Here is a 144179-nt window from a genome sequence, read left to right on the forward strand (position 1 = left end):
AATAAATCACAAAAAATATAGGAGGGAGGGAAAAAATTTGGTTCAAAACGAACCAAATTTGCCGACGTGTCAAAAATTGACACGTCAAGAATTACTGACGTGCTTGACGTGTCAATTTTTTACACGTCGGCAAATTTGGTTCGTTTTGAACCAAATTGCTGACGTGTCAATTCTTGACACGTCAAGAATTCTTGACGTGTCAAAAATTGACACGTCAGGAAATTACTGACGTGTCAACTACTAACACGTCAAGAATTACTGACGTGTCAATTTTTGACACGTCAAGAATTACTGACGTGTCAATTTTTGACACGTCAGTAATTCTTGACGTGTTAGTAGTTGACACGTCAGTAATTTCCTGACGTGTCAAAAATTGACACGTCAGTAATTATTGACGTGTCAGTTTTTGACACGTGAGGAATTTCCTGACGTGTCAATTTTTACACGTCAGAATATTTACTCACGTGTGAATTTTTGACACGTCAGGAAATTACTGACGTGTCAATTTTTGACACGTCAGGAATTATTTTTGACGTGTTAAATTGAACACGTCAGGAAATTCTTGACGTGTTGGATTTAGCACGTCAGTAATTCCTGACGTGCCAAAAATGACACGTCAGGAATTCCCATTTCCTGACACCAACATTATTCACGACCGAAACACATCAGGAAAGCCCCGTCAGCAGGATTTACTGACGTGTCAGACGACCTGACACGTCAGTAATCATGAGTCAGCAAAAAATGTGTTTTTTGTAGTGATAGGCAGAAACCGATGGATTACGATCAGGATAAAAGTTACGATTGCTACCGAAACAATACAAATCGGGGACTATGGCTGCAAAGCTAGAGCAATTTGGTAGTTCACCTTCCCAAAATGGAAAGATCTCCTCACTATCTTCACTATCGACCTTCAGAGGACAGTCGGCCTCAACTTTAATTGTATACCATCTCGAAATCAACTTCTTATGAGAATCCACGTCCTTAAATATAGGCATGCAACAAAGGATGTCGTAAGGAGAAGAAGTAATTGTAGGAGGGCGATGTGATGATTCATCTAATGGTGACCGCTGGCCTGGCATCGTGGATGCGTCCATGGAGTATTCGTGGGCGGTGGAGAACGGTGTTGGTGTTACAATTTCAAGGGTGGAATAGAAGTTCAGAATGAAAAATCTAGAGAACAAATCAAGAGTGTCCCAAAATTAAACTTATAATCAATCGCATTATGTAAATTCAGAATACCATAAAAACCTCCAACCACAATACCAAAAAGCAGCAAAACCAATCAGAGATATAGTCCGTAAAAATAAACAAAAAACTAAAAGAACGCAAAAAATGAGAGAGACTCTGAGAGGAGAGGAGTAATAGTGTAATACCAGGAAAATCTTAGAGGAGTCCCGGCGGAAGATCTGAGAGCCGAAAGTCACGGACCACGGCGTTTGGGTCTTTGATGGCAAGAGAGAATCTGATCTGAGTTAGGCTAGGGTTTTTCAAAAGCGATGAATATATATGGGACAAAACGGCGCCGTTTTATAACAAAGAGAGTGTTTGGGGTTGCGTATGAAAAATAGAGCTTTTAAGTATAAAAGTGTTTATGAACAAAAGCTTCATTTTTATATTTTTGCTAAAAGTGTGTTTTAACCATTTTTAGGCTTTTTGAACTTTTAAAAGCGCTTTTAATTTTTTTACCAAATGACTACTTTTTTTTTTTTTTTTTTTTTTTTTTTTTTTTTTTTCAAACGGACTTTTTGAGTGTTAAAAATACTTTTAGTCCCTTCAAACGCAATCTCAAACAAGCTGTAAGAATGTAATCCTACAGATCGAGTAGCAAACTATCTGTGTTCCATCCGCAATTTGTTGGTTTAAACTATCCGCCTTAAAAAAAAAAAAAAAAAATGATGATGAAAGTATGCGACTACCACTACAAGAAAGTTGTTCATTAGGGGCGACTTATTAGGGGCGACTAAAAAGTCGCCCCTAATACTCAACTATTAGGGGCGACTTTCAAAGTCGCCCCTAATAGTTCAGTATTAGCGTCCACCAAATAGCGGACGCTAATAATGGGTCGAAAATTGGACTATTAGCGTCCACTTTATAGTGGACGCTAATAAGTCGACCCTAATACACGCACGGGAATTATCCAAGGGGCGGGAAAAATTTAAGCGGCGAAAAAAAAACTTTTAGAGTCCATAATAGTCGACCCTAATAATTAACAAATAGCGTCCACTTAAGTGGACGCTATAAGCTGGGGAAAAAAAAAAAAAAAAATCACATAAAAGCTCAATAGGGTCGACTTTCATCGTCGACCCTAATAGTTAGTTATTAGGGTCGACAAAAGTCGACCCTAAAGAGTAAGTAGTAAATCAAAAAAAAAAAAAAAAAAAAAATTAAAATAGATAACTAATAGCGTCCACTCTAAGTGGACGCTGAAGATACATCATTAGGGTCGACTTTAATAGTCGACCCTAATGCTTATGTATTAGGGTCGACAAAAGTCGACCCTAAAGAGTCCTTAGTAAAATAAAAAAAAAATAAAAAATTAAAATAGATCACTAATAGCGTCCACTCTAAGTGGACGCTGAAGATATCTCATTAGGGTCGACTTTAAAAGTCGACCCTAATGCTTATGTATTAGGGTCGACTTTTGTCGACCCTAAAGAGTCCTTAGTAAAATAAAAAAAAAATAAAAAATTAAAATAGATCACTAATAGCGTCCACTCTAAGTGGACGCTGAAGATATCTCATTAGGGTCGACTTTAAAAGTCGACCCTAATGCTTATGTATTAGGGTCGACAAAAGTCGACCCTAAAGAGTCGGTAGTAAATAAAAAATAAAAAATAAAATTAAAATAGATCACTAATAGCGTCCACTCCAAGTGGACGCTGAAGATAGCTCATTAGGGTCGACTATAAGAGTCGACCCTAATGCTTATGTATTAGGGTCGACTTTTTTCGACCCTAAAGAGTCCGTAGTAAAATAAAAAAAAAATAAAAAATTAAAATAGATCACTAATAGCGTCCACTCTAAGTGGACGCTGAAGATATCTCATTAGGGTCGACTTTAAAAGTCGACCCTAATGCTTATGTATTAGGGTCGACAAAAGTCGACCCTAAAGAGTCGGTAGTAAATAAAAAATAAAAAATAAAATTAAAATAGATCACTAATAGCGTCCACTCCAAGTGGACGCTGAAGATACCTCATTAGGGTCGACTATAAGAGTCGACCCTAATGCTTATGTATTAGGGTTGACTTTTTTCGACCCTAAAGAGTCCGTAGTAAAATAAAAAAAAAATAAAAAATTAAAATAGATCACTAATAGCGTCCACTCTAAGTGGACGCTGAAGATATCTCATTAGGGTCGACTTTAAGAGTCGACCCTAATGCTTATGTATTAGGGTCGACTTTTGTCGACCCTAAAGAGTCCGTAGTAAAATAAAAAAAAAATAAAAAATTAAAATAGATCACTAATAGCGTCCACTCTAAGTGGACGCTGAAGATATCTCATTAGGGTCGACTTTTAAAGTCGACCCTAATGCTTATGTATTAGGGTCGACAAAAGTCGACCCTAAAGAGTTGGTAGTAAATCAAAAAAAAAATAATCCATCTGTTATTGCGATCGATCGCACACAAGGTGCGATCGATCGCAGTAACAGAATGTTGAAATCCAATATTCGAGTACTGCGATCGATCGTAACCATGGTGCGACCGATCGCAATAACAGAAAGTTGGATTTCAACATTCTGTTACTGCGATCGATCGCACATTGTGTGCGATCGATTGCAGTAACAGAATGTTGGCATCAAACTTTCTGTTATTGCGATCGGTCGCACCCAAGGTGCGATCGATCGCAGAAACAGAAAGTTTGATTCCAACTTTCTGTTATTGCAATCGGTCGCACCCATGCAGAAAAGCTCAAATATATATATATATATATCACTGCATTATTTAAAAATTTTAAATAAAGTGACACAATATGCACCGTCGATTCCATCCTCCTAAAGAAATATTTTAAATTGTATATATTTGCCATTTGGTTAGTTGTTACATATGGACTAATTTGAAGAGTTAATTCTCATTTCATAATTCATATTAAATTTTACAGATCTAATAGTGTATATATATTATATGATGAATATATTGATACCTTATGAAAAGATTTTACACTGTTAACTATAACAAAATAAAATCTAAACCGTAAAATAATTCATCTCAGTTTTAAGTGAAAATATATTGATACCTTGCAATTCAAAAACCAACCACATGTGCAAATACGGGGTCATTCCCATAAGAAAACACAAAAGCAAGTCAAAAGAAACAAAACTAAAGACAAATAAAAAGATTAACTTAAAACATACTAAACAAAATAAAAGGGTAAACTATGGGGTGCCTCCCATGAGCGCTAAGTTTAATGTCTTCAGCCAGACGATAGTCCCTGCTTACTGTTGTCTAGAAGATGATGCTCCTGCAGATGGTGGTGGCAACCGGTTGACAATGGACTGCATCAATTCTTCTAAGGCGCCTAGGCGTTTGTCCATTGATTCGTTATTTTTCCGAGCCTCCTTTCTTTGGGCAGCCAACTCTCTCCGAAGGCCCGCTATTTCTTCACTAACTGAGCGGTTTCGTGCTTCACGAAAAATTCTCGGGGCCTCCTCCTCAGCTGCCTCTGAATCAACTATTGGTTCATCTTCGGCCATTGGCTCGGCCTCATACTCTTCCGCAGCAGCTGCTGGTGCTGGAGCAACCTGGGGCATGTGGGAGAGGCTCTTATTCCATTGGCGAATGCCAAATATGGGAGTAGTAGTGACTGGTTCATCAGCTGCGGTACCCTTGACGCCTTTCTTCCGGAGGATGTAGGAGATTAAGTATGGGAAAGGCAACCCCCATGAATGTGTGGACCCCGCTCCTCCAACGTGCACCCCATTCCAAAATTTGTAAATTTGCCTCCAAATTATGTCGGGAATGGAGTACCAAGTACCTTTATGGAAGGCGTAGAGTGCTTGAAGAAATTGATCCCGCCTCTGACTTTTGTGCCCCAAGGGAAACGCATTACGGTGTAATACGGAGTCCACAAACCAAAGCCGTTGAGGTAGCTTTGATCGGCTGGCGGCATTATGGTGGGCATCGGCATACATCCCTTCGCACATGTCGTCAATAATTTCCGCCACGTAGAAGCTGTCCGGTTGGTCAGCAAGTTGTGCGGCTTCTGGAGGTTGCTCATCATTGCAATGAAGGGCAGCAGCAATGTCGGCCCGTGTTATGTCAATAGCTTTGCCTTGCACTTTCGAAGAGAGGGCAGCTATGTTCCTGCAGTCATGATATAGGTGGACATAAAACTCGATCACCAATTTTCTGTAAGCAGTGGGGGTGACCGGCTTGAAAAGCTTCTTTAGCCCCCGTCGCTTGAACTCGGCGACCGCCCATTGAGTCCCCTCAAGATTTTCAAAGTCTTCGCGAATGGTGAAAGTGGTCTCAAATAGCAGCTCCCGTTCCTCAAAAGTGGGCGGGGGAGAAATGGCTCGGGTATCAGACCCTCGGGAGGACGAAGCTCGAGTTCTTGGCATGATGAGCTTGATTGGGGACTTTTGTCGAACACCTGGCGTGCACTAGAGATAGGCAAAATTGCAAAACAACACAACTTCGCTCAAAACCCCCTGCAAAAACATCCAAACCCAACCACAACAAAGCAATGTGGGTGGATGAACACCCACAATTGCAGAAATATGAGAAAAAAAAAAATCTCGTGAAGGTGCTCGTGGTTGGGGTGTTGATGGGAATGGGGAATGGGGTGTAAAGTACTAGAGGTGGTGAAAAGTACCTGGTATGGTTGCCGGAGAAGACAACCGTGTGGTGGTTGTGTGGTAGAAATGATTGGCAATGGTGGACGAGTCAGTTGTGCCGGAGGTGCGTGGACCAAGCCTTGGAGAGGTGTACGGCGCAGTGGGGAGAAGAAAATTTTTGTGGGGGTGGGGGGAAAGTGACCTAAAATAGGTCACGTGGTGTGCTGTCCGAGTGCGATCGATCGCACTCGGCCAAGGATCCGCGTGTTGATTCTGTGATTGCGATCGATCGCACCCAATGTGCGATCGATCGCAATCACAGAATCACCATACATATATATATATATATATATATATATATATATATATATATATATATATTTTATGCAATTATTATTTTTTTTAATTTTTATTGCATAATGTACAACAACTTCGATTATGATATGATCAAATGTGAGATCAAACTTGAAACAATTGAAATTGAATGTTTGATTAGACATCCAATTGGTCCAACCTAGTTCATTCGTAAGATCGATCGTGATAACATCAAATAATCGAACAAAATTCAAACAAATTAAATGTTCGATCGAACATTTAATTGAACTCTAAGCATTTTCTATTATATTAGTGCATTACTTAAATTGATCGGGATACAATCAATAAAACTTGACATGATTGAAGGTTCAATCAAACATCTGCTAAAATCAATTCCGATCGATACTATTACATATTAGTTCGATTGATCGCGATAGGATCAATCGTTCGATCAAACATCCGATCGATCATAATGAATTAGTTCGATTGATCGCGATATGATTAAATGATCGATCAAACATCCGGTCGATCCTAATGAATTAGTTCGATTGATCGCGATATGATTAAATGATCGATCAAACATCCGGTCGATCATAATGAATTAGTTCGATTGATCGCGATATGATTAAATGATCGATCAAACATCCGGTCGATCCTAATGAATTAGTTCGATTGATCGCGATATGATTAAATGATCGATCAAACATCCGGTCGATCCTAATGAATTAGTTCGATTGATCGCGATATGATTAAATGATCGATCAAACATCCGGTCGATCATAATGAATTAGTTCGATTGATCGCGATATGATTAAATGATCGATCAAACATCCGGTCGATCCTAATGAATTAGTTCGATTGATCGCGATATGATTAAATGATCGATCAAACATCCGGTCGATCCTAATGAATTAGTTCGATTGATCGCACGGATATCCTATTAGTGTTATAATTTATTTACTTCATTTTTGATCTATCAAACATCCGATCCGATCGATCCTAATAAACATACAAATTAGTGTCATATTTATTTACTTTATTTTTTATTCTTTTTCACTTCTCTCATTCTATAATTCTAGTGCAATTTTTTCTTTTCTTTTTGAATTTCCCTTTATTGACAAATCAGTGCATCTGTCTCCAACACTAATCTAATCTTCAACTGTCCACGTATCAGGCCATTTTTTTTTTTTTTAACAAAAATTTAAAAACAATAACAAAATATCTCAATATATAAAATACTAAAAACTACTTTTAATTTTATATTATATTACAACCAAAGCAAAAAAATAAAACACACTCACACACATTTTAAAAAATATTAAAATTTAGAGCATCTCCAGTAGTATTTTTAAACTAGCTTTTTAGTTAAATTTAGCTATTTTGTTAACTTTTCTTGCTCCAATAGACACTGTAAAATAGAAGATTTTCCTATTACTGCTACAATGAACTTTCAAGAGCATCTTCAGCAGTAAGATGTATTCTACCTAGTCAAAGCACAATTCTATATTTTAGCTACTAATTTTTTAATACCAACTCCATATTCTTTATTTTATTAAATATTATTTTTTAATCTTTTTTTTTTTTTTTTTTTTTTTTTTTTTATTCGGGATTGCTTTTGCATCATCTTGTAAATTGCAATAGAATTGATTCACGTAGGATATCCGTGTGTTATTTTTATTAAATGTTTTTTGGAAGAAATAATAAATAATTAATCATTGGTGTTTACCTAAATTACAAATTTCTTCATATCGTATTAAAGTAAAATTAAAGGTACAAAATTTGACTTCAGGGAATAAACTGTTTATTTTTTTAAAATATCTAAAGAACCGTACATTTGATTTTACTTTGTTAAAAGAATAGGGGTATTATAAAAATATAACAAAATAAGTAGACTTTTTGATACAATTTGATAGTTTGACAGGCTACTGTAGTTATTTATATTTTTCTCTTTTTTTTTTTTTTTGTAAATAAAATACCCCAAATATTTAGCTGCACAAAAAAGTTTACCAATAGCTTTTTTGTGAACTAAATTTTGCAGAACTAAAAGTGGTATCTGTCTAAATGTTCACTAAAAGTGGTATCAGCTGTCTAAAAGTGGCGGGGGTTCTAAAATTTTGGAACTGTTTATTTTCACCAATCTGAAGACCTCCCGCCATTCCTCTCCCCACTCTCACGCTGTCTCTCACTCTCACTCTCACTCTCACGCTGTCTCTCAATCTGACTCTCTCACTCTCTCGAGCTCACTCTCACTCTCTCCCTCCCTCTCTCTCGAGCTCTCTCTCTCTCTCACTCACTCCACGCAAGTTTCTCTCTCTCCAGCAGCTGTTTCCGGCGCAGCTCTCTCACTGCCAGCTCTCACTCCAGTGAACTTAACTCTCTTGTAGCTCTCTCAGGTATGAGTTTCTCCTAAACCCTTGCAAACCTTAAATGCCTCTCAATCACTCAATAATATCCATGAATTGTGATTTGAAGAAATGGGTAAAGAAAAGGGGGCAAGAATGGGTAAAGAAAGTTATCACAATTCTTATAAATTCAAACTCTAATAGCTCAAGAATGGGTTAATAATGAATTAGTTTCACAATATTTCTTTACCCATTCTCAAATGAATTAGTTTCACAATATTGCTTCATTTATCATGAAATTGCTTGTAAATGCAAACTCTAATAGCTCAAGAATGGGTAAATAATGAATGAGTTTCACAATATTGCTTCATTTCTCATGAAATTGCTTGTAAATTCAAACTCTAATAGAGGTTCTAGATGGTACGTTTGATTGCCTACTTGTTGCTTTTTACACCATCTTATATTTTTTTACACCATCTTATATTGCTTCATTTCTCATGAACCTCTATATACATTTAATTGGAAGATAGATAGTGGACTATTGGACTTATAGTGGTTGGTTGGTTGATTGTGATAATTTGCACAAATGTTGTGAGATCTTGGATGTTATTTCGTGCTTAAAATTTGAAATTATTGATATTCATTTATGTAAAAAATTATTGATTTTTTAATTGAAATTATACAATTTTCATTTCATTTAGGCTAACTTGGTAGTGTTCATCAACCAATAAATCCTTGGTAACAAAGAAACGAAAATTAAGGATCGATGGAAATGTCATATCAACTTGGTGGGATGAGAGTGTAGTTTTAGTATTTCTTAAGTAAATAATATTAATAAACTTTTACAACTCACAAAGATGAAGCAGAAACTTTAAAGCGGCCAACTTATATCAATGTTAGATGACCTTTCCGAGGTTGAGTGCTAACGTATTCCAATATTGGTTGTCTTTTCGAGGTTAGATTGGGTGATTGGAAGATTTTCAAAAGAGTACAATGTGAAAAATGAAAGCTAGACATAATGCATAATATGCATTACAACTTCTTCTTCTTCTTGTTTTCTTCCCTAATCAATACGATTAAAATTCAAAAATAATTTGTTTGGTTCATGAGAAATAAGATTGTCCCCACTATCTATCTTCCAATTAAATGTATATAGAGGTTCTAGATGAAGTCTTCCAATTAAATGTCCTACATGTCATGTTAGAATTGGCTCCCTTAAATGAAGCTAGCAACTTTAAGGTCCTCTAAATGTCTGGTGTATAAGAGCATATGAACTGAAAAAAAAAAAAGCAGGAAGGTCCTCTAAATGTCTGGTGTATAAGGTCCTCTGTTTGTGTCCACAGAAGCAGGAAGATGTTCTGCAAACGCCTATCTGCGATCGATTGCATCAGGCCTGCGATCGATCGCAGAGTACTCTGATTCTCAGTTTGAGCTTCTGATCCTGCGATCGATCCTGCGATCGATCGCAGAGTACTCTGATTCTCAGTTTGAGCTTCTGATCCTGCGATCGATCCTGCGATCGATCGCAGAGTACTCTGATTCTCAGTTTGAGCTTCTGATCCTGCGATCGATCCTGCGATCGATCGCAGAGTACTCTGATTCTCAGTTTGAGCTTCTGATCCTGCGATCGATCCTGCGATCGATCGCAGAGTACTCTGATTCTCAGTTTGAGCTTCTGATCCTGCGATCGATCCTGCGATCGATCGCAGTTTGCTCTGATTCCGATTAGTTAAGTTTAATGGATTAAAGTAAAGTTTAATGGATTAATGGATTAAAGTAAAGTAAAGTTTATTGGAACTTTGCTCATGTAATTGCTAATATTAGGCTTTAAAATTAGGGTTAAATACGAAAGTGGCCCATGTGTTTTTGAGTTTTTAAAAATGGTAAAATTAGTCCTTGTATTTTTTGACACTTTAAAATCAATCTTTCTATGTATTTTCGTTAGTGGGCCATTTGTCACGTGTCAAAAAAATCAATTGGTCAAATCACGTTGTGTTATGTGTACTATCTCCGCATAATCATTTCCCGACAATAATCAAATACTTCCAAATCAATTTTTCATCTTGTCCCTAGCTCCACATGGATGGGTTTCTTTCACACCTAACCCATCCTCGTTGCCCTAGCATTGCCATTCTTCCCATATTTAGTCAATTTAATCTTACAAATCAAATATTAGATTTGTGGACTTATGTTGACTCCACATAAATCAATGGTGGACTACATAAGTCTAATAGTTGATCTCTTGAGTGTGTAAGAGAATATAAGCCAAATATCAAAAACTTATTGACCGCTAACATTTCTCTAAAAAATGTAAAACTGTCATTGAGCTAAACTAGTAAATAAATTACAAATAGAAATTTGTTCTAAACTAGTAACCCACTTCTAGAATATTTTGTTAGGTAACATCGCATTGAGCTAGCATCATTTCGTATATATTTGTTCTAAACTAGTAACCCACTTCTGGAATTCTCTCATTACCCATGCTCCTTTTAAACTTTCTTCCCCTTAATATTTGAGAACAGACCTCCCATTTAATTCTATTAATTCAATTCTTAAGAATCTGATCTTCTAATTCCCTTGTGTACGTACATGTACGTAACGAATAACCTTTAATAGGGACATCAATATGGATAGGAGTTGGATGCGGGAAAGTACGCGATGTTCAGAGCGATTTCAAAAAGGTGTGGAAGAATTCATGGGAATGGCAGTTAAATCAGTTGATTCGCGTGATATGACAAAGTGTCCATGCCGTGATTGTGCAAATCGATATTATTCTCATATTAGCGAGGTGAAGGGTCACTTGTATATGAATGGATTTACTCCGACATACACTAGATGGATATTTCACGGGGAAGAAGATCATTTTAGGGAAAACACATTTACAAACATGCACACACATACAAGTGAAATGATGGAGGAGGTTGATGCAGTTGAAGAATTGTTAGACGATGTATGTATGGGGACATTTGTTGATGCTAACATCGGAGAATCCTCTACTTCACAGGGCCCCACAACTGATAATCACGAACAAACAAGCTCCTTCTACCAATTTTGGGAAGATGGTTTACGAGAACTTTATCCAGGCTGCAAGAAATTTACACAAATTGCTTTTATACTGAAGATGCTTCATATAAAGGCGTTCTGCAACATGAGTAACAAGGCGTTTGATATGATGATTGACTTGATAAAGACGGCCCTCCCAGATGGAGAGACATTGCCACGCTCGTATAGAGAAGCAATACAGTTTAGGCGACACTTGGGATTCGGTTACGATAAGATACACGCATGCAAGAATGGTTGTGTGCTTTTTTGGAAAGAACATGCAGACAAAGTGGTATGCCCAAAGTGCAACAATTCAAGATGGATTGATGGCAAAGGCAGAAAAAGTAATATTCCTCAAAAGGTCTTACGGTATTTCCCAATAAAATCGAGGTTACAACGGTTGTTTATGACAAAAGAAATGGCCAAGGAAATGCGGTGGCACAAAGAAGGTCGAGAAGATGATGGCAATACTCTCAGACACTCCGCCGATTCTATTGTATGGAAAGAGTTTGATAAAAGACATGAGTGGTTTGCAAGTGATTCCCGCAACGTGCGGCTTGGCTTAGCAAGTGATGGTTTCAACCCATATGGTAATATGAGTACAACATATAGCATATGGGCAGTAATGTTAACGGTGTACAATCTCCCTCCGTGGATGTGTACGAAGAGTCCAAATTTGATGTTGCCCCTTATTATCCCAGGGCCTTCAGATCCTGGAAAGAATATTGATGTATATTTGCGGCCATTGGTTGATGACTTGAAAGATTTATGGAATGAAGGCATACGCGTGTACGATGCATCAAAGAAAGAGACATTTCAATTGCATGCGACATTACTATGGACTATAAATGATTTTCCTGCATATGGAAAATTATCTGGGTGGTCTACAATTGGAAAGCTTGCATGTCCAGTATGTAATAAGGATACATCGTTCATGTATTTGAAGTATGGGCGTAAGGTGTGCTTCATGTGTCATCGTCGGTGGCTTCCTCAAGAGCATCCATGGCGCAAAAGAGGAGATTTGTTCGATGGTACAGAGGAGCATAGATTGCAACCTGAAGAATTGTCTGAAAGTCAATTGTTGAAACAGCTAAGAGATGCTGAGGGTTTGCAATTTGGAAAAACAAGCGGGAGAAAGAGAAAGAACACAGATGTTGTGTTGAATTGGAAGAAGAGAAGTATTTTCTTTGAGTTGCCTTACTGGTCAAGCTTGAAACTACGTCATAATTTAGATGTAATGCATATTGAGAAGAACATATGTGAAAGTATCTTAGGTACGTTGATGAATATCGATGGGAAGACCAAGGACACAGTCAAGGCACGAAGAGATTTACAGTTGATGGGTATACGTAAAGAATTGCATGTGCAGCCAAATGGTGAAACTTATAGGATGCCACTTGCGAAGTACACCTTGACAAGAGATGAGAAGAAGAGTTTATGTGAGTGGTTGAAAGGTGTTAAATTTCCTGACGGGTATGCATCTAACATTGGTCGATGTGTGAACAAGCTTCCTGGTAAAATTTCGGGTATGAAAAGCCACGATTGTCATGTCTTCTTACAGCGCTTGCTTCCTGTTGCAATTCGAAATTTCTCTACGTCGGAAATACGAACAACATTGACCGAGTTCAGTACATTTTTTACGCAGTTATGTGCACGGACGTTGAAAGTTGATATCCTAAAACAAATGAAAGTCGACATTGTAATAATTTTATGCAAAATGGAAAAAATATTTCCGCCAGCTTTTTTTGATGTTATGATCCATCTAGCACTTCATTTACCTCGGGAGGCCGAGCTTGCTGGTCCCGTACAAAACCGTTGGATGTATCCATTCGAAAGAGAACTTGGAAGATATAAAAAGTGGACGCGTAACAAAGCGCGTCCAGAGGGGTCTATTGTCGAGTGTTACTTAGCTGAGGAGAGCTTGACCTTCTGTTCCAGGTACCTTCGGGGGATTGAGACAAGATGGAACCGTGAACGGAGAAATGTTGACGTTGATGTTGTAGAAATGAGCCAGCGCTTGGATGTGTTCTCCCAACGAGTTCGGCCGTTAGGAGCAGCTAAATTAGTAACACTGGATGCTAATTATTTTGCTAGGGCACGATGGTATGTGCTTACCAATTGTAACGAAACGGCCTCATATTTGGAGTAAGTTTAGTAATGGCCTTTGTGTTTTACTTGTTACGACATGTTATAATTGTAGGGTTGATGATCATTTACCAATACGTTTATTTTTCATGCAGTGAACATTATAATATGATCAAAAGAGAAGGCGGCCGTGACATTGATAAAAAGCATGAAGCTAACTTTGAACGTTGGTTCCATAAACGTTTATACAATAGTGGGCGTACTGCAGCCAATGACTCAAAACACTTATATGATCTTGCATGTGGGCCTGATCGTCATGTTAGATCTTATAGAGGTTGCATCGTGAATGGGGTTAGGTATCACACAAAAGAATGTGCAGAAACTCGTACTACTCAGAACAGTGGTGTTTCTGTTTCAGGTGAGGACGAAACCTCAATAACGGAGTATTATGGTGAGTTAAAAAATATTCTAGAGTTACGTTACCCTGGCCAAAATCTCGTGTACTTGTTTGAGTGCGATTGGTGGGACACTGGGAGTGCAACAGGAGTACGAATGGACCAAGGCTTCACGATTGTGAATACTTCTCGTAAATGGTGTGAATCCGACCCGTTCATCTTAGCATGTCAAGCTTCGCAAGTGTTTTACTTGGATGATCCCAAATTGGGTGGTAATTGGAAAGTGGTGCAGAAGTGGATCAATAGAGACATCTATGATATTCCAACAGTACAAAAGGGAGATAATACAGAAGATGACCAAAGACTCAGTGATGACGTATACCAGGAAGGTGAATGTGTTGGGGGTAATATGGTCTTTGTTGATGAAGCGAATGTTGAAGCCTCCACTCAATTACGTAGAGATGATGCGACAATAGCAATTGACGAATTATATATTCAACTTGATGCAAGCATGTTTGCCAACGATAACTTGCCGGACGAGGACCATTATACAAACTTTGATGACGAAGAGGAGTTATGTAGCGACAACGATATAGACTCTGAACACGAAGAGGACTCTGAACACGAACAATCATCTTCAAGTAACAGTGCTACAGATTCTGAATATGAATCTGATGATGAAATGTGTTGAACACATAAGCTCAAATTTGGTGTAAGTACAAAGTGTATTAGCATATTTAATGAAATTGATGCTCTCTCTCTCTCTCTCTCTATATATATATATATATATTGTGGTGTTCTTTATTTTTATTTTTTACTAGCATGATTATTGTATGTTTGTCAAAAATATTGAACATGCTATATGGTTATAAATTGACTAATATAATTTTGTGGTTTTTGACTTGTTAGCAGATTTATCATAACAATGACAACAACAGGACGCAAACGTGTTCCAGCAGCACGAGGCCGAGGCCGAGGCCAAGGTCAAGGTCGGGGCCTTATTGACGAGCATGAGAGTCCGACTCTCAATTCTGGGTTTGGTGATACAGATATGCAAGTGTCGCCCTCGCCCCCCCTCCTCCTCGAGTCAGTAGATGGGCATCCTTCGCATGAGTCTAATAATCCTATTCACTCAGTGGCAGGATTGGATTCACAGGGAGCCGCCCCTACTGCATCTTGTAAGTTCATGAATTTTATATTTATGAACTGTTATTTTTGTATTATTTTGGTTTGTTATAGACATTTGACAATATACTTTTTCAAATATAACTTACTACGTTACCATGTTTTGCGTAACAGCTACCACGTCTGTCAGAAGTGTAAGGGGTAAGGCCAAGTGTAAGAAGTTGAGTGACCACGTACTTAAGCATGGTCCCTTAGTGCTAAACATCCCAAATAGACACCGGGCACCTGTAGGCGAGAATGCATCATGGTTTGCAAGCAAGATTGGGGAGATTATTCGTAACATGTGCGAACTCCATCACGGTGAATGGAAAAAGGTCCCAGCTGAAGAAAAGAACAAGTTGTTGTTTCATGTTCAGGTATGAATATCAATGTAATGTTTAATAATATGTTTCGTATGGAAAATTAATGTGACACATTTTTTACCATTGTTTTCTTATCTATTATGTATCAGTCAAACTTCGCACTGAATATGGAACGATACGAGCACATCAAAGCTGTTGAACATAAATTGGGTCGTGCATATGCTAGGCTTCGTTCGAACTTGTATAGGGATCATTACAAGAAATATTTTGACGGCATTGATAAAGACGATGATGAGGGGATTGCCAGGGCTAAGGCTATTGGGAGGGAAAACGTGCCAGCAGGGTATGGTCCTCAACAGTGGAACCTAATATGTGACTCATTTGATGACGGTAAATGGAAGGTAAATATATATTATTATACTGATTAGAATATTCAAATTGATATAATTTGCATGCACTTGAAGACATTTTATGAATAATTGTGTTTTTTTTTTCTTTCCAAATTTCATAGAAAAAGTCTGAACGAAATACCCTAAACAGAAGCAAATTGGAAACAAATCACACAGCTGGGACTTGTTCATTTGTCAACGTCATTTACAAAAAGGTAAGTATCTCGTACCATAATTTAATGAAAGTAACGTTATTTAGTGTAAACTTTGATTATATGTATTATGTGTAGGAACAAGAAACAAAAGTGAAGCCTAATCCTGTTGAACTATATGAGGTTACCCATACAAGAAAAAAGGATAAACAGTTTGTGAACGACAAATGCAAAAGTCTATATGTAAGTAACTGTTTACGATCCGATTATTAAGTTGATTAGTGAAGAACATGAATAGTAAACTTGCATGAAGTATATGTTAAACTAAGGCCAACTATGACTTGTGCAGCTTCAAATGCAAGAATTAACAACCAATGAGGCCTTAGAGGAAGGCAATGTGGAGGGAACAAGTGCGGATGACCGAATGCAAGAAATAGTCACACAAGTACTAGGGGGCCGACGAGCTGGGCACGTTAGAGGAATGGGATGCGGTCTTATTCCTACCCCTTTAAGACCTTCATCTCAAGCGTTCACCCACTTCGACAACCACGATGAGTGTAGGAAAAGACAAGAAGATACTCAAAGCGAGCTTCAACAGACTAGAATTGAACTTCATCAGTACAGAGAGAATTTGCAAGCCAACGTTGAGGAAACGAACAAATTAAAAGCCACTGTTGAGTTCTTAATGTCACGTATTGGAGGGTTAGTGAAACTCTACCTATGCATTAATTTTACAAAAACACACATACTAAGTAATCTTTAAAAAGCTTATTGATCATTATATGAAATTTTATTCTCTTAGGTCTGGAGGGAGCTTGCTTGGAGGTGCATCAAGTGAAGCCAACAATTGAGGGAGCTTTGGAATAACTTTATTTAGGATGTACTCTTTGATAGCATCTATTTGTGATATATTTTTTGATACTATGTATTTGGATAGTTGTTGGTACTTTCTATTTGCTAATGTGTATTTGACTATTTGTTGATCGTGATCTGTTTGGTAATGTATATTTGTTGGTACTTTTTATTTGGTTTATATTATATTAAGATATTCGCAAAATTTTTGGTTCAACAACTTTTGAGTTAGTAAATCTCCCTTGACATGGTTATCAAGGTTAAAGAACTTTGAGTAAACAATGCAAGGGAGTAATAATATCTTTCTAAATTTTATTTTTAAGTGTATGCAGGATGACAAGAGTACAAGAAAGTTAAACCGCCCAAGCAGGTTCTCGCTTTAATATATTTCATGAAGAAACACATTTTTAGTATCTCTTTCTCTATCATTTAGGGTTTCATTTTCATTGTCTTTGATATTATATATTGGTTCATTGTGGTAGATTACTCAAATTGCTTATGAGGATGAATTGGCAAGGAAGAGAATGCAGATAAGTACTTTATTTTGGGTTTTGGAATTTTGCTGCCCATGAATTGTAAAACATATATTTAATAGTTTTCTCCCTTGGCAGGTTTGGTTAATGGGGCAGTTCTCACATATTTTTTATGATTTTGATGAGGTTAGTCATTTTGAGTTATGTTTCTTGTGGGCATTTAGATTAGTTTGATTATTTCATATATTAATTGATTCATCAAACAATGTTGTTGTGTACTTAAACATAAATGCAATGTTTCTTATAGAGGTATTACGTGCATTTTATTTGCCCATGCATGGAGTTATGTTTCTCCGGATAAGTTTTCCTGCTGAATTCTTTTAGTGTTGGTTTCTTCATAGTGAACTTTTTTTTTTGGCCTCAATCTTGTTATTAGGCGCACAATGCTTATCATGGTGTTAGCATTGTGAAATTGATGGGCCGTAGCAGTAGATATATAGCTATGCATGCATCCCTAGCTAGTGGACAAATTGACATATGTTTGATTCATGAGGTACTTATTACTAGCAATTAATTGGATAGTTATCTTTGTGAGCTGTTACTGATTCTACTGATATGCACATCTAAGGTATCTTTTAATTTGCACGGGCCTCATGGTGTTTTGAGTCATCTGAAATACCTGATTGAGACAAAGGGTTCGGCTGTTATTTGTGTCGCAGAGGGAGCACGGCAGGTGAGTTACGTAAGGAATTCATATTTTCGCTTTTGGGTTGAATACTATTAATTGATCAGGTGATTTAAATTGTGCAGTTCTTTTTTGGCTTCATGAAATACTGTGAAAAATTGCCTGTGTTCATTTCATTGCATTGCATAGATCTTATAACTTCTTCATTATATTTTTCCCCAAGATGAAGAGTAAAATTCAGTATGTTATTGTTTTTTGATGCAGAATTTTATTCAGAAAACTAATGCTAAAGATGCGTCTGGGAACATTGTATTTGGAGATTTCGGTGTCTACATTCAACAAGAGGTTGGTGGTTGTATTTTGACTAATTTCTTGTGGTCTTCATCTCTCCATGACTCTTGAGACAAGTTAAGTGGGTTGATAAATAATGAGCTGACTAAAAGTCTAATTTTTAACATCATTGATATGTGTTGCATGGATAAGAATGGACTGCAGTTTGGCGTTTTAGTTGTCATTTGTCACTCTACAAATATGATATATTTTAAGCCATCAAGATCTTACTCTATTAGTGACTCTTTTTGCTGACTGATGATTTGTGTGAATTGTTGCACTTGAACTGGAAATCATTAGAAAAACCTACTGCTGTTGCGATCGATCGCACTTGGGAGTGCGATCGATCCCAAAATTTCGAAAACCTACTGATGCTACGATCGATCGCACTTGGAGTGCGATCGATCGCAATTTTCCGAAAACCTACTGATGCTGCGATCGATCGCACTCCAAGTGCGATCGATCCCAAAATTTCGAAAACCTACTGATGCTACGATCGATCGCACTTGGAGTGCGATCGATCGTAGCATCAGTAGGTTTTCGAAATTTTGAAAACCTACTGATGCTGCGATCGATCGCACACAAGTTTGCGATCGATCGCAGTTTTTTTTTTTTTTTTTTTTTTTAAGGACTATTAGGGTCGACAAATATGGACCCTAATGGTCTCCAAATTTTGAAAACCTACTGATGCTGCGATCGATCGCACACAAGTTTGCGATCGATCGCAGTTTTTTTTTTTTGTTTTAGGACCATTAGGGTCGACAAATGTGGACCCTAATGCAATCGATAGTCAATTTTTTTTTTAATATTTTGGACCATTAGCGTCCACATTTGTGGACGCTAATGGTCAACTATTAGCGTCGACTAATTCTTTTGTGTACATCATCTTTAGAGTCAAACACATGCATCTTTTAGGGTCGATAAAGTGGACGCTAAAAGTCATCATTAGGGTCGACTCTAAGTAGACGCTGATAGTTAGTTTTTTTTTTTTTTAATTTTTAGGACCATTAGCGTCCATAAAAAGTGGACGCTAATGGTTTAACTATCAGCGTCCACTTTGATTTGGACGCTAATAGTTATTATTATTATTTTTTAAAAGGGCCATTAGGGTCCATAAAGTCGACCCTAATGGTTAACTAAAAGTGGACGCTATTGCTTGACTATTAGGGTCGACTTTCGCTTCCGTTTACATGATCTTTAGGGTCCAAATATTGTGACTTTTAGGGGCGATAAAGTGGACGCTAAAAGTGATCATTAGGGTTGACTTTTAAGTGGACCCTGATAATCAGACATTTGAGCATTAGGGTCGGACTATTAGGGTCGACACTTTTAGGGTCGAAAAGTGGACGCTGTTGGCAACAGCGTCCACTTTAGGGTCTTTAGGGGCGACTTAAAGTCGCCCCTAAAGACCTAATTTCTTGTAGTGTACGCGTGATTTCAAAATTTTAGGTTTTTTTTTTTTTTTTTTTTTTCAAATAAGGGAAAGCAAGTTACATGAGATCGAACAACAAAGGGGTGGGTACCCCTACAACAAACCCAAACGATAAAATACAGTATGTTGATGCAGTTTTTGGTACGACTTGTCCGGCAATCGATTGCCTGCAAACTAGCAACTAGCAAGAGTGTCAAAGGGTCTTGGCCTTAGCTGGAGACACTCCGATACTTAAGTTAGCATATTTTGTCTTGAGGGAAAAATATAGCATGTGTTACATAATAAAAAGAATATATTGAGAATGAGCTTTCAGATAATTAAATACCCTTTTATTGGTTCTTGGAATAAGCAGGAACATGAGATAGAATATGTTGAGGGTTATGATGAACTTGAAGAGGAAGATGATATAGAAGATTTTGGTGATATTGCAATTGCTCAGTCTCATGTGGATTACGACATTGGTAAAGCTGTCACTAGATACTTATTGTTGAGCATTTTTTTAATGTTGATTTAAATTTTTATTAGCTTATGCTTACCTTTGCTTGCACATATAATTAATATACTCATGTTCCAATTTCAGTGTCTTATTCTCCTTTTTGGGACGATGTAAAATATATGTCCACTCTCTAAAAGTGAAATTTCTTACATCTTCAATTTCCTATTATTCTTACCTTTTTTCTTAAAGATTCTTATTAATGGTTATTTCATCTCTAATTTAAAGTGAAGGACATTTTAGGAAGAGGGTGATATTGTTATCTTTTTATTAATAGTCGTACCATTTCAAATCAAGTCATGAAATGAAACCAATAAAAAGAGTCATTTAGATTTGGACAAAGGGAGTATTAACTTATACCATGTAAAAGCTGTCAATTTTTAGTTTACACGGGATTTTTTTTTTTTTATTATTATTTTTTTTAATTTTAGTTAGGGTATAAGTTGTGGCCTTTGTTTTAATAGCGTATATAATAATGGGATGAGGTGATAAGATCAATTCTCAAATGTGTGTGTGTGTGTCCCCATCCGAACTGTAATAAGAAAAAAAGAGTTTAATGATGCAGTTGGAATGGATGGAGATGAGGAAGAGGTTGAGCCAGTTGCTGGCAAGAGAGTGAGGAAGGAAACTGCCTTGGCTTCAGGAAAGCTTGATAAAGGTGAACCTGGTGCAAAATTGAAGAAGAGAGCAAGGATGCTTGTTGAGGTAATGGTGACGCAGGGAAGCTGTAGAAATTGTTAGCAAACAAAATAATGGACAAATAAAAGGATTGGCTTCTCACCAAAAAGGATGGAATCTCACCATCAAACAGAGTAATCACAACTCACAGGAATAAGCAAAAGATATCTCATAAACTGCTCTTGAAAGTAGGGAATACATAGCTTTTATAGACTTGTCTACTTATTCTACTTTAATACGAAAAACTAAAAGAAAGTAAAACACTACTACTTGGACAAGTAGTGATCCACGTGTAAAGAAAGGACTCCGGCCTTCAATATGGACTACCACTTGTCTTGTATTAGAACATAATTAATAAAGATAATAAATTGGCTGTAGACACATGTACTCCGTCATGTTCCCCCCCGCTTAAAAAGAACTCGCCGAACGGGATTGATAGAGCTCATAGAGGTCTGGATTCAGGCATTGTACTTCCTCGGTTTGTAACCAACAATCCAAAAGGGGGCGGTTCTTCCATTTCACCAAGAATTTATGATAACCTCCACATCTCGTAGAGACAATTTGATCCTCCAGAATATCTTCTATTTCTTCCTGAGGTTTGATAGAGGTAGGAACATTTACGGGGACTGGATCCGTGGTTGGGTCATCCAACTACCCAGAGTAGGCAGTAAGATCTTCAACATTAAATATAGGACTTAAAAATGAAGATTTGGAGGAAGATCAATATGATACGCATTAGGCCCCAATTGTCGCAAAATTGTGAATGGACCAGCTCATCGATGATGCAATTTTTGAAAAGTTCCTCGAGGGAATCGCTTCGGATGTAACCTAATCAATACTTTATCACCTGGCTTAAATTCCACATGACGACGAAGCAAGTTTGCTCGTTGTTTATACTTCTCAGAGCTAAGAGTTATTTGTTTGCGAACCTCTGTATGTGTCTCCTGCATATGCTTGAGGAAATCTTCTGCACCCTCACAAACTCGAATATATATGGGTAATGGAGATAAATCAATAGGGACTTTAGGTTTGGCTCCTGTGACAACTTCAAATGGGGATAACCCAATGCTACGATTAACTGAACAATTGTAGGCAAATTCTACGTGTGGCAGGAGCAGATCCCATGTGGCATGGTGGTCAATCACCAAACAATGGAGTAGATTTCCAAGACTCCGATTGATAGATTCTGTTTGCCCATCAGTTTGCGGATGAAAAGCACTAGAGAATTTAAGCTTTGTACCCACTTTGGCCCATAGAGCTTTCCAAAAATAACTGGTGAATTTAACGTCTCCATCCGAAACAATAGTCTTGGGAAGACCATGGAGACGTACTACTTCGGCAAAGAACAAGGATGCTACCCGGGAAGCATCAAAAGTTTTAGAACAAGCTAAGAAATGTGCCATTTTTGAAAATCTATCAACAATCACGAAAATAGAGTCATGTCCCCGAACTGTCTTTGGAAGACCTAAAACAAAATCCATACTAAGATCTATGCACGGAGCAATAGGTATTGAGAGAGGACTATATAGGCCTGCATTGGAACGATTACCTTTTGATAATTGACAGGTTCGGCATTGGGCAACTACACTTGCAACTTGCTTTCGCAATCCTGGCAAAAAAAAAAAAAAAAAACGATCTTCCACCAGTGATATTGTCTTATCTCAACCAAAGTGTCCGCCTAGTCCTCCGGAATGGAGTTCGCGGATCACAAAGTTTAGTTCCCTTAAACAAATAGCCATCCGTAAGATAAAAGTGATCATGCGGTTTGTGTGGTTGCGTGCACAGTACATTATATATAATCCCGAAGTCAGGATCCAACTTATATTGGGTCTTCAGTTCTTGGAAAGCCATGACTTCAATAGCAAGGGTAGTTATAAAAGTGGCTTGCGGCTAAGAGCGTCAGTGACCTGATTTTCGGTACCAGCCTTGTGTTTGAGCACAAACGTGTATTGTTGTAAAAATTCTACCCATCATGCGTGTTTGGCATTTAGATGCTTTTGGGATTGAAGGTGCCTCAAAGAATCATGATTAGAAAATAATGCAAACTTTCGGTGAATAAGGTAATGCCGTCAATGCTTGAGTGATTGGACTACCGCATATAGTTCCAAATCATAGGTAGAATATCTCTTTTGAGGATCATTAAGCTTCTCACTGAAAAAAGCTATAGGATGCCCATTTTGATTGAGCACACCACCAATACCTGAGTGGGAGGCATCACAGGATACTTCGAAAGGAAGCTCAAAGTTGGGCAATTGAAGTATGGGGGCATTGGTAAGGAGCTCTTTGACAACTTCAAAAGCCTTTTGGGCAGCTGCTGTCCATAAAATTGCTCCATTCTTGGTGCACTCGGTGATGGGTGCCATGATGGAGCTAAATCCTTTCATAGAACACTGATAGAAAGAAGCTAACCCGTGGAAGCTCCTTACGTCATGAATATTATTGGGTGATGGCCAATCAAGTATGGCATGTACCTTTTCTAGATCAGCGGCTATCCTTTAGCTGAAACAATGAATCCTAGAAATATAATTTGGCTCTAGGCAAAAGAACACTTTTTGAGGTTAACAAAAAAAAAACTCTCAAAGCGTAAAGTTTCAAATACTTGCCTTAGGTGGTTTAGATGCTCTTTTAGACTACGGCTGAAAACTAGTATATCATCAAAATAAACCACTACAAATTTGTCAATGAATGGTTTAAGAATTTGATTCATAACCCGCATGAATGTGCTTGGAGCATTTGACAAACCGAAGGGCATGACTAGCCACTCAAACAACCCATCTTGTGTCTTAAAGGCAGTTTTCCATTCATTTCCCAGGCGAACACGTATCTGATGGTACCCACTTCGTAGGTCAATCTTGGAAAAAATAACAGACCCATGTAGTACGTCCAACATATCGTCTAGGCGAGGGATCGGGAATCGATACTTGATAGTGATTTTATTAATAGCTCGACTATTAACACACATGTGCCAACTACCATTTTTCTTTGAAGTAAGCAGGGCGGGTACAACACAAGGACTGAGGCATTCCCGAATAACTCCACGATCCAAGAGGTCTTGGACTTGTTGCTGCACTTCTTTATGTTCTTCTAGACTCATTCTATAAGCGGGTAAATTTGGAAGTATAGATCCTGGCACTAGGTCTATATCATGCTGAATGGTGCGCATGGGAGGTAGGACTTTTGGCAAGTCTGCAGGTGAAATATCTATGAACTCTTTCAAGAGTTGTCAAACTTCTAAGGGAGCACCTGAGTCGACCCTTGTTTCGTCTGGTATAGCTTTTACAACCAACATGAGAACTACTCCACGATCTTGGCATGCATCATCAAACTTTTGCATGGTCAATACACGACTAGATTCTAGTCTAGTCTGCTCAAACTCCTCTATTTTCATAGGCTGCAAAACAATCTTACACTCCTCAAACGGAAACGAGTAAGTGTTAGAGTAACCATCGTAATGAACCCGCCTATCATATAACCACGGTCTTCCAAGAAGGATATGACATGCCTTCATTGGAATTACATCACACCATACAGAATCTTTATAGTTCTGTCCCAAAGAAAACGACACCAAACATCTCTTTTTTACTGGTATAGACGTGTCGTCAACCCAACTAACCTTGTATGGTTTTGGGTGTCTTTCTAAGGAGACTTTTAATTTATCTGCAGCCTCTTGAGATATGACATTCATTCCACTCCCATTGTCTATAATTAGGTTTAATGCCTTACCATTGTATTTGACACGAGTGTGAAAAATGTTGGTTCGAAGCCATTCATCTCCGTTGGGCTCCTCCACTTTCTATCCTATCAACATGCGTCTGATCACACATAAAGGAAGATCTAAGCCTTCTAGTCGATCCTCAATTAGTTTTGCTTCCTCTTCACCTTGTTGTTCATGTGGAAATTCTTGAGATTCAGCATCTCTTTCATCCTTGCATAATAGCACAGGTCTAGGCTCCCGTGTGGGGCATACCACAGCATAATGTCATTTTCCTCCACATCGATAACAATCATCTTTCCCTCTTTCTGGTCTCGCACCCGCTACAGCTTTTCCTTTTCGGTCTTCACATTCTTGCAGGAATTTGTCACTGAAACTTACGTTCCGAGTTGCAAATCTGTCCCCGTTGACAGCAGCCCTAGCAATAGGATATTGTGGGCCTCAAGGAGTGGTATTGCTCCACCTTGTATTTGTACGTCTCCCTGTTGTACCTCTATTCTGTTATTCAATGTGGATGGCAATTTGATAAGCCTCATCAACACTTACTAACTGTACAGTGAGTAATTCTCTTAGAATATCCTCCCGAAGTCCAGTCCAGTACAGTCATATAACGGGCTATTGACTGCCTCTCTGTCTCAGAAACTTGGCTTCGTATACTGAGCTCATGGAATCGGTTAGTGTATTCATCCACTATCATGTTGCCTTGTCGGTGGGTTAGGAGCTCTTCAAATAATGATTCCTCATAATCAATTGGTAGGTACTTCTCTTGGAGTTTTAACCTCATCTCTTCCCAATCTAGGATGGGAGCTCAACGTAGTTGATGAAGTTGCTCTTCCACACTATGCCACCATGCACGTGCTTGTCCGTTTAGTTTCATCTTAACAAAACGTACCTTGTGCTTAGATGTGAAATTAAACCATTCAAATTAATCATCCAATGAAGTCAACCAATCTTGGAAGGCATAAGGATCCACTTTACCATGGAAGTTTGACACCTCCACTCTTACCCTCTTTGTGGCGTCATCCATTCGACTCTCTAAATTGTCCATCTATGCGTTCCGAAAATAGATGAAGGGGAAATTGAGTATGTGGAGTATATTCATACCTGGGGTAAAGTGGTTGATTGCGTGAGTTGTTGCCAGGCATGGTGTATTGGGGATGGTCTTCACCGCCATCGAGCTTCTCTCGATTGTCGTCAGTCTCCTTGAGCTTACCTTCTTCAGCCTCTTCCCTCTTGGGTTTTTCTCTAGAGCTCTTAGGCTTATCGAATACATGGTCCCACATAATTTCCATTCGCTTGGATAGAGTCCACTTGGTTAACCAATCTAATCAATAAATCATGTTGTTGTTGGGACAAACAACTCCCTCTGAATGGTTGCCCACTGCAGGTAGTCATGGTTGTATTGATACCAAATTGACGCTAGTATGGGTATGGAGAAACATAAATATGTGAGGATATAAATATTTGGCAGTGTTACGTTGCAGCAACTAATTGGGGAAAAAACACAACTAGCTTGTGTGCCTTGAGATTAGTTGTTGTGAGTTTGTGGTTAGGAAAGGAAAGTTGGGTTTTGTAGGTTTTTGATGTGGTGTGGAAGGTGGTGTTGGTGGATTGTTCCCTTTTTTTTTTTTTTTTTTTTAATGAAAAGGAGAAAAAAAAAAAAAAAACACGGATTGTTTTTTTTTTTTTTTTTTTTGGGGTTTTCTCTGGTGTTGTAGGATGGCTTCTATGGGATGTGCGGGTTGGCTAGAGGGATCGTCGACAACTATGGAAAGCAATCAAATTTAGGGCTCTGATACCAAAATTGACACAGGGAAGCTGTAGAAATTGTTAGCAAACAAAATAATGGACAAATAAAAGGATTCGCTTCTCACCAAAAAGGATGGAATCTCACCATCAAACAGAGTAATCACAACTCACATGAATAAGCAAAAAATTTCTCATAAACTGCTCTTGAAAGTAGGGAATACATAGCTTTTATTGACTTGACTACTTATTCTACTTTGATACGGAAAACGAAAAGAAAGTAAAACACTACTACTTGGACAAGTAGTGATCCACGTGTAAAGAAAGGACTCCTTCATTATGGACTACCACTTGTCTTGGACTAGAACATAATTAATAAAGATAATAAATTGGCTGTAGACACATGTACTCCGTCAAATGGCCAATGATATTATGGCATTTCTTGATTTCCTCTAGTTTTATTAATTATTATTGGTTTCCTCTCTTTGGGAGAAGGGTCTGTACAAGAGTGCAAGAGTGGACACATGAAGTCTTTCTGGTCCCAGTTTTTTGTTTATGTCACTGCCTCTCAGAAATGCAATATGCTTGCTTAGGTTTTCCAGATTAGAGCAAGTACCATTTCATCACTGTCATCATTTGTGTGATTCTTCTTATAAAACATTAAGTTGTGAGTTCCAGTCAAATTTTATTATTCTAGTCCTCTCCTTTCTACATTTTTACAGGTTTTGAGGTTTCTCTGTAATGGTTTTGAGACTCTAATCCTTTAGATCTGTCCTTTCCTAAAAAATTTGATCTGGGGTATGGTTTCATGATAATATACAAATATATGTGCGTGTACACATACATTATGTTATAGATGTATGTATATATGTAGCACTGAGCTACAATATACACTCTGTGATTCTTTATGCTCACACCTTAAACGACAAGCAGAAAAAACATACATAGAGAGATGTGCAATAGGGATTTGAAGCGGAAAACCCTCCATAATTGAGATGAAAAGCTGTTTAATATGATAGGGTAATCCAGGATTGAGATGAAGTGTACACTTAAACTAATTTTATTGTTTCTATTCAGAAATTGCAACTTCCAAAAAAAATTTCAGAACTGCCAGGTGCTTGTTTGCTTCTTCTTATGCTTGCTGTTGTTATTTTTTTTAATCTTATTTCCTTTATGTTAGGGGTAAATATTATGGGTGCATCTTACTTTGTATCAACTCCATTTTAATTCATATTCAATCAGCTTGGTCCACCTCAATATTTCTGTGGGTGTTTTTCATCTGGGCAATCATATTAGGCAAGAGATTTTACTTGTCATCATCTCCCTCATCCATTGTGAGATTGAAGTTATACCTGATAGATTCACTGCAAATAGAAACCCTTGTTGTCTAATGTGGCAAAAGTACTTGGTCCATCTGTTGAGGATCTTAGATAAAGGCATGGAATTTATGGATTCTACTCTGGATGACACACTTTCATTGTGAAAATTAATTACATGCATACAAATAGCTCTTTTATGCGTTCAGGAAAACGCTAATGACCGGCCATCAATGTTAGAAGTTTCATCAATGCTAAAAAATGAAACTGCTGCTCTAACAATTCCAAAAAAGTCAGCTTGCTCAAGGAAAACAGATGAAGAGGATGAAACTAAATCCACATTGCAGCATGAAATTTGTTCTAATAATGATGCAACAATCTCAGAACTTGTAGCATGATGAGCGTGGAGGACTTGGGAAATATACATGTAACGCCCAGATTCCAGATTTCACAACCTTTTTATTAAAACTTTCATGAGTATCTGTCTTTAAAAATTCTCACAGATTAACTAGGACATCTATATTCTTTATTATGTTTGATAAATCATTAAATCACCATCTAACAATTCTTGATCCACATAATTAAATTGTAAAGACATTTAAACCTAGTACTCCAAAGTCCTTAATAAACTATAAATACATTTAATACATCATAACCAAACCACATAGGATCTTTTAAAAAAGGTGTACATATGACTTTAGTTTAGCAAATACATTTATCATGTTTTATATTTCTTTTCTTTTTTTTTCTTTTTTTGGCAAGATCGACCTGATAAATGAGTAATGTTACAAATTTCTTTTGTGTGCTTCCAAAATTGATATGACTTTTAAAATTACCTTAAAATCAAAATCTAATAATAATCTATAACATATTCAAAGATGATTTTGGGAGAACACGAAAGAGACATAAGTGAAACATTTAGCATTACTCCTGATAAATGACTATTATAATTGGTGGTTGTGTAAATATTAAATTTTTGTTAAGAGATATAATATACTTCCGCCGCATTAAGATGAGGCCCTTTCAATACATGTATGGTCATGATGTTTTAGACTTGCTGAATAGTGGACTCACATATTCACCTATAAAATTGTAAACTTTTTAACAGTTAATTAGCACCCGAATGCTAGAAAGGGGGGAATGAATATTACCAAATTGGTGATTAGGCGGGTGAAATCTGCCTAACAAAATATGTAAAGAATGTAATAAATAAATGTTTATGATATGTACACTACAAGAAATTAGGTCTTTAGGGTCGACTCAAAGTCGCCCCTAAAGGTCCTAAAGTGGACGCTGTTGCCAACAGCGTCGACTTTTCGACCCTAAAGGTGTCGACGCTAATAGTCCGACCCTAATGATCAAATGTTTGATTATCAGGGTCCACTTAAAAGTCGACCCTAATGATCACTTTTAGCGTCCACTTTATCGACCCTAAAAGCCACAATGTTTTGACCCTAAAGATGATGTACACGAAAGCGAAAGTCGACCCTAATAGGCAAGCATTAGAGTCCACTTTTAGTTAACCATTAGGGTCCACTTTGTCGACCCTAATGGTCCTTAAAAAAAAATAATAATAATAACTATCAGCGTCCAAACTAAAGTGGACGCTGATAGTTAACCATTAGCGCCCACAAAGTGGACCCTAATGGTCCTCAAAATTTTTTTTTAAAAAAAAAAAAAAAAAAAAATTAACTATCAGCGTCCAAACCAAAGTGGACGCTGATAGTTAACCATTAGCGTCCACAAAGTGGACCCTAATGGTCCTCAAAAATTAAAAAAATAAAATAAAAATAAAATAAAAAATAAAAAATTAACTATTAGCGTCCAAACCAAAGTGGACGCTAATAGTTAACCATTAGCGTCCACAAAGTGGACCCTAATGGTCCTAAAAAATTTTAAAAAAAATAATCTGCGATCGATCGCACTTGGAGTGCGATCGATCGCAGTACCAGTAGGTTTCCGACATTTTGCGATCGATCGCAGTTGGAGTGCGATCGATCGCAAAATATAAAAAACCTACTTGAAAACTCTCTGGTACTGCGATCGATCGCACTCCAAGTGCGATCGATCGCAGAACCAGGGAACACTGGTATGAGTAACATACATCGGCTAACTCCTAACCACAATACTTCTAACATATATCAATAACAGTCCCACTAATACATGTTAACTCCAATATAATCAAGTAACAAAGTGAGACATCTACAGTCCCAAGACAATCATTGAAAAAATGCCCGCCAGCCCCCATTAAACATGACTCTTACAAAGGCTATCAAGTCAAATCCCAGTCACAGCCAAAATAGTGAATAAAAAAAGCCAAAATAGTCAAATCCCAGTCACAACCAAACTAAATTGGCAAGCAATAAAAAAAGGTGGTCCTCTCATCCAACCTAGCGTTGGGCAGGTTTCAAATCATCTCTTTTATATAATTTTTGGTGAGTAGGGGGAAGGGTGCCTTCCCTGTAGATTTTGACAATTACAGGCAGCAAAGAGACATTAAAACAGCTACAATATAAACTTTCTTAACCCACATTTGCCTATATTATAACAAAAACCTACTATCATTGTTTGTTGAAACTGACACCACAATCCCTATGGACCGCCAAGATTAAACGACCACACACACATGTACCTACTGGAAAATTTGGGATGCTTGAGAATTCAACCACAAGAATTCAACCACAAGAACAGCTTTACATTGAATAGCTATAGATGCTTGAGAATTTGGGATGAGTGCTTGTTAAGCAACCACAAGGTCTAAGGATTGGAAGCAGCTGTTTATTTCAACTAGTCTATTTCAATTGCCCATTTTAATCAACAAATCTACTAATCTTGTTTAAGAAATTATTAATTTTGTCAAAAGCATTCACTTTGTTCTCATCATCTGTTAAAAAGATTGTTGACTAAACAAATGAAGTAAAAGAGCAAAGTAGTTAGGGAGGATTAATTCGATTTATCCTCATATTATAAATCCAAAGAGAGAGAGAGAGAGAGAGAGAGAGAGATGAAGAAAGAGTGGGAAAGAGGGAAGGAAGAGCTACTTAATGAAGCTATTAAGTTTAAAATCAATAATAATTAAATTATTACATATCAGACCTAACAAAAGTATTTACCTGAGATAAAATTTTAGCACATTCAGCCATTGAAGACAATTCTCTCCGCTGTGATGCTGCATCAAAACGAGCAAGCAATCTGTTCTCCAGTTCTACACAAGGACAAACACCACTGAAAAGGATAAGAAAGCCTATGACTCCAAGCGATTTTAGGTCTCCTGGGCTGCTGTTGAACTCCATCAAATACTGCAGGGATTAAATTAATAATGCAGTTAGCACGTTCTAACAAAGGATATCATAAACTAAATGATCAATTGACAATACCTTTATAAGCTCTATTGTTTGACTAGCAGTTTCTCGCTGAGCATCTGCACTCTGACAAGAAAACGCCATATAAATGAAAACATAAAATAACAAAGTTTCAATAGAGATGGTGATAAAATTGTATTAACTACAAGGATCATAACCATATGGCAATGAAGCATGGGAAAACTCTACCTGCAAATGATCTCCGATCTTTGCAGCAGTCTGTCCAACACTTGAAATACGTGAGTCCAACCTTGCAAAGCTATCAAACAATCCATCTACACCTTTTTCCAGCTGAAAAAGAAAAGATACAGACAACCATCATTTTTTTTTTATAAGCAAAGCAAATTCATTAAAAGCACAAGGGACATATAACCATCATATGTAACTCAATTTTCAGATTCATGGGAAAACTCATTACGTGTATCACAATTCAAAGCAACACTTCAGTTAACTAACCTCAGCGAGTGTCTTGCGGTGCTTAGAATCTTGGACAGAGACCTCCTTCTTGAGATTAATTACTCAAGCGGCTATCGAGCGCAATCCACCCTCTTTGGTTCATTCTGAATCAATCAAACACTAAGTTTCATCAATCCAAACCTGTCCTGCAGCACTTACTTTCTAGTACCACTCTCACACACCTCATTGAAGAAGAATAGAATTAAAGCATAAACCAGGGAAATGCATGTGGTTTTCTCAATTGTGTGTGTGCACCCAATAAAACCCATCGGCAGTGGCACTAAATATTAATCAATTCTCTCGGCTCAGATTTCATCCCGCTAATTATGCGGATCTAGGCATGCAAACTCCCCCACGTCAAATAAACACATCACGTGTCCGGCCGATGCTTTCAATTGCCTCAACTGTGGTGTGCACGATGGAGTTGGATTTCATTGACCTTCACCAACTGTTGACTTCTACAATTAGACTTAGTCCCCCTACTACTTCACTGCTTTGCAAGGGCGGGCCATCAACTCAACTAATCCGCCGGTGGCATTTATTTGATTTTGTTTAAATATTCAGTTTTATAAAAGTGGCATCATTAATTTACCATACATTGTCTTTTAACTAACTAAAAAGATTCCAAGTTTCCAAAATTAATTACCCTTCCTAGGCAAAAAGTCAAGCACATGAAATGCATTAATTTTTCAAATAAAATAAAGAATAAGTTAAGTTTTTCTGAAATTGCATACATTAACTTCACAAAATAGACAATATTTTAGTCATCTCAAAACAACGCGTCAAATGAAAAATCACCCTACAAGTTCCAAACCTAAATCTCTAAGCACATCTCTCACAGTAAATCATCGAATTAATTACCAAAACAGAAATGTGTAAGACTAACAAGACCTAGCTGAAATTGAAGACCTGGAAGACAATAGGCAAATCTGCATAACATAAATTGATGCGTTTTGAAGCCTACCTTAAAGTCATCCACATCAAGAATGAGTGGGAGAGAGCTAACAGCTGAGGATTTTGAGGCTTTATCGTTCTTGACAGCATCTCTGCTATCTTTCATCTGTAACAAGTCAAATAACTCATAAGAAGCATAAGAATGGGATCGCACAATTTGAAGCTCGTGGGTAATGCAATTGAAAATAATCTAAACTGGCAATTCCTTCAACAAAGATAACAAATTCATGACAAAATTAAATATAATGGGATAATTATATAATAAAATAAACGTTTTCTTTAATTAGTCCGATCTCGTAGAGAGCAAAAACGGAAATAGCACCTCTATGCGGCCTGAATGAGCGAAAGAGACACTGACAGAAACGGTCGCCGAGGGTTTGATTGCCCCTTCACTGCTTGGATGGGTTTAGATCGACGGAGATAGCTACCGGAGAGAGTTGAGTGCGCCGGAGAGTGATAGGAGGGTCGGAGAGAGAGCTGCCGGAGAGAGAAACGTGCGCCGAGTGAGAGAGATCGAGAGAGAGAGAGAGAGAGAGAGTGATGAAGGGGGTGGGACTTTGGGGTTAGGGATTTGGATCAAACAAATATGGTCTGAACTTTTCAGAAAACATAAAATGGTCTGAAAATTTCAGAATATTAGCGCCAATTTCAGATATCCCGCCACTTTTTCTAAATTTTTCGCACTCAATAGGGGCGACCTTAGTCGCCCCTAATGAGCCTCAAAAAAATTTTTAACAATAGGGGCGACCTTAGTCGCCCCTAATGAGCCTCAAAATTTTTTTTTAAAAAAAAAATTATACTTATAATTTTTAATTTTTATTTATTTTTGTTTTTCTTTATTTTCTCCTGTAATATGTTTTTATTATTATAATATTAACTAATAATTTCCGTTTAATAAAGATCATTAAGTTGATATTTATCTTATAATTAATTCTAAGATCAATACAAAATTCAAAGATAATATAAGATCAATATAACTAATGCACTAAGATAATATAAAAAGCTTATAGTTCAATTAAATGTTCGATTGAACCTTCAATTGTATTCAGTTTGATCGATCAATTGATCTTATCATGATCAATCTAACTAATTCATTAGGATCAATCAGATGTTTGATCGATCAATTGATTCTATTACGATCAATCGAACTAATTCACTAGGATCGATTGGATTTTCGATCAGATGTTTGATTTTATCACGATCAATCAAACTAATTCACTAAGATCGATTGGATGTTTGATCGATCGGATTTTCGATCGAACATTTAATTGATCATTTGATTCTATCACGATCAATCGAACTAATTCACTAGGATCGATCGGATGTTTGATCGAACATTTGATCCCATTACGATCGATCAGACTAATATGTAATAGTATCGATCAGAATTGATTTTATCAAATGTTTGATTGAACCTTCAATCATGTCAAGTTGTATTGATTGTATCCCGATCAATTTAAGTACTGCACTAATATAATATAAAATGCTTAGACTTCAATTCAATGTTCGATCGAACATTTAATTTGTTTGATCATTTGATCTTATCACGATCGATCGATCGAATGCACTAGGTAGGACCAATCGGATATTTGATCAAACCTTCAATTTCAATTGTTTCAATCATTTGATCTTATCACAATCAATCGACCTAATTCATTATGATTGATCGGATATTCGATCAAACCTTCAATTTCAATTGTTTCAATCATTTGATCTTATCACGATCAATCGAACTAATTCATTATGATTGATCGGATATTCGATCAAACCTTCAATTTAGTTGTTTCAAGTTTCATCGATCATTTGATCCTATCATGATCGATTGAATAAATGTACTATGATCAAACGGATGTTTGAATAAACCTTTAATTTCAATTGTTTCAATTTTTATTGTCACTTGATCCTATCATTTCATTGTATCACTATCAAAGTTGTTGTACATTATGCAATAAAAATTAAAATTAAAAAAAATTATATATATATATATACATTCTGCCTTTCTTTTTTTGTTTCTGTGACTGAGATCGATCGCATATTGTGTGCGATCGATCGCAGTCACAGAATGTACAAGTTTGTACATTCTGTGACTGCATCAAATTTTTTTTTATTTTTTTTTTATTTTCCTACCTACTCTTTAGGGTCGACTTTGTCGACCCTAATACTTAGGCATTAGGGTCGACTTTAGTGATCACTCTTCAGCGTCCACTTTGAGTGGACGCTATTGGTGAATAAAATTATTTTTTTTTCTTTTTTTTTAATTCCTACACATACTCTTTAGGGTCGACTTTGTCGACCCTAATACTTAGGCATTAGGGTCGACTCTAAAGTCGACCCTAATGATCACTCTTCAGCGTCCACTCAAAAGTGGACGCTATTGGTGAATAAAATTATTTTTTTTTTCTTTTTTTTTTTATTCCTACACATACTCTTTAGGGTCGACTTTGTCGACCCTAATACTTAGGCATTAGGGTCGACTCTAAAGTCGACCCTAATGATCTATCTTCAGCGTCCACTTTGAGTGGACGCTATTGGTGAATAAAATTATTTTTTTTTTCCTTTTTTTAATTCCTACACATACTCTTTAGGGTCGACTTTGTCGACCCTAATACTTAGGCATTAGGGTCGACTCTAAAGTCGACCCTAATGATCTCTCTTCAGCGTCCACTTTGAGTGGACGCTATTGGTGAATAAAATTATTTTTTTTTCCTTTTTTTAATTCCTACACATACTCTTTAGGGTCGACTTTGTCGACCCTAATACTTAGGCATTAGGGTCGACTCTAAAGTCGACCCTAATGATCTCTCTTCAGCGTCCACTTTGAGTGGACGCTATTGGTGAATAAAATTATTTTTTTTTTTCCTTTTTTTAATTCCTACACATACTCTTTAGGGTCGACTTTGTTGACCCTAATACTTAGGCATTAGGGTCGACTCTAAAGTCGACCCTAATGATCTCTCTTCAGCGTCCACTTTGAGTGGACGCTATTGGTGAATAAAATTATTTTTTTTTTCTTTTTTTTAATTCCTACACATACTCTTTAGGGTCGACTTTGTCGACCCTAATACTTAGGCATTAGGGTCGACTCTAAAGTCGACCCTAATGATCTCTCTTCAGCGTCCACTTTGAGTGGACGCTATTGGTGAATAAAATTATTTTTTTTTTCCTTTTTTTAATTCCTACACATACTCTTTAGGGTCGACTTTGTCGACCCTAATACTTAGGCATTAGGGTCGACTCTAAAGTCGACCCTAATGATCTCTCTTCAGCGTCCACTTTGAGTGGACGCTATTGGTGAATAAAATTATTTTTTTTTTCCTTTTTTTAATTCCTACACATACTCTTTAGGGTCGACTTTGTCGACCCTAATACTTAGGCATTAGGGTCGACTCTAAAGTCAACCCTAATGATCTCTCTTCAGCGTCCACTTTGAGTGGACGCTATTGGTGAATAAAATTATTTTTTTTTTCTTTTTTTTAATTCCTACACATACTCTTTAGGGTCGACTTTGTCGACCCTAATACTTAGGCATTAGGGTCGACTCTAAAGTCGACCCTAATGATCACTCTTCAGCGTCCACTTTGAGTGGACGCTATTGGTGAATAAAATTTTTTTTTTTTCCTTTTTTTAATTCCTACACATACTCTTTAGGGTCGACTTTGTCGACCCTAATACTTAGGCATTAGGGTCGACTCTAAAGTCGACCCTAATGATCTCTCTTCAGCGTCCACTTTGAGTGGACGCTATTGGTGAATAAAATTATTTTTTTTTTCTTTTTTTTTTTAATTCCTACACATACTCTTTAGGGTCGACTTTGTCGACCCAAATACTTAGGCATTAGGGTCGACTTTATAGTCGACCCTAATGATCACTCTTCAGCGTCCACTTTGAGTGGACGCTATTGGTGAATAAATTTTTTTTTTTTTTTTTTTTTTTTTTTTTAATTCCTCACACTCTTTAGGGTCGACTTTGTCGACCCTAATAATTAACCATTAGCGTCGACTCCTAAAGTCGACGCTAATGATCTTTTCCCCGCCTTTTGAATATTTCCCGCGAGAATATTAGGGTCGAGTTATTAGCGTCCACTGTAGAGTGGACGCTATTATTCATCTTTTGGGTCGGCTATTAGCGTCCACTTGGATGTGGACGCTAATACATAACTATTAGGGGCGACTTTCAAAAGTCCCCCCTAATAGTTGAGTATTAGGGGCGACTATAAAGTCGCCCCTAATAAGTCGCCCCTGATGAGTCAGTTTCTTGTAGTGGTATGTGTTGTTATTAAATTGTTTTACTCGCTTTATATTATAGAGTATGAAGTTATATATGTAGAGAAGAAAAAGCAAAGGAAAATAAAGTTTGATTTTACTATTATGTATAAACCACCTCTCTAAAACAAAACGGCTATAATATTTTATAAACAAACCTTTTTTTGAAAATCATGCGCTGTGATTGCTGCTTTACTAGCATATAAAAATGAATTTTTAAATGTAAATGGAGCTCACTTCACACACGACTAAGGTCAAGATATTTATATTTCTTGAGCTGTGAACTCACACGTCCACCTGTAAACATCTTTGAAGAGGCGGTTGAGGAAGACCCGTACACGTGTTTGGACTAGTGTTCATGAGGTTAGCAGGAGCCCTCCACCTTTTAAAGAGCTGGCTTGTGTTAAGTCGATCAGTTTGAGGTATATATATATATATATATATATATATATATATATATATATGCCAATTAATGTGGCGTGGTTTGGAATATTGTAAAAACAAGTATTTATACTACAAATAACACATCACATCCGACTAAGATAATTGCCTTAATTAAAACACAGCATATTTGATAGTTGGCCTTATTAATGTAGATATATAATACAAGCTTCTTAATTAACACGACAGATCTGATACAGGCCTTATTGTAGATATATCATACAAGCATGTATGTTACAAAGTACAAATTCACGCTTGTCGGATTATTGGCCTGCCAATACATCTGATAATAGAAGCTTCTAAACAAGTACGACATATCTGATTACTGGCCTTAATATTGTTGATAATACAAGCTAAGCGCTTCCAAGCAAGAACTCATGATCATCCGCGTCCCATGCATGGAAAGCTTCGACAACAATAAAAATTACACGTTACAAGTTAGAATAATGAAGACTAGAAATCCAAAGAGAAATATATAGTCATAACCAAATTAATTCATACTAATTAATTAATTACCTGCAGTTGAAAGAGCCCAGTCAGCAGTGTCGTCGTCCACATGCCATGCAAAGTAACCATGCAATCCCATGAGCTTTGCATGTCCAATCTTAATGGAGATGGTATGCGTATCATCGTAACCAATCCAGGTAGATCCATTATAGAGATAGTTCGTGACATATGCGGGATCGTACTTTGCCACGGCAGGAGGTATCTTAATGGTCACGATTTTGCTATAAGATATGGGGTCTAATCCAGGCACCGGTCCCCGGGCGGGTGAGAGTATTTCATGGTTATTTTCATTTACCAGAATCCAACTGCGACCATAAAATGGAAGGCCGAGGACTATGAAGTTTCTTGGCACACCTGTACGTTGATATGGAATAGAGATTAAATAATTAAATTTGTTATTTTTAAAAATTTAAATTTTTGAGATAAATGGTTATTTAACTGCACCTAGCTGATCCAAGCACCGACGCCGTACTCGATGCTAAATCGAGAGATTAATGGATTGTTGAATGGAGCAGGCGGTTCAGTCAAGTTGGGTGAGGAAATGGGGGTATGAATGTCGTAGGCCATTACGTTGATCCAGTCCAAGCTATCTACGATTTCCTGAATGGGATATTCCAAGGACGGCCAAAAATATGAGGAGTAAAAGACATCGGCTGTTAGAAGCAGACGGTCATAGCCAGTGCGGTTGGCCTCTTCCTCCAGGGCAGCTCGCCATTCAGTGAGGAGTAAGCCGAGGTTGGTCATTTCATCGCTGGTGTAGGGATATTGCCAGTTGAGGCTAAGGCCAAAGTAGAAGTTGGTCCTGGCTACATCAATGGAGGAGTTTATGAATGCTTCACGGGAACTGCTACTGCTAGTCATGGAAGCAAAGATGGAAGGATTAGAGGCTTCTCCACCGATGGATAAAAAGGTTTTAATATAAGGGTTCTGTGAGCAGTGCACGGCTTTGGTGAAGTTTTGAAAGATGCCCTCATAACCGGGAGGAAAGGTGACTTCGTAGGTGGTGTCGTTGACATAAGCAAAGGCAGCAAAAAGATGGTTGAAAAGGGTAGGGCTTATGCTGGCCACCGGGAAGCCGCTCTGGTAATACCAGTATCCGGCTTTGACGGCATGATCATTGGCCAAATTCAGAGAAGGCCCGGGCTTGGAAGGCTGTTGATGGTGGTCAGCTAGTGAGGCAGTAGTGCTGAGAAGCACCACCCCAGTGATCGAGAGCAACAGTAGTAGTACTAGAGAGTATTTGCTCCTCATCATTTTTTGGTCTCTTGAAATATTATGGTTGGAAACAACAACAATTCTTGGCCTTTTATAATTGCATGCGTGCATGCATTTTACATTTTTGTTTTGTAAAAAGCTACTGCATGCATGCATGTAGACACGTACGTACATACACTTGAAAGTCAAATTAATTATGTGTGTTGTAACTTCTTTTTGTATTTTCTATGTGGGGGGTCCATTTGAGTTCAAAATTTTGACATTAATATTGTAGCAAGGCTGTTCCTGCTGCATGTACAAGGTGTCTTTTTAAATATTTGGGCATTTTTTTTCTTCATCTTTTTTCTTTATTGGCCACATGATAATTGAATGACCGACTTATTAATTTTCATTATCTAATAATTTGACATAGACCCAATGAGAAGTTTTCTATTAGATTGGAGAAAACTGATTGACATCATTGAAGGGGTTACTCAGGGCCTCGATATCTCAAAGAATACTCAAGCTAGAATGACAATTATTCACCGAGACTTGAAAGCAAGGAACAAATATTATTAGATGACGAGATGAAACCTATGATCCCAGACTTTGGTATAGCTAGAATTCATATCAATCTATATATGCAATTCATATTTATAAATTTTCACATATAAATCTCATGATGACACTAGTATATTAAAATTTGGCGGCGAGTTGCCCCTCGCCACCTCGGGGTTGGCTCGCAGGCTAGGTCATCAAATGCGAGATGCCCAACCAGCAAACAACCCTTTCCTTTTTTCTTTTTTTTCTTCTAAATAATTTTTTAGTTTTTTATTTTATTAATTTTTTATTTTAATTTTTAAGAGAATAAGGGTATTATAAGAATATAATAAAAAAGTTACTTTTTTGACACACTTTAATAATTTAATATACCATTTCCGCACACCTTAAACTTTATAAAATTATTTTATAAACGCCTGTTAATTAAAGGAACTTTGTTATATTTTTTTCGTTCTTTATTTTGCCTATGCGTGAACATCATGTATAACATAATTAAAATTGAATGTTAAATCAATCCATGTCTCATTCAAATGATCCCATTTGCAGTTGAGAGTGACAAATTGTAATTTCTTTTCACTCATCTTGTCGTTGGTTTGTCAGCATTGGTGTAACTTGTCGGTTGCTTTTAGTTATTGTGATTGCTTTAATCATTAAACTCTCATAGGCAAAACCAAAGAAAGTCATCCATTTCTATTCCAGCGACAAGTCAGAGAGCCCAAAGTCATCATTTTATCGCAATTTCATTAGGGGATTCTTATCACGGATCTCATTTCAAATCTATGTTTTTTCTTTAGGGGTCTTTATAATTATGATGATAGGGATTTAGATGCACCTGTTGCACAAAAGTCATCTTTTATACCACCAATCAGAAGCTGATACATCAGCCATTTTTATTAAACTTATACTTTTTTTTTTGAAGTGTATTAAACTTATACTTAAAATAAACATACAATTACACCATATTACACTTTATATGAAATAAAAAATTAATTAATTTTTTTTAAAAAAAATTGAAGGGATGGCTGCTGACTGGCCATCCCTCCCCCACTTGGGGTGGCTGCGCGGCCACCTCCAAGCCATGGCAGTGGTGGCCAGCCACCCCAGATCCAGTAGGGGTGGCCGCACGGCCATGGGAGTGGCCTCGCGGCCATCCCATGGCCTATGGGGTGGCCCGCAATCCGCCCCATGGGCTGGGGGTGGTGGCCAGCCACCACTAGGTGGCTTATCTCTTACATTTTTAATTTTTTTTTTTTAAAAAAAAAAAAAAAAAAAAATTGATTAAACCTAATATAATCAGGTGGTTTGGTTTTATTTTGTTATTATGCTCTATGCTAAGGTAACAACCGCTCATTGGTGGGCACAAAAGGAAGATTTTGTGCAACCTCCTTATATAAGTTATTCTCAATTATGATTCTTCATAATCTTGTTAATTTGCTGCATTAAAATCTATGTTTATTGAAAGAAAAGATAATAAAATAAACATAAATCGGAATAAAGGAAATTGAGATAAGAATTTTATGTGATCTATTCCCATGTTCCGATCTTTCCATTTTTTTTAGCCACATTAATTTACTCTTATTGAATAAATAGTTTTATAATACAAATAATCCGAATATATAAGAAAATTGAGATAATATTATAAAATAATATGGAAGATTAAATCAAATCAGATTTAAGTATATTTATAAATTTGATTTGATTTGATTTGATTACGTACAATATATGTTAAAATTACTTTTCTCATAAAATCATATGATATCTAAGAATAGATTCTAACTTTTAGCTGTAATAATGCTGTATGTCTTGCTAATGGAAGCCACAGATGCAGTTTGAGATGGCCATCGTTCTATAAATTACAGTGTACGTTGGGGGACATATATAACAGTAAAGTTTGCCTGCCAATTTTGCAGACCTTTCATGTGAAATTGTTATCTAAATTATTGACATTCTTATAAATTTTTGGGGTCACATTACTTGCCTCCCTTCCACCCTATTAGGAGTGTACAAGCGGTTATGGGTTGTGGTTAGCAGTTATTGGTAAAATCGCTTACCGTAATCGCCCAATGTGATTTTTAAATTTTAGTAACCACAACCGTTCCGCTTAGGCAAATAACGATTATTTTATAACTAAACCGGCTGTTAGCAGGTTATTCAAACCAATTATGGCGGTTTTATAACCCTTTTTTTATATATGAACTTTTTGGCTTTTTAAGGTATTTTGAGCATTTTTTGGGCTTATTTTAAATAGTTTTGAGTCAAAGTGTTCAAAAAATGAAAAAAAAAAAATGAATATGATGACACTCTATCCCTGACTCTAATTTAAAACGACACCGTTTTGATGTTTAACACTAAAATAAAGTCGTTTTAATGTTATATTTTTAATATATATTTACACAATTTCCGGGTCACAGGGAGATTTAAGTTAAAACACACGCACCAGCTAAATAACAAAGATTAATAGGGTAAGAGTTCAAGGTAAGGAATAGAGAGAAAGGAAGCAGATAATAGTTGTAATCTGAATATTCCTCCTCGTCTCCTCAACTGAATTTTCCTTATATGCATTCGCCAATTACATGGTCAAGGATTTACATAGTCATACAATCGGACAACCCGTGGCGGTCCTCCTCTATCCACCGTTAGATTTCCTTGGGATCTGCATCGCCAGTGCATTGCCAATATCGTGACAAGTGGATTGCCGGGGACAAGTCCGGTATGGCTTCTGCAAAAGGTGGGCCACCACCTACGTGTGTGATGACAAATCCCATACCCTTTGTAGGGTGGATCGTGCTGATTGGATGCCATGTTCCTGTGCAAGGACATGCGCCCTTTACGATGTGATCGCCACTGCTGTTTAGATCATAGGTTAGGTAGGAGAGGCATGGCGCCGCTTAAGGCCCCCTCGTACGGCTTGCTGTTTTTAGAGAGGCGGATCGTTAAGGCGAGCCCTCTTCCTCTTGTGGATGGTTCGCCGGGGCAAGGTTAGACTCGACGGATTCGACATAGCGGCCCCCCATGTTGGATTGGTTCGCTCAGCGATCCAAGGATCTTGACAGCCATCCCGGGCCTCTAGCGGGGCTTGGGGAGATCGCAGGTGTAAGAGCATTTTTAGCGGACTTTTTATAAAAGAGTCTATTTCTTAAATTTAGAAAATATGTTCAAAAAATCATAAAAAAATTTTACAGCAGACTCTCTAAATGAACCATAAACATTAGGATTGCTACAGTAGAACCCAATGTTTTGGATTCCACTATTGTAATCCTAATCCTTATGATTATTAAAATATAAAAAAATAATTCTCTCTCTTCTCTCATCTCTCCTTTCACAATTCTCTCTCATCTCTCCTCTCATATATATAATATAATTAAAAAAATAAATATTTTAATGATATAGGGAATGCTAAAGGAAGCTATTGAAGTATATTTTGATATAGAAAAGCAAAAAGTAGTTTACATCCTTAAATGTAAGAAAAATGACGAGTAAGCTGCTGGGAATGCTTTAACCCAGAGTGACAAGCCTTTCATGGAAAGGCATCACAGTTGTTGAAACTTGATTACTGGTTTTCTCCCTAACAATATATATTTATATTATTATATATAAGACTAGGCGGTTAGTGGTTATAAATCACTTTTTTTTACTCTAAAATCACTAATCATTCTGTCCTAGGCGGTTATCTGTTTTTTATAACAGCCTATAAAAACAGTTTTAAGCGGTTAACAGTTGTGTGAAGGTTATGACCGCTTTGTTTATACACCTTTACACCCTGCAACTTACATTCACCGCATCAGTAACCAATTTGTCGAGCAATCTGGACATAGGACACAAATTTGTCATTAAAACCATATGTCACGGGTATCAGTGGCGGAGTCAGCCTTTTCATATTGAAGGGGCCACTAAACTAAAAATTGTTTTCTTAATTTTTTTTTTTCACCATGTGATGAACTAATACTTTTTTCTATTTTTTATTCTTTTTCTAATCACTGGTACTTAAATATAATGATGAATTGAGCTTAGAATTGTGTCAAATTCTCCAGTTAAATGTTTAAATTCTAACAACCAATATTCTCAATAGTTAATAGCAAAAATATTCAAATTACAAGACCACTTAGATTAGGAATTGAACTTAGAGTACTAACCTCAAAAAGTGTGACATGCGATGAGTTATTTTGCACCTCGTTGATTAACATCATATTCTCATATATGATGACCCAATCCAAGATCAAACTCCAATGAACTAATATTAAATTTACATATCGAAAGCCCTAATTTAATAAAGTCGAAACCTGAGAGAGTATTTGATTTGAGAAATTGAGAGGGACTAAACCACGAAGGGAGAGTGAGGCCAGGAGAAGAGAAAGGGAGAGAAGAAGCTGGAAGCTTGAGAAAGGGAGGAAAACAAAAAACAAAAGAAAGAGAGTGGATAGTGGGAGACAAAGAAATAAAGTAAATAATATAAAACAAAGTGAGTGGTGGGGAAGGAGAAAATAAAAACAAAAAAAAAATTTTAAAAAAAAAAACAAAAAAGAAAAAAAAGAAAGAGGAAGTTGATGGAGAAGGTGGGAAAAGAAGAAAAATGAGAAAAGAAAGGAAAAAGAATGCCGAAGCGCAAGATTTGAGAAGCCAACGAGTAATGGAGGAGTTTAAAAAATTTCACGTAGGGGCCGCTTATATATTTTTTTCTTAATAGTTTGAAGGGGCCGGTGTAGAATTTTTTTTTAAAAAAAATCCCACATAGGGGCCGTGGCCACCTCTTGCCTCCATGTGGCTCCGCCACTGACGTATAAAACAATTTGATATGTATCTATCAAGATCTACCCATAAAAACTGCAGCCTTCGTCAATATTCTTCGACGACAATGGTGAAAATTTTTATCCAAAAAATCTTTAAAAGCAGATACACATGTCTCATCTGATAATTTTAAATGAGGTATTACAGTGTACGTATACGCTAATCAAAATCCTACTAATTTGATCGGTTTTTTCTTCCCATCTTTTGCACGTTGGAGTCTCTTCTGATCCAGTGGAATGCGACTGCGTCCTCTTCAACCAGATCATATCACGTGTCTTATAAATATATATTATTTTGAGACATGACCAATACCCAATTGTACGTTACAATTAATTAAATGCCCTAGCTAGCACCCAGCTACAGCTTTGTCCTATGGCCAATCTTTTAATTTCTATTGTAGTGTGAGCCAGCCCATGTTGGAAATGATTAGGGCTTGACAGAAGAGTAAAAAGATAAAACAAGCATAGAAGGTTAATCAGTATGAGGAAAACGTGCTGTTATAGGTAGAGAAAGGATTATGATAGCTTTGGTTGTTGGTGCGTGGTTGATTGGGTTTGTATATCACAATATTATGTTGGTAGGGACAGGGTTAGGACCATTAAACAGAATACTGCTCTAACAAAACAAAATCTTAGAAAATGACTAAACAGAATCAAAACTTAAAAAAAAAAAAAAAAAAAAAATCCTTCTTCCCCTAAATTGCTACTAAAAGCAAATCTAAAGATAAGACAAACAGGAAATACTGCACTTTGCTGCTCATTGTTTTTCTGTTGATATTTTTTGCTCAATCCTTTTTTTCCCCTACAAATGCTGGATATATATAGGATGGTAAATTTAATTAACAGTGTTTGTTCATATTGCAACTCAACATTGTTTCTATCCTTGGTTTCAGTTTTCCCTCATTTGTATACTTGCAAGAGTTGGACATACGGGAGAGGACCAATGGGAAGGACTACTACTACAATGTCTCTACTGGAAATGAGATGGAGCGGATCAATTATATATATTGTAATACGTGAGCCAAGGATGGTCATTTTTCATCGATCATGTTCATGTAGGAATACTGCATGCCATGAGGCTAAGGCCAACGTAGTTGCAATCTCTGGCTATCTGTGTATTTTATTTACTAATCCTTATTAAATAAAATTCTACTTTAACACAAATTCTAATCCCCTCTTAACTCAAACTATTTCACCAATCAAATATTTTTTTTTGTTGCATATCTAACCGTGTACGTATTTTGTGTCGAAAATAACTTCTATGCGGTCAATGCATAAAATTGGGGTTTTGTGCAAACCATTCATTGGTTGCTACGTAAGTTAGAACACTCTAAAAAAAAATAAACACCTACACCTGATTATATCAGGTTTAATTACTTTTTTTTTTTTTTTTTTTAAATAAATAAATATAGAGGGTGGCAGAGGGAGGTGGGGGCGGTTCACCGCAAGCCCCCCCTGTGGCCTGGCCCCCCCCCCAACTGGATTTGGCGCCACCTCGCGGCCACCCATGCCGACTAAGTGAGAGAGGGAGAGAGATCCGATTGGGCGGTGGGCAGAGGAGTCTAGGCGTGGGTGGTGGTTCGATTTGATCGGTGGAGGCTAGCAGCGGTTGGTGGAGGCTGACGGTGGCTAAATAGCTGTGTGGGGATTAATCCTATACTTTGCAAACATGCATTTTTCTTGCAATTTTCTAAAATAGATGATGTCTCAGATGCTGAGTGGTTTGCACAAAAGTTGGCTTTTGTGCAACGACCACACAACAGCTGCTCTCTTTGGTGTCACCCCATTTGAAATCTTGATTTATGTGACATCATGACGTTTAAATGAAATTGACATAGTCTATTTCATTTTTCATATTTTTATTTTACAAATTTAAAATCATTGAAATTCAGCAGTAGCGTTGGCTAAGGAGGGATACTCCTCTTGTTAGTACCGTTGACGACTTTCCATATTGGGCCTAGACAAGATCATATTCTATATGGTATATTGTGTAATTGCGCCATTACAGGTGTGGATGTGTGAAGATATTTCTATATATGCTAAAGTTACTGTTGAAGGCATTAATGCTACTATGGAGTGCGGACATGTTGCACGAAAAGATATTTCCCTTTGTATTATGAACTTTCCTATATTATGCAGTGTTACCGTTGTATTGTCAAAGAGTTTCCTTTATGGAACACATTGTACCGTTGTAGTTAATGTTTTTCCTTTAATATTTTTCCTAAACCAATCTCTTCTACATAATTTTTGGTGAAGCTCAATGTGTACTTGATTCTATTAATTCTTTTGCTTTATCACTTACATATATGAATCTTTCTAAAAACTAGTAACTTTTCAGAAAGATAAATGCTTATGATCATGTAAATGCTCTGCAATTTCCACAATTTGCTTAAGTTTTTTGCCTGTCCAGCCCAAAAATGTTGTTATTTCCTGCCTTATTCCAAGGATCCCAGGAAGATCTAATAAGCTTTCCCCAAAGTAATCCAAATTAAATGTCATTACAATGATACGAAAAACATGTAAATACCCTGTCTGAAACTATATTGCAGAAAGACCTCCATGCTTAATTATCGGGGTACAAATTGGGAGATTGTGGTATCATTAATAGAAAAATTTTCTAGCTGTAACTCAGATTTATTTTCCTCTTCTTCATTTCTTTTTGTAGAAAAATTTGGCACTTTTGGAATTGTCAGAGCTGCAATTTCACTTTTTAGCATTGAAGGAACCTCCAATATGGATGGCCTATCAGCTGCATTTTCCTGAACGCACAAAAGAGCTCTTTGCATGCATCTGATTAGTTTACATGATTAAAGTGTATCATCCAGAGATGGATCCATAAACTCCATGCCTTTGCCTGATTTCCACAGCTCATATGCCTGAGATAAATGAAACCATCATATATCAATCTTGCTGATCATCAGCAAACTTCAATTTGCAATTACACAAAACACAAAAAAGACAAAAGACAAAAGCATGATTAAACCAACTTACGTAATCTAGGAGGTTTAAATTTTCATTCGCACCATAACAACATGCGTTCCTCTTCCCACTTATGATGTGTAGATGTAGAACTCCAAAGCTATAAACGTCATATTTGGTAGAGTACAAACCTCGTTTAACAAATTCAAGAGGAACGTAACCACTGCATATATGCAATATTAATTATTTGACTGGAATGTTTAAATTACTAAACTTCAATCTTTAAATTACTTAATATGTTCCAACAATTCGGCCTGTATTTGCTTCATGTTCATCTTTCATGAAAATTTTAGCCATACCAAAATCTGAAATCTTAGGTTTCATTTCGATGTCAAGTAAAATGTTACAAGCTTTGAGGTCTCGATGAATGATTGTAAATCGTGAGTATTCTTGGAGATATAGAAGACCTTGAGTAATCCCTTCGATGATATCAACTCGTTTTCTCCAATCCAAAAGAGATTGTCTAGCAAGATCTGCATCAATAAGATCAAGAAAAAAATTGTTACATGTGTTCCTAAATATGATTCTTCAATTAATTAAGTATAAGCAAATTAAAAAGATTCTAACCAAAGAGGTAGAAGTCCAAGCTTTTGTTAGGCATGTACTCATAGATCAGCATTTGTTCATTCCTTTCAATGCAAAATCCCAAAACTCTCACAAGATTAACATGTTGTAGTTTTGCTGCGAGTGTAACTTCATTCTTGAACTCCTCAAATCCCTGTGTGGAAGCTTTTGAAAGTTTTTTAATTGCTATTTCCTCTCCGTTTGCTAGTATACCCTGCAACATACACACTCGTAGTCAATAGTCGTGGTAAGAAAATGTGCAGAAGAATTTTGTGGGGATCACGTGGCTGGAGGATGAAGAAGCCAGTTAGAATATTTCTTCCTTCTTTTGTAACTAGCTGAATACAAGTTGGATGATTGGCTAAGTGGTTTATCTTGTCACCTGATTTAGGATTAGTTTTGTTATTACAGTTATCTTAGGGTTAGAATTCTTCCCATTTTTTAGTATATTTTTGTAGTGATAGTAATTATGGACTAATTATACAAAGCCTAATTGTAATTAACCTATGACTAATTAAAAAAAGTTAATTTACCTTGTAAACGGGACCATAACCACCCTCTCCTAGCTTATTTTCAAATGCAAATTTGTTTGTAGGCTCATCAATATCAGCATAACTAAAGACTTGAAGATCAGGAACATTGCTATTGAACTTTCCAACAGCTGCTATGCTGTCTTTTTTCCCTTCTGCTTCTTTATCTGCTTCCACCGTCATATTTTAAAGCATCAAATTTTCTCTCTCTTTTTTTTTTTCTTTGTTAATTAAGCAGTAAATAATAAAAATCCTACCTATAATACAAAAGGTACAAGAGAAATTTTACCTTGTGCTTTTAGCTTCTCTTCCTTAATAATAACACATCACCGACACTAGGAGGAAGAAAATTGCAGCAGTACAATTGTAACCAAAACGATCACTAACAATCTCCATTTTTGGTGCTTATTGTTGTCAATCCCGTTATGAATCTCTTGAACTGAAGCTAAAATCATCATGCAAGAGATAGAAACATGTCATAAAAATAATGCTACATTACAATATTGTCAAGTAGTTTTAATTGTTAGTATTCGTAAAAATTGGATGATATGGTAATCTATTTAGGAGACTCATGTATATCTGCGATATATAAAAATATTGGATGGCGTGGTAATAAAAATTAACCCTTGTCATAAAAATAAAAAAAAAATAAAAAAAAATAAAAAAGAAAAGAAAAGGAAACAAAGGTCTAATTTTTTATTACCACATCATCTAAATTTTATAGAAGTCGTACATGAGTCTATTAAATAAAATTACTCAAATAATATATGTTCTGAGATTAATGCAAAATAATAGCTAGCATGTTCTAATTACATGTTAATCTCATGTGTTTCTAGGATTAGCTTATACATCATACTACATATATATGGACATAAATTAGTGTATCGTATTTATTAAATCACTAGTTATCTCAAAAGCTTACGTTAATAGAAAGAAATGAATTTAATCATTCAATCAACATTTTTATTAACACTCCCCCTCAAGTATTAGTTGATGCCTAACTCGTAAAATATTTAATTGAAATGGAGGGTGAATTGATGGAATAAGGGTTTGAACTCATGAACTTTCGCCACTTATTCTAAAAATTTAAACTAATTATAAGAAAAGATAAATTTAATCATTTAATCAATACTTTAATGGTATGAGTGGACTTGGATCTTGAGCTATTGCATATAAGTTGCTGTTTTTTTTTTCTTTTTTTTTTTCTTGCGGGAAATATTGATCTTATCATATATACTAAAAATAAAAGTCTTCTGAAGAAATAAATCAGGTTAAACATGTTTCATATATTCCTACCTGCAGCAAGAGAAAGCACCCAATTATTGTCATCGTTGGCGACATGCCAGACATAGTAACCGAGCAGGCTCATCTCCTTGTCGCATTCATGTTAAATCAATCCATGTCTCATTCATGTTAAATCAATCCATGTCTCATTCAAATGATACCATTTGCGTTTGAGAGTTACAAATTGTAATTTCTTTTCACTCTTGTCATTGGTTTGCCAGCATTGGTGTAACTTGTCGGTTGCTTTTAGTTATTGTATATGATGGCTCTAATCATTCAACTCTCGTAGGCAAAACCAAAGAAAGTCATCCATTTCTGTTCCAGCGATAAGTCAGACAGCCCAAAGTCATCATTTCATCGCAATTTCATTATGTTAGTTCTTGTGTTGGCTTAATTCAGTTCCAAAATGCAGAGGCTACTGTTCACGAGCTCAAACACTGATATAGAATGCTCAGAATCCAATCTCCACCGTTCATAATGTAGATTCATATGTTATGAACGTCCCTGCAAAATTTCAGCTCAATCGGACCACAAACGCCCATCGATCGGGGCTGTTGATCAAGACTGGACAGCATTTCCAGAATGCTGTTTCACCCATGTCCGGACATGCCTTCCTCGGGTCCGGACCTCATTTCCAGAAACTCAAATTTTGCTCCGCAAAGCCGTGTCCGGACAGCCCATTAACATGTCCGGACACCCCGTAAGTTTGAGGCCCAAAAACGTGATTTTAAGTGGTTTAAGTCTAGGGTTTTGTCGGGGGAATATATACATCATTATAGAAGATAGAAGTACGAATTTTCACCCCCAGAGAGTTCGTCGGAGGCTGTGCTAAGAGAGATCATATGTGGTGAGCGTTAAATTGAATCTCTTAGAGTTTTAGTTATTCCTTTGATAAATCTACGGTTGAGAAGTCTATCGGAAGGGTCCGGTAAAGGAGAATCACGTTGAAGAAGATTGTGAGCAAGGAGACGAGTTGTAGGCTTGTCGATCTTACAGAGCCAAGGTCTTGCAAAGGGTTGTAAGTGTTCCTAGTGTCTGTAATCTCTGGATAATCTTTTGATAGTGATTTCCTGGGTTTGGCTGCCCCGGAGAGGTTTTACTTTTAGATCGGTTTCTAAAAGGTTTCCTCTTCGTCACCAAAATATCTGTGTCTGTCTCTTTATTGCTTTATATATTTTGGGTGATTGAATTGTTTATTGCTTCATTATATTAATTCCGCATAAATTGTGATAAACAAGTTTTTGGAGTCGGCATAGCGTTTTTCACATTAGGGTATTCTTATCACGGATCTCATTTCAAATCTATGTTTTTCTTTAGGGGTCTTTATAATTATGATTCTTCATTCTTTTGTTAGTTTGCTGCATTCAAATCTATGTTTAGCGAAAGAAAAGATAATATATATAATAAACTTAAATCGGAATAAAGGAAATTGAGACGAATTTTATATGATTCAGTTTTTAATTTATATCCACATAATAAAACTTTAAGGACTACAGTTACTCTTATTAAATAGATAATTTTACAATACAAATAATTTAAATATATAGAAAAATATTTAAATTTGATTTGATTTGACTACAATATATGCTGAAATTACATCTCTCATAAAATCATATGATATCTAAGAATAGATTCTAACTTTTAGCTGTAATAATGCTTTATGTCTTGCTAATGGAAACCACGTACAAATGCAGTTTGAGATGCCCATCGTTCTATAAATTACAGTCCAATATTGCAGACTGTTCATGTGAAAATGCTATCTAAATTATTGAGATTCTTATAAATTTTTGGGAGCATATATAGTACTTGCCCCCTCCCACCCTATTAGGAGTGTACAAGCAATTGTGGTTATTGATAAAACTGCTAACCGCAATCGTCTAAGACGGTGGTTATTGGATTTTAATAATCACAACTGCTCCACTTAAGCGATTAGTGATTATTTTATAACTAAACTGGCGGTTAGCGGTTATTCAAACTAATAACTGATAGTTTTATAATTTTTTTATTTTATATATATATGAGTTTTTTTAAGTGTTTTAGGCCTTTTTTACCTATTTGTTGGGCTTATTTTAAATAGTTTTGGGTCAAAGTGTTCCAAAAAAATAATAGATATGATGAAATCATATTTCTAACTCGTATTTAAAACAACACTGTAATACTAAAACGACGTCGTTTTAATGTTATATTTTTAATATAAATATATAATATATATTTATATTATGATATTATAACAGCCTATTAAAGCGGTTATAAGCAATTAACGGTTGCGGGAGGGTTATAACCGCTGGTTTATACACCCATACACCCAGCAACGTACATTCGCCCCAGCAGTAAACCAACTTGTCCAACAGTCTGGACACAGGACACAAATTTGCCGTTAAAACCATATATATGTCATGGCCGGGTATAAAACCATATGATATATCTATCAAGATCTACCCATAAAAACTGCAGCCTTCGTCAATATTCTTCGACGACAAAGGTGAAAATTTTCATCCAAAAAGTACTTAAAAGCAGATACACACGAACATTCATAAAAAAATTTAGAATGAGGTATTACAGTGTACGTATATGCTTATCAAAACCCTACTAATTTAATCGGCTTTTTCTTCCCATCTTTTGCACGTCGGAGAGAGTCTCTTTCTGATCCGGTGGAATGCAACTGCCATTAAGCTAAATTTTTCTTCAGTAAACTTCTAGGGCATGGCTTGCATGCGTCCTCTTCAACCAGATCATACAACGTGTCTAATAAATATGTATTATTATTATTTTTTGTCTTTAAATATATATTATTTTGAGACATGACCAATACCCAATTGTACCTTACAATTAATTAAATGCCCTGGCTAGCACCCAGCTACAGCTTTGTCCTATGGCCAATCTTTTCTATTTTCGTAGCTCTAGTTTTCAGAAATCATGACCAGATTCTCAGAATCCGTAGGGAAGGTTATATAATAGACCTCGCGTAATGACATGTCGTGTCGAAATAATTAGCATAATTTAGTAATATACCTCCTGTGATACTGCATGCTTCTGCTTATTTTTCTTAATAATAATGACATTTACTAAGCATTAAAAAAATAAATAGAAGATTTTACATTTAGAGATCTTAATCCTAGCCTGTAGTGTGAGCCGGCCAGCCCATGTTGGAAATGGTTAGGGTTTGACAGAAGAGTAAAAAGATAAAACAAGAATAGAAGGTTAATTAGTATTAGGAAAACGTGCTGTTATAGGTAGAGATAGGATTGTGATAGCTTTGGTTGTTGGTGGAATCGATGAGTGGTGAAGAAATGAGTAATTTTGGGTGATTTGAGGGGTTTCAACACATCTTTCTGTTGTGTTCCAAGAGTTGTTGAGGGGTTTCAACACGTTTATGCTACAAATTTTTTTTATGTCCCCTTAAAACTGCTGTGTCAGCTAGTGAGTCAATAGTGCCGAGAATCACCACCACAATGAGCGAGAGCGACAGTACTAGTAGAAAGTATTTGCTACTCATTTTTGGTCTCTTGATTATGGTTGAAAACAACAACATTAATTCTTGGCCTTTTTATACAGAGCCTATTACGCATAATCAACTCGTGAAGTATGCTTTAAACATGCATGAACCTTTTTTCAAAAGGGATTACGTGAGGTATTAAAAAAAGTCATTAAAAAAGATGATGTTAGAATATTTAAACAATACTTTTTAATATGATTAAGGAAAATGTTGACATATTTAAAAAAGTCATTAAAAAAGATGATGTTAGAATATTTAAACAATACTTTTTTATATGATTAAGGAAAATGTTGACGTCATGTAGAACGGGGTGATAAGCGAAGTTAATTTTTCTTGTCATTTAAACATTTTATTACGCATTTTGCATCTTTGTTTTTCTATCTATCTTTTTTTTTTTTTTTTTTTGAGAGGAACTTTGTATTTCTATCTATATCTGTACCATGTAACCCTTTATATTATGGGAAAGTTGATACTAAGATTAATGATATGAGAAGATTATTTTTATTATTCAGCTCTTTTATTTGTTTTGGGACATGTTAGCTAGATTCTTCAAATTATCCTAAATTTAATAGTTACAAGAGCTCATGAATAATAATAATCTTCTCGATCAAATCAATATTTTTATTTATTTATTTATTTTTAATTTTTTTTAGTTCTCGTGTTAATTGAGATCTGAGCGGTTTAAGGGAATTGAATATTAAGGAATGATAGGGACCCAACTTTTTTGCCCAACAAAAGTCCAACTTTTGCCTTATTTATTTTTTAAAAATAAAATAAAATAAAAAATGGAAAAAATGTTTGAAGCAACTCTATCTATTTTTTGTCTTTCTTTTATTTGGTATTTTTTTAAAAATGAAAATTGGTATTTTTTATTTTTAAAAAAATATTAAATAAAAGAAAGGCAAAAAATAGATAGGGTTGCTTCAGACATTTTTTTCATTTTTCATTTTGTTTTTTTTAGAAAAAAAATAAAGGGTAAAAGTTGGACTTTTGTTGGGCAAAAAAGTTGGGCCTTTAGCATTTCTCTTGAATATTTGTATGCATCCCTAGCTTTGTCTGTACATGCGTACATATCAATACTCATTGTGTACTCTGCATTCTCCAGTACGATATGCTTAAGTTGCATGATGCTGTCGTGACCAAAACTGTAGTTCCTTTCCTGCCTTTCCAAAGGACCCAAATAATTTTCGAGTGCGTTGAAATTGAATTTGATAAAAAAAAAAAAAAAAACTGTTATTATTTCCTGGATTTGAAAGTGCATTCTCCGCGATATTCTCTCTTAAAGTGCATTTGAAAAAAAATAAATAAAAATGCCAAAGGCAAATGTGTATTTTTTTTAAAAATGCAACACAATTTCGAAGGTCGAAGTACAATTTAACCAAACGTTTAACAATGTTTCCGTATTTTTATTAACAATGTTTTGAAATCACTATTGTCCAAATTGCAATAAAACCCCTAAACCAAACAAACAAAAATAAGGTAATTCAACACCTCAAAGTGATTTCTATCCATATTTTGATTGAAAAATGATATTTAATTTGCAATTGCCATACAATTAGCTAGCTAGGATGATGTAGTAGCGAAAACCAACAATTTTTTTTTTTTTTTTTTTTAAAAAAAAATTATATATAAGTCATTGCTATCCAAATGTTGATTTTTACAACAACGTGATCCCAAATATATACTCTTGTTTGAACTTTTCAAAAGCAACCAATATTAACCTTGATCCAATTATGTTGACTATTGACATATATTTAACCCGAGAGATATAGAAGCTGTCAAAATTTAATTCCCACTTTGAGAAAATCAAAGCGGGACATCCTGTCATTAGTGACGCTATTCAACCCCTCAATTAAGCCATACCACTAGAAAAACAAAAAACAAATAATAATAATAATAATAAAATTAGGTTCTTTTTTGTTGTTCTACTAGTCTTAAGTGAATATTATTTATTAAAAAAGTAATAAAAAAAAAAGTTGACCCTTATTTTTTTCACCTAATTTTTAGAAAATAATACCACCATAAGACCATGATAATTAAGAAAACACGAGGAAACACATATCATTCCCCAAAAAAAAATAAACGAAAATTCATGGGACCTTAGTAATTACCCGGTCCAACATGCCAAATCAGAAGGACCGGAGTAAGTTTGACCAATACATGGTGTCCAATAAGGCGCAAGAAATGGAGGTTTTTTTTTTTTTTTTTTTTTTTTTTTGTCCATTGGGTTTCAGCAATTTGCAATTAGTTATTTAAAGTTATAAATTGGCTGACAACACGTTATAGTAAGGGGAAAAAAGAAACATCATTGTAACTACCTTCCATCTAAATTTTGGATGGAAACAAGATTTTGGTATATAGCAATTTTTAATATTAAAATGGTCATGAAAAGGAAAAAAAAGAAGAAGTTTAAAGTGAGCAAAAAAACCTTTAAAGTGAGTCCAAAACCAGCCCCAAAAAAGTCCAAAAAAAGGCCCCAAAAAAGCAATTAGCCTAGGCGGTTAACTGCTAACCGGGGATTAAGTGCATAGCCAGTTAACCGCTAACCAGTTAGTGGAAGCGGTTGCGGTTAGCGGTTTTAGCGACTAACCACTAACCGCAACCGCCTTTTTACGCCTATAACTCACGTAACCAATATTAATCATTCATTCCCTTCCTGGCCCCACTTTGAATAGAAAATATATATATATTAGTCATTCATAAATCACAAGTAAAGTACCAATTTATAGTTCTTGAAAATTGGGTGTCATCTTTTATCATAAAATTATCAAAGTATAGCTCTACTTACTTTCATGATTTATTTAAAATCTCACATTTCTTTTAAGAATCAATGATAATATAATATACGCACAAAACTGGGCGTCATCTTTCATCATAAAATTATCAAAGTATAGCTCTACTTATTTTCATGATTTACTTAAAATGTCACATTTCTTTTAAAAATCAATGATAATATAATATATATGCACATGTATAGACACCAAAATACATTTAATTTGAAGTTTACAATTTATTTTAAATCTTGCATTTACGTGTATTGTTTTCGTGAAGAACGTATTAAATATTAGTTCTACTTACCTAAAGCTACCACCGCCACAACGATTTACCGCGCCTCAGTCGAGTCACTCACTCCTAAAAACAAAGTAATTAAATCTCAATGCTTAAAAAATAAATACATATTCCTTAAACTATAAAATTCTTAAAGGTTAATTTCCCACTTTTGTCTTATTGTCTCTACTTTATTCCTTCCCATTCATTCCCCTTTTCACCCACATCCGTGAGTACTCCTCCATGGTTTGTTTTGTTTTTCTTTGCCTTTTAGTCCCTTCTTCTCTTATCACTCTCTCACGTGGCTTTCTTTCTCTTTCCTCGAGTTTTCTTTTTCTTTTCTTTCATGGAATGCGACTGGCAATGCCATGGAGCTAAACTTTGCAATTTTCCTAGCTAGGTCTAGTTTATTCTCAGAACCTCTAGTGGGGTAGGTTTAGAGCTCGCGTTCTGACATGTCGTGTCCACGTGGAAATAATTAGCATAAGATGATCTATATCTAACAATATCTAATTTATTATTAGTTTTTTTTTTTTTTTTGGAAATAATTAATGACATTTACGTAGCATTAAAAAAAAAATAGAGAATATTTTATATGCACAGATCTTAATCCAACACCAGCTAGCTGTAGTGTGAGCCAGCCAGCCCATGTTGGAAATGATAAAAGCAAGAAGAATAAAAAGAAAAAAAAACATGAATAGATGGTTAGTAGATAAAGAAAGGACTGTGATAACGTTGGGTTGTTCGTGGTTGATAATGTTTAAAGAACACGTCTTGATATGCGACTGAAACTATTCTGACCATCAAATTTTTCTACTTCAAATTTTGTAAAAGTCATCCCGCAAAATAAAGAATTCATGCTCTGATACCACTTGTTGTGCACGGAATTATAAATACAGGATCCTAAAGAAGCAGAAAAGTACAGAATAGAAAAATAGATCAATCACACATGACAACAAGATTTAAGTGGTTTGGCTTAATAAGCCTACATCTACTGGCAGAGATGATCTAGAGGAAATTTACTAACAAAAGATAGAGTACAAAGGTAACGGGGAGAGAATCACTCAAAACCCAAAGCCCCAATGCACCAAAATCCCACTCTCACACAAAAGAGAAAAATATAAAAGAGAGAAAAATTGACAAAGAAAACTCTCTTCTTCTCGAAGTGCCACAAGGCACAACAAAGTGAGAAAATCCTAATGAAATATGTGGCTTCTAATTTTTCTCCCAAGTCACTATGTTGCAAAGCCTCTCATTTATAGTTAGCAAAGTTGGTTTACTTCTCCTAAAAGGAGAAGTATTGCAAATCCAAAACCAACTCAAAGAAGGAAAAAAGAAAGAGTCGGCTACAACTTCAAAAGGCCAAAACAAACAAGACAAAACTTGATGGGCCCCACGTGAAGGACTTGAGATATTCAAGGCACCAAATAACACTAATATATTTTCTGGTCTTTATTACGGGATAAGTAGTGTGAGCCGTGTGGATACTATTTATTTTGTGGTAGGCTTTGATACCATGAAAAAATTTGTGGGCCTATCTTGTCCAACCATATTTGGCTGATTAAATTTACATGTCGAGACAATTGATAATTTAACAATTATGCCTATTGTGTGAACAGGACATTTATGGCATAATCAAAATTGAATGTTAAATCAATCCATGTCTCATTCAAATGATACCATTTGCAGTTGAGAGTTACAATTTGTAATTTCTTTTCACTCTTCTCATTGGTTTGTCAGCATTGGTGTAACTTGTCGGTTGCTTTTAGTTATTGTATATGGTGGCTCTAATCATTCAACTCTCGTAGGCAAAACCAAAGAAAGTCATCCATTTAATTCTGTTCCAGCACAAGTCAGACAGCCCAAAGTCATCATTTCATCGCAATTTCATTAGGGTATTCTTATCACGGATCTCATTTCAAATCTATGTTTTTCTTTAGGGGTCTTTATAATTATGATTCTTCATTCTTTTGTTAATTTGCTGCATTCAAATCTATGTTTAGCGAAAGAAAAGATAATATAATAAACTTAAATCGGAATAAAGGAAATTGAGACGAATTTTATATGATTCAGTTTGTAATTTATATCCACATAATAAAACTCTAAGGACTACATTTACTCTTATTAAATAGATAATTTTATAATACAAATAATTAATTTGAATATATAAAAAAATATTTAAATCTGATTTGATTTGACTACAATATATGCTAAAATTACATCTCTCATAAAATCATATGATATCTAAGAATAGATTCTAACTTTTAGCTGTAATAATGCTTTATGTCTTGCTAATGGAAACCACGTACAAGTGCAGTTGGAGATGCCCATCGTTCTATAAATTACAGTCCAATATTGCAGACCGTTGATGTGAAAATGCTATATAAATTATTGAGATTCTTATAAATTTTTGGGAGCATAGTACTTGCCCCCTCCCACCCTGTTAGGGTCGTAAAAGCGGTTGTGATTATTGGTAAAACTGTTAACCGCACTCGCCTAAGACGGTGGTTATTGGATTTTAATAATCACAACTGCTCCACTTAAGCGATTAGTGATTATTTTATAATTAAACTGGCGGTTAGCGGTTATTCAAACTAATAACTGACGGTTTTATATATTTTTTTTTTAAGCGTTTTGGGCCTTTTTTGCCTATGTTTTGGGCTTATTTTATATAATTTTGGGTCAAAGTGTTCCAAAAAATAATAAATATGATGAAACCCTATCTTTAACTCATATTTAAAACAACGCCATAATACCAAAACGAGGTCATTTTAATGTTATATATATATATAAGGGTAGGAGGTTATTAACCGCTTTTTATAACTGCCTACTAAAACGGTTATAAGCAGATAGTGGTTGCGGCATGCTTATAACCGTTCGATTTATACACCCATACACCCGTACATCCGCCCCAGCCGTAAACCAGTTTGTCGAACAGTACTCTGGACACAGGACACAAATTTGTCTTTAAAACCATATATATGTCACGGGTATAAAAAACCATATGATATATCTATGAAGATCTACCCATAAAAACTGCAGCCTTCGTCAATATTCTTTGACGACAAAGGTGAAAATTTTCATCCAAAAAATATTAAAAAGCAGATACACAAGTTTCATCAGATAATTTAAAATGAGGTATTACAGTTTACGTATATGCATGATTATCAAAACCCTACTAATTTGATCTGCTTTTTCTTCCCATCTTTTGCACGTTGGAGAGAGTCTCTTTCTAAAAAACATATATTATTATTTTTATTATATATTATTATATATTAAAAAAATATATATATTATCGTTTGATCGGCTTGCATGCGTCCTCTTCAACCAGATCATACAACGTGTCTAATAAATATATATTATTATTTTTATTGTCTTTAAATATATATTATTTTGAGACATGACCAATACCCAATTGTACCTTACAATTAATCCTATTCCTATTGAGACATGACCAATACCCAAGGCCATGCAGGGGTGGAACCACCCCTGTATATCACAATGTTGGAAGGGAAAGGTTTATGGTAGCACCTGCGCGCTGTGTTCTAATTTTAAGCTTCATTTGCAAATCTTAATGAATAAACTATATATTAATTTTAAAATACTACACTTTCAAAACTTTATCTCCAAATATTAGTTCTTAAATTACGTATCATCATCTTATAAAATTTATTATTATGAAAAATGTGTCATCATTCTTCAAGATGGTGATACAGGAAACCAACTTTTTTAAAAAAAAATGGTAAGTATAACATTTCTCATATATATATATATAAAGATTCGAAGGTGGTTTAGAAAAGAGATAAGGTGGAGACTGAAGACTAATGTTTTGGTCTTGTGAGTTTAAAGACAGCCTAATGTACATTAAGGATGTTGTGAGTGCACTTGTGAGTGTTATGTCCCACATTGAGAATGTAATCGCTTTATCTCCCAATAAATGGTATCAGAGCCATGGTTACCTTTCTCGGACGGGTGTTTGGACGCGTCGGTTAGAGTTCTGTCTCTATCTGCAACTCTTTATGTGAGACATTCTTGAAAATGTAAAAAGACTCACAAGTGAGACGAAGTTTGGTCAATGTGAAGAGACTCATAAGTGAGAGAGAGATTGTTGTGAGTGTTGTGTCCCACATTGAGAATGTAAAAACTTCATAACCGCTTTATCTCTCAACAATAGAAAATCATGTTTTTAGTTTTTTATCATTTTTCCGTCTTTAATGTCAACAACAATCACATCTTTTTATTTTATTATTATTTTTATTTATTTCGTTTGTTATTTTTTTTAATAATTTTAATTAAATTTTGTTCAACTATTTTTTGCCTCCTATATGAACCAAAACCCTAACAACCCAGCAGGTAAGTCAGATAATACACTTAACACCCTGATGGTAGAAAGGTGAGAAAATAACGTGTCATGTGCGTACGTGTGGCGCCGGGGGGGGGAGGGGGTGGTGTTTGTATACGCTTAACAAATTGACGATAAAGTGAGAGTGATATACTTAACACCTCAATAAACCATCTCAATAACATTTTATAAACAAACGTTTTTGAAAATCATGCAGTGTGAATATTGCTGCTTTACAAGCATAGAAAAAAGAATTTTTGAATGGGAATGGGGCTCTCACCTTTTGAAAAACTAATTAAGCCCATGATATTATACTTGTTGAACCATGAATTCACATGTCCACATATAAAATTGTGAAAATTTTACAGATGTTACCAAAAAAGGCAGTCGAATACGCGTGTCTTAGCTAGAGCTCGCGTGATGACATGTCGTGTCGAAATAATTAGCATAATTTAGTAATATACCTCCTGTGGTACTGCATGCTTCTGCTTATTTTTCGTAATAATAATGATATTTACTAAGCATTAAAAAAATAATTAGAAGATTTTATATTCAGATATCTTAATCCTAGCCTGTAGTGTGAGGCGCTAGCCCATGTTGGAAATGGTTAGGGTTTGACAGAAGAGTAAAAAGATAAAATAAGAATATAAGGTTAATTAGTATTAGGAAAACGTGCTGTTAAAGGTAGAGATAGGATTATGATAGCTTTGGTTGTTGGTGCGTGGTTGATAGGGTTTGTATATCACAATATTATGTTGGTGGGGACAGGATTAGGACCATTAAACAGAATACTGCTCTAATAAACAAAATCTTAGAGAACGACTAAACAGAATCAAAACTCCAAAAAAAAAAAAAAAAACTTTCTTTCCCTAAATCAATATTTCACGGATCATACTTTTTTTTTGTTTTTTTTGCATATCTAACTGTGTACGTATTTGGTGTCACCCCATTTGAAATCTTGATTTATGTGACACCATGTACGTTTAAATGAAATTGACATAGTCTATTTCATTTTCCATATTTTTATTTTACAAATTTAAAATCATTGAAATTCAGCAGTAGCGTTGGCTAAGGAGGGATACTCGTCCTCTTAGTACCATTGAAAACTTTCCATATTGGGCCTAGATAAGATCATATGGTATATGGTATATGGTGTAGCTGCGCCATTACAGGTGTGGATGTGTGAAAATATTTCTATATATGCTAAAGTTACCGTTGAAGGCATTAATGCTACTATGGACGTGCAGACCTGCTACAAGAAAAGATATTTCCCTTTGTATTATGAACTTTCCTATACGATCCAGTGTTACCGTTGCATTGTCGAAGAGTTTCCTTTATGGAACACATTGTACCGTTGTAGTTAATGTTTTTCCTTTTATATTTTTCCTGAACCAATCTCTTCTACATAATTTTTGGTGAAACTCAATGTGTACTAGATTCTATTAATTCTTTTGCTTTATCACTTACATATATGAATCTTTCTGAAAACTAGTAACTGTTCAGAAAGATAAATGCTTATGATCATGTAAATGCTCTGCAATTTCCACAATTTGCTTAAGTTTATTGCCTGTCGAGCCCAAAAATGTTGTTATTTCCTGCCTTCCAAGGATCCCAGGAAGATCTATTATAATAAGCTTTCCGCAAAGTAATCCAAATTAAATGTCATTACAATGATTCGAAAGACATGTAAATACCCTGTCTGAAACTATATTGCAGAAAGACCTCCATGCTTAATTATCGAGATTGTGGTATCATTAATAGAAAAAATTTCTAGCGGTAACTCAGATTTATTTTCCTCTTCTTCATTTCTTTTTGTAGAAAAAGCTGGCACTTTCGGAATTGTCAGAGCTGCAATTTCACTTTTTAGCATTCAAGAAACCTCCAATTAATATGGATGGCCTATCGGCTGCATTTTCCCGAACGCATAAAAGAGCTATTTGCATGCATCTGATTAGTTTACATGATGATGAAAGTGTATCATCCAGAGATGGATCCATAAACTCCATGCCTTTGCCTGATTTCCACAGCTCATATGCCTTAGATAAATGAAACCATCATATATCAATCTTGTTGATCATCAGCAAACTTCAATTCGCAATTACACAAAACACAAAAAAGGACAAAAGACAAAAAGCATGATTAAACCAACTGACGTAATCTAGGAGGTTTAAATTTTCATTCGCACCATAACAACATGCATTCCTCTTCCCACTTATGATGTGTAGATGTAGAACTCCAAAGCTATAAACGTCATATTTGGTAGAGTACGAACCTCGTTTAACAAATTCAGGAGGAACCACTGCATCTATGCAATATTAATTATTTGACTGGAATGTTTAAATTACTACTTCAAGCTTTAAATTACTTAACATGTTCCAACAATTCGGCCTGTATTTGCTTCATGTTAATTTTAGCCATACCAAAATCTGAAATCTTAGGTTTCATTTCGATGTCAACTAAAATGTTGCAAGCTTTGAGGTCTCGGTGAATGATTGTAAATCGTGAGTATTCTTGGAGATATAGATGACCTTGAGTAATCCCTTCGATGATATCAACTCGTTTTCTCCAATCCAAACGAGATTGTCTAGCAAGATCTGCATCAATAAGATCATCAAGAAAAAATTGTTACATGCATGTGTTCCTAAATATGATTCTTCAATTAACTAAGTATAAGCAAATTAAAAAGATTCTAACCAAAGAGGTAGAAGTCCAAGCTTTTGTTAGGCATGTGCTCATAGGTCAGCATTTGTTCATTCCTTTCAATGCAAAATCCCAAAACTCTCACAAGATTAACATGTTGCAGTTTTGCTGCGAGTGTAACTTCATTCTTGAACTCCTCAAATCCCCGTGTGGAAGCTTTTGAATGTTTTTTAACTGCTATTTCCTCTCCGTTTGCTAGTATACCCTGCAACATACACACTCGTAGTCAATACTCGTGGTAAGAAAATGTGCCGAAGAATTTTGTGGGGATCACATGGCTGGAGGATGAAGAAGCCAGTCAGAATATTTCTTCCTTCTTTTGTAACTAGCTGAATACGAGTTGGATGATTGGCTAAGTGGTTTATCTTGTCACCTGATTTAGGATTAGTTTTGTTATTACAGTTATCTTAGGGTTAGAATTCTTCCCATTTTTTAGTATATTTTTGTAGTGATAGTAATTATGAACTAATTATACAAAGCCTAATTGTAATTAACCTATGACTAATTAAAAAAAGTTAATTTACCTTGTAAACGGGACCATAACCACCCTCTCCTAGCTTATTTTCAAATGCAAATTTGTTTGTAGGCTCATCAATATCAGCATAACTAAAGACTTGAAGATCAGGAACATTGCTATTGAACTTTCCAACAGCTGCTATGTTGTCTTTTTTCCTTCTGCTTCTTTACCTGCTTCCACCGTCATATTTTAAAGCATCAAATTTTCTCTCTTGTTTTTATTCTTTGTTAAATAAGCAGTAAATAATAAAAATCCTACCTATAATACAAAAGGTACAAGAGAAATTTCTCTTCCTTAAATAACACATCACCGACACTAGGAGGAAGAAAATTGCAGCAGTACTTGTAACCAAAACGATCATTAACAATCTCCATTTTTGGTGCTTATTGTTGTCAATCCCGTTATGATCAAACCCCTTGAACTGAAGCTAAAATCATTATGCAAGAGATAGAAACATGTCAAAAAAATAATGCTACATTACAATATTGTCAAGTAGTTTTAATTGTCGAGCCCTCAAAGCTAGCAACATTTTACTTGACAACAAAATGAAGCCTAAGATATTAGATTTTGGTATTGCAGATAAGTTGCTGTTTTTTTTTTCTTTTTTTCCTTGCGGGAAATATTGATCTTATCATATATACTAAAAATAAAAGTCTTCTGGTCGAAGAGATAAATCAGGATAAACAGATATAGGATCGGCCATAAACAGAGCTGGCCCAATGTATTTTGGGACCTTAGGCGAAACTTTGAAATAGGGCCTTATTTTGTTTTAAGTAAAAAAAAAATTTTAAAAAATTTTATTTTAATATTATTATTATATTTTATTTAAAAATCATTCTTCTCGCTTTTTGGGATGCAAAATTACTGATTAAGTTTTTATAAACAAGATTTTCTAACATCAGTTTTTCAATTCATAATATGGCTAATCCATTTTATTTCTCTTGTAACATTGTTGATTTGAGGTAGGATTTTGTCAATTTTAATTTTGAAAAACTTCTTTCTACAGAAACAATTGTGATAGGTATTGTCAATAAAATTCTATAAGCGATACATGCATTTGGAAAAGAATAAAGTCTTTTTATATAATTTAATATATCAATTGGAGCAATTTCTTGCATCAATATTTTTCCATTGGCTTGGGTCATAAATATTTGTAACAATAGAGTTAGATATATCTTCTAATTCTTTTGACGAATTTCTTGTTCATTTATAAGTTTTCCACCTAAATTATCTGTTAAGCTAACTGATGATCCTACTGTTATCACAGCAGATGAAGTTCCAACAACACATTGCGATCGATCGCAGCCTTCAGAGTATCGAGCATAAGATCGATCGCAGTATCCGAGAGATTTATCATCTGAGAGCACCCGAGTGCGATCGAGCGCAGGTACTAGTGCGATCGAGCGCAGTCTCAGTAGCGATCCAGCATCATAAGACTTCTATTCCTTCTCAACCTTTCTTCTATCTTTAAATACAAACATAATATCATCTGTTTGTATTATATCTCTTCTCTGGTAATTATTTCTAATTAGATTTCTTTAGTATATTAAGTCTTTTATTGTAAATAGTTTTCTTAGATAGTTATCTTATCACTCTTATCTTGATAAGATTAAAGTTTGATTGTAATTGTAACTCTTTCATTATTTAAGCTCAATGAGAAGGCTGATGAGATTATTCCGCCAAATTCTATTTCTCTGAGAAATCTTTTTTGGTATCAAAGCTATTGTAGGCACACGTCCCAAATTTCTTTCTCTTCTTCTTCTTACCTTTACTATACACCAATCTGTCTTTTAATGGCATCTTCTTCTGCATCAAGCTTCTCTCCACCTACACTTTCCCAATTCAATGGAAAGCTTGAAGGTCCAAACTACCTGGATTGTACCACACAATTTCTTCCCATCCTGCGCACCCATGATTTGTTAGGCATAGTTGATGGATTTGAACCATACCCTCCCAAACTGATCACAGATGACAAAGGTGTGGAAACTCTTAATCCAGAATTTACCACCTGGAACAAAAAGGATCAATGTTTCCTCAGTTGGATCAATTTGACACTCTTTGAGAAAGTTCTGTCCACAGTTTATGGACTTAATACTTCCAAACAAGTCTGGTCCACTTTAGCAACAAAGTTTGCTAATGATTCTAGGTCTCGAATTGCCAATCTCAAAAGACAATTGCTGAGTCTCCATCAAGGCTCCTTGACCTGTTCAGAATATATTCAATCAGCCAAGGTATGGTCTGACCAATTAGCTGCAGTAGGGAAACATGTTCCCGATGAGGACCTGATCTCTTTTCTCCTCAATGGCCTCAATCCTTCCTTCAACACTTTTGTCACTATTGTCTCTCTTCTAACTAGAGAGAAACAACTCTCACTGGATGATTTTCAAGAGGAGCTTGTCAATCATGAAACACTACTGAATCAGCAGCTAGCATCATCAGTAGACACCTCAACCTTTGCCTTGTTTACTAAAAAACGAGGACAAAAATCCTTCAGAGGCTGTGGACAATACCCTGCCAAGTTTCCAGCAAGAAACTTCAGCCCCAGATCACCTTCTCCTGTTGCTGGAAATTTCAGCCCTAGACCATCTCCTCCTGCGGCCAGGTTCTTCAACAACAACAATTCCAATGCAGCATCAAGGTACAACACTTATCTTGCTCCAAGGTACAATACCTTTACTGGGCTACTACCACTACCAAACTCAGGCCAGACATCTCTCAATTCTGCTCCTCGAGTTCCATGCCAAATATGTGGGAAGGTAAACCACTAAGCCTTGGATTGCTACCATAGGATGGACTATTCCTTCCAAGGGAGACATCCACCTCATCAACTCGCTGCAATGGTGGCCTAATCCAACACTACCTATGAAGATCCACAGTGGTATGCAGACAGTGCAGCCAATGTACACATCACTCAAGACTTAGAGAACCTTCACATCCAGCAACCCTTCCAAGACAACGAAACTGTTGCTGTGGGGAATGGAGCAGCTCTTGCTATAGCCAATTCTGGTTCTACAACTTTTCAATCTTCTACCTCTACTTTTAAACTTAATAATGTCTTGCATTATCCACAATCTGCTGCAAACCTTGTTTCCATTCAAAGATTTTGTCATGATAATGATTGTTTCTTTGATTTAACATCCTCTAATTTCTATATCATTGATTTTCAGACCAAAACAATCCTACTGGAAGGGAAGAGTGAGAATGGCATGTATCCTAGCCTCTACGATTCTGCAAGAAGTCTCACATGGGCAGCAAGTCTTTTATAGCTTTGTTAGGAATAAAAACCTCTTCTTTAATATGGCACTTTAGGTTAGGCCATCCTGTTAATGATGTAGTTACTCGAATTGTTAGAGATAACAATCTCCCTGTTTTATTTTCAAATTCTGTTGGAGTTTCAAATATCAATAAAAGTATCTTTGTGAGTCATGTCAATTGGGCAAAAGTAAGAAACAACCTTTCTCTACTTCTAACAGTGTATCTTTGTCCCCTCTACAACTCATTCACACTGATATATGGACTTTTCCAGTAATGTCAATCACTGGTTATAAATACTACATTGTCTTTATAGATGATTACTCAAGGTTTACATGGATTTATCCCTTACACACCAAGTCTGAAACCTATGACACATTTCTGAAATTCAAAATGCTTGTGGAAAACCAATTCTCCACAACAATTAAAGAACTCCAATTTGATGGAGGAGGTGAATATACCTCTCTTCAATTCCAATCTTTTCTCAAAACCAATGGCATTGTCCATAGAAAAAGCTATCCATACACTTCTCCTCAAAATGGCCTTGCAGAAAGAAAACTAAGACATATCCTTGAAACTGGATTAACATTGTTAGCTCACTCTCATCTCTCCAATAGTTATTGGGTAGATTCTTTCCTCACTGCTGTATACATCATAAACAGATTGCCTACACCTGTTCTCCAAAACATGTCTCCATACTCTAAACCTTACACCAAAACCCCTGACTACCAAAAACTTAGAGTTTTTGGATGCTTGTGCTATCCTCTCTTGCGGCCTTACAATTCTCACAAACTAGATTATAGGTCTAAACCTTGCATCTTTTTAGCTTATAACTTTGCAGGTTACAAATGTCTTGATCCGGTCACCAATAAGGCCTATCTTTCAAGACATGTTGTGTTTGATGAGACTTCTTTTCCAGCCAAGGATCTTGCTATATCACACTTTTCCATCTAGGTTACACTCCACAGGTGATTCTCCTTTCCCTTTGCCTACTATTTCTTCTTTTACTAATGAATCATCAAATTGTTCACATACTGCAGTTCAGCCAACCCTACCTCGTACAATTTAGCAGTCATCCAATGCAAATTGTTCCCATACTGCAGATCCAACTCCTACTTTGCCTACTGCACCAATGCCATCCCATCCCATGACTACAAGATCTAAAACTCAACTGTTAAGCACTAACACTACTGCATCTACTGCAGCACCCTCCTCAAATACATAAAATCTTCTCCAACCTATCATTGAACCTATTACTCAACCAAACACTACTGTATCTACTGTAGCATCCTCCTTAACTACAGATCATCTTTCCCAACCTATTATTGAACCAATTGCTCAACCCATAACTGAGACACCCTCTTCTCTCCCATCTCACCCCATGACCATTAGGTCCAAAACAGGAAGTCAAAAACCCAAAAACTTCTCAGAATTCAAAATGTTTCACTCTAGGTATCCCCTTCTCGGCTATCATACTTTTCTACCTAAAACTAAACCTTCATGCTATAGTAAAGCTGCTCCTGACCCACGGTGGCAGGCTGCTATGTCTCTGGAATTTGAGGCCCTTTTCTCCAACAAAACATGGACACTTTGTCCTAGGCCTTCACATCAACATGTGATTCATAACAAGTGGGTGTACAAGATTAAGAGAAAGTCAGATGGTGCGGTAGACAGATTTAAGGCCAGACTAGTTGCTAAGGGATTTGAACAAACTTCTAGGGTGGATTATACTGACACATTCAGTCCAGTAATTAAGCCATCCACTATTTGGGTTATCCTAGCACTAGCAGTATACTTCAACTGGATGATTAAGCAGTTAGACATCTCTAATGCTTTTCTTAATGGTTCCTTATCAGAGGAAGTTTACATGGAACGGCCAAAGGGTTTTGTTGACAAAAACCATCCTCACTCAGTATGCAGACTGCAGAAAGCTATTTATGGTCTTAAACAAGCCCTACGAGCTTGGTTCAAAAGACTTTGTACTTATTTATTGGATATTGGTTTCACTGCATCTCTTATAGATAACTCTCTATTCATTTTTATATCTGGCAGTGTTCAAATATTTATGCTAATCTATGTAGATGACATAATCATTACAGGGACACACCTTGATTTGATTACATCTTTAGTACAACTCATGCAGCAGGAATTTCTTGTAAACGACTTAGGACCACTAAGCTTCTTTCTTGGCATTTAGGTCACTCGGGGCCCTGCAGGTATTCCTCTCTGCCAATCAAAATACATTTTTGAGCTTCTCAACAGAACTCACATGACAGGAGCAAAGCCTGCAAAGTCTCCTTGTTCCTCTGGTTCCCAACTTTCTAGATTAGATGGTGAAGAATTACTTGATCCCTCTGAATACAGAAGTGTAGTAGGAGCTCTGCAATATTGTACTTTGACAAGACCTGATGTAGCTTTCCTAGTGAACCAACTTTGCCAGCACATGCACCATCTCACAGCCACTCACTGGTCAGCAATCAAAAGAGTCTTATGGTTTCTGAAGAGCTCATCTAATCATGGCCTGTTTTACTCCAAGACTAATCTCCAACTGAATGCTTTCTGTGACTCCGATTGGGCAGGATGCCCTGATGATAGAAGATCCACCTCTGGTTTTGCTGTGTTTCTTGGTGATTGCTTGGTATCTTGGAGTGCCAAGAAGCAACCAGTGGTCTCTAGATCAAGCACTGAGGTTGAGTATCGATCTCTAGCTATTGCTACAACTGAACTATATTAGTTAAGAATGCTCTTTCGTGCAATTCACATCTCTCTACCAATTGCTCCAGTTGTTTGGTGTGACAATGTGAGTGCCCTATCTTTGGCAACCAATCGAATTTACCATGCTAGAACAAAGCACATTGAAGTTGACTATCACTATGTCAGGGAAAAGTCCTCAACAAAGATATCAAAATCTCCTTTATCTCTACAGCAGATCAAATTGCAGATGTTTTTACCAAAGGATTATCTTCAGCACGTTTTTTCTTTTTTCTTTCTCAAATCCAAGCTCAAAGTGATTCCATCCCTTTTTTGCTTGAGGGGGCATGTTAAGCTAACTGATGATCCTACTGTTATCACAGCGAATGAAGTTCCAACAACACATTGCGATCGATCGCAGCCTTCAGAGTATCGAGCACAAGATCGATCGTAGTATCCGAGAGATTTATGATCCGAGAGCACCCGAGTGCGATCGAGCGCAGTCTCAGTAGTGATCCAGCATCATAAGACTTCTATTCCTTCTCAACCTCTCTTCTATCTTTAAATACAAACAGAATATCATCTGTTTGTATTATATCTCTTCTCTTGTAATTATTTCTAATTAGATTTCTTTAGTTTATTAAGTCTTCTATTGTAAATAGTTTTCTTAGATTGTTATCTTATCACTCTTATCTTGATAAGATTAAAGTTTGATTGTAATTGTAACTCTTTCATTATTTAAGCTCAATGAGAAGGCTGATGACATTATTCTGCCAAATTCTATTTCTCTAAGAAATCTTTTATTATCCTTTATATTTTGTTTATTACTAATAACAAATTTATTTAGAGCTCCTCTTTGACATTCAATCAGTTTCTCTACAATTTTTTTTTTTTTTTTTTTTTTTTAAGTTTTTCATATCCAAATACATATTTTCTACTAGTAGGTTTTAGAGAATTAGTATAAAGGTTCTTGATCTTCGAGAGAATCAGAAAAATTGCAGGCTAGATAATAGATATGAGTGAAGGTTTTCGTTCTTATGTGGAATTCCAACAACAAATAGAAAAAGAGACGGCCTACATTCCACTTTAAATTTGAGAATAAAAAAAACTATTTGATTTCTGTGAAATTCCATCACTCAGAGACAATAGATGTTGGTGCACTACAAGAAAGTTGCTCATTAGGGGCGACTTATTAGGGGCGACTAAAAAGTCGCCCCTAATACTCAACTATTAGGGGCGACTTTCAAAGTCGCCCCTAATAGTTACGTATTAGCGTCCATCTACTAGTGGACGCTAATAATGGGTTGAAAATTGGACTATTAGCGTCCACTTTACAGTGGACGCTAATAAGTCGACCCTAATATACGCGCGGGAATTATCCGAGGGGCGGGAAAAATTTAAGCGGCAAAAAAAAAAACTTTTAGGGTCGATAATAGTTGACCCTAATAATTAACAAATAGCGTCCACTTAAGTGGACGCTATAAGCTGAAAAAAAAAAAAAAAAAAATCACATAAAAGCTCAATAGGGTCGACTTTCATCGTCGACCCTAATAGTTAGTTATTAGGGTCGACAAAAGTCGACCCTAAAGAGTCAGTAGTAAATCAAAAAAAAAAAAATAAAAAAAAAAAATAGATAACTAATAGCGTCCACTCTAAGTGGACGCTAAAGATACCTCATTAGGGTCGACTTTTAAAGTCGACCCTAATACTTACGTATTAGGGTCGACAAAAGTCGACCCTAAAGAATCGGTAGTAAATCAAAAAAAAAAAAATAAATAAAAATAGATAACTAATAGCGTCCACTCTAAGTAGACGCTGAAGATACCTCATTAGGGTCGACTTTTAAAGTCGACCCTAATGCTTATGTATTAGGGTCGACTTTTTGTCGACCCTAAAGAGTCCATAGTAAAATAAAAAAAAAAAAAAAAAAAAAAATAGATAACTAATAGCGTCCACTATAAGTGGACGCTGAAGATACCTCATTAGGGTCGACTTTTTGTCGACCCTAAAGAGTCCATAGTAAAATAAAAAAAAAATAAAAAATAAAAATAGATAACTAATAGCGTCCACTATAAGTGGACGCTGAAGATACCTCATTAGGGTCGACTTTTAAAGTCGACCCTAATGCTTATGTATTAGGGTCGACAAAAGTCGACCCTAAAGAGTCCGTAGTAAAATAAAAAAAAAAAAAAAAAAAAAAATAGATAACTAATAGCGTCCACTATAAGTGGACGCTGAAGATACCTCATTAGGGTCGACTTTTAAAGTCGACCCTAATGCTTATGTATTAGGGTCGACAAAAGTCGACCCTAAAGAGTCCGTAGTAAAATAAAAAAAAAATAAAAAATAAAAATAGATAACTAATAGCGTCCACTCTAAGTGGACGCTGAAGATGCCTCATTAGGATCGACTTTTAAAGTCGACCCTAATGCTTATGTATTAGGGTCGACAAAAGTCGACCCTAAAGAGTCCGTAGTAAAATAAAAAAAAATAAAAAATAAAAATAGATAACTAATAGCGTCCACTCTAAGTGGACGTTGAAGATACCTCATTAGGGTCGACTTTTAAAGTCGACCCTAATGCTTATGTATTAGGGTCGACAAAAGTCGACCCTAAAGAGTCCGTAGAAAATCAAAAAAAAAATAAAAAATCTGTTATTGCGATCGATCGCACCCAAGGTACGATCGATCGTAATAACAGAATGTTGAAATCCAATATTCGATTACTGCGATCGATCGCACCTTGTGTGCGACCGATCGCAATAACAGAAAGTTGGATTCCAACATTCTGTTACTGCGATCGATCGCACCACAATTTTTATTTTTTTTTAACAAAAATTTAAAAACAATAACAAAATATCTCAATATATAAAATACTAAAAACTACTTTTAATTTTATATTATATTACAACCAAAGCAAAAAAATAAAACACACACACACACATTTTAAAAAATATTAAAATTTAGAGCATCTCCAGTAGTATTTTTAAACTAGCTTTTTAGTTAAATTTAGCTATTTTGTTAACTTTTCTTGCTCCAATAGACACTGTAAAATAGAAGATTTTCCTATTACTGCTACAATGAACTTTCAAGAGCATCTTCAGCAGTAAGATGTATTCTACCTAGTCAAAGCACAATTCTATATTTTAGCTACTAATTTTTTAATACCAACTCCATATTCTTTATTTTATTAAATATTATTTTTTAATCTTTTTTTTTTTTTTTATTCGGGATTGCTTTTGCATCATCTTGTAAATTGCAATAGAATTGATTCACGTAGGATATCCGTGTGTTATTTTTATTAAATGTTTTTTGGAAGAAATAATAAATAATTAATCATTGTAGTTTACCTAAATTACAAATTTCTTCATATCGTATTAAAGTAAAATTAAAGGTACAAAATTTGACTTCAGGGAATAAACTGTTTATTTTTTTAAAATATCTAAAGTACCGTACATTTGATTTTACTTTGTTAAAAGAATAGGGGTATTATAAAAATATAACAAAATAAGTAGACTTTTTGATACAATTTGATAGTTTGACAGGCTACTGTAGTTATTTATATTTTTCTATTTTTTTTTTTTTTTTTGTAAATAAAATACCCCAAATATTTAGCTGCACAAAAAAGTTTACCAATAGCTTTTTTTGTGAACTAAATTTTCAGAACTAAAAGTAGTATCTGTCTAAATGTTCACAAAAAAATTTCAGAACTAAAAGTGGCGGGGGTTCTAAAATTTTGGGAACTAAATTTTCACCAACTGAAGACCTCCCGCCATTCGTCTCCCCACTCTCACGCTGTCTCTCACTCTCACTCTCACTCTCATGCTGTCTCTCAATCTCACTCTCTCACTCTCTCGAGCTCACTCTCACTCTCTCCCTCCCTCTCTCTCGAGCTCTCTCTCTCTCTCACTCACTCCACGCAAGTTTCTCTCTCTCCGGCAGCTGTTTCCGGCGCACCTCTCTCACTGCCAGCTCTCACTCCAGTGAACTTAACGCTCTCTTGTAGCTCTCTCAGGTATGAGTTTCTCCTAAATCCTTGCAAACCTTAAATGCCTCTCAATCACTCAATAATATCCATGAATTGTGATTTGAAGAAATGGGTAAAGAAAAGGGGCAAGAATGAGTAAAGAAAGTTATCACAATTCTTATAAATTCAAACTCTAATAGCTCAAGAATGGGTTAATAATGAATTAGTTTCACAATATTTCTTTACCCATTCTCAAATGAATTAGTTTCACAATATTGCTTCATTTCTCATGAAATTGCTTGTAAATGCAAACTCTAATAGCTCAAGAATGGGTAAATAATGAATTAGTTTCACAATATTGATTCATTTCTCATGAAATTGCTTGTAAATTCAAACTCTAATAGAGGTTCTAGATGGTACGTTTGATTGTCTACTTGTTGCTTTTTACACCATCTTATATTTTTTTACACCATCTTATATTGCTTCATTTCTCATGAACCTCTATATACATTGAATTGGAAGATAGATAGTGGACTATTGGACTTATAGTGGTTGGTTGGTTGATTGTGATAATTTGCACAAATGTTGTGAGATCTTGGATGTTATTTCGTGCTTAAAATTTGAAATTATTGATATTCATTTATGTAAAAAATTATTGATTTTTTAATTTAAATTATACAATTTTCATTCCATTTAGGCTAACTTGGTAGTGTTCATCAACCAATAAATCCTTGGTAACAAAGAAAAGAAAATTAAGGATCGATGGAAATGTCATATCAACTTGGTGGGATGAGAGTGTAGTTTTAGTATTTCTTAAGTAAATAATATTAATAAACTTTTACAACTCACAAAGATGAAGCAGAAACTTTAAAGCGGCCAACTTATATCAATGTTAGATGACCTTTCCGAGGTTGAGTGCTAACGTATTCCAATATTGGATGTCTTTTCGAGGTTAGATTGGGTGATTGGAAGATTTTCAAAAGAGTACAATGTGAAAAATGAAAGCTAGACATAATGCATAATATGCATTACAACTTCTTCTTCTTCTTGTTTTCTTCCCTAATCAATACGATTAAAATTCAAAAATAATTTGTTTGGTTCATGAGAAATAAGATTGTCCCCACTGTCTATCTTCCAATTAAATGTATATAGAGGTTCTAGATGAAGTCTTCCAATTAAATGTCCTACATGTCATGTTAGAATTGGCTCCCTTAAATGAAGCTAGCAACTTTAAGGTCCTCTAAATGTCTGGTGTATAAGAGCATATGAACTGAAAAAAAAAAAAAATATGCATGAGTTTGTCTTAGATCCTATCAATCCATAACCCCTTCAAAAGTCATAAAGAAAAAAAAAAAAATACTGATATGTATTTGTGCTTGTGTATTTGAGATGCTAAGGGCTGTAATATACTACACCTGAATGCCACCATCTTCACCAAATTTACCATGTATAACTGGTAAATTTGTGTCTACAGAAGCAGGAAGATGTTCTGCAAACGCCTATCTGCGATCGATCGCATCAGGCCTGCGATCGATCGCAGAGTACTCTGATTCTCAGTTTGAGCTTCTGATCCTGCGATCGATCGCAGTTTGCTTTGTTCCTCACATTGAGTTTCTGGTACTGCGATCAATCCTGCGATCGATCGCAGTTTGCTCTGATTCCGATTAGTTAAGTTTAATGGATTAAAGTAAAGTTTAATGAATTAATGGATTAAAGTAAAGTAAAGTTTATTGGAACTTTGCTCATGTAATTGCTAATATTAGGCTTTAAAATTAGGGTTAAATACGAAAGTGGCCCATGTGTTTTTGAGTTTTTAAAAATGGTAAAATTAGTCCTTGTATTTTTTGACACTTTAAAATCAATCTTTCTATGTATTTTCGTTAGTGGGCCATTTGTCACGTGTCAAAAAAATCAATTGGTCAAATCACGTTGTGTTATGTGTACTATCTCCGCATAATCATTTCCCGACAATAATCAAATACTTCCAAATCAATTTTTCATCTTGTCCCTAGCTCCACATGGATGGGTTTCTTTCACACCTAACCCATTCTCGTTGCCCTAGCATTGCCATTCTTCCCATATTTAGTCAATTTAATCTTACAAATCAAATATTAGATTTGTGGACTTATGTTGACTCCACATAAATCAATGGTGGACTACATAAGTCTAATAGTTGATCTTTTGAGTGTGTAAGAGAATATAAGCCAAATATCAAAAACTTATTGACCACTAACATTTCTCTAAAAAATGTAAAACTGTCATTGAGCTAAACTAGTAAATAAATTACAAATAGAAATTTGTTCTAAACCAGTAACCCACTTCTAGAATATTTTGTTAGGTAACATCGCATTGAGCTAGCATCATTTCGTATATATTTGTTCTAAACTAGTAACCCACTTCTAGAATATTTTGTTAGGTAACATCGCATTGAGCTAGCATCATTTCGTATATATTTGTTCTAAACTAGTAACCCACTTCTAGAATTCTCTCATTACCCATGCTCCTTTTAAACTTTCCCTCCCTTAATATTTGAGAACAGACCTCCCATTTAATTCTATTAATTCAATTCTTAAGAATCTGATCTTCTAATTCCCTTGTGTGCGTACATGTACGTAACGAATAACCTTTAATAGGAACATCAATATGGATAGGAGTTGGATGCGGGAAAGAACTCGATGTTCAGAGCGATTTCAAAAAGGTGTGGAAGAATTCATGGGAATGGCAGTTAAATCAGTTGATTCACGTGATATGACAAAGTGTCCATGCCGTGATTGTGCAAATCGATATTATTCTCATATTAGCGAGGTGAAGGGTCACTTGTATATGAATGGATTTACTCCGACATACACTAGATGGATATTTCACGGGGAAGAAGATCATTTTAGGGAAAACACTTCTACAAACATGCACACACATACAAGTGAAATGATGGAGGAGGTTGATGCAGTTGAAGAATTGTTAGACGATGTATGTATGAGGACATTTGTTGATGCTAACATCGGAGAATCCTCTACTTCACAGGGCCCCACAACTGATAATCACGAACAAACAAGCTCCTTCTACCAATTTTGGGAAGATGGTTTACGAGAACTTTATCCAAGCTGCAAGAAATTTACACAAATTGCTTTTATACTGAAGATGCTTCATATAAAGGCGTTCTGCAACATGAGTAACAAGGCGTTTGATATGATGATTGACTTGATAAAGACGGCCCTCCCAGATGGAGAGACATTGCCACGCTCGTATAGAGAAGCAATACAGTTTAGGCGACACTTGGGATTCGGTTACAATAAGATACACGCATGCAAGAATGGTTGTGTGCTTTTTTGGAAAGAACATGCAGACAAAGCGGTATGCCCAAAGTGCAACAATTCAAGATGGATTGATGGCAAAGGCAGAAAGAGTAATATTCCTCAAAAAGTCTTACGGTATTTCCCAATAAAATCGAGGTTACAACGGTTGTTTATGACAAAAGAAATGGCCAAGGAAATGCGGTGGCACAAAGAAGGTCGAGAAGATGATGGCAATACTCTCAGACACCCCGCCGATTCTATTGTATGGAAAGAGTTTGATAAAAGACATGAGTGGTTTGCAAGTGATTCCCGCAACGTGCGGCTTGGCTTAGCAAGTGATGGTTTCAACCCATATGGTAATATGAGTACAACATATAGCATATGGGCAGTAATGTTAACGGTGTACAATCTCCCTCCGTGGATGTGTATGAAGAGTCCAAATTTGATGTTGCCCCTTATTATCCCAGGGCCTTCAGATCCTGGAAAGAATATTGATGTATATTTGCGGCCATTGGTTGATGACTTGAAAGATTTATGGAATGAAGGCATACGCATGTACGATGCATCAAAGAAAGAGACATTTCAATTGCATGCGACATTACTATGGACTATAAATGATTTTCCTGCATATGGAAAATTATCTGGGTGGTCTACAATTGGAAAGCTTGCATGTCCAGTATGTAATAAGGATACATCGTTCAGGTATTTGAAGTATGGGCATAAGGTGTGCTTCATGTGTCATCGTCGGTGGCTTCCTCAAGAGCATCCATGGCGCAAAAGAGGAGATTTGTTCGATTGTACAGAGGAGCATAGATTGCAACCTGAAGAATTGTCTGAAAGTCAATTGTTGAAACAGCTAAGAGATGCTGAGGGTTTGCAATTTGGAAAAACAAGCGGGAGAAAGAGAAAAAACACAGATGTTATGTTGAATTGGAAGAAGAGAAGTATTTTCTTTGAGTTGCCTTACTGGTCAAGCTTGAAACTACGTCATAATTTAGATGTAATGCATATTGAGAAGAACATATGTGAAAGTATCTTAGGTACGTTGATGAATATCGATGGGAAGACCAAGGACACAGTCAAGGCACGAAGAGATTTACAGTTGATGGGTATACGTAAAGAATTGCATGTGCAGCCAAATGGTGAAACTTATAGGATGCCACTTGCGAAGTACACCTTGACAAGAGATGAGAAGAAGAGTTTATGTGAGTGGTTGAAAGGTGTTAAATTTCCTGACGGGTATGCATCTAACATTGGTCGATGTGTGAACAAGCTTCCTGGTAAAATTTCGGGTATGAAAAGCCACGATTGTCATGTCTTCTTACAGCGCTTGCTTCCTGTTGCAATTCGAAATTTCTCTACGTCAGAAATACGAACAACATTGACCGAGTTCAGTACATTTTTTACGCAGTTATGTGCACGGACGTTGAAAGTTGATATCCTAAAACAAATGAAAGTCGACATTGTAATAATTTTAAGCAAAATGGAAAAAATATTTCCGCCAGCTTTTTTTGATGTTATGATCCATCTAGCACTTCATTTACCTCGGGAGGCCGAGCTTGCTGGTCCCGTACAAAACCGTTGGATGTATCCGTTCGAAAGAGAACTTGGAAGATATAAGAAGTGGACGCGTAACAAAGCGCGTCCAGAGGGGTCTATTGTCGAGTGTTACTTAGCTGAGGAGAGCTTGACCTTCTGTTCCAGGTACCTTCGGGGGATTGAGACAAGATGGAACCGTGAACGGAGAAATGTTGACGTTGATGTTGTAGAAATGAGCCAGCGCTTGGATGTGTTCTCCTAACGAGTTCGGCCGTTAGGAGCAGCTAAATTAGTAACACTGGATGCTAATTATTTTGCTAGGGCACGATGGTATGTGCTTACCAATTGTAACGAAACGGCCTCATATTTGGAGTAAGTTTAGTAATGGCCTTTGTGTTTTACTTGTTACGACATGTTATAATTGTAGGGTTGATGATCATTTACCAATACGTTTATTTTTCATGCAGTGAACATTATAATATGATCAAAAGAGAAGGCGGCCGTGACATTGATAAAAAGCATGAAGCTAACTTTGAACGTTGGTTCCATAAACGTTTATACAATAGTGGGCGTACTGTAGCCAATGACTCAAAACACTTATATGATCTTGCATGTGGGCCTGATCGTCATGTTAGATCGTATAGAGGTTGCATCGTGAATGTGGTTAGGTATCACAGAAAAGAATGTGCAGAAACTCGTACTACTCAGAACAGTGGTGTTTCTGTTTCAGGTGAGGACGAAACCTTAATAACGGAGTATTATGGTGAGTTAAAAAATATTCTACAGTTACGTTACCCTGGCCAAAATCTCGTGTACTTGTTTGAGTGCGATTGGTGGGACACTGGGAGTGCAACAGGAGTACGAATGGACCAAGGCTTCACGATTGTGAATACTTCTCGTAAATGGTGTGAATCCGACCCGTTCATCTTAGCATGTCAAGCTTCGCAAGTGTTTTACTTGGATGATCCCAAATTGGGTGGTAATTGGAAAGTGGTGCAGAAGTGGATCAATAGAGACATCTATGATATTCCAACAGTACAAAAGGGAGATAATACAGAAGATGACCAAAGACTCAGTGATGATGTATACCAGGAAGGTGAATGTGTTGGGGGTAATATGGTCTTTGTTGGTGAAGCGAATGTTGAAGCCTCCACTCAATTACGTAGAGATGATGCGACAATAGCAATTGACGAATTATATATTCAACTTGATGCAAGCATGTTTGCCAACGATAACTTGCCGGACGAGGACCATTATACAAACTTTGATGAGGAAGAGGAGTTATGTAGCGACAACGATATAGACTCTGAACACGAAGAGGACTCTGAACACGAACAATCATCTTCAAGTAACAGTGCTACAGATTCTGAATATGAATCTGATGATGAAATGTGTTGAACACATAAGCTCAAATTTGGTGTAAGTACAAAGTGTATTAGCATATTTAATGAAATTGATGCTCTCTCTCTCTCTCTCTCTCTCTCTCTCTATCTATATATATATATATATATATATATATATATATATATATATATATATATATATATATATTGTGGTGTTTTTATTTTTTATTTTTTACTAGCATGATTATTGTATGTTTGTCAAAAATATTGAACATGCTATATGGTTATAAATTGACTAATATAATTTTGTGGTTTTTGACTTGTTAGCAGATTGATCATAACAATGACAACAACAGGACGCAAACGTGTTCCAGCAGCACGAGGCCGAGGCCGAGGGCAAGGTCAAGGTCGGGGCCTTATTGACGAGCATGAGAGTCCGACTCTCAATTCTGGGTTTGGTGATACAGGTATGCAAGTGTCGCCCTCACCCCCCCTCCTCCTCGAGTCAGTGGATGGGCATCCTTTGTATGAGTCGAATAATCCTATTCACTCAGTGGCAGGATTGGATTCACAGGGAGCCGCCCCTACTGCATCTTGTAAGTTCATGAATTTTATATTTATGAACTGTTATTTTTGTATTATTTTGGTTTGTTATAGACATTTGACAATATACTTTTCCAAATATAACTTACTACGTTACCATGTTTTGCGTAACAGCTACCACGTCTGTCAGAAGTGTAAGGGGTAAGGCCAAGTGTAAGAAGTTGAGTGACCACGTACTTAAGCATGGTCCCTTAGTGCTAAACATCCCAAATAGACACCGGGCACCTGTAGGCGAGAATGCATCATGGTTTGCAAGCAAGATTGGGGAGATTATTCGTAACATGTGCGAACTCCATCACGGTGAATGGAAAAAGGTCCCAGCTGAAGAAAAGAACAAGTTGTTGTTTCATGTTCAGGTATGAATATCAATGTAATGTTTAATAATTTGTTTCGTATGGAAAATTAATGTGACACATTTTTTACCATTGTTTTCTTATCTATTATGTATCAGTCAAACTTCGCACTGAATATGGAACGATACGAGCACATCAAAGCTGTTGAACATAAATTGGGTCGTGCATATGCTAGGCTTCGTTCGAACTTGTATAGGGATCATTACAAGAAATATTTTGACGGCATTGATAAAGACGATGATGAGGGGATTGCCAGGGCTAAGGCTATTGGGAGGGAAAACGTGCCAGCAGGGTATGGTCCTCAACAGTGAAACCTAATATGTGACTCATTTGATGACGGTAAATGGAAGGTAAATATATATTATTATACTGATTAGAATATTCAAATTGATATAATTTGCATGCACTTGAAGACATTTTATGAATAATTGTGTTTTTTTTTTCTTTCCAAATTTCATAGAAAAAGTCTGAACGAAATACCCTAAACAGAAGCAAATTGGAAACAAATCACACAGCTGGGACTTGTTCATTTGTCAACATCATTTACAAAAAGGTAAGTATCTCGTACCATAATTTAATGAAAGTAACGTTATTTAGTGTAAACTTTGATTATATGTATTATGTGTAGGAACAAGAAACAAAAGTGAAGCCTAATCCTGTTGAACTATATGAGGTTACCCATACAAGAAAAAAGGATAAACAGTTTGTGAACGACAAATGCAAAAGTCTATATGTAAGTAACTGTTTACGCTCCGATCATTAAGTTGATTAGTGAAGAACATGAATAGTAAAATTGCATGAAGTATATGTTAAACTAAGGCCAACTATGACTTGTGCAGCTTCAAATGCAAGAATTAACAACCAGTGAGGCCTTAGAGGAAGGCAATGTGGAGGGAACAAGTGCGGATGACCGAATGCAAGAAATAGTCACACAAGTACTAGGGGGCCGACGAGCTGGGCACGTTAGAGGAATGGGATGCGGTCTTATTCCTACCCCTTTAAGAACTTCATCTCAAGCGTTCACCCACTTCGACAACCACGATGAGTGTAGGAAAAGACAAGAAGATACTCAAAGCGAGCTTCAACAGACTAGAATTGAACTTCATCAGTACAGAGAGAATTTGCAAGCCAACGTTGAGGAAACGAACAAATTAAAAGCCACTGTTGAGTTCTTAATGTCACGTATTGGAGGGTTAGTGAAACTCTACCTATGCATTAATTTTACAAAAACACACATACTAAGTAATCGTTAAAAAGCTTATTGATCATTATATGAAATTTTATTCTCTTAGGTCTGGAGGGAGCTTGCTTGGAGGTGCATCAAGTGAAGCCAACAATTGAGGGAGCTTTGGAATAACTTTATTTAGGATGTACTCTTTGATAGCATCTATTTGTGATATATTTTTTGATACTATGTATTTGGATAGTTGTTGGTACTTTCTATTTGCTAATGTGTATTTGACTATTTGTTGATCGTGATCTGTTTGGTAATGTATATTTGTTGGTACTTTTTATTTGGTTTATATTATATTAAGATATTCGCAAAATTTTTGGTTCAACAACTTTTGAGTTAGTAAATCTCCCTTGACATGGTTATCAAGGTTAAAGAACTTTGAGTAAACAATGGAAGGAAGTAATAATATCTTTCTAAATTTTATTTTTAAGTGTATGCAGGATGACAAGAGTACAAGAAAGTTAAACCGCCCAAGCAGGTTCTCGCTTTAATATATTTCATGAAGAAACACATTTTTAGTATCTCTTTCTCTATCATTTTGGGTTTCATTTTCATTGTCTTTGATATTATATATTGGTTCATTGTGGTAGATTACTCAAATTGCTTATGAGGATGAATTGGCAAGGAAGAGAATGCAGATAAGTACTTTATTTTGGGTTTTGGAATTTTGTTGCCCATGAATTGTAAAACATATATTTAATAGTTTTCTCCCTTGGCAGGTTTGGTTAATGGGGCAGTTCTCACATATTTTTTATGATTTTGATGAGGTTAGTCATTTTGAGTTATGTTTCTTGTGGGCATTTAGATTAGTTTGATTATTTCATATATTAATTGATTCATCAAACAATGTTGTTGTGTACTTAAACATAAATGCAATGTTTCTTATAGAGGTACTCTACGTGCATTTTATTTGCCCATGCATGGAGTTATGTTTCTCCGGATAAGTTTTCCTGCTGAATTCTTTTAGTGTTGGTTTCTTCATAGTGAACTTTTTTTTTTGGCCTCAATCTTTTTATTAGGCGCACAATGCTTATCATGGTGTTGGCATTGTGAAATTGATGGGCCGTAGCAGTAGATATATAGCTATGCATGCATCCCTAGCTAGTGGACAAATTGACATATGTTTGATTCATGAGGTACTTATTACTAGCAATTAATTGGATAGTTATCTTTGTGAGCTGTTACTGATTCTACTGATATGCACATCTAAGGTATCTTTTAATTTGCACGGGCCTCATGGTGTTTTGAGTCATCTGAAATACCTGATTGAGACAAAGGGTTCGGCTGTTATTTGTGTCGCAGAGGGAGCACGGCAGGTGAGTTACGTAAGGAATTCATATTTTCGCTTTTGGGTTGAATACTATTAATTGATCAGGTGATTTAAATTGTGCAGTTCTTTTTTGGCTTCATGAAATACTGTGAAAAATTGCCTGTGTTCATTTCATTGCATTGCATAGATCTTATAACTTCTTCATTATATTTTTCCCCAAGATGAAGAGTAAAATTCAGTATGTTATTGTTTTTTGATGCAGAATTTTATTCAGAAAACTAATGCTAAAGATGCGTCTGGGAACATTGTATTTGGAGATTTCGGTGTCCACATTCAACAAGAAGTTGGTGGTTGTATTTTGACTAATTTCTTGTGGTCTTCATCTCTCCATGACTCTTGAGACAAGTTAAGTGGGTTGATAAATAATGAGCTGACTAAAAGTCTAATTTTTAACATCATTGATATGTGTTGCATGGATAAGAATGGACTGCAGTTTGGCGTTTTAGTTGTCATTTGTCACTCTACAAATATGATATATTTTAAGCCATCAAGATCTTACTCTATTAGTGACTCTTTTTGCTGACTGATGATTTGTGTGAATTGTTGCACTTGAACTGGAAATCATTAGAAAACCTACTGATGCTACGATCGATCGCACTTGGAGTGCGATCGATCGCAATTTTCCGAAAACCTACTGATGCTGCGATCGATCGCACTCCAAGTGCGATCGATCGCAATTTTCCGAAAACCTACAGATGCTGCGATCGATCGCACTTGGTGCGATCGATCCCAAAATTTCGAAAACCTACTGATGCTACGATCGATCGCACTCCAAGTGCGATCGATCTCCAAATTTTGAAAACCTACTGATGCTGCGATCGATCGCACACAAGTTTGCAATCGATCGCAGTTTTTTTTTTTTTTTTTTTTTTTTAGGACTATTAGGGTCGACAAATGTGGACCCTAATGGTCTCCAAATTTTGAAAACCTACTGATGCTGCGATCGATCGCACACAAGTTTGCGATCGATCGCAGTTTTTTTTTTTTTTTTTTTAGGACCATTAGGGTCGACAAATGTGGACCCTAATGGTCAACTAATCAGCGTCCACTTCAAAGTGGACGCTGATAGTCAAATTTTTTTTAATATTTTTGGACCATTAGCGTCCACAAATGTGGACGCTAATGGTCAACTATTAGCGTCGACTAATTCTTTTGTGTACATCATCTTTAGAGTCAAACACATGCATCTTTTAGGGTCGATAAAGTGGACGCTAAAAGTCATCATTAGGGTCGACTCTAAGTAGACGCTGATAGTTAGTTTTTTTTTTTTTTAATTTTTTAGGACCATTAGCGTCCACTTTTGGTTTAACTATCAGCGTCCACTTTGATTTGGACGCTAATAGGTATTATTATTATTTTTTAAAAAGGGCCATTAGGGTCCATAAAGTCGACCCTAATGGTTAACTAAAAGTGGACGCTATTGCTTGACTATTAGGGTCGACTTTCGCTTCCGTTTACATCATCTTTAGGGTCCAAACATTGCGACTTTTAGGGGCGATAAAGTGGACTCTAAAAGTGATCATTAGGGTCGACTTTTAAGTGGACCCTGATAATCAGACATTTGATCATTAGGGTCGGACTATTAGGGTCGACACTTTTAGGGTCGAAAAGTGGACGCTGTTGCCAACAGCGTCCACTTTAATGTCTTTAGGGGCGACTTAAAGTCGCCCCTAAAGACCTAATTTCTTGTAGTGGTGATAGGTTTTTTAATAATATTTCATTCTCCAAATTCCATCAAAGAGACTGGGATGTTGGTTAGAGAGTTTTTTTTTTTTTTTTTTTTCCTGATGAATTATTTATTTATTTTATGTTGGTCCTTATTAAATTGGGCCATAATTATTACTTATTTACAACTATTAGAGGCCTTAAATTTTTATGGAAATTTTTTTTGGGCCTTATTAAAATTTTTTTTAGGTCTCATTAAAATTTTTTTTGGGGCCTTATTAAATGGGGGCCCTTGGTGACGGCCTAAGTCGCCAAGCCTTTGGGCCGGCCCTGGCAATAAACTATATTCTCCAGAACTTTTTTTATTTTTATTTTTGAAAAAAATTGTTCACTTCTCATTATATCAAAATCAGGTTGAAGCAATATGCTCCGCTTGAACAATATCACAAATACAATCGGGTATCTCATCCCTCCATACTCAATCTATGACATTTCTGGTTGCTAATCTAGCAAGCCTATGGGCTGCACCGTTTATGTTCCAGCGTACATGGTTGGGTTTCCAATTCGGCAAAGCATTTAAAATCAATCTTGCATCATCTACTAACTGGTCATACCTACTACCATTCTGTTCCCCAGTCTGTAACGCCCATATAATTGTCTGTGCATCTCCTTCTAGAATTACGTTGCTCACATCCAGTTCTTTGCAAAGCTCGGCTGCTCTGACTGTGGCCATCACCTCTGCAGTAGTCGGGTCTAGCCATCCCATTTGCGTGTAACTCCCAGCAGCAAAGACCCGTCTGTCGTGATCTCTGAGAATTAAACCCACTCCCATCCTTCCATTTTTGACATCTACAGCTGCATCACAGTTGATCTTGTACCACCCTTGAGGAGGATGCATCCACTTCTTGATCTCTATTTCTTTGTTGATATCTTCCTCATTTGGTGGAGCATTGCACCCCTTGAAGTCCTCCACTGCTGCAGACGCCAATCTGCCCACTTCATTTGGAGGAGTGAACAAACGTTCATGAATCCACCTATTCCTGCGAAACCAATTTTTCCTTGCTGTTTCCACAAAAATATCAAATTCATCAAATTTCTATATTAAAATCAATCTTTCATCATCTACTAACTGTAATATAGAAATAATGAAGAATATTATAGATTCTAATTAAAGAGAGAGAATATATAATCCCTACCTGCAGCAAGAGAAAGCACCCAATTGTCGTCGTTGGCGACATGCCAAACACAGTAACCGAGCATGCTCATCTCCTTGACATATAAAACCTTATTTTGGTCAGCCTCAATATCATCAAAAGTAATCCAATTGGATCCAATTACGCAGTAATTTACTACAAAAGTAGCATTTGTAGGTTAAAGCAAGGCCATCATCAGTATCAGCGTGAGTCTCTGGATCATGCAAAGCTGCAACTGCGCGCGCATAGTTTGCCGAAAATGGCGAGTAGTAGTGATAAGCCACATTACATTTAACCAATCCAAGTTCCTTTGCATTGAATCCCCGGCAAAGAATAAACAGAATTAGGAGATACAAAATCTGGTGAGTAATGGCATGTTCCATTCACAATTAATTAAAATGGGAAGAAAAAAAAAACTAATGGTAGATGAAGCGTACCAACTTAATGAAAATGTAAATGAGATAGATGCTAGAATGCAAATTAATAACATTTCTTGAGAGGTTCTAATAGAGCTTAGCGAAAATTAAAAATGTCCTTACAATGAAAAGAAAGACATGTAAATACCCTGTCTGCAACACGGAATTTTTTTTTTCCTCACCATGAAACTATATTTCAGAAAGGCCTCCATGCTTAATTAATTATTGGGGTATAAATTGGAAAATTGTTGCATCATTAACAGAAAAAAATTTCTAGCAGCAACTCAGATTTATTTCCTCATCTTGGGTTCTTCTTGTAGAAAAAGCAGGCACTTTTGGAATTCTCTGAGTAGCAATTTCACATTTTAGGATTGAAGAAACCTCCAATATGGATGGCCTATCAACTGCATTTTCCTGAACACACAAAAGAGCTATTTGCAGGCATCTTATTAGTTTACATGATGAATGTTTATCATCCAAAGATGGATATGTTGAGGTTCAATAATGCTGCTTTCCTCACTTGGACGGCTCTTAAAATATGCCTTGCGAGGTACGATTTCGAATGCTATAAAAGTATTTGGCTTCCCTCACTGGACACCAATTGATTTTTAGGTGAGATGGTCAAAGGCCTGGTCCAACAAATGGTATTAGAGACAGGGTTATGGGTTCGAGTTGAGCGAGGAATTGTTGAGGTTTAATATTAATGCTGCTCGATTTACTCACTTGAACGGTTCTTAGAACATGCTTTGTGGGGTGCGATTGCGAATACCATAAAATGATTTGACTTTCCTCACTAGACACCAATTGATTTTTAGATAAGATGGTCAAATGTCTGATTTAACAAGATCCATAAACTCTATGCCTTTGCCTGATTTCCACAACTCATATATATGCCTGAGATAAATGAAACCATCATATATCAATCTTGCTGATCGTAAAAGCAAAACACAAAAAAGGACAAAAGACAAAAGCATGATTAAAACAACTTACGTATTCTAGGAGCTTTAAATCTTCATTCGCACCAAAAGAACATGCATTCTTCTTCCCAGTTATGATGTGGAGGAGTAGAACTCCAAAGCTATAAACATTAGATTTGATAGAGTATAAACCTCGTTTAGCGTATTCAGGAGTAACGTAAGCACTGCATGCAATATTAATTATTGATTATCCGTATAACTATTAATTATTTGATTAGAATGCTTAAATTACTAAACTTCAATCATTATTTGATCAGAATGCTTAAATTACTAAGCTTCATATTCATCTTTCATGAAAATTTTAGCCATACCAAAGTCTAATATCTTAGGTTTCATTTCATTGTCAATTAAAATGTTGCTAGAGGTCTCGATGAATATATTATTGTAAATCAGGAGTATTCTTGAAGATATAAAGGTCCTTAAGTAATCCCTTCGATAATACCAATGAGTTTTCTTAAATCCAAAAGGGATTGTCTAGCAAGATCTGCATCAATGAGATTATGAAGAAAAAGTTGTGAGCTGTGGATTGCATACTGCTAACAGTAACATGTGTTCCTGAATATGATGCTTCAATTAAGTTCAACTTGGTTTTCTTCTCTTTAAAGCTTAAACTAATTTCCAAACCCAATTTTGGCTTATACCTTCTACACTAAAATTGTAAAAAGTAGGCCGGTAGAAGATGATGCTACGAAAATATTTATTGACAATAAGTCAGCGCTTGCATTGGCGAAAAATCCAGTATTCAATGATCGAAAGCGCATAGATAAATGACTTGTTGTTCAGAGGCCTTACTTGTTGTTTCAAGACACTGCAACTTGATACACTGTATTGGTAACAATAAAATTAGAAATTCTTCCTTGCTGCCAATATATGCAGATTGTCTATGAGCACCACTGTGTATAATATATGGAAGAACCGAAATGAGGTTATGTATGGAAGTCATCAAAAGACAGAGGAACAGATTTTACACTCAATTTATTGGGAGGTTCGAACAAGAATATTGGGGGGCAGGGGAAGTTTATAAGGAATGAGGAGACTTTGCTTATTTGCCGTAACTGGAGTATCAAATTTTAAGAGGAGTTGCTTTTTTGATTAGTAGTTGGGTTTGAGTTTCTTTTGTAGCTGGTGTGGTTTTCTGTAGTTTCTTTGGGTTCTGCAGAATTTCTGTTTACTTTAGAGCATCTCTAACTGTATAGGCAAATGGTTGATAATAGCTAAATCTGACTATTGGAAGTGATTTTTCACCTCCAGAAGAGCAGGCAATTTAATTTTTTTTCTTTTAACGTAAACAGTAAATAGACTCTTTAGCCTATCTACTGTTTACAACTACAAATTGCCTCCAAAATAATCCCCCAATCAACTAGTTTTACAATCATAGCATTAGATTTTACCAGCCATAAATCAATTGGGGGTATACAGTTAATTTGAGAGTTACTATTGTAAAAGTTGTAATCTCTTTTCAGTTCCTAAATGTCATTGATTTGTCAGAATTGGTGTAACTTGTGGGTTGCTTTTAGTTATTGTGATTGCTCCACTCATTAAACTCTACATCCTAGCTAGTAAAACCAAAGAAAGTCATCCATTTCTGTTCCAGCGACAAGTCAGACAGGGACGATTGTTCTTATCTCGCATCTCATTCATCAAGGATTGTTCATATCATCGCAATTTCATCAAGGATTCTCTCGGATCTCATTCTTATGACTCTGCTCTCTCTTCAATAAATATTTGAAGGAGGGACGATTACATATATATATATTCTTATAACTCTGGTGCCCTAATGTGTATAATAGCGGCTATCATTAATTAAATATTCCATGCATGTTTAAAGCATTACTTATTAAGGGAAAGTGTTGAAATATTAATTAAATAATAAATGACGAATACTTTTGTAAGAGTATATTTGAATGATCCTAAAGTTAGAGATTTGATTTGATAAAGATTAGATTAGCCTAATTTTAGGGATTTCATTATGATTTAATCACCCTAAATTAGGGGAGTTGATTACTATTACATTTATGTATAAACTCTATAAATAGAGCATTCTATATTGTAAACATTTATTCAATAAGTGCTAAATGTAGCCCTTTGGACTTTATCTGTGGATGTAGGTCGTTGACTGAAGCATGTAAAATCTTAGTATCTTATTTTATGATTCCGCAATTTATTATTTAATTATAAATTTCTTCAGGGTATCAAAGCCTACCACAGGATAAATGGAGCCCACACATACTACTTACCTCGTGACAAGGACCATGAAAAATACTGGCATGCACGTAAGGGAGGGTGTTGAAGAATAATCCCACATTGCATGTGGACAAAATCTTGGACATGTTTATAAGGAATGAGCAATCATCTCTTATCGAACTGATTTTATAAGATGAGTTAGGCCCATGAATTTCTTCATAGTATCAAAGCCAAAGGTCTTGGGATTGAACCTTAACTTCGTCAATTCACCTCCATTTAAATTAGATATTCCACGTGTTGGGCTTTACCTATTAAAAGTAGAGTCTGAGCCCACATGTGAGGGGGAGTGTTAAAGTAATGATTAAGTGATTAAATTTACCTCAGAGCAAAAAGGCTATCGCCATTTGTTAGATTCTGGATTCCAATTTTCTTTTATGTTTCTTATCCTTTGTTTTGATTGATTTCACAATCAAGAAACCCTTTTATTTATTCTGTTTTATTTTTTGTTATTAAAAAAAAAAACAAAAAAAAAAACCGGTTGACGTTCAGTCGAAAGCCGCCAGATCTGCCAGTGCCTTAATCGCCTCCGTTCGTCTTCTTTTTCGTCAATCCACACCTGATCTCCAGTGGTTTGCCTACCAGCCACAAATCCACGAAGTGCAGTGGCGCAACCACCTTAGCCATCCTCTCCGGCGTCAACTTCTCCACCGTCTTCATCTCCCTCATATTTCGTCTCAGATCCCGTGCCTTCTCCACGGTTGTCAAGGCCCAGCACTAGCGTAGCAACGTTTCCCTCACCTCCAACTTCAAACGGCGTGTTTTTCATCGTCCTATGAGGCATGGAGGTATGATGTACATGGTAGGAGGCCAGGAGTAGCGTGTGCTGGAAATTTAGGTAAGAAATTGAAGAAGAAGGGGTATGTTTGGCTACAAGTATGAGTTATCCTTACTTGAGTGCAAAGCTATTCCTATTCTAGTATAGAAATATTGTATCCTAGTTTAGTTGTTATACTTGGAGCTGTTTGGAATTGGATCTTTAAAAAAAAAAAAAAAAAAAAAATGTTGGCCCACGTGAAAATAAATAAATAAATAAATCAAAAAAATCAAAATCAAAAGAGGCTAAGTTGCAAGTCCATTGGCCTATAGTTGGCCAATTTTTGCTCGGTTTTGTGGTATTGTTTAAAACCCAAGCCATTTTAGCCCATAATTGGCTCCCACTTCAGCCCATAGTTGGCTATCTTTTTATTCGGCCTTTGTTGGATTGTTTAAAACCTAGGCCCGGCCTTTGTGGTATTGTTTAAAACCCATGCTCACTTCAGCTCACAGTTGGCTCTCATTTTAACCTAAAGTTGACTCTATTTTTTGGTCCATATATAGATGGCCTCTTTTGTATTGTTATTTCAAGCGTCACCGACCGCCTCGAAAAAAAAAATAAAAAAATAAAAATCAATCAATCAAACATAATGTTTCAAGATCTTACACCTTGAGTTTGAGGGAGAATATTAAAGTATACTTGAATGACCCTAAAGTTAGGGATTTGATGAAAATTGATAAAGATTAGATTAACCTAATTTTAGGGATTTGATTATGATTTAATCCTCCTAAATTAGGGGATTTAATTACGATTACATTTATGTATAAGCTTTATAAATAGAGCATTCTATATTGTAAACATTCATTCAATAAGAGCCTAATGTAGCCCTTTGGGTTTTATCTATGAATGTAGGTCATTGACCGAACCAAATAAAATCTTTGTGTCTTATTTTATGATTCCGCAATTTATTATTTAATTATGAATTTTTTCAACTTTAACATAAGATGGGATGCATGAATGCCGTATGAGAAACATGATATATGTTAAATTACCAATTATTTCAAAAGCTTAAGCTAAAAGGAAAAAGTAAATTTAATCATTTAATCAATACTTTATCAATAAATACAAGAAAAAACAAGATATATGAATAATGACATTTTATTCCAAATAACATATGGAGCACATCCAATCGGATTACAAAAACAAGCAGCTAGGATACTAGCAGACAGTATCAAGGAAACAAAACAACACAAGTGATAATAAATTGGCCTGCAACGCGTACACAAGTACTGATAATTGGCCTTATTTGATATGGATAATAGAAGCTAGCTAGCTTCTAATTAAACACGTGCCACATCTTCTTCGTTCCATGCTCGGGAAGCTGCGAGAATATATTAAGAGTAAAAATGATTTAATAAGTTAGGGTTATAGGATGGATAATGATGGATTGAAGAGTAGAAATCGAAAGAGAAAAATATAGTAAATATAAATTACCTTGGTTTGAAAGAGTCAAGGCAGTGTCGTCGTCGCCCACATGCCACGCAAAGTAACCAAGCAATCCTTTGTCCTTTGCATATCTAACCTTATATAAGATGCTCTTCTTACCATCATAACCAATCCAGGTCGTCCCGTCATAGCAATACTGTATGACGTAGGAGGGATCAGTCACTTCTGCGCCACCGTTGTCTATAAACTTCTGGATTTGGGAATAAGGTATGGGGTCACTTACTTCAGTCGCAGGTCCATTAGCCTCTGAGGATATTTCATGGTCATCAGCATTTTTCAGAAGCCAACTGCGGCCACGAAATGAAAGGCCGAGGACTAATTTGTTGGCCGGCACGCCTGCATAAATCCAAGCACGGACGCCGGCATCCACGTTAATAATTGGTTCAGCGCCTGATGGAGTGTGCAAATTGGCAGGCGGCGCGGTAGAATAGGGTGAGGAATCAGGGAGAGGGGTATACAAGTCATAGGCCATTACGTTGATCCAGTCCAAGCTATCTGAGATAGCTTGAATGGGATAAGTAACGGACGTCAACGTATACTGTGGGGAGTAATAGACGGCTGCGGTTAGAAGCAGCTTGGCTTCGCCAGGGCGATCATCAGCGTCTTTATCCACGGCAGCTCGCAACTCTTTGAGGAGTGTGGCAAGGTTGGTCATCTGATCGGTCGTGTTGGGATACTGCCAGTGGAGGCTAAGGCCATCGTAGTCAAATTCCCTGGCTACATCAATGGAGGAATGTATGAATGTTTTAAGGTAATCAGAATCGCTAGCGATTGTGTCAAAAATGGAAGGATCAGTGTCTCCACTGATGGATAAAATGGCTTTAATATCAGAGTTGTTCTTCACGGTTTTGGCGAAGGTTCGAAGCTGATTGGTTGGAAAGCTGAGTTGGTAGGTGTCATTGACACCAGCAAAGGCAGCAAAAAGATGGGTGAAAAGGCTGAAATCAATGTTCTCCGGCTGCAACTCACCGTTCCAGTACCAGTATCCGGCATTCACATCAGTGCTGCTAGTCATCTTGATCTTGATGATCTTGATGAATGATTATGATGGGTAATTAAGTAGGTATTTGAGAGAGAAGAAGAAATTGGTTCGCTCAAGTGATTTTTCTCCATTGCACCTTCATGCTATTTATACTAATATTTTTATGCATGCATGTGCATGTGCATGTACATGTGCATGTGCATGTGGGCTATTATTATTAATTTGGATTCCATCAAGTTTTGCTGATCAAGATGATTAATTATAATACTCCAACCACGTGCATATACAGCCAAAACGTGTTCCCGTACGTTATGAATTTTGACCTCTGACACACAAAAAAAAGAACATAATAATAAATAAATAAAATAATAATAATAACTGTATTCCAATAATTAAGTCCATCTCTATATGCAACATACCAATTAAAAATAAATAAGTCTATCTCTATATTAATTCCAACAAGTTAATATGGATTCAAATTAATTTGGCTCATTGTATGAGTGGTACTAAGTTAGCTAGCTAGTGTCCCTAAGGGTAGCTCAATCGGTTGTGGATCACGCCTAATAAAGTAGAGGTTACTAGTTCGAATCCCCCATCCCCATTCTCTTGTGTGGATATGTCAAAAAAAAAAAAAAAAAAAAAAAAAAAAAAAAATCAGCTAGCTAGCCCACTAACATTTCCATTAACAACGATTCAATACATGAAGACTCCAATATATATGTCTCCCGTTAATTATAGTGATTCACATATTTGGAATAGCATGGCTCATAGCACACCTCCAAACTTGAATACAAGCCCACTTGTCCCTGAAAAGCAAAACACTAAAATAACAACGGAAAACAAAACCAAAAAATAAAAAATAAAAACAAACAAAGAAAAAAAGAGAGGATATGCTATGGGGTGCCTCCCATAAGCGCTAAGTTTAATGTCTTTAGCTAGACTGTTGTCCTCTTTTAAACTTGAAGCACCAGTATTTTCTTCTTTTGCACCAAAGAGAATGACTTCTTCCTATTGTAGGGTGATTCCAATTGTCTATAGATCAGGGTAGATCATTCTGAGACTTCTCAAACATTTTTTCATCCATAAGGGAATCGTGAACTAGAATAAAATAAGAAGAATACTCAGGGAACTTTTCTATCTTGATGTCTTCAATTTGCTCATCACATAACTCCAACAAACTTCTCTCTTGGACTCTTGGTAATTCGGGAATAGGAGCTGATGTTGAAGAAGTCTCAGTGCTCTCTTCTTTTTCCCAATGGGGTTCATGTGGAATTTTAGTTCGCTCCTCCTTCATCTCTTCCACTTGATTTTCAACCGCTTCTTCACTCCTTAATGTGGTAATTGATTACTCATGATAGTAAGTGTACTCTTCCTCCGTGTATTGTCCATTAGGAGTGATCACCGACTGACTTTGGCACTCTTCTTCTTCTTCTTTGAGGATATCGGCTTTTTGTTTGAGGTGGGCCTCCATCCTTTCAAATGATCGCTTACTTTCCTCCGCTTGGCTAAGGAAAGTTGACATCGCTTCTTCAAAGGCAAAGCTCTTCGGGGGAGGTGGTTCTTCTTGGTATTGTTGTTGTGGGGGCCAATAGATAGGATAACACTCCTCTTCTTGAACTTCTATTTTGGTGTCGATGGGTTGTAGTAGTTGATTATTTGCCTTACTGTGGTTAAGAAAAGCTGACATCGTTTCTTCTAAAGTTGACATTGCTTATTCTAAGTTAGAACTCTTCGGAGGAGGTGGTTCTTCTTGGTATTGTTGAGTCCAATTGACGGGAGATAGCTAAGAAGAATATGAATGATCATAGAACTGCGAATGTGATTGATGGTGCAATTCATGAAATTGTGGGGCATGATTTCTATGAGCTTGAGCTTGCCACGAGAGATTAGACTGTTGGCACCATGATAGGTTATAAGAATCAAAATAGATGTCATTCCCCGGTCTAGAGAATGATGTGTTCATATGCCCATAAGAATAGTTAGAAAATTGTCTTGTTGAAGGACAATCCCTAACTTGGTGATAAGGGTTATGGCAATATGAACATGGTTCATGGGGTGTTGGAATGTTTCCCCCACATGTGTGAAAATAAAAGTAAAAAAAAAAAGAAAAAAAAAAGATGTTAAAATCAAAAGGAAAATAAAAATAGATTTAAAAATAAAAACTTAGGAAGATGCAGACTCGAACGACCTTGCATGAAAAGAAATAAATCGGATAGGTAATTAACACAGTTTTAGTTCTGCTGTCCGGATGTGCGATCGATCGAACTGTGAGGTGCGCTCGATCGCCCTAGAATGGGCGCTCGAGCGCACCTCAGAAGAACAAAACAAAAACTTTAAAACTAGATATTAAAACAAAAATAAAATTAACTAAGGAAAATAATTCTAAACAAAATTAAACAATCCCCGGCAACAGCGCAAAAAAATTGTTGTGTCAAATATACCTAAATTAATAGATAATAATTGATACGTTTTACTCGTAAGTGCACAATATCAAAATAATAGTATAGGGTGCAAGTACGAGATTGTTCCCACAGAGATTGTTGATTTTGCTTAAAATTTATTAAAATATCAACTTTGTCATGAAATTGAAACTATGAAAAAGGAATAAAGATAAATGAGAAGGTAGGGCTTTAATATCCACCACTAATCATGCTCAATAATATAACAATATGCCAATATTCCAATCATATTATGAATACTTAAAGTTTGCTAACTGAAGGGCATAAATATATACTCCTTAAACTATAGATTTCCCTAAGTTATGACTTGGGCATCGGTGTATACTCTAACTCTTTTATTTCTTAAAAAATATAGCATTGATGTATACTAAGTTGTTCTTTAAGAAAACACAAATCTATGAAAATTGACAAACACATGGAGCCTAGGGCATGGGTGTATACTTCCGATTTTTCATGTTGATTAACCCAAGAACCCGTGAAGAGATTCTTTTGTCACTCTATTCAGCCCAGGACTTGATCATACAAATTGACTTAAATAACTAATCCATATCACATGCATATAATGGCCAATCACACACATATGAGGAATTCGATAAAACATGAATTAATCAAGTTAAGGATCACAATATGATTATCACAAAGGCGCCAATATTGAAATATTAAAGAAACATAATTAGGGGTTCAATCTAGCCCTACTAAAGTTATTAATACATATAATTAAAATAAAGGGAAAAGAAAGAACCGAAAACCGCTCATAGAAGTAGCCTTAAAATTTTCCTCTTCAAAGTTGTGTGGAATTGTCCCCATAAATTGTGAGGCTTAGAGGTCTATTTGTAAGCTTACAAAAATTCTAAAAACCCTAGTAAACCTAGCAAAATCGTAGGTTTTAGTCCTAATCCAACTAGGACTTTGAAAACCCTAACTTGGAAGGAAAAGGAAGTCCTGGCCGCAACTGTATTTCTTCTCGCACACGAATGCGCTCGATCGTAGGCGTGGTGTGCTTGATCGCACTCCTGCGATCAATCGTCAATGTGATGCGCTCAAGCGCAAATGCGCTTGAGCTTCTTCTTCTGTGTGTGAACGCAGACCTTGCGCTTACCCCTTGGCTTTGGGCGCTCGATTGCTGGTCTAGTGCGTTCGATCACACTATCCGAAGATCCAATGCTTCTAGCGTTTTCCCGAATTTGCTCTTTAAGCCTCATACTTTCAAAAGTGCTTTTTTTTTTTTTTTTTTTTTTCATCCAAAAGCCTACCAAAAACACAAAAAAACACAAAGAAATGGAAGTCCATCTTAGGGGTATTTTTAATTAGTAATTCATGAATATTGACAGTTTTTATTAATTCATTAGGAGATTCCATCAACTTCGGCTGATTTTCATTATACTGATAATACTCCAACCACATGCACACATACAGCCAAAAATTGGTACCATATTTTATGTCATTATTATTTATTATTAATTTTTTGTTTGTGTAAGATTTTTAATATTATTATTTTCGGTTCCATCATGTTTTGCTGATCAAGATGCTTTTCAATATAAGATAATTACCACACTTCGTACATTCCAAAACTGGGACGATCGATGTTGGCTTTTTTTATTTTATTTTTAAAAACAAGTTATTGTCTCTTCTTTTGGTTAGATCCAAATATCATAAAAAGTCTCGGTTTGAATAAGTTCAATTTAACGAGGATAGATCGACCCGCCAATTAATAAGTAGGGAGACAGAAAATACAATAAAATCAGATATAAAATATATACTCAACTACCCATAAACCTAGGTAATATGAAAATTAAACTAATCTTAATCCTAATTGATAACTGACTATCCTTATTGAATAGAATTCTATTTTAAAACATATTCTAATCCCATCTTGACTCCGTCCATAACATTGTTTCATGGATAGTAATTTATTTTGTTGCATCTAATGGTATTGGTATATGGTTTCACGTCATTTAAAATTTTAACTTACACGGCACAATATTTAAATAAGATGAAAATGATCTATTTCATCGTCCAGATTTTATTTTATAAATCAAAAATTTAAGATCAATCATGTATGTTAGACTGATACACAAATTAATAACAATAAATCAATGATTTTGAGTATGCAAAATTAGCAATATGCATGAACACAAGGCAAGCCTGTCCATATATGTCTACATGCTTGTGAAGAACAAAACTAATAGGTCAAGAAATTAACCTTAGCGATTGGTTATAATCGGCGCAACATAATTCTAGTAAAATATATTCATCAATTAAAAATATACCTCCCAAAATGACATTGTTTTGAGGGGAAAAAAAAAAAAAAAAACGGTGGTTTAGAGTTGGCTCGCCGACCACCCCTGTCCATGGGGGTGGCCGCTGAGCCACCCTAGGCCTATGGGGGTGGCTGGGCGGCCGCCCCCAGACTGGCCTATGGGTGTGGCTGCCCAGCCACGCCAACAGGCCTGGGGGTGGCCGCCACCCCTAAACCACCGTTTCTTTTTTCCTAAAACGACGTCATTTTGGGGGGCATTTTTTAAATTAATTTTATTTATTATTTTTTTAAAATTTTTTTATAAAATTGCATTTTAGTAACTTAACCTTGTCAAAACGACGCAGTATTGAATTTTTCATTATATTTGACGGTAATGACTAATAGAGTGGCCGCCCAACCACCCCGATGGCCAGGGGGTGGTCGGCAAGCCACCCCTAAACCACCATTTCTTTTTTCCTAAAACGACATCGCTTTGAGGGGCATTTTTTAAATTGATTTTTTTTTTCTAAAAGGGCATTTTAGTAACTTAACCTTGTCAAAATGACGTAGTATTGAATTCTTTATCCTATTTGACGGTAACGACTAACAGAGTGGCCAAATTACAACTGGTTGGTAGTTTGGGGGCTATTTTATCACTTTTTGAACATTATGGGACTAAAATGAAAATAACTGGTAGTTGAGAGGGCTAAATTATATTTTTACCTAATAAATATGAAATCGTGTAGAAAGGAAAAAAAATAAGATTTGTATTATTTGTTTCCTTATTAGATTTGAACATTAATAATACTTAATTTATTGAATAATTTATATATAGAAAACTCTTAATATATAATTAAATACCCTCAATTAGGCAAATTTAAAGACCGATTTTTTAAGTAAAAACCGGTTTACTCTTAAAAAATAGGTTAAAAAATTATGCATTAAAAAACCAGTTTAGCCTTTTAAAAAAAAGGGTTCACGTCACATGTCGCAATTCTATACTACCTCTAAAGAGTGATTTGGCTTTTATATATGAATATATGATTACTACACCTCGTACAACCAAAAACTAGGACGATCAATGTTGGGTTTTTTTTCATAGCAATTTATTTTGTTCCATCTAATGGTATTGGTACATGGTCTCACGTCATTTAAAATTTAAAATTACAAGGCATCATATTCAAATGAAACGGAAATGATCTATTTCATCGTCCATATTTTATTTTATAAATCTAAAATATAAGATCAATCATGTATGTCAGACTAATACACAAATTAATAATAATTAATCATTGATTTTGAGTCGGCAAAATTAGCAATATGCTTGAACACAAGGCGAGCCAATCCATATATGTCTACATGCTTGTGAAGAACAAAACTAATAGGTCAAGAAATTAACCTTAGCGATTGGTTATAACCGGCGCAACATAATTCTAGTAAAATATATTTATCAAAGTTATCTTAACCATCACAATTTTACTAAATGTGACTTTGTGAGAGAAAATCGAGGATTGAGCAAAGGGATCATTTCTTGCACACTGAATAGAAGGGAGCTTTTTTTTTTATAATCTAATTAAAAGGGCAGTAGGGGGCGACCAACAATGACAACTCTACTTGGGCATTACAATGGTATAACCTGCTTGCTGGGAATTGATCAAGAGGGGTCTAGAAAACAAAAATCCCAGGCGCTCCCGTAAGAACAATTGAGCTATAGTCTGACTTAACCTTACCAACATCAATGAATTTTCAAGGCAGCTAATATGAATCAAGTTTGTGTGATTAATTCTCAATTGTGAAGATTTGAACCAACGCTCAACTTGTACATGCTTGGAGCTCATGGAGATTTCCTTCAAGCCGCTGAACCACCACCACTCAAAGGTGGACCCACATTGTAAGGTGGGGGACCCTAGCAACCCCTAAGATTTTTTAACATCTATTCAAGGCAGTTTTACATGAAGTCCCAACAACTTTTTGTGTTTGGCAACCCCAAAGTTTGGTCTTGGCCACCCCAAACCTTTTGTCCAGCGGTTTTTAAACAAACCAAGTTGTCATTGTTGTGCAAAATACCCACCTAAATTAATAGGCAAATACTTGGTACGCTTTACTCGCAAGTCCACAAGATCAAACAATTGTATAGTTAGGCAAATACGAGATCATCCCACGAGGATTGTTGATTTTGTTTAGAGTTGATTTTCCAAATTAAAATAACAGAATTTGTCACGATTTTGAAAAGAGATATATAATGAAAAAGTTAGGGTTTTGACATCCACCACTAATCAGACTAATTAAGATAATACTAAGCCAATATTCCAATCATATGGTATATTTAATGCTTGTCAACTTAAAGGCATGGTATCTGGACCTTAAGCTATTGATCTCCCTAAGCAATGAATTAGGCATGGTATCCACTCTAATTCTTTTCTTCCCTAAAGGGAAACATAATTCTATGGAGATCGACAAATACATGAGTCTTAAGGCATGATATCTACTCTTAGTTCCTTATGTTGATTAAGCCAGGAACCCATGATGAGGTTCTTTTGTCACTTTATTAAACCCAAGATTCGGTCATCTAAATTGCCTTAATTAACAAATCTATACCACATGCATATGAAGAATTCAATCACATAGAACATAATCAATTGAAATAAGCCAGAATATGATTGAAACAAAGGCACTAATATTTAAATCCTGAAAAGAAATGATTAGGGCTTCAATCTAGCCCTAACAAAGAGTTTAGTTGTATATAATTAACTAAAACTAAAAAGAAAAGGGAAAGAAAAAACCGAAAGTGCTTTTTGAAGTAGCCTCCAATTTCTCTCTGGATTTCTTTGTTTTTCCTAAGAGCCCTAGATGTCTATTTATAGGCTTTTGAAAAACCTAAAAGCCCTAGAAAACCTAATAAAATCAGAGGATAGGCTTCTAGTTCAATTAGGGATTGGAAAACCTAATTTTAAGTGAAAAAAAAGTCTTTCCGCATCTGGGCCGCCCGAGTGCACTCGATTACAATGTCTTGCGCTTGATCGTAGCTTGCGCTCGAGCCTAGGTGTGGTGCACTCGATTCGAGCTCCAGCTTTTTCCAGAATTGGTTTTTTATGCTCGAAACTTCCATCAATGCTTCAATTTCCTTCAAACACCTAAAAACTGGTCCTTTAAAGTTATTTCTATGTTTTCTTATTTGGGAGTAATTACGGACTTTCTCTTCCCTATTTGTTATTTTCTCTCTTTCTAAATTTCCTTTTCAATCTTCAATTCTTAATTTATGTTACTATTATACGTTGTCAGAATAATCTTAATTTTGCTGGTATCAAGATGACTAATTAATTGATGATAATACTCCAACCACAACCACATGCACATTTACATACTGCCACAAATTAATTAAGTGTTGCATCCAAATTATATCTATCATACAAAGTCCCTATTTGGATTAGCTCAATTTATTAATTAATGATCAGGAAATTAGATTCACCGCCCAATAATTAAGCTGCACAGAGAATCCTTTTAGTGGGGGTTCAAACCTCTAGAGGTTGGATCCTCGAGGCTCCCCTTTGCTTAGATCATGTTAGCTGGGGTCGGTTTTTTTCTTTTTTTTCTTTTTTCTTTTTTTCTTTTTTCTTTTTTCTTTTAAAAAAAAAGAAAAAAAAAAAGAAAGAAAGAAAAAGTAAGTCATGCATGCATGATTAACACGTTCTTAATTAATTAATTTGGATAACATGATCAACTTAATTCGGCTTATGGATCAAGATGATTGATTAATTATAAATTAATAATACTCCATTGATCCAATTAACCACATGCACATACAGCCATAAAGTAGAACGATGATCGATGCAATGCATGCTGGGTATTTTTAACTAACTACTTAATAAATTTTGACAAGTACTTTATTAGTTAATTTGGATTAGGATTCCATGTATCAAGTAATTATTAATTTGGCTGAAGATGGTTGATTATAAATAATGCTCCATCTACCCACATGCATATATGCGCGCGCGCACATATATATACCCAAAAAACAAAGAGTAATTAATGAATTTTGACACGAGCGTTATTTGTTTGGATTCCATCAGGTTTTGCTGATCAAGATCATGACTAATTAATTAATTAACTATAATACTCCTACCACATCCACATGCACATGCATACTGCCAGAAATTAAGTGGTGTACGTACGTAGTCTCTTCCCTTTGTTAGATCAAAATTATATCATTCAAATTCAAACTCCCGGTTTGGATCAATTCAATTTAATAAATGAGAGGAAAGATCCACCGCCCAATTACGCTGCATGCAGAGAGATTTATAGAACATATATACAATTAATAAGATAAGATAGAAAATACCCAACTAATCATAAAACTATTTTTAAAACATCTCATCTTAATCCTAATTAATTTATAACTACTGATTAATCCTTATTCAATAAAATTCTACTTTAAACATAGATTCTAATCCCCTCTTATCCATAACACTATTTCCCACTAAAAGAAAAAACGAGCCATGAGAGAAATAATATATATTGAATAGAAAATATACTTTGGTTGAGGTGAATGATAATTGGTGAGACTCATTTATTGTATTTGGTATGAATCTTTAAGAAAAATTTCTAGTGTTTGAAGCTTTGAGCTATATATAGATTTGTGCATTTTAAGGGAATTGTATGCACCTTTGTATGAACAGATAAATACTAATTATATATCACGTAAATGCTCTGCATTCTCGACAATTTGCTTAAATTGATGCTTAATAATGTTGTTATTGTAAAGACAGCATATCAAGGAGATCACGCAATCAACAATAAAGATCCCAAACATCATGCAATCAGTTGATTGCATGATGATTCTCAATCCCAAGCATCATGGCCCAGTGATTGTGCAATTCATTGCACAATCACCAGCTCACCAAATCTTCTAGATATTGTACAGAGTTGCCTTGTACAGAGCAACGGTCATATGATTCTCAATTATTATCATTTCCTTTGATACTTTTCTCTGCTGTATAGGGATACATTCATTGTAACTTACCTTACTAAGAACCATTGTACAACTATATAAAGGAATATACATTCATGCTTGGATAATTCATTCCAAAGTAGTTTTTCATATCCTCTGTATTATTTTGCATGGTATCATTGCCATACACGGTTCAAACCTAAGTTTCGATCAAATGGCCGAGTCTAGCAACACTTCTGCTTCCGACACTACCACCACCACTATTAGCAACACTTCCCCCCCAAACACTGCTACCACTACAGTTTCCTTCTCCATACCCAACATCAATCATGTTGCTCCCAAAATCATCCTAGAAGGCCCCAACTACATGGCTTGGGTTTATCAATTCCGACCCATCCTTCGCACGAATGACCTAATGGGCATTGTTGATGGCACTGAGCCATGCCCACCTAAGTTCATTCCAAGTCCTACTGAGGACACTCCTGACCAACTGAATCCCAACTTTGTATTATGGGAAAAGAAGGATCAATACCTTCTCAGTTGGTTCATTGCCACCCTATCTGACAAAGTATTCTCAACTGTCTATGGGTTAGAAACCTCAAGACAGGTCTGGACTGCCTTAGCAAATCGGTATGCTGCTCCTTCAAAGACGCGCATCCAAGATCTAAGACGTCAATTGCAGGGTTTGCGCCAAGGGAACAAAACATGTTCAGAATATGTGCATGAAGCCAAAACTTTGGCTGACAAGCTGGCTATGGTTGGAAAGCCAGTAAATGATGAAGACATCATCTCTTATCTAGTAGGAGGATTGACTCCACGCTACAATGCCTTCATATCTTCCTTCTCATTCATGACAAAGGATGTTCCCATGTCCCTCGAGGACTTTCAAACACAACTCTTCAGCCATGAACAGCTGCTCAACAACCAACTTGCTGATACCGAAGCCAACACATTTGCCTTGTATTCCTCAAAGGGAACCAACAACAACCGCAAATCCAGATTCAGCAAAGCCCCTGTTTTCAACAACAACCAGAAGCAATACCAACCTCAGTTTTCAAATCAGCAGCAAAAGAATTTCAACCAGAAGAAATTCTTTAACTCTGCCAATTCTTCACACCCAGGTAAAACAACTTCTGGTCAATTTAGTAATCAAAATACTAATCGATCTGCATGTCAGATATGTGGCAAGAGCAGCCATCAAGCTTTAGATTACTTCCACCGGATGGACTATGCTTACCAAGGCAGACATCCGCCAACAGAATTGGCTGCAATGGTTACACAATCCAATGCCCTTTGTGAGGAAGATGACTAGCTTGCAGAAAGTGGAGCCAATAACCACATCACTACCAATCTGGAAAACCTCTCCATTCAGCAACCATATAATGGAGGTGAAGCAGTCATAGTTGGAAATGGTGGTGGGCTTTCAATCACTCATACTGGTTCCTCTTCCTTTCATACACCAAAATCCACTTTGCATCTTAAAAACATTCTTTGTTGTCCTAATGCATCTGCCAACTTGTTATCTATACAGAAATTCTGTAAAGATAACAATTGTTTCTTTAAGCTAACCGACACCTATTTTCTTGTGAAGGACAACCTAACCGGGGAGATTCTCCTGCAAGGGCCCAGTGAAGGTGGCCTTTATCCAGTGCACTTGTTCTCAAAGAATAAACTCCAAAGGCTCACTGCATTCATTGGAGTACAGACCTCACCTTCCATTTGGCATAAACGTCTAGGCCATCCACACTCAGAGGTCTTTCATAAAATAATCAATTCAAACCATCTTCCTGTGACACCTTCTAAGGCTGATTCCACAGTTTGTGTTGATTGTCAACTTGCTAAAAGTCGACAACTACCCTTTCCTAAATCACAAACTGTCACTCATTCCCCTTTAGAACTTGTACACAGTGACATATGGACATCCCCTGTTTTCTCAATAAGTGGATGCAAGTATTATGCCATATTCATTGATGATTATTCAAGATATTCTTGGCTGTTTCCTCTCAAACAAAAATCAGATATGCTTGATTGTTTTATTAAATTTAAATGCTTGATAGAAAATATGTTAACTTGCAAAATTAAGAAGTTACAAACCGATGGTGGTGGAGAGTATACATCTTATCATTTCAAACAATTTCTTTCCACTCATGGCATACTTCATAGGATTACATGCCCACACACACCCCAGCAAAATGGGATTGCTGAAAGAAAGCACAGGCATGTCATTGAAACAGGCCTGGCTTTGCTTGCTCAATCCCATTTACCTCCCAAATATTGGGTTGAAGCTTGCCTTACGGCTGTCTTCCTCATCAATCGCATGCCTTCCCCAATTTTTCAGAACTCCACACCATTCACCAAACTCTTCCAGGCAAAACCTGATTACTCCTCCTTGAGAGTATTTGGATGTGCTTGTTATCCTCTGCTTCGTCCATATACCAAGCATAAACTAGAGTTTAAGAGCAAACAATGCATCTTCTTAGGCTACAGCTCCAATCACAAAGGCTATAGATGCATGGATCCCAAAACTCTAAGGGTCTATCTTTCAAGGAATGTGGTATTCGATGAGATTGTATTCCCTACACAAGTAACGGCCACCACTTCGCTGCCTGCAAGGAACTCCTCTCAGTCACAAGGTGCTGTCCTCTTACCCTCTCACTTCTTCTCTATTAATTCCATGCCTATTGATCCTTCTCTTGCTATGATAGATTCACATGAAATTTCCTCTTCTGTTGCTCACAATCCTATTGCATCCTCACATGATATTAATCTGCCACTCACTCAGCCCATACTTAACAATGTCATACCTCATGCTATGGACTCTAGTACTTCCTCACAGCCGGACAGTGACCTCCTTCTCAATGGTATACATAGGCAACCCTCAAATCCAGCAACCAACCCTCTACCACCACCTGAGACAACCCCTACCGTTTTTGAGCCTATACCTGCCTCTTCCCCACAACCAACTGAGCATGTCCCTACCTCTCTTCCTCAACCAACTAGTGACACCTCCCATGACACTACGTCCGACATTCCTCATAGGGTCACTAGGTCTCAAACAGGAACCCGTAAACCTAAGACTTTTCCTGATTTTCAAGTTTACAACGTTACCAAACATCCCTTGAAGGCCTATCATATTGCTTCTCTTCCCTGTGAGCCCACCACATACAACCAAGCTGCTTCCAATCCTAAGTGGCTTGCTGCCATGGACCAGGAATTTCAAGCTTTAATGGAAAACAACACTTGGACTCTTTGCCCCCGACCAAGACACCGTAACATTATCAAAAACAAGTGGGTGTATAAATTGAAGCAAAATTCCGATGGCACCTTTGATAGATACAAAGCCCGTCTTGTGGCTAAGGGCTTCCAACAAAGGGATGGACTCGACTACACAGAGACTTTCAGTCCTGTGATCAAACCAGCGACAATACGACTGGTTTTGGCACTTGCTCTCAACTTTAATTGGCCACTCAAACAACTTGACGTGTCCAATGCCTTCTTGCATGGGGTGCTTACCGAAGAAGTCTTCATGGAACAGCCGCAAGGGTTCGTTAATTCAACATTTCCTGATTATGTTTGCAAATTAGACAAATCCCTTTATGGCCTCAAACAGGCCCCTAGGGCTTGGTTTCATCGTCTTACAAAGTCTTTGCTGGACAGAGGTTTTGTTGGTTCAAAAGTTGATACCTCACTATTTTTACTTCGTCAATCATCTGTGTGCATTTTCCTTTTAGTATATGTTGACGATATTATTGTTACTGGCAATAACCTCTCTGTTATTAATGAGTTGATTCAAAGTTTGTAAGCAGAATTCCGGTTGAAGGACCTTGGCACCCTCTCCTACTTCTTGGGCATTCATGTTCATCGTGACAATCAGCACATCCACCTCAATCAAGCCAAGTACATTATTGACTTGTTGCATCGCGTAAACATGATTGGCGCCAAACCATACTCAGCCCCATGTACCTCAGGGAAACGACTTACTGCCAATGATGGTGATCCACTCCCAGACCCAAGTCTCTATCGTCACATTGTTGATGCTCTTCAATATTGCACTCTTACTAGACCCGAAATCTCATTCTCTGTCAACCAACTTTGCCAATTTCTTCACTGTCCAACCATGTCCCACCTAGGTGCTGCAAAGCGGGTCCTCCGTTACTTAAAAGGAACTGCTGACTTTGGGTTGTCTTTCTCCAAAGGTTCTCTGCATCTCAGGGCATATTGCGATTCTGATTGGGCTAGTGACCCCTCTGACCGGAGATCCACTGGTGGGTATGGTATTTTTTTTGGGCAATAGCTTGATCTCTTGGCAAGCTAAGAAACAACTAGTGGTATCTCGGTCTAGTACCGAAGCTGAATACCGGGCATTGGCCCTTACCACAGCAGAATTATATTGGTTACGTATGCTATTGAAGGAGTTGCAGATTCATCTTCCTGCCCCCCCACAGATTTGGTGTGACAATATGGGGGCCATTGCCTTGGCTTCCAACCCTATTTATCATGCTCGAACAAAACATGTGGAAGTCGATTATCACTTCATTAGAGAGAAAGTTCCTAATAAAGACATTACCATTAGCTATCTCTCCACTCATGATCAGTGCCCAGACATCTTCACCAAAGGGTTAACGTCAACTCGTTTTCTACTCTTGCGTGACAAGCTCATGATCATTGCACCTCCCATGAGCTTGCAGGGGGTTGTAAAGACAGCATATCAAGGAGATCATGCAATCAACAATAAAGATCCCAAACATCATGCAATTAGTTGATTGCATGATGATTCGCAATCCAAAGCATCATGGCCCAGTGATTGTGCAATTCATTGCACAATCACCAGCTCACCAAATCTTCTAGATATTGTACAGAGTTGCCTTGTACAGAGCAACGGTCATATGATTCTCCATTATTATCATTTCCTTTGATACTTTCCTTTGCTGTATAGGGATATATTCATTGTAACTTACCTTACTAAGAACCATTGTACAACTATATAAAGGAATATACATTCATGCTTGGATAATTCATTCCAAAGCAGTTTTTCATATCCTCTGTATTATTTGCAGTTATTTCCTGCAGAGATCTAATAATCTTTCCGCAAAGTAATTAATCCCTATCCATTTTTCATTTGTTTGGACCATTCAAAGGAATTAAGGCAGTAACCTCAAAAAAGGCAAGAAATGGAGAGATTTCTTTTTTCCACTTTTCGTCTACAAGGAACAAAAAATAAATTGGTTATGAATTTTAGACCATTTACTCCCATGACATCTTCAAAAAGTACATAATATAGAAAATTAAATTAAGAATAATGTCATTACAATGATAAGAAAGACATGTAAATACGGTCCTGTTTGAAACACAAACAACTTTTTCCCCTCTATGAAACTATATTCCAGAAAGGCATCCATGCATGCTTAGTTATCGGGCTACAAATTGGGAGATTGTTGTATCATTAATAGAAAAAATTTCTAGCGGCAACCCAGATTTATTTTCCTCATCTTTGTTTCTTTTTGTAGAAAAAGCAGGCACTTTAGGAATTGTCGAGCAGCAGTTTCACTTTTTAGCATTGAAGAAACTTCCAATATGGATGGCCTATCAGCTGCATTTTTCTGAACGCACAAAAAGCTATTTGCAAGCGTCTGATTAGTTTACATGATGAAAGTGTATCATCCTGAGATGGATCCTTAAACTCCATGCCTTTGCATGATTTCCACAGCTCATATGCCTGAGAGAAATGAAACCATGATGTCAATTTTGCTGTTCATAAAACACAGAACTGAAAAAAGGAAGCTGCGAGATGGTTTGTTCGAGCTCTTAACTCCCTCTTGATAGGGTTTGTGCATCCCTAAGGACCCTAACGACCTCTACTATAAATCCCATTCCCTAATGCGTACAATAGTATCATTTAACTTTCTTTTTAATTAAATATTTCATTCATGCCTTGAGCCTTAATTACTGATTAAAGGGAAGTGTTAAAATATTAATTAAATAATAAGTGACAAATTAGAACATATGTTGGCACATAATTTAAATTTTAAGTGACGTACCACTATATATAACATAATTAATAAGATGTAATGCATGAATGTCATATGAGGAAGGTCAGAGTTTTCGTCCAAACTGAAAAAAAAAAACAAGATATCTTTATTAATGACTTTTTATTCCAAATAACAGATCGATGGATCCGTTCAAATTGCAAAAACAACAGGCTAGCTAGGATACTGGCAGACAGTATCAAGGAAACAAAACAACACAACTGCAGATAATAAATTGGCCTTGCAATGCGTACACAAGTACTGATGACTGGCCCTTATTGGATCTGGATAATATATAGAAGCTAGCTTCTAATTAAACACGTGCGACATCTTCATCGTTCCATGCAAGGGAAGCTGCGAGAATATATATTAAGAGTAAAAATGAATTAATACACGTACGTGTATATATATATATATATATATATATATATATATATATATAGCTAGATTACAAGAAGTGAGGTTTATAGGATGGATAATTAATGATAGATTGAAGAGTAGAAATCGAAAGAGAAATATATATATATATATATATAATAAAGTAGGTAATTAATTATAAATTACCTTGGTTTGAAAGAGTCCAGGCATTGTCGTCGTTGGCCACATGCCATGCCAAGTAACCAAGCAATCCCTTTTGCATGCCATATCTGGACTTATCAAAGATGCTATACTTACTATCATAGCCAATCCAATCCTTGTCGACATAGCACTAGTGTGTGACGTAGGAGGGATCGATCACTTCTACGGCACCGATGTTTATTATAAAATCCTGTAGGATTGTGCGATAAGGAATGGGGTTACCTAAATACAGCGGTCCATCAGCCGGCCATGTTATTTCATGGTTATCAGCATTTTCCAGAACCCAACCGAAGCCATTAAATGAAAGGCCGAGGACTAATTTGTTGGCTGGGACGCCTGCATCAATCCAAGCATGGATGCCGCCGTCCACGGTAATTAGTTGAGAGGTTGGACCGTGCAATGGAGCAAGCAGCCCAGTAGAATTGGGTGAGGAAAGAGGGGTATACAAGTCATAGGCCATTACGTTGATCCAGTCCAAGCTATCTAAGACAGCCTGAATGGGATAATTAACTGACGGCGTATACTCTGAGGCGTAAAAGACAGCTGCTGTTAGAAGTAGCTTGGCTTTGTCAGGGCTCTGAGCAGCCTCTTCCTCCACGGCAGCTCGCCACTCTGTGAGGAGTGTGGCAAGGTTGGTCATCTGATCAGTCGCGTTGGGATACTGCCAATTGAGGCTAAGGCCATCGTAGTCAAATTCCCTGGCTACGTCAATGGAGGTGTTAAAATAAACTAGAGAATATAGGGATGAAACTGAATACTATATTTCTGTGTATATTGAACTGTATACAAAGAGGCCTATTTATAGTTGAATAAGGCAAGATAAACTAGGAAATACAATCACGAAATTAATGTACAATATTGCAGGGAAAATATATCAAATCAACACTTATGGTGAATATCAAAATATATTCAGAATATATTATATATTATGAATATATTCTAACACCCCCCCTCAAACTCAAGGTGGTAATGTAGATGCCAACTTGAGTTTGGAAATAAGATCACGAAATCGTCTAGGTGGATATGCTTTGGTGAACACATCGGCCAACTGATCAGTGAAAGTAATAGGACAAAGACGAAGAGTCCCTTGCAAAAGATGATGGCGTACAAAATGACATTCGATTTCAATGTGTTTAGTACGTTCATGAAATACATTATTATGCGCAATCTGAATCACACTGCGATTGTCACAAAAGATAGGAGAACTGGAGGTCTGAAAAAACACTCATATCATGTAGGAGCCAACAGAGCCAGAGGAGCTCAGAAGTGGTGTAAGCAAGAGCATGATACTCAACTTTAGTACTAGAGCGGGCAACAACAGATTGTTTCTTGCTACGCCAAGAGATGAGAGAATCACCAAGTAAGAAACAATAACTTGTGGTGGAACGACGATCAATGGGATCACCTGCCCAATCAACATCTGAATACACATGTAAGTTTGAGTGAGAAGAGAAATGCAAACCATGAAACAAAGTACCCTTCACGTAGCGAAGGATGCGAAGAACAACTACATAATGAACTGAGCGTGGCGCGGTCATAAACTGACTAACAAGATGGACTGCATAGGCAAGATCTGGTCGTGTCATCGTAAGGTAGATGAGACTTCCAACTAACTGTCGATAGAGAGTGGCATCAGAAAGTAGCTCACCATCAATGACACGAAGTTTGACATTTGTCTCTAAAGGGCTATCAACAATTTTGCAATCGATAAGGCTAGCTCGTGAGATGAGATCTGAAGCATATTTGGCTTGAGAGAGATCGTAACCATTTGGATCAGAAGACACTTCCAATCCAAGAAAGTAGCTGAGAAAACCCAAATCCTTCATCTCAAATTGTTAAAACTGTTGTAGGTTACGAATACCGACAATATCATCTCCAATAATAATTATATCATCAACATATAGTAAGAGTAGAATGAGACCAGCATCAGATCACTGGATAAAAAGAGCAGAATCATAGGGGCTAGAAACAAACCCAATTTGCTCAATAGTGGAACTGAATTTGGCAAAACAACCCCGTGGAGCCTGTTTCAGACCATACAATGCCTGGCGAAGTCGGCAACCTTGTGTGGCGGATGATCGTACCCAGGCGGAGGCTGCATATAAACTTCTTCACTAAGATCACCATTAAGAAATGCGTTTTCCACATCCATTTGAAAAAGATCCCAACGACGCACAGAAGTCACAGGAAGGAGGGATCAAACAGAAGTAAGGAGAGCCACCGGCGCAAAAGTCTCCTCATAATCAATATCATACTCTTGATTGAACCCCTTTGCCACAAGACGTGCCTTGTATCGATCAATAGCCCATCAGATTTTGTCTTAATCTTGTATACTCACTTGCACCCTACCGCAGTTTTGCCTGGAGGTAAATCAACTAAGTCTCAAGTATGGGTTTTGGAAAGGGCATTAAGTTCTTCAGACATAGCATTTTGCCAAAGAGGGTTAGTATGAGCCTCACAGAAGGAGTGAGGTTCATGTAGAGTAGCAAAAGCAGAATAACAGTGATAATCATGAACATGGGAAGGAAGAGATGTTACTCGATTAGAATGACGTGGGACAGAGAGAGCTGGCTCAAGAGTAGATGGATCAACAGGCGGGGCAGAGTCATTGGGGTCGACCGTCTGAATGTTGTCTGGAGAGCTTGTCATCCCTGCATCAAGATCAGTAGTGTCGGAGAGCAAATCAAACAAGACATTAGTGAAGATAGGAGAAGAACTAAAGGGACTAGTAGGAAAAGACTCTATATCACTAAAGAACCTATGTTCCCAAAGGGTGACGTGCCGCAAGATGTGGAGTCGTTTGGAAATAGGATCATAATAACGATATCCTTTGTGTTCAATGCCATACCCAAGAAAACAACATAGGCGAAAGCGAGGTTCTAATTTTATTCGTTCATGGGGTAGAAGAAGCACGAAACAGACACAACCAAAGATGCAGAAGGATTGGTAATCAGGAGGAGAACCATACAAGAGTTCATAGGGGGACCTATTTAAGGTAGTGGCCGATGGGACCCTATTAATGGTATAAACAGCGGTAAGAGCAGCTTCTCCCCAAAAGTGTTCAGGGATAAAAGCAGATAAGAGCAAAGCCCTAACAGTGTCTAAGATGTGCCTGTGTTTACGTTCAGCACAACCATTTTGTTGAGAAGTATTTGGGCATGAGCGATGGGAAAGAGTGCCATTTTGTTTGAGGGTAGTAAGGAAGGTAGATTCACGATATTCTATGGCATTATCAGAACGAAAATTTTTTATGTTTCGAGAAAATTGGGTTTGAACCATCCGTTGAAATTCAGAGTAAATTTTCAGAAGTTCAGATCGATTTTGTAAAAGATAAAGCCATGTGTATCGAAAATAATCATTCACAAAAATTACAAAATAGCAGGATCCACCCATGGTGGGAATAGGCGTAGGGCCCCACACATTAGAATGCACCAAATCAAAAGGAGCAGAAGAAACAGATGCACTATTATTGAAAGGTAAAGCACTTTTTTTTCCAAGTTGACATGCAACACAATCAAATGACTTGGACTCAATAGACCCTAACTGACCGCTTGTATCTAAAGAACGAATACGAGAAATAGATGCATGTCCTAAATAAGAGTGCCATAAACTGAGAGTGGTAGAGGGAGACCGAGATGGAGTGGTAGCAGACACAGTAAAAGGAAGATGGAGTGATGAAAGCTCAAATAGACGTCCAATCCTACGGGCGGTCCCAATTAGCTGTCTCGTCTGTGGATCCTGCACATCACAACCTCGGTTAGAAAATTGTAGTTCTAAGCCAAGTTCACAAAGTTGATCAACAGATAAAAGATTTAACGAGAGATTAGGCACTAAGTATGTATCAGACATAGATAGTTGATGAGTAGAAACAGACCCGATGTGACTAACATCAAGATGGGAACCATTAGCAATGTAAATGGTGGTAGGCCTAGGTAACACAGATTTTGCAAAAAAATATGGAAGAATTCAGTGTCATGTGATTACAACAAGCAAAATCAATATATCAAGAAGAATTACCTGGTGTGGTGAACATAGCGATATTAAGATTGGACTTAGATAAAACCTGATGAATGAGAGCTTCGATTTCTGCAGGAGAAAGGGTACTGGGTTGGGGTGCAACATCCGTGTAAGACATATCTGATGTATTAGTATGAGTGACCGCAGTAGCCTTATGACTAGGAGCTCGATGATTCCCACGAGAAAGCCTTTTTTTGCATTCACTATACTTGTGGCCAAATTTCTGACAATAGTAGCACTGGATATTCCGATTGGATGAGGAAGACCCGGTAGGAATAGAATTAGGGACACGCGTATTGTGGGTTGCAGTGGCCATGACCATCTCAGAGGTGTGTAACTTTATAGTGGAGAATTGGGTCTCTTCTGAAACGAGTTAACTAAGAGCACTTTTCAAGGATGGCAGTGGTGAGCCGTGAAGAAGAGAAGCTTGAGTATGCTCAAACTCATCTCGAATTGCCGCAAGAAACTCGGCTAGGCGCATGCTATCGCGAAAAGCGATGTACTCAGAGGCATCATCCTTATCCCTCCACTTAGGCTCACATAGTGCTAATTGATTCCAAAGATAAGTCATTTGTAAATAAAAATCAGTAATACTTTGACTTGACTCCTGACGCATGTGATGAAGCTTGGTCACAATCTGAAACCATTGAGCAAGATCGGTAGTGCTGTAGCGCTGAGCTAACATGTCCAAGACATCTTTGGCATTGTTAAGATTGCCAAATGTCATTCTAATGGAGATGACACAAGTGTTGGAGAACTAAGAGATAATCTTGTAATGGATACTTTTCCATGTGCGGAGGCGGGTAGAGAAAGTCGCAACAGGTTCCTCTTTTCTAGCAAGAGATTTAGGTTCTTCACCAAAAACATACTCCCAAAGACAATGTCCTTTGAGCCACCTACTCATATTTTGAGACCAAGCCGAGTAATTGGAGCCATCGAGAATAATAGAGATAGGTTGGGTAATATCTTCGGTGCTTGGGAGAGTGGTAGTAGGTACGGCCATTTTTTTTTTTTTTGGAATATAATCCGGTGTGGCTGAGTGTAGGATAGGTTCTGTGAGCCTGGTGAGAGGATTGAATGTGGTGTGTCTGAGTGTATGATAGGGGATATGAGCTTGTTTTTAAGGGTTAGGATCTGGTGTGGCTGAGTGTATAATAAGGAATATAGGCTTGGTTACAGGGGCTAAGATCTGGTGTGCATGAGTTTATTACAAGTCTGTGAGCTCAAAAAAATAGAAATAATCTAGTGTGGCTGATTGTAGTGTAAACAGGTGAGCTCAAAAGACAACTTACAAGGGTGGCGGCGCGTGGTGGCTCCTCGATGCGCGTGCTTCAACTGGTTCAACAGATTGGCAGCCTCTGATCATGAATCTGAGATTCGTTTCTAAAAACGACTGACAAGGGTGGCGCGTGGTGGCCAGAAACGGCGCATGCGGCGGTTCAAAATTCCACAGAAAGTTGTGGCAATGCGTGGCGGCGTGTGGACTCTCCCAGTGGCGCGTACTTTCTACAGGGCAATAGATCGGCAGCCTCCGATCTGGATTCTGGCAGTACTTTTCTGAAAACGTGAGAGAGGCACATTTTATTTTTAATATATATATATATATATATAGTCTTTATACCGTTAACTATTGTCTCCTATTAATATTCATTTTCTCTCAGAAAACAGTTTTGAGAGGAGGCGGAGGGAGCAGATCTGCTCCCTCCACCTCTCCCATTCCCCTTCTACTCCACGCTCCTACCCTCCCCCTACCCTTTTTTTTTTTTTTTGTATGTTTGTAGGTATTCTCTGATCAGATCAACAACTTTGGCCTCTCTACTATGTGTCTGTCCACCTTCTACCGTGTTGTGTCATTCACCTCCCCCGGTCGCTGATGCTGCTTGCTGGTTGTTTGTTTGTATTTCTTATTTTGAATAAGAGATTTTTTCTCTTTAGATCTGCCCTCATGAGTGAGGATGAATAATTAGGTGTGAGGGGTTATTTCTCATGGCCGGATTAAATAAATTTTGTTAAGAAATTTGGCTACTCATGTCTTAGATCTAGTATGCTCGGAACAGATTTGTTTTTTAACTGTATTTGTACATAGATTAGCAGAAGATTGAAGTCATAGATAGCACCTAATTGTAATAATTTTTGCTTGTATCTATGATTTTGTAACCTCATGGCATGTGACTATGATTTTTGTAGAGGTTTATACGTTGTGCTGTAAGGGCTTTTGGTTTTGCTATGTAAGAGTTTTATGTTCGTGGTCTTTAATCAATGAATTCCTCATATTTTCATTAAAGTATATATATATATATATATATATATATATATATATATATATATTCCTTTTCTCTCAAACACCGAGACACAAGGTCCAAAATTTTTTCTCTCTTCATTGCTTTCATGTGGCACCATTAGTGTCCATACTTGCACAACATTAATTGACAATCAGAGGATTATATCTCCTTTGTCCTCCATATATTTTATATTTAATTAATTTGGATAATCCATCACTTTCAAATATATATATATTCCTCTTTCTTTAGCGTAATTTTATGAAGTGTACGTATATTAGGCATAAAAAAAGGTTCATATTAATTTATTGACGGTTTCAAGTTTCAAGTACTGAAATGGATTTTAATTAAGAAAAAAACAAGAAATGTGATCGAATAATGGCATTTTATTATAAAAAAAAAAAAAAAACAAAAAAACAGATGGAGCGTACATCCGATCAGATTACAGAAAGAAACAGTACAAATTAATTACCGCCAATGCCAAACAGTATACATGGAGGCCAGGAAACAAAACAACACAACTGATAATTCGCCTTACAACGCGCGTACAAAAGTACTGACTGATGATTGACCTTATTAATTTGTGGACAACATAGATATGTGATGATTGGCCTCATTTGTTCCATGCTTGGGAAGCTGTGAAAACATATTAAGAGTAAAAATTAGGTTTGAAAGAGTAGAAATCCAAAGAGAAGTTTATATATATATATATATATATATATGGAAGACTAGAAATCGAAAGAGAAATATGATTATTGTAATAAAATAATTACCTTGGTTTGAAAGAGCCCAGTCAGTGTCGTCGCCGCCCACATGCCATGCAAAGTAACCAAGCAATTCCATTTGCTTGGCATATATAACCTTATCAAAGATGCTATCCTTACCATCATAACCAATCCACGTCGTCCCAACATGGCCATACTGCGTGAGATAGGAGTAATTGATCACTTCTTCGCCACCGTTGTCTTTTATAAAATCGTGGATTTGGGAATAAAGTATGGGGTCACTTACTTCAGTCGCAGGTCCATTAGCATCTGAGGATATTTTTTGGTCATCAGCATTTTTCAGAAGCCAACTGCGGCCATAAAATGGAAGTCCGAGGACTAATTTGTTGGCCGGCACGCCTGCATCAATCCAAGCACGGATGCCGGCATCCACGTTAATAATTAGTTCAGAGCCCGTTGGATAGTGCAATGGAGCAGGCGGCGCAGTAGAATTGGGTGAGGAATCAGGGAGAGGGGTATACAAGTCATAGGCCATTATGTTGATCCAGTACAAGCTATCTGAGATAGCCTGAATGGGATAAGTAACGGACGTCAACGTATACTGTGGGGAGTAATAGACGGCTGCTGTTAGAAGCAGCTTGGCTTCGCCAGGGCGATCATCAGCGTCTTTGTCCACGGCAGCTCGCAACTCTTTGAGGAGTGTGGCAAGGTTGGTCATCTGATCGGTCGTGTTGGGATACTGCCAGTTGAGGCTAAGGCCATCGTAGTCAAATTCCCTGGCTAGCTACATCAATGGAGGAATGTATGAATGTTTTAAGGTAATCAGAATCGCTAGCGATTGTTGTAAGAAATTCTATTTAAAGTATGTCCCTTTATGTCACATATATTATTGTAATTATAAAATTACGGTGTTCAATAATTTATTCCAATTAAAGCTTATCGTGTAAATCAAATATTATGAATTAAATTACTGATTTAATTCTTGTGGAACAAGTATTTGATTCCAATCAAATATTCTGAATTAAAGCACTGATTTAATTCTTGTGGAACAAGTATCTGATTTCATTAAAGATTTTATTTTTGTGGAATCAATTAGCTGTATTGATTTGATTTTTATTCCTTGATGGGAGGAATAATTAAGGTAACAGCTCTAATTGAGGGTCCCCTGATCTACCTATAAATAAGGCCTGTGTATTCCATCAATTGGAACTGACTGGTAGGCAAAGGTCAGAAGAACCTCTCAATATTTTTTTGTTTTCAAGATTTGTTCCTGTAAAGCTGTTCTTCAATTGGCTTGAGCAAAGCATGGCTAGAGGTATTTATATAATTATTCATTCCGCTGCTAATTTTATTGTCAATTAGCATTTAATTATATATTGAATTCTTACATGTGGTATCAGAGCCTCCTCTAGGCCATATTTGCTCAGTTTAATTTTTGAGATATGTCTGCTATAAAATTTTAATTTTGTTCATTGATTATTGAAACAAAATATATGGTGAGGAGCATAAGGCACCCACGGATTTATATTGTTTTGTTTTGTTTCTTTCATGACCAAATTGCCCTCCTTCTTGTTTCTGTGAATCTTGGAACAAAACAACTTGGGAACCGAGAGACAAGCTAGCCAGAAACGCTGCCCACCGCCCACCAAAACCGGAGCTCGCCGGCTCCCCACTGCAGCGTCGTTGGCCGCATAAAGGACCGTTTTTTACCCACCTGCAGCAGCGTTGGCCGAATAAAGGGAGCGGCAGCCCGCATCGGGCCGTCTATCACTCAAAGCAACGGCAGCCCTGCACGGGCTGCCTGTGGGTTTGGACGGGGCCACTGATCCCCGCCGGTCAGTGTCATCTGGGGCTGCTGTGCGGCGGTCCTGATTGACTGCCGCATGAAGTCGGCAGCCCATCACCGTTCGGATGCACGTGAGGGACGGCAGCGTTGTTTTTGGCGGTGGGGCTGCACGGAACGCCGCCCCCTTGCCGATGACCGTGACCGTTTGGCCATTGAGCGGCGGCCATGCGTGGCCGACGCATGAGGAAGGCTAAAGCGGCAGCGGCGGCGCAAGGGCTAGGGTTCCCGGGTTGGGACTTAAGGATGCTGGGTAGGGTTTTCAAACCCATATAGGAACCGGGTCAGTGTCTTGGGTCATTAAGTGGGCTGACCCAAAAGCCCAATCCATTTGAAGTGGCCCATCCGGATTAAAAAAAAAAAAAAAAAAAAAAATGACTTGGTCTCATTGGGTTTAGAACTTGGGTTCTTAAGGTATAAAGGGCCTAAGGTCACTTCTAGACCATTAGGCTATTCAAATTATTATGCTTTTATGTTGCATTTTTATTCATCTTATGATTTAAATTGTTCAGTATTAAATTATTGTTTCTTTAATGCATGAACTTAAGGATATATTTATTCTTTTAATTGTTTAAATATAAATTGTTTGATGCATGGACCTGAGAATAATTAACTAAGCCTCATATGTTGGTAAATGTTTATGGTATTATCCAAAATTGCAATCGGAAAGCTCTGGCAAGGCAAGTCTTGGGACTTAAGTGTGCCGTTGTGCGCCCCCTCACTTACCAGGGACACTATCCGGTTGTACTTTGGAAAAATACTGTTTACCCACTGACATGTTGGTTTTGTCTTTTATTCTTGGGAGCTGTAGTTTTGGCATCTATACAGTTATTGGATGTTAATGAAGTCGTGATTATCATAATAATTTTGGGAGAGCCACAGCATCCCAATTTTATAATGATAATTACATCAAGATCATATATGTGAACTTCATAAAAAAAATTAACATCCTGTTGTAATTAATTCATAAATTTAATTACTAATCCTCACAGGAACGTTATTATTTTTATGACTTAATTAGAATAAGATAATAAATTTAACTTTAAAAATAAAATTTCTCTTAGGCCCACAGGTATGGAGAATTTTATTTATTAATGTTAAATTTATTAGTCCTATTAAAGAGTAAATTTCATGCGTGATGCAACCTTTGCCCATAGGTAGGTTGAAATTTACTATTAAATTAGCATTGGTTAATTTAAATAAATTCGATGTTAATGAAGTCGTAATTGTCATAATAATTTTTGGGAGAGCCACAGCATCCCGATTTTATAATGATAATTGCATCAAGATTATATATATGAACTTCATAAAGAAAATTAACATCGTGTTGTAATTAATTCATAAATTTAATTTGCCAATCCCCACAGGGACGTTTTTATTTTTATGAGTTAATTAGAATAAGATAGTAAATTTAACATTGAAAATAAAATTTCTCTTGGGCCCACAGGTACGAAAAATTTTATTTATTAATGTTAAATTTATTAGTCTTATTAATAAAGAGTAAATTTCATGCGTGATGCACCTTTGCCCACAGGTAGGTTGAAATTTACTATTAAATTAACATTGGTTAATTTAAATAAGGTTATTTCATAGCATTAAAGTATATAATTTTTTCTTGGTTACTGGATGTATTCCTACTGCTTTAATTATTAGTATTCTATGTTCCAATAATTCCTAGTGGTAATTTTTCTTGACTGAAAAGAAAAATGTGCTTTTCACTTTGGGGTGTTTGGAGACTAAATTGGCGTTTCGTGTGGACGAATCACCTTCTCCCACGGAATCAAGTACGCCACATGAGATTATTAAACATGAACGATTGTACTGATTTAAATCGCTTAAGTTTCAACGTTCATGAAATCTCATATCAAGGAAAGCATTAGGATTTTATTCCTTAATGTTTTAAGGCCAAAGAAAGGTCATTGAGGAACATTTAGTGAGTTCCAATAAGGCTTTGGCATGCACCCTAATAGAAAAGCTTTAAAGTAAAACCTTTACAGTTTCAAAATGTGTTTGAGCACATTATGGAAATGAAGGACATAACAGCTCATTATAAAGTCCCTAAAGGTTGAGTTTTTTGAGTCATTATGGTCAATTTTATTCTCTCATCTAAATATGATATTTTTTCAAATATCTTGTGGCACACATGAGGATAACTGATCAATTAAGGAACTTCTAATCATGTGTGTTCAAGAAGATGAGAGATTAAGACATGAGAATTCAGAAAGTTACTCATGTTAAGGGAAAGACCTTTATAGGCAATCATGTCCAATAGTTGATAAATGAGAACAAGGTGCCAACAAAGTGTTATGGCAATTAAGATACTTGTTTCTCTTACACTAAGGAAAATTATGGGCATATAAAGAATGATTGCATAAAGTATCATAAATGACTTGAAATAGAGGTAATCTCATACACCTAGTGTGTCATGAATCTCTTTTATTGACTCTCCTAAGGACTATGTGGATTCAATTTGGTTTAGCGGTCCACGTTGTCAACATAATGCAGGATTTTCTAAATAATACTTTTTTACAATTGGAGGTTGTTGGGATCTATAGATTAATTTTTTTAAAAATTCAATTACATTATTTTGACCTTAATAATGTTTTTATATATTCCACAATTCTTTTAGAAATTTAATTTCTATTTTAGTTTGTTAAAATCAAGTTTGAATATTGTTAAAACTTTTGGGTGGAGTATTAAATTAACGGTTTATTTAAAATTGATCTAGATCCCAATTTTTGGAAAATAAATCCCTGCATATAAATGTTGACATAAAGCAGAGTCTTATGAATGAGAAAATCCTCAATGTTATGGCATTGGAGATTGGAATATATCTCTATAAAGAATAAAAGGTCGATAAATGATAGAGTTTTTACGACTCTTGAAATTTACTACCTTTGGTATTTATATGGACTGCATTAAGGAAAAGCAGACCAACTATACCACTAAAGGTGCCAACAAAGGGATTTTTGAAATTCTTGAGATCATGTACAAGTGTAACATTTTTCATACTTCTTGCCTAAATGGTTAGAGATATCATATCTCTTTCGGTAATAACCATATAAGGTTTATATATCTCTATCTTCTAAATCATAAGGTTGGGGCATTAAATGCTTTCAATACCTATAAGGTAGAAGTAGATAAACAAAAAAAAAAAAAAAATCAATATCGTAAGATCTGATAGAGGCAGATAGTATTATGGTAGGTACACGAAAAAGGGACACGAAAGGTAATGTTCTATTCTCCTAATGGAGTGAAGCCTTGAAAACCGTTGTGTATACATTTAACTCGATTCCATTCAGAGTTGTCCATAAGACACATAAATTAAGGAATGAAAGGAATCAAGTTCAAATTGTTTACACATATGGGGTTGTCTTGCTATAGTGAGGATTTATAATCCACACCTAAGGTAATTAGCTTCAAGGACAACTAGCGGAATTTTATAGGTTATACAGTAAACTCCAAGGGGTTTAGGCTTTACAGTTCTTCATTTAGTCCTAGAATTGTTGAGTCTAATATTCAAAATTTCTAGAGGATGCTGAACTTAGTGGGAGTGCTTATCCTCAAGGGATTGAATTAGAGGAAGCACAAGAGTTGACTGAAGCCCCTTCACATGAAGGGTGTTTGATTGTGCTTAAGAAAAATCAAATTGATTATCTTCAAGCACAATCGGTTTCAGAACAGTCAACTCATAAGGAACAAGTTCAGAATAAACCTACTCAGAGTTTGTCAAAAGTAAATGAAGTAGGATTAAGAAAATTTTCTAGAATAAGGCGACCAACAATCTCTAGTGATTATGTTGTATACTTTCAGGAGTCTGATTTTTATGTCAGACCTAAGGACGATCCAAAATTTGTTTTCACATCTTTTTGGGTGGAGATAACTTCACATTGTGTTTCAATGCCATGAAGGAGGAGATGAAATCTTTGGCTAAAATTCAAGTCTGCAATCTTGTTGACTTACCAAAGGGAGTTGTAGCCATAGGCTGCAAATGGGTTTATAAAACCTAAAAAGATGCTTCTGGATAATGTTGAACGATATAAAGTTAGACTTGTAGCCAATGATCTTACTCAAAAGGAAGGCATTGATTATCATGATATGAGTAGCTCATTTTGTTTTAGAGCTATATCAAAAGGATGTGAAAAGCAATTTTCCTGAATAGGATCTTAAGGAGGAGGTGTACATAAGACAACTTAAGAGGTTTTATTAATAACAGTCAGAAAGCTTGCAAATTAAGGATATCTATTAATGGACTAAGATATGTCTCTCATCAATGGTATACAAAATTTTTACAAGGTTATTACCTCACATGGGTTTATTGAGAACCTTATTAATCATTGAATATACCTTAAGGTCAGTGGGAGTAAAGTTACATTTCTTTTAGTCCTGTATATAGATAATATTTTGCTTGCAAGCATTAATTTAGGTTTGCTACATAAAGTTCCTCTCACTAAAGTTTTTTGGGAGAGATTCAGAATGAAGAACTATGAATCTTCAGTAGCACCTATTATTAAAGGGGATAATGTCCCAAAATGTATTGGAACAAAGGCAGATATTCCATATATATGCACAGGTCTATATTAGACCTGACATCAGTTGGACTATTGGGTAAATATAGTATTATGGAATATGCAATGAACCAAGAACTACAGTTTAACCTAAAGATACACTTACCATTTGGTGGTGTTTATTTAGGTTTGATTTTTGCTAAATGTGTAGATAGTAGAGAATCAACTTCAGTATATATGTACTGAAGATGCAGTAAGCATACTACAATTGCTACATCTATCATGAAAGCAAAAGTCATTACATGCTGTGAATTAATTACACAGGCATTATGGTTGAGACATTTTTGTTAAAGGTTTCAAGATTGTCGATTTTATAGTTAGACCCATAAAGATCTTCTGAGTTAATTCTACTACAGTTATTTTTCTAAGAATAAACTGAGTAGAAGCAGAAGTATGTATATCAACATAAAGTATCATTATGAAAGAGAACATTAAGTGACAATAAGTGTCTATTAAGCATATAAGTGTTGAATTAATAATTGCGGATCCCATGACTAAAGGTTTACCGGTAAAGAAAGTATAAAGTCATGTGGAATATATGAGATTCATTAATTCATTTGTGCTTAGTTTCTCTTTAATTGGTCTATAGACATAAAGGTTATGTTATAAAGATTTTTGTGCACACATATATTATTCTTATCCGTGGGGATAAAATTAAAGTTGGACCCGAATGACTTATAGGAAGTTCATTCATAAAGTACATTATCCATAAAGTACTCATTTAGGGAGATATTGCACATCGTGATACATGGAAGGGACGGCTTATCATATAAAAGCTTTACCGCCATGATTCGTGTGTAGTATTCTTTAAGTGAGTGGGAGGATTCCATGAAAGGTTGAAATAAATAAAGTATTGGTCATATCACAGAATTGAACACCATAAAGAATTTATATGTCATAAGGGCCAAGTGAGAAAATGTAAGAAATTCCATTTAAAGTATGTCCCTTTATGTCACATATATTATTGTAATTATAAAATTACGGTGTTCAATAATTTATTCCAATTAAAGCTTATCGTGTAAATCAAATATTATGAATTAAATTACTGATTTAATTCTTATGGAACAAGTATTTGATTCCAATCAAATATTCTGAATTAAAGCACTGATTTAATTCTTGTGGAACAAGTATTTGATTTCATTAAAGATTTTATTTTTGTGGAATCAATTAGCTATATTGATTTGATTTTTATTCCTTGAAGGGAGGAATAATTAAGGTAACAGCTCTAATTGAGGGTCCCCTGACCTACCTATAAATAAGGCCTGTGTATTCCATCAATTGGCACTCACTGGTAGGCATAGGTCAGAAGAACCTCTCAATATTTTTTTGTTTTCAAGATTTGTTCCTGTAAAGCTGTTCTTCAATTGGCTTGAGCAAAGCATGGCTAGAGGTATTTATATAATTATTCATTCCGCTGCTAATTTTATTGTCAATTAGCATTTAATTATATATTGAATTCTTACAATTGTGTCAAAAATGGAAGGATCAGTGTCTCCACTGATGGATAAAATGGCTTTAATATCAGAGTTGTTCTTCACGGTTTTGGCGAAGGTTCGAAGCTGATTGGTTGGAAAGCTGAGTTGGTAGGTGTCATTGACACCAGCAAAGGCAGCAAAAAGATGGGTGAAAAGGCTGAAATCAATGTTCTCCGGCGGCAACTCACCGTTCCAGTACCAGTATCCGGCATTCACATCAGTGCTGCTAGTCATCTTGATCTTGATAATCTTGATGAATGATTATGATTGGTAATTAAGTAGGTATTTGAGAGAGAAGAAGAAATTGGCTCGCTCAAGTGATTTTTCTCCATTGCACCTTCATGCTATTTATACTAATATTTTTATGCATGCATGTGCATGTGCATGTGCATGTGGGCTATTATTATTAATTTGGATTCCATCAAGTTTTGCTGATCAAGATGATTAATTATAATACTCCAACCACGTGCATATACAGCCAAAACGTGGTTCGTACGTTATGAATTTCGACCTCTGACACACAAAAAATAATAATAATAATAATAATAGATAAATAAAAATAATACAGATTCAAATTAATTTGGCTTATATTGTATGAGTGGTACTAAGTCAGTTAGCTAGTGTCCTCAAGGGTAGCTCAATCGGCTGTGAATCACGCCTAATGAAACGGAGGTCACTAATTCGAATTTTCCATCCTCCTTCTCCTTTGTGGATATGTTAAAAAAAAAGTCAGCTAGCTAGCCCACTAGTACTTCCATTAACAACAATTCAATACATGAAGACTCCAATATATATGTCTCTTGTTAATTATAGGGATTCAATATGTAAAGGCTCCACGGGGAGGCATGTAACGCTATCGAAATTTAATTAAACTAATTATTAAAATAGACACACCTCCAAAGACCTATTTACCATATAAAGAAACCTAAAGGGATCATCGATTAATTTGTAGCACATGTATGCACCATAATTAATAAACAAAAATAATCACCTTAATTAATGGAGAGTCACAAGCTGAATTTCACACACCAACTAACTAGAAGTTAAGTGGGAAAGACTTACCTAAATACCTACCAAAGTACAAGAAATAGCAGAATACGGAAGTAATACGATGATATGATCAGCCACAATTTAAACCTCAATACAACTCTGAAAGTAATTACAACAAAACCTTGCTAATAAATTAAAAAAAAAAAAAAAAAAAAAAAAAAAAAACCATTAAATTACCACAATCTGGAAAAGAACTCACCATCCTATCCTATGTATATTTGGTTCGAGCCCCGGCCTAATGACCTCTGCTATAACTCGGGTGCCCTAATGCGTATAATAGCGGCTATCATTCACCTCTCGTTTTTCAATTAAATATTTTATTCATGTCTTAAACCTTACTTATTAAGAGAAATTCTTAAAATATTACTTAAATTTTAAGTGACGTACCACTATCAAAACCTGAAGAAAAACAAAATATTGATGATAATATGATCCATATTGATTTGAAGTGAAATGAATTTTTTGAAATCTGTTTTCTTTCTACATTTATTTAGGAATCCAGCTAATTAACTAGATTATTTAAATTTTTTAAAAAGAGTTAATTACCAATATTGACTTCATATATATATATATATATATATATATATATATATATATAATACTCCATCCAATCACATGCACTGATGGCATATACATGCAGCCAAATATATATATTGAATATTGACACGTTCTTGATTATTTTGGATAACCTCAACTTATTTGGGCTGGCTGATCAAGAATCAAGATGTGTACGTTATTGTGTCTTCTTTTGGTGAGATCCAAATATCATAAAAAGTCCCAGCTTGGATAAGTTCAATTGAATAAGGATAGATGGACCGGCCAATTAATAAGCAGGGAGACAAAAAAAATACAATAAAATTAGATATAAAATATATACCCAATGATGAAATTTGTGGGCCTAACTCATCTCATAAAACCGGTTCAATAAGAGAGGGTTATTCATTCCTTATAAACATGCCAAAGATCTTGTCCACAAGTAATATGAAATTATTCCTTAACACCCTCCCTCACGTGCAGGCCAATATTTTTTCTGATCCTTGTCACGGGGTAACTAGTGTAGGCCCCATTCATCCTGTGTTAGGCTTTGATACCATGATGAAATTTGTGGGTCTAACTCTTCTCATAAAACCGGTTCAATAAGAGAGGATTGCCCATTCCTTATAAACATACACAAGATCTTGTCCACAGGCAATGTGAGATTATTCCTTAACACCCAACTACTGATAAACCTAATGAAAGAAAAAAAAAAAAAAAAAAAAACTAACCTTCATCTTAATTGATAACTAACTATCCTTATTAAATAAAATTCTATTTTAAAACATATTCTATTCCCCCCTTGACTCCGTCCATAACACTGTTTCATGGACCGTAATTTATTTTGCTGCATATATCTAATGGTATACGTACATGGTCTCACGACATTTAAAATTTTAAATTAAGTGGCACCATCTTTAAATGAAATGGAAATGATTTATTTCGTTGTCCATATTTTATTTTATAAATTTAAAATTTGAAATCAATCATGTATATCAGATTGGTACACAAATTAATAATAATCACTTATTTTGAGTCGGCAATTTTAGCAATATGCATGCACAGAAGGCAAGCCTATCCATATATGTCTACATGCTTGTGAAGAGCAAAACTAATTGAAAACCGCTTAACAGGTAAATATCACACAATATGAGGAACTAATAGATATTTATCAATAATCAAACAATCACAAAATTAAGTAAAATCAAACACAAGGATTTTGGTGATGAAGAAAAAACCTTTTATAAAATGTTCTAAAAGTAAAATGTCTCTGGGGTAGCCAAACCCACTATCAAAAGATTTTCAGATATTACAGATACTAGGAACACTTACAAACCGACGTCAAACCTTGACTCTGTAAGATTGATAAGCTTCCAACTTTTCTCCTCGCTCACAATCTTCTTTAACGTGATTCTCTTTTATCGGACCCTTCCGATAGACTTCTCAATGAAGCTCACAATCAAACTAACAATAATCCTCTAAGAGGAACAACTAGGCTCACAACAATTATTCTCTCTAAGCACAGTCTCTCACGAACTCTCTGGTGAAAATTCGTACCTCTCTCTTTCGATTGAGATGTATTTATAATATCCCCTTAAACCCTCGACACACAACAAAGTTTACATTCAATTAAAACTGTAACATATACAGGGCGTCTGGACGAGGAGAAGGCCTGTCCGGATACCAATTGAAAAACGCTTAACAGATTTAAATCACAGTTTATGCGGAATTAATACTATGAAGCAATAAGCAATCAGTCTCCAAAATAATCAAAACAATAAATCATTCAGGCACAGATTTTGGTGACGAAGAGAAAACTTTTTAGAAATCGATCTAAAAGTAAAACCTCTCTGAGGCAGCCAAACTCAGGAAATAACTATGAAAAGATGTTCGAAGATTACAGACACGAGAAAAACTTACAACCCTTTGCAAGTCCTTGGCTCTGAAGATTGACAAGCCTCCAACTTGTCTCCTCCCTCACAATCTTCTTCAACGTGATTCTCTTTTACTGGATCCTTCAGATAGGCTTCTTGTTGTGCCAAATATTACCTAAATTATTAGATAATAATTGGTACATTTTACTCGCAAGTGCACAAGATCAACACAATAGTATAAGGTGCATGTATGAGATTATTCCCACAGAGATTGTTGATTTTGCTTAGAATTTATTAAAATATCAACTTTGGCACGAAATTGATACTATGAAAAAGGAATAAAGATAAATGAGAAGGTAGGGCTTTGATATCTACCACTAATCATACTTAATAGTATAACAATATGTCAATGTTCCAATCATATTATGAATATTTAAAGTTTGCCAACCTGAGGGCATGGGTGTATACTCCTTAAGCTATAGATTTTCCTATGCGACAAATTAGGCATGGGTGTATACTCTAACTCTTTTCTTTCTTAAAAGATATAGCATTGATGTATACTAAGTTGCTCTTTAAGAAAGCATAAATCTATGAAAATCGACAAACACATGGAGCCTAGGGTATTAGTGTATACTCCCGATTTTTCATGTTGATTGACCCAAGAACTCGTGAGGAGATTTTTTTGTCACTCTATTAAGCCCACGACTCAATCACCCGGATTGACTTAAATAACTAATCCATACCACATGCATATAATGGCCAATCACACACATATGAGGAATTCGATAAAATAGGAATTAATCAAGTTAAGCATTACAATATGATTATCACAAAGGTGCCAATATTGAAATATTAAAGAAACATAATTAGGGCTTCAATCTAGCCCTACTAAAGCAATTAGCTACACATAATTAAAATAAAGGGAAAAGAAAAAATCGAAAACTGCTCCTAGAAGTAGCCTCCAAATTCCCCTCTCCAAAGTTGTGTGGAATTGTCCCCCTAATTTGTGAGGCTTAAAGATCTATTTATAGGCTTATAAAAATTCTAGAAACCCTAGTAAACCTAGCAAAATCATAGGGTTTAGTCCTAGTCCAACTAAGACTTGGAAAACCCTAATTTGGAAGGAAAAGGAAGTCCTGGCCACAACTGTATTTCTTCTAACGCACGAGTACGCTAGATCGCAAGCGTGGTGCACTCGATCGCACTCCTGCAATCGATCATCTATGTGATGCGCTCGAGTGCATATGCGCTCGACCTTCTACCTTGTGCGTAACCCTTGGCTTTAGCGCTCGATCGCTGGTCTAGTGCGCTCGATCGCTCCATTCGAAGGTCCAATACTTTTAGCTTTTTCCCAAATTTGCTCTTTAAGACCCATACTTCAACAAATGCTTTCTTTTCTTCCAAAAGCCTACGAAAACACAGAAAACATATAAAAGAAATAAAATAGCACAAACTAACAAAACTAAGATCTTAACAAATATAAATTAAGGGCTAAAATATGAATATTTTGGCACTTAATACACCTCAAACTTATATATTGCTAGTCCTTTAACAATACGAAATTAAAAACTAAATGGAAAACAAAAAGATAAATCCATCTTTCGTGGGATGTACGATTGCATTTAGCACATTCAACTGTCACTCAAAACCATGATTTTCATTCATTGGCAATTTTAAAAAGACAAACCAGATCTTCATAATGAATTGGAAGTTTAAAGTTTAATTACTTATAAAAGACAAGCTAAGTCATCACATGTTCGAGACAGTGTAAAGTGAACTAGCACATAAATATGAAGCTTCCAATAACTTCCAATGTGTAAAGTCTCAATATCTCAAAGTTCACAAAAATCCCCATCAGAATGAATAACTATGGCATAATTTTTCTTTTTTTTCCAGGTTGTGCAATGTTTAGTTCCCTTAAGCTTTCTAATTGACCCATGTAGCTAGTATTAGGCCAATGACTCCCAAACCAGATGGTTTTAGGACATTAGGTGTAAAGACACCCCTAAGGACTTATTAACTTGAGTCAAAAAGGGTACGAAACCCAACTAGCTATGACATTAATCAAATCAAAATTTTCACATTTTGACGTGAACACTCAATGCTTAATGAGGTAAGAGGTCCAGTTACTTAGTAAAAAGCTTATCTGTGATCATTTTTTTTTAAAAAAAAAATTTATGCCAAAGTATCCATCTAACAAGTCTCCTAGCTTACTCAAGACATTAAAACATACACAACAGGTTCACATGTTATACCCCACAAATTATGTGCTCATGTGCTTGTGTCAGATCAGATCGAACATGTGAATTCTCAATTGTCCAAAGTAAGTAACCAAACTTAAAAACTCAATTATCAGATCATGTGTTCAAAATTTTAAGCTTACCAATGAAGATCAAATCACAATTTTTTCAGATCAACAAAAATTTTAAGACAAACATGAACATGCATTTTTTTTTTAATATATTATATATTCTCAAACCAACAACAAAAACAAAAAGCCTGGGACAAAGTATGTGTAAATGTGTCTCCCATACCCCTAAACTTAAATTACACATTGTCCCCAATGTGTGTATAACATGGAAAGATCTTACCCGGAAGATGGATGAAACTGTTTGGAATAGCATAACTCATAGCACACCTCCAAACTTGAATGCAAACCCACTTGTCCCTGAAAAACAAAACCCTAAAATAACAACGGAAATCAAAACCAAAAAATAAAAAATAAAAACAAACAAAGAAAAAAAAAAAGAGGATATGCTATGGGGTGCCTCCCATAAGCGCTAAGTTTAATGTCTTTAGCTAGACTCTTGTCCCCTTTTAAACTTGAAGCACCAGTCTTTTCTTTTTTTGCACCAAAGAGAATGACTTCTTCCTATTGTAGGGTGATTCCAATTGTCTATAGATCAAGGTAGACCATTCTGAGTCTTCTCAAACATTTTTTTCATCCGTAAGGGAATCTTGAACTAGAATAAAATAAGAAGAATACTCAGGGAACTTTTCTATCTTGATGTCCTCAATTTGCTCATCACATAACTCCAACAGACTTCTCTCTTGGACTCTTGGTAATTTGGGAATACGAGCTGATGTTGAAGAAGTCTCAGTGCTCTCTTCTTTTTCCCAATGTGGCTCTTGTGGAATTTCAGTTTGCTCCTCCTTCATCTCTTCCACTTGATTTTCAACCGCTTCTTCACTCCTTAATGTGGTAATTGATTACTCATGATAGTAAGTGCAGTCTTCCTCCGTGTATTGTCCATTAGGATTGATCACCAACTGACTTTGTCACTCTTCTTCTTCTTCTTTGAGGATATCGACTTTTTGTTTGAGGTGGGCCTCTATCCTTTCAAATGATCGCTTACTTTCCTCCGCTTGGCTAAGGAAAGTTGACATCACTTCTTCTAAGGCAAAGCTCTTCGGGGGAGGTAGTTCTTCTTGGTATTATTGTTGTGGCAACCAATAGATGAGATAACACTCCTCTTCTTGAGCTTCTATTTTGGTGTCGATGGGTTGTAGCAGTTGATTATTGGCCTTACTGTGGTTAAGAAAAGCTGACATCGTTTCTTCTAAAGCTAACATTGCTTCTTCTAAGTTAGAACTCTTTGGAGGAGGTGGTTCTTCTTGGTATTGTTGTGGCCAATTGACTGGAGATAGCTAAGAGGAATATGAATGATCATAGAACTGCGGATATGATTGATGGTGCAGTTAATGAAATTGTGGAGAATGATTTATATGAGCTTGAGCTTGCCATGAGAGATTAGACTATTGGCACCATGACAGCTTATAAGAATCAAAATAGATGTCATTCCCCGGTCTAGAGAATGATGTGTTTATATGCCCATAAGAATAGTTAGAAAATTGTCTTGTTGAAGGACAATCCCTAACTTGGGGATAAGGGTTATGGCAATATGAACATAGTTCATGGGGTGTTGGAATGTTTACCCACATGTATGAAAATAAAAGTAAAATAATAATAATAAAAAAAAGACGTTAAAATCAAAAGGAAAATAAAAACAGATTTAAAAATAAAAACTTACGAAGATGCAGACTCGAAAGACCATGCATGAAAAGAAATAAATCAGATATATAATTAACTAAGTTTTAGTTCTACTGTCCAGATGTATGATCGATAGAACTGTGAGGTGCACTCGGTTGCCCTGGAATGGGCGCTCGAGCGCACCTCAGAAGAACAAAACAAAAACTTTAAAACTAGATATTAAAACAAAAATAAAATTAACTAAGAAAAATAATTCTAAACAAAATTAAACAATCCCCGGCAACGGCGCCAAAAAATTGTTGTGCCAAATACTACCTAAATTAATAGATAATAATTGATACATTTTACTCGTAAGTGCACATTATCAAAATAATAGTATAGGGTGCAAGTACGAGATTGTTTCCACAGAGATTGTTGATTTTGCTTAGAATTTATTACAATATCAACTTTGTCACGAAATTGATACTTTGAAAAAGGAATAAAGATAAATGAGAAGGTAGGGCTTCGATATCCACCATTAATCATGCTCAATAATATAACAATATGCAAATGTTCCAATCATATTATGAATACTTAATGTTTCCCAACTGAAGGGCATGGATATATACTCTTTAAACTATAGATTTCCTTAAGCAACAAATTGGGCATCGGTGTATACTCTAACTCTTTTCTTTCTTAAACGATTTAGCATGGATGTATACTAAGTTGTTCTTTAAGAAAGCGTAAATCTATGGAAATCGACAAACACATGGAGCCTAGGGCATGGGTGTATACTCCCGATTTTCCATGTTGATTAACCCAAGAACCCGTGAGGAGATTCTTTTGTCACTCTATTAAGCCCAGGACTCGATCATCCAAATTGACATAAATAACTAATCCATACCACATGCATATAATGGCCAATCACACACATATGAGGAATTCGATAAAACATGAATTAATCAAGTTAAGCATCACAATATGATAATTAGGGGTGGGCAGATTAACCGATTACCGATTACCGACTTTAACCGAACCGATATTAACCGTAACCGATAGTTATCGGTCGGTTATCGGTTAAAAATTTTATACCGATAAGCTTATCGGTCGGTAATTGGTCGGTTAAAATTTTTTTATCGGTTAACCGATATGACCAATAAGTTATTTTAATTTTTTATTTTTTAAAATTTTATACTTATTATTAAAAGTTAAAACCAAAACGACGTCGAATTTCCTTCCAATGAAGAATTTCAATTTTGCCATTTTGAATCAGATAAAGCTTGATTTTTTGGTTGACATATTTTGTTCATTGGAACGAAATGGGCTTCCAGAAGCTAGAACAGTAGAACCGATTTTGCATTTCTGCTCATGGAACAATCTCAGATGATGCTCCCAGTAAGAGAAAGAGTTTATTATATTAATATAAACTAAAAAAAAAAAAAAAAAAGCCTAATAAAAAGCCTACAAAACTCAATCTAGCAATTCTCAAATTAATTTTTGGCCCAATTAGCAATCAGTAAAAAAGCCCAATAAAAAGCCCACAAAAGCCCAAACCGGTTTAACTGACCGATTAACCGACCGGTTAACCGATTACCGATTTGACCGATAATTTTCGGTTAAGACTTCTTATCGGTCGGTAATCGATTAAGATTTGGTTAACCGATAGCTTATCGGTTAACCGACCGATAAGTCCATTAACTGGTCTTAACCGACCGATACCTAGCCCTAATGATAATCATAAAGGTGCCAATATTGAAATATTAAATAAACATAATTAGGGATTCAATCTAGCCCTACTAAAGTAATTAGTTACATATAATTAAAATAAAGGGAAAAGAAAGAACCGAAAACCGCTCCTAAAATTAGCCTCCAAATTCCCCTCTTCCAAGTTGTGTGGAATTATCCCCCTAAATTGTGAGGCTTAGAGGTCTATTTGTAGGCTTACAAAAATTCTAGAAACCCTAGTAAACCTAGCAAAATCATAGGGTTTTGTCCTTGTCCAACTAGGACTTTGAAAACCCAAACTTGGAAGGAAAAGGAAGTCCTGGCCACATCTGTATTTCTTCTCGCACATGAGTGCGCTCGATCGCAAGCGTGGTGCGCTTGATCGCACTCCTGCGATCAATCGTCTATGTGATGCGCTCAAGCGCATATGCGCTTGAGCTTCTTCTTCTGTGCGCGAACGCAGACCTTGCGCTTACCCCTTGGCTTTGAGCACTCGATCGCTGATCTAGTGCGTTCAATCGCACTATCCGAAGATCCAATGCTTCTAGCTTTTTCCCAAATTTGCTCTTTATGCCCCATACTTCCTGAAATGCTTTTTTTTTTTTTTTTTTTCATCCAAAAGCCTACAAAAACACAGAAAACACATAAAAGAAATAAAATAGTACAAACTAACAAAACTAAGTAGTTAAGAAATATAAATTAAGGGCTAAAATATGAATTTGCACTTAACACTTCTCAATTGAAGCTCACAATCAAACTAACAAGATCCTCTACGAGGAATTACTTGGCTCACAACAATTCTTCTCTCTAAGCACAGCCTCTCACGAATAGGCCTATCCGGACGGAGCTAGGGAAAAGTTCGGAAAACCATTGGAAACTTGGCACTTTTTTTGCGGCGCGTCCGGACAGAGTGCATATGAGATTGCAAAGAAAGCTCTCAAGTTTTCTTGTTTTTCTATCTTGTCCGGACGGCTTGCAGACGACGGTGCAGATAAGGCTCTCAGGAAAAATTGATTTCTTCAAGCGTCCGGATGGCCTTGCTTCCCGTATGGATGGTACTTGCATGGATGATGAATCTTGGCACTTTTGATCATGATTTTGCTTACCGAATTAAGCCAACAAAAACTTACAAACTCCCCCTTTGGCAATTTGGTGACAAAATCAATGGGTCGAGTCAACCTATCATCTCCCCAATTTTTACTCCCCCTTTTTGTCACAAATTGACAAAAGATATCCTGTTTCCTGAAGCACTCAACAAAATTCACCAAAACATATGTGGAACAGGAAAAACATAAACACAACTCATGATCACATATAAGAAAATGCATGAAGATAATGCAAGATCAAGAAGAACAGAAACTCCCCCTCAAAGTATGACTAAATAACAACAAGAAATTTTACTGAAAAGGGTCTCTCCCCCTCAAAAGTCAAGTAAACACACAAGATGCATAAATCAAACTCATATTTTCAAGCAATGAATATCCCAAAATATCTCAAACTAATTAAAATATACATGATACTTGAAAAGACAACACATTTCGTTTAACCCAAGCAAATAAAAATGTTACATTCAACCCGTGCTTGTGTGTCGTGTGTGTAAGCCATCCATTGAGTAAAATTAACAACTTACAAGATGAGGAGAAAGTTTCACCACAAAAAGGTTTTGACAAGTATATCAAATCAAAATTCAAACCTTATCATACTAGGGCCCAGTCACTCTCATCCAATACATCTCCCTTTTGAAAAAATAAAACAATTTTGACACAGCGAAATAAATTCCATTGAAAATATGATCTTTTGATTTTTGTTTCACTATTTTGTTTCTTTCTTTTTGAGAAAGTTTCATTAAACATTTGGTGCTTACCACAAAAATAGAAATACAGGAAGTTTTAAGCCCTAGGTTCAACTAGCGTATGGTCAATTTGAAAGATACAACTAGCTAGTCAAAAAACTCATATAGTTACCTAACCTCACATATAAAGTTAAGAAATAAACTCAGAGCAAGCTTAGAAGTGCACAAAGGTTTAAGCATAGGCAAACATGCCACACAAGCTTAGGCAGTAGATAACCACAAAAATTAGTCCATTAAAACAATTTTACAACTCATGCATATTAAAAACATTCTAAGACACAAGGAATTAAATCCATGGAAGAAGCATGAGAAAATAATGGACTTATCAAGGTGCATAAGACAAAAGAAAGAAGAAGGTAACCAAAACAAAATATTTTTGTCTTTTTGAATTTTTAACCAAAAAAAAAAAAAAATGCACCAAAAAAAATGAAACACCAAACAAAAAAAATGCGAAAAGAAAAATAGCATGCTTTAGGATATGCATATATGTGCAAGACAACCCACCCTAGGCATGTTATTGACTCACCTAACATAAAGTGAGTTCACTACCACTCCCCCTCAAAGGGTGAATAGTTTCATTCTTCCTAACCCACACTTGAGTGATCTTAGGTCTAGGTTTATGGCCTTTTTTGAACTCATCTACCCTAGATAGCACTCCTTTCATCATCATGACCAAACCCCCACAATCTTTCCTAGAAAATGAATTTTTATTTTTATGCACATAAGGTTTCAAATTAAAACAGTTGGGTCGAATGTGACCAACTTTTCCATAGTAATGACAATCTTTTGGCTTATTACTCTTGAGGTTAACACAATCCTTCCGAACATGACCATAGCCAGAACATTCATAACATTTTGGACCGCGTGGGTCTCTTTTATTTCTATCCTGAGTACTCTCTTTTTGTTTTCCAAATCTCTTGAAAATTTTATGTTCATTCCTATAATATTTTCTAGCTATCAAGGCAAGTTCCTCATCATCTGGTGATTCCTCATTAGATAACTCATTAGAGTTCTTCGTAAGAGTTCTAAGGGCAAGATCCTTATTTTTCCTAGGTTGAGGCAAAGAAAACTCATAAGTCTGAAAGGCACCTACTAACTTTTCTATCCTCATGGTTTCAAGGTCAATACATGACTCAATAGTAGTTACCTTCATTATTAATCTTTTAGGGAGTGATCTCATGACCTTTCTAATAAGCTTAGTATTAGAAACTTTCTTTCCTAGATTTATCATGGAATTTCTAATTTCACTAAGTTTGCCAAAAAACTCATTGAATGTCTCATCCTCAAACATTGTAATATCCTCAAACTCAGAAACTAACATTTGAAGTTTTGAAGCTTAGCAAGATTAGTTCCTTTATAAGTAGTTTCTAGGATCTCCCATGCATCTTTGGCAATATGACAATTTGAAATTCTAGAGAACTTAATTTGTGAAATTGCCAAGCATAGGGCATTCATAGCTTTGTCATTCGCCATACGAGTTTTTCAATATTAGACCATTCGGCTGTCGGCTTTTCTGGAGCTTTAAATTCAGATTCAATGACAGTCCAAACGTCCATAAATTTTAGGAAAAATCTCATACGAGACTTCCAATAGCCATAATTTGATCCATTAAAATTAGGCACAGTGTTAAGGGTTTGAGACATTTTAAGCACAAAACAAAGATCACACTTGAGAAATTAATCCTTCACTGAGTGAAACTGCTCTTATACCAATTGAAAAACGCTTAACAGGTAAATATCACACAATATGCGGAATTAATAGATATTAATCAATAATCAAATAATCACAAAATAAGTAAAATCAAACACGAGGATTTTGGTAACAAAGATGAAACCTTTTAAAAAACGCTGTAAAAGTAATACCTCTCTCGGGCAGCCAAACCCAGGAAATCAATATCAAAAGTTTTTTAGAGATTACAGATACTAAGAAAACTTACAAACCGCAAGATCTTGACTCTGTAAGATCAACAAGCCTCCAACTTGTCTCCTTGCTCACAATCTTCTTCAACGTGATTCTCTTTTACTGGACCCTTCCGATAGACTTCTCAATGAAGCTCACAATCAAACTAACAATAATCCTCTAAGAGGAACAACTAGGCTCACAATAATTCTTCTCTCTAAACACAGCCTCTCACGAACTCTCTAATGAAAATTCGTACATCTCTCTTTCTATTGAGATGTATTTATAATAGCCCCTTAAACCCTAGACACATAACACAGTTTATATTCAATTAAAGCTGTAACATGTATGGGGCGTCTGGAAGAGGAAAAGGCCTATCCAGATGAAGCTAGTTTACACGGCACAAAACTAAATCTTAGTCATGGCTGTCCGGACGGGGAGAAGGCCCATTAGGACGGAGCTAGGGCAAAGCTCGAAAAACCATCATAAACTTGGAACTTTTGGAGCAGCGCGTTTGAACGGGGTGTAGATGAGATTGCAGATGAAGCTCTCGGGTTTTCTTGTTTTTCTATCTTGTCCAGACGACTTGCAGACGAAGGTGCAAACAAGGCTTTCAGGAAAAATTAATTTCTTCGAGCGTCCGGACGGCCTTACTTCCCGTCTGGACGGCACTTGCATGGATGATGAATCTTGGCACTTTTGGTCACCATTTTGCTTATCGAATTAAGCTAACAAAAACTTCCACTAATAGGTCAAGAAAGTAACCTTAGCCACTGGTGTTAATCTGGCATAATTCTAGTAAAATATATTTATCAAAGTTACCTTAACCTTAGAGATTGGTTACTGAATGTGACTTTGTGAGATCACAATTTTAATAAATGTGACTTTGTGAGAGAAAATCAAAAACTGAGCAAAGGGATCAGGTCAAATTTCGCATATTGAAGAAATGAGCTTTTTTTTTTTTTTCTTTTTTTTTTTTTTCTCTCTTAATTAAAAGGGTGGGAGGAGGCGATCAATTGTGGAACTCTACCTGTGTGTTACAATCAAACTAACTACTGGGAATTGCTTAGGATTTTTTTTTTTTTTAATTAAAAGGGCAGGAGAGGGCGATCAACTGTGGATATCTACCTGTGTGTTACAATCAAACCACCTGCTAGGAATTGCTTTGGAGGGGCTTAAAGGGCTGCAACCGCAAGCGCTCCCTGAAGGACAATTGAGCTGTAGTCTGACTGAAACTTACCAAGACATCAGTGGATTTCCAATGCGGCTAATACTAATCAAGCTTATGTAAGTTATTCCCTATTGCGAAGATTTAAACCCACGCCAGGTAGTACATGTCTAGACCTCGTGGATATTTCTTTGAGATCATTGAACCACCGCCACAGGTGGTGAGTGGAAGGGAGCTTAATTACTTTGAACAAAGCTAACCTTTAAAATAAATGGTTAATTACAATTGACATGGTATTGAATTAGTCATAATAATTTACATGTGGGTATGGCACATTGGAAGAAATTTTGGAAGTTATCACTTCTGCTCAGTTGGGAATTCTTGATAAACCAAAACGAACTAACATATATATATATTAAATGTGAGAGGCATATGTTATTTTTAATATGATTGATATATAGAGTCTTTCTACCGTTAACACTTGTCTCCTATTAATATTCCTTCTCTCAAACACCAAGACACAAGGTCCAAAAATTTTCTCTCTTCATTGCTTTTATGGATGTGGCACCATTACTGATATAGGCCGGGAAATGGGTAGAACTTATCCCTACGGACTTCATTAACGAGGATGTTAATTCGATGAAGAATTCTCTCCAACCTGGGGAGGATGATATAGACCGGAAAGTTAAGGATTCCATAAAAAAGAAAGTGGTGTACGTTATTATTATTATTATTATTATTATTATTATTATTATTATTTTAACAAGTTATTGTCTCTTCATTTGGTTAGATCCAAACATCATAAAAAGTCTCAGTTTGGATAAGTTCAATTGAACGAAGATTGATCAATCGCCAATTAATAAGCAGGGAGACTGAAAATACAATCAAATCATATACAAAATATATACTCAACTACCGATAAACCTAGCTAATATGAAAATTAAACTAATCTTAATCCTAATTGATAACTAACTATCCTTATTGAAAAGAATTCTATTTTAAAACATAATCTAACCCACTCTTGATTCCATCCATAACATTGTTTCATGGATAGTAATTTATTTTGTTGCATCTAATGGTATTGGTATATGGTCTCACGTCATTTAAAATTTTAACTTACATGGCACCATATTTAATTGAAATGGAAATGATCTATTTCATCGTCCAGATTTTATTTTATAAATCTAAAATTTAAGATCAATCATGTATGTCAGACTGATACACAAATGAATAATAATTAATCATTGATTTTGAGTTGGCAAAATTAGCAATATGCATGAACACAAGGTGAGCCAATCCATATTTGTCTACATGCTTGTGAAGAACAAAACTAATAGGTCAAGAAATTAACCTTAGCAATTGGTTATAACCCGCGCAACATAATTATAGTAAAATATATTTATCAAAGTTACCTTAACCATCACAATTTTACTAAATGTGACTTTGTGAGAGAAAACCGAGAATTGAGCAAAGGGATCATTTCAAATTTTGCACATGGAATAGAAGGGAGCCTTTTTTTTAATCTAATTAAAAGGGTAGGAGGGGTGCCAACAATGACAACTCTAACTGGGCATTACAATGGTAAAACCTACCTACTGAGAATTGATCAAGAGGGGCCTAGACAACAGAAATCGCAGGCGCTTCTTCAAGAACAATTGACCTATAGTCTAATTCAGCCTTACCAACATCAACGGATTTTCGAGGCGGCTAATACTAATCAAGCTTATGTGAGTAATTCTCCATTGCAAAGATTTAACCCAATGCCTAACTAGTACATGCCTGGACCTCATGGAGATTTCCTTGAGGCCATTGAACCACTGCCACTAAAAGGCGAACCCACGTTGTAAGGTGGGGGGACCCTGGCAACCCCTAATATTTTTTTAACTTCTATTCAAGGTAGTTTTACATGAAGTCCCAGCAGCTTTTTTTGTTTGGGAACCCCAAAGTTTTGTCTTGGCCACAAGAAACCTTTTGTCTGGTAGTATGGTCTACCCGAAATATTACCCTTTCTCAGCAGGGTTGGCACTATCTCGAGTGACTTGTAATACAACACCGGTGCCCCGGATATTGTATGCTACCGTACATACATTAGTGGCACGATTGAGTTCAACCTCGGGTGGCCCACATCACTAATGATGTATGTCCTGTATTGACCACCCATTAGGGAATAGCTGCAAAATATGCATGTTTGATATATATATATATATATATATATATATATATATAATAGACGTGCAATGCGGGAAAAGTAACAACAAGCATCCGCATGAGTTTGAACTCACTCAGGTCATAAGGCTTCTCCATAAAATCTTCTTCAGGCTACATAACCTCAAATACTGAAAAAAGACCTATCATTAGTTATAAATCCAACTAAAACGAACCTAAAACATGAAAACAGAAGCTATTGGATGACTGGCGAAAGTGGCATTCCCTGGAAGCTACAAACTACCAACTAAGCTAACTATGAAAAGCATTTAAATAGCATAACGACTATGTAATAAGCTAGGCTTACAAGATTACCTCTTTGAAGCAAAACCTCCAAGAAATCACTCATTCTCTTCCTAGAATTCTCACAACTCACAAAATCACTCAAGCAGGGTTTCTAGAGGGCAACAAAGGCTGAATGAAGCTTAAGGGTCGAGTGGGGAGGGGCATTTATAGGGTAGGAAGGCCTGTGAATAGTACGCGGATGTCCGATAATGTAGAGACGATATCCGCGTACTATTCACCCAGCGGACCAAAAGCTATATCGTACGTATGGGCATTGACCAACGGTCAACGAAAAAGTAGAGGACGTCCGTTACTATTGAGGCGTACGTCTGGTGCTAGTTGCAAAGTACGGCGTAATATTGGCAGAGGACGTCCGGTGGTCCTCAGATGTACATCCGCGTGGTCCCCCAGGTGTACTATTTGTAGAGGACGTCCGGTACTATTGAGAGGATGTCCAGTCAAAAAGTCTAAAATTTCCAAAATACCATTCGAGCTGTTCCTAGTGACCCAAAGTCCAAATTAACCCTCTAACTAAGCTACATAAGCTTAATTAATTATTTGGGTCACTAAATGCATGGGTATGGATGAGGAGTGTTGTGAAAAGTCACCAAAAAGCTCCTCCGCTATCTCGTCTGAAGTGCGTACAGACAAGTAATGGTCTGAAGTCCCACTAGGAAGCTTGTCTGCTAGTGTGTACCGACGAGGGGAAGTGTGAATTCCCACCAAGAAGCTCGTCCAATAGTGTTTACGGACTAGAAGTTCTAAGAAGACCCACCGAGAAGCTCATCCATAGTGGATACAAATGAGGTATATTTTAGGAGACCCATAAAGAAGCTCGTCTACAACCTCATTTGCTAGATCTTACGTACGGACGCAATGCTCAAAGAAATTGATGAAACTGTATCATAATTGGATCCATAAACTCCATGCCATTGCCTGATTGGAGGAACGTAACCACTGCATGCAATATTAATTATTGATTATAGATATAACTATTAATTATTTGATTAGAATGCTTAAATTACTAAAGTTCAATCTTTAAATTACATACTATGCGCGCTCCAACAATTTGGTTTGTATTTGCTTCACGTTTAACCATACCAAAGTAAGATATCTTAGGTTTCATTTCGTTGTAAGTAAAATGTTGCTAGATTTGAGGTCTCGGTGAATTATTGTCAATGGTGAGTATTCTTGGATATATATATATATATATATAAAGTCCTTGAGTAATCCCTTCCATGATATCAACTCAATTTCTCCGATCCAAAAGAAATCGTCTAGCAAGATCGGTATCAATGAGATTATGACGAGAAACTTGTCAATTGTGGATTGCATACTGCTAACAATTATATGTTCCAAAATATGACTCTTCAATTAAGTTCAACTAGTTTTTCTTTTAAAGCTTAAGGTAATTTTCAAACCCAATTTTGGCTGATGCCCTCTGCACTAAGAAATTGTAAAATGTAGGCAGAAAAGATTCCAACCAAAGAAGTGGAAGTCCATCTTAGGGGTATTTTTAATTAGTAATTCATGAATATTGACACTTTTTATTAATTCATTTGGAGATTCCATCAACTTCGGCTGATTTTCATTATACTGATAATACTCCAACCACATGCACATATACAGCCAAAAATTGGTACCATATTTTATGTCATTATGTCATTATTATTAATTTTTTGTTTGTGTAACATTTTTAATATTATTATTTTCGGTTCCATCATGTTTTCCTGATCAAGATGCTTTACATTATAAGATAATTACCACACCTCGTACATTCCAAAACTGGGACGATCGATGTTGGTTTTTTTTTTTTTTTTTGTAAACAAGTTATTGTCTCTTCTTTTGGTTAGATCCAAATATCATAAAAAAGTCTCGGTTTGAATAAGTTCAATTTAACGAGGATAGATCGACCGGCCAATTAATAAGTAGGGAGACAGAAAATACAATAAAATCAGATATAAAATATATACTCAACTACCCATAAACCTAGGTAATATGAAAATTAAACTAATCTTAATCCTAATTGATAACTAACTATTCTTATTGAATAGAATTTTATTTTAAAACATATTCTAATCCCATCTTGACTCCGTCCATAACATTTTTTCATGGATAGTAATTTATTTTGTTGCATCGAATGGTATTAGTACATGGTCTGACGTCATTTAAAATTTTAACTTGCACGGCAGAATATTTAAATAAAATGAAAATGATCTATTTCATGGTCCAGATTTTATTTTATAAATATCTAAAATTGAAGATCAATCATGTATGTTAGACTGATACACAAATTAATAATAATAAATCACTGATTTTGAGTATGCAAAATTAGCAATATGCATGAACACAAGGCGAGCCTGTCCATATATGTCTACATGCTTGTGAAGAACAAAACTAATAGGTCAAGAAATTAACCTTAGATATATTTATCAAAGTTATGACCCGATATAATTCTAGTAAAATATATATATCAAAGTTACCTTAATTATCAGAATTTTACTAAATATGACTTTGTGAGAGAAAATAGAGAATTGAGCAAAGGGATCATATCAAATTTTGCACATTGAATAGAAGTGAGCATTTTTTTTTTTTTTTTCTAATTAAAAGAGAAGGAGGGGGCAACCAACAGTGGCAGCTCTACATGGGCATTACAATGGTATAACCTACCTGCTGGAAATTGCTCAAGAGGGGCCTAAACGCCAGAAATCGCAGGCGCTTCCTCAAGAACAATTGAGCTATAGTCTGACTCAGCCTTACAAACATAAATGGATTTTCACAGCGGTTAATATTAATTAAGCTTGTGTGAGTAATTCTCCATTGCGAAGATTTAAACCCATGCCCAACTAGTACATGCATGGACCTCATGAAGATTTCCTTGAGGTCCACTTATCAAACTTATTAGCCATGTTGAGGCCAATGTCTCTGCACCGACCACAGGTGTGACCTCATGCGTTTAAACTATTCTTCTTCAATATATATATATATTTTTCTTTTTTTGGCTACCGCAAACCAAAATTTATTGTTCTGCCCCTGCTACCACTGATGGTGAATGGAAGGGCCGGAGCTTAATCTGAACCAAGCTAACCATTAAAATAAATGGTTGACGACAACTATATATCATTGGATTGAATTTGGTCATAATAATTTACTTGTGGGTATGGCATGATGTACAAATTTAATTGTACTCGCAAGCGCACGAGTCGTGTGCAATATAGTGTGTGTGCAAGTGCGAGGTCGATCCACAGGGAATTGTGTTTGTGAAATTTAATTTCTATCTAAATCAATTATATCTTAACCTAGTTCCGAACGATTTTGACTTTGAAAATAAACTAACATAAACTAAATAAAATAAAAATAATCAAAAGATAAACGACTAAGGTTTTAGAATTCATCTCACCAAATCAAAGTATACATTCTTATATTTTCATTCATGCAT

General features: G+C 36.2%; 1 long non-coding RNA gene and 4 pseudogenes across 1 annotated transcript; all 5 read right to left on the reverse strand.

Annotated features, from left to right (window-relative positions):
• Positions 1–30721: 30721 nt before the first annotated feature.
• Positions 30722–33142, reverse strand: LOC132167737 (uncharacterized). The gene is made up of 6 exons (XR_009438712.2): positions 32793–33142; positions 32481–32576; positions 31517–31620; positions 31250–31351; positions 31076–31126; positions 30722–30997 (listed from the first exon to the last, which is right to left on the reverse strand). It is a non-coding gene; the product is annotated as an uncharacterized LOC132167737 (long non-coding RNA).
• A 4384-nt stretch (positions 33143–37526) lies between these two features.
• LOC148584521 (class V chitinase pseudogene) lies at positions 37527–38934 on the reverse strand (annotated as a pseudogene).
• Positions 38935–46786: 7852 nt separating this feature from the next.
• LOC148584522 (cysteine-rich receptor-like protein kinase 19) lies at positions 46787–93053 on the reverse strand (annotated as a pseudogene).
• On the reverse strand, positions 62168–63865 carry LOC132185569 (receptor-like serine/threonine-protein kinase SD1-6; annotated as a pseudogene).
• Positions 93054–116180: 23127 nt separating the features above from the next.
• LOC148584523 (class V chitinase pseudogene) lies at positions 116181–124412 on the reverse strand (annotated as a pseudogene).
• Between the last annotated feature and the right edge of the window lie 19767 nt (positions 124413–144179).

The sequence above is a fragment of the Corylus avellana genome, chromosome 7 (genome assembly GCF_965113065.1).
Source record: "Corylus avellana chromosome 7, dhCorAvel1.hap1.2, whole genome shotgun sequence".
Classification (NCBI taxonomy): Eukaryota; Viridiplantae; Streptophyta; class Magnoliopsida; order Fagales; family Betulaceae; genus Corylus; species Corylus avellana.